Source organism: Oncorhynchus clarkii, chromosome 5 (assembly GCF_045791955.1).
Source record: "Oncorhynchus clarkii lewisi isolate Uvic-CL-2024 chromosome 5, UVic_Ocla_1.0, whole genome shotgun sequence".
NCBI lineage: Eukaryota > Metazoa > Chordata > Actinopteri > Salmoniformes > Salmonidae > Oncorhynchus > Oncorhynchus clarkii.
The window spans coordinates 12,958,786-13,074,507 of record NC_092151.1 but is presented as its reverse complement, the minus strand read 5'-3'; the positions used below and the strand labels follow the sequence as shown (position 1 = coordinate 13,074,507).

Below are 115,722 nucleotides of genomic sequence, written 5' to 3'. Positions count from 1 at the left end.
CACATAAACAATGATAAGTTAGAGCCTGTAACAAGCTTACAAAGCTGAATCTCACACACACACACACACACACAAACACTCATTCAAACACGTATAAACTGTCACAAAGCAGTCTCTTCTTCATCCTCTTCTCTTTCTTTTTCTTCGTCTTCTTGAACCACTCTCACTCACTCACTCCCTCCAGAAGAGGAGGAGGAGGAGGAATAGATGAATGTGTTCACCCGGAATGATGAATGTGGTGGAATAAGTGTGTAAAAACAGATTAACACCCTGGTTGGATCAACAGACATGTGTGGAACAAAACAAGAGTGATGGACAGGTCAGGGGCTCATTTGTAAAAGGCCTGTTAAGATACCCTCTTGAGATTCCCTACTGCCATGTGTGTGTGTGTGTGTGTGTGTGTGTGTGTGTGTGTGTGTGTGTGTGTGTGTGTGTGTGTGTGTGTGTGTGTGTGTGTGTGTGTGTGTGTGTGTGTGTGTCTGTTTTGTGTATGTGTGTCTGTGTGCGAATGCTTCTGCCTGTGTGTATATGTGTGTGTGTGTGTGCATGTCTATGTGTGTGTGTGTGTGTGTGTGCATGTCTATGTGTGTGTAATGTAAGTGAGTCTTTAAAGATGTGTAGTGCAGCACTCACTAAAACGTCATCGCTGCACTCTTAAACCACGTCCTTTGTTTTGTTTTCTAAAATTAGACATGAAAGGATGGTTTCTACATGTGGCATACACACACGATACAGTGAATGTATGAATGCACGCTCTCTGCTTGTGTGTGTGTGTGTGTGTGTGTGTGTGTGTGCGTGCGTGCGTGCGTGCGTGCGTGCGTGCGTGTGTGTGTGTGTGTGTGTGTGTGGGTGGTTGTGGGTGTGTCACAGAAACAGACAATACAACTCACTAGCAGGCAGATAACAGACTCAAACTAAAGACTGGGTTAGTTGCCTGGTCACAGATCAAGCACTTTCAATGGTGAGTCTTATTTAAATATGTTTTTAAATCTAAGACTATGCTTAATCTGTGTCTGTGATACAGGCCCCTATAATACATACACACAAACAATGTTGAATAGAACATATTTCTTTATCACCTCAAAGTGAACGTAATTGTGAAAAAAAACATTAATTAATTATTCCTTCCTTCCTTCCTTCCTTCCTTCCTTCCTTCCTTCCTTCCATCCATCCATTGTTCATTCATACAATGGGGTACATCATCCGGGTTTGGCCGGGGTAGGCCGTCATTGTAAATAAGAAGTTGTTCTGAACTGACTTGCTTAGTTAAATAAAGGTTAAATAAATAAAACATTGAAGTGTTCCTACGCACATGCATACAGTGCATTCGGAAAGTATTTAGACCCTTTGACTTTTGTGTGTATGTGACCCCACCTTTCTATATAAGGTCCCACAGTTGACTGTGGATATCAGGGCAAAAACAAAGCCATTGTCCGCAGAGCTCTGAGACAGGATTATGACGAGGCACTGATCTGGGGAAAGGTACCAAAACATTTCTGCAGCTTTGAAGGTCCCCAAGAACACAGTGGCCTCCATCATTCTTAAACGGAAGATATTTGGCCCCACCAACACTTTTCCTAGAGCTGGCCGTCCAGCCAAACTGAGCAATCGGGGGAGAAGGGCCTTAGTCAGGGAGGTGACCAAGAAACTGATGGCCACTCTGACAGAGCCAAAAACAAGATTCTCTGGTCTGATCAAACCAAGATTGAACTCTTTGGCCTGAATGCCAAGCGTCACGTCTGGAGGAAACCTGGCACCATCCCTACGGTGAAGCATGGTGGTGGCAGCATCATACTGTGGGGATGTTTTTCAGCGGCAGGGTCTGGGAGACTAGTCAGGATCGAGGTAAAGATGAACGGAGCAAAGTACAGAGAGATCTTCAATGCTAACCTGTTCCAGAGCGCTCAGGACCGTGGACTAGGGCGAAGGTTCACCTTCCAACAGGACAATGACCCTAAGCACACAGCCAAGACAACGCAGGAGTGGCTTCTGGACAAGTCTCTGAATGTCCTTAAGTGGCCCAGCCAGAGCCTGGACTTGAACCCGATTGAACATCTCCAGAGAGACTTGAAAAAACTGTGCAGCAACACTCCCCATCCAACCTGACAGAGCTTGAGAGGATCTGCAGAGGAAAAATGGGACAAAGTCCCCAAATACAGATGTGCCAAGCTTGTAGCGTCATACCCAAGAAGACTTGTGGCTGTAATCGCTGTCAAAGGTGCTTCAACAAGGTACTGAGTAAAGGGTCTGAAAATCTACAATACCAGTCAAAAATTTGGACACGCCTACTCATTCAAGGGTTTTTCTTTATTTGAACTATTTTCTACATTGTAGAATAAGGTATCACAACTATGAAATAACACATATGGAATCACGTAGTAACCAAAAAAGTGTTAAACAAATTAAAATATATTTTAGATTCTTCAAAGTAGCCAGCTGATAACAGCTTTGCAAAATGTTTTGCATTCTCTCAACCAGCTTCACCTGGAATGCTGTTCCAACAGTCTAGAAGGAGTTCCCACATATGCTGAGAACTTGATGGCTGCTTTTACTTCACTCTGCGGTCCAACTCCCAAACCATCTCAATTGGGTTGAGGTCAGGTGATTGTGGAGGCCAGGTCATCTGATGCAGCACTCCATCACTCTCCTTCTTGGTCAAATAGCCCTGACACAGCCTGGAGGTGTGTTGGGTCATTGTCCTGTTAAAAAACAAATGATAGTCCCACTAAGCCCAAACCAAATGGGAAGGAATATCGCTGCAGAATGCTGTGGTAGCCATGCTGGTTAAGTGTGCCTTGAATTGTAAATAAATCACTGACAGTGTCACGAGCAAAGCACCTCCACACCACAACACCACCTCCTCCACGCTTCATGGTGGAGATCATCCGTTCACCTACTCTACGTCTCACAAAGACACGGCGGGTTGGAACCAAAAGTCTCAAATTTGGACTCATCAGACCAAAGAACAGATTTACACCGTTCTAATGTTCATTGCTCGTGTTTCTTGGCCCAAGCAAGTCTCTTCATCTTATTGGTGGCCTTTAGTAGTGGTTTCTTTGCAGCAATTCGACCATGAAGGCCTGATTCAAGCAGTCTCCTCTGAATAGTTGATGTTGAGATGTCTGTTACTTGAACTCTGTGAAGCATTTATTTGGGCTGCAATTTCTGAGGCTGGTAACTCTAATGAACTTATCCTCTGCAGCAGAGGTAACTCTGGGTCTTCCTTTCCTGTGGCGGTCCTCATGAGAGGCAGTTTCATCATAGCGCTTGATGGTTTTTGTGACTGCATTTGAAGAAACTTCCAAAGTTCTTTAAATTTCCCGGATTGATTGACTTTCATGTCTTAAAGTAATGATGGACCGTCGTTTCTCTTTGCTTATTTGAGCTCTTCTTGCCATAATATAGACTTGGTCTTTTACCAAATAGGGCTATCTTCTGTATACCACCACTACCTTGTCCCAACACGACAGATTTGCTCAAACGCATTAAGAAAGAAATAGGCCTCCCGGGTGGCGCAGTGGTCTAGGGCACTGCATCGTCGGTACTAGCTGTGCCACCAGAGACTCTGGGTTCGAGCACAGGCTCTGTCGCAGCCGGCCGCGACTGGGAGGTCCATGGGGCGACGCACAATTGGCCTAGTGTTGTCTGGGTTAGGGAGGGTTTGGCCGGTAGGGATATCCTTGTCTCATCGCGCACTAGTGACTCCTGTGGCGGGCCGGGCGCAGTGTGCGCTAACCTGGTCGCCAGATGCACGGTGTTTCCTCTGACACATTGGTGCAGCTGGCTTCTGGGTTGGATGCACGCAGTGCGGCTTGGTTGGGTTGCGTTTCGGAGGACGCATGGCTTTCGACCTTCGTCTCTCCCGAGCCCGTACGGGAGTTGTAGTGATGAGACAAGATAGTAACTACTAACAATTGAATACCATGAAATTGGGGGTAAAATTTTTAAAAGAAGGAAATAAATTCCACAAATTAACTTTTAACAAAACACACCTGTTAATTGAAATGCATTCCATGTGACTGGAATAAAGCTGGTTGAGAGAATGCCAAGAGTGTGCAAAGCTGTCATCAAAAACCCTATTTGAAGAATCTCAAATATAAAATATATTTTGATTTGTTTAACACTTTGGTTACTACATATCTGTTATTTCATAGTTTTGATGTCTTCACTATTACTCCACAATGTAGAAAATAGTACAAATAAAGAAAACCCCTTGATTTAGTAGATGTGTACAAACTTTTGACTGTTACTGTATGAAAATGTGATATTTCAGTTTTGAATCTTTTATACATTTGCGAAAATCATTATGTGGTATTGTGTGTAGATTGATGAGAAAAAAATATATATAATCTATTTTAGAAACAAGCTGTAACGTAACAAAATGCGGAAAAAGTCAAGGTGTCTGAATACTTGCCGAATGCACTCTACGTATTAAGAGTTTCATTCCAAAACACTATATCTCAATTTTTTGGGAAACGTTGTAATTACATTTTAAAAGAGATTGGTCTGTTTTTTCACTATCTAATCATGGTATGGGGTTGTTCAATGACAGAAATGGATTTGTTTAAAATCTTGATGGTTTCACTTCATTGAAACAAATAATTATGTTTTTTACTAAATACTACATATCCACCTCCCTCTCAGATAAATAAGTAGTACTGCTAGATTTTACACTGTGAAATGAAGGTACCCATAACCAATAATTTCTGACGAAAAAACTAAATGTGTGGGCATAGCATTTTGGAAGTAAACTCTTCTGTTACACATACTGCTGCACTTTATGGCTTAGCCCTTGATCCTTGACCTCCGGAACGTGCAAACTCCCTCCTAGGAATATTCCTAGCGACTGAGGAAAAATGCCACTCCCCCCACCCCCCCACACCTCCAACCCAACCCCACCCTACCACCACCTCCTCTTTCTCTCAGTGCCTGCCTGTTTTTTCTGCAGTGAAGGGACATGTGTGTTCGATTAAGGTTGGCTCTAAGTATTTGTTTATGGAGGAGTCATTCGCTCGCCGTCTCAGGAATTCTGGTTCTCTAAACGTACAAGTTAGAAAATCCCTTTTTTCGAGTTCAACGGGATAACTGCATTACTTGAGATTTGAGTCAAGGGATGAGAAGTAGAAACAAGTATTACGCTCCCCTCCATATTTATTTGGACAGTGAAGCAAACATGTGCACATGTGTCTCTATATTCCAGCATGTCACCTTTTATTTGAGGGTATTTTCATACATATCTGTTTTGCCCTTTAGAAATTATAGCACTTTATGTATCTAGACCCCCCATTTGAAGGAGTTTTATTTCCATAAGTGCTAACCTCTCACCATGAACAATAACAGAGGAGATTAGCATGTCTTGGGGGTATGATCTTTGTTCCTCTGTAACTTTCTCACTCATCATTATTCATGATTCATTCATGATTATCCATACACACATTCAAACGCACACACAAACAACTTGCTCTCACGGTCTCACTTCAGAATTATACGTTGATCCATGTTTCTCAAACGTCAAATTTCGCAGTTGTTCCAAATGTCAAAGTGATCAGTACTATTTCCGTCATGTATGTGTGTTTATCATATACGGGTCACACAATAGAAAACGTAATACAATCTTTTGCAACAGAAATTAAAATGAGTCCCTCTCTGTTTCAGTAAAAATGTTCAATTTGTTGCCTAATGAACATGGTCCAGGACTTGGTGTGTAATGAACATGGTCCAGGACTTGGTGCCTAATGAACATGGTCCAGGACCTGGTGCCTAATGAACATGGTCCAGGACTTGGTGCCTAATGAACATGGTCCAGGACTTGGTGCCTAATGAACATGGTCCAGGACTTGGTGCCTAATGAACATGGTCCAGGACCTGGTGCCTAATGAACATGGTCCAGGACCTGGTGCCTAATGAACATGGTCCAGGACCTGGTGCCTAATGAACATGGTCCAGGACTTGGTGCCTAATGAACATGGTCCAGGACTTGGGGCCTAATGAACATGGTCCAGGACTTGGTGCCTAATGAACATGGTCCAGGACCTGGTGCCTAATGAACATGGTCCAGGCCTTGGGGCCTAATGAACATGATCCAGGACTTGGTGCCTAATGAACATGGTCCAGGACTTGGTGCCTAATGAACATGGTCCAGGACTTGGTGCCTAATGAACATGGTCCAGGACTTGGTGCCTAATGAACATGGTCCAGGACTTGGTGCCTAATGAACATGGTCCAGGACTTGGTGCCTAATGAACATGGTCCAGGACTTGGTGCCTAATGAACATGGTCCAGGACTTGGTGACTAATGAACATGGTCCAGGACTTGGTGCCTAATGAACATGGTCCAGGACCTGGTGCCTAATGAACATGGTCCTTGGTGGACCTTGGTGCCTAATGAACATGGTCCAGGACCTGGTGCCTAATGAACATGTGCCTAATCCATGGTCCAGGACTTGAACATGGAACATGGTCCAGGACTTGGTGCGTAATGAACATGGTCCAGGACTTGGTGCCTAATGAACATGGAACAGGAAATGGTGCCTAATGTACATGGCCTAATGAACATGGTCCCAGGACTTGGTGCGTAATGAACATGGTCCAGGACTTGGTGCCTAATGAACATGGAACAGGAAATGGTGCCTAATGTACATGGTCCAGGACTTGGTGCCTAATGAACATGGTCCAGGACTTGGTGCCTAATGAACATGGTCCAGGACTTGGTGCCTAATGAACATGGTCCAGGACCTGGTGCCTAATGAACATGGTCCAGGACTTGGTGCCTAATGAACATGGTCCAGGACCTGGTGCCTAATGAACACGGTCCACGACCTGATGCCTAATGAACATGATCCAGGACTTGGTGCCTAATGAACATGGTCCAGGACTTGGTGCCTAATGAACATGGTCCAGGACTTGGGGCCTAGTGAACACGGTCCAGGACCTGGTGCCTAATGAACATGGTCCAGGACTTGGTGCCTAATGAACATGGTCCAGGACTTGGTGCCTAATGAACATGGTCCAGGACTTGGTGCGTAATGAACATGGTCCAGGAAATGGTGCCTAATGTACATGATCCAGGAATTGGTGCCTAATGAACATGGTCCAGGACTTGGTGCCTAATGAACATGGTCCAGGACTTGGTGCCTAATGAACATGGTCCAGGACTTGGTGCCTAATGAACACGGTCCAGGACTTGGTGCCTAATGAACATGGTCCAGGACTTGGTGCCTAATGAACATGGTCCAGGACTTGGTGCCTAATGAACATGGTCCAGGACCTGGTGCCTAATGAACATGGTCCAGGACCTGGTGCCTAATGAACATGGTCCAGGACCTGGTGCCTAATGAACATGGTCCAGGACTTGGTGCCTAATGAACATGGTCCAGGACCTGGTGCCTAATGAACATGGTCCAGGTGTCTTTTCAGTTTAGATTAGAGCAAGAGCTTTAATATTGCAACTAGATATGGGGTTCTATCAATTTAACTGTTTGTATAATTTCTAATCCCCATTTTTCTTATAAATTCCTGATGTCCATATCTTTCCCAGTATAATAAAATGTTTCTATTTCCTTTTGCAATTAACTTAACATGCTTGCATGAAATGAAGCCATAAGGCCAATGAAATCAGGAGCTTGATGCGTAAAAAATCTGAAGAGAATAAAAACATTACTCTGTCTCACTCCTCAAACTACATCTAGCTCCGCTGGAACAAAGTTGTGAGTCACAACCATGTGCTTAAACTGGTTCTCCAGGATCTAGGTAAACACAGTGAGAACAGTCTCCTTCCCTCTCTGCCTGCCTGCCTGCCTGCCTGCCTGCCTGCCTGCCTGCCTGCCAGCCTGCCTGCCTGCCTGCCTGCCTGCCTGCCTGCCTGCCTGCCTGCCTGCCTGCCTGCCTGCCTGCCTGCCTCCCTCCCTCCCTCCATCTTTCTCTCTCTCTCTCCCTCTCTCTCTCTCCCTCCCTCTCTCTGTCTCACACACACACACACACACAAACACACACACACACACACACAGACATACACACAAACACACACACACAGACCCTCTCTCACTCTCTCATTCACACACTCTCTTCACTCACACTCACTCCACCTTCTTTCTCTCCCTCTATCTTTCTCTCTCTCTGTCTCTCCCTCCCCCTATCCCGCTGTCTCTCTATCTCTCTCACACACAGGACCTACAGTTCCTGTTTAATATGAAGGAGATATGGGGAAGCATTGAAACTACCAGGACCTACACTACACAGCAAGTGCTGTGGAGGTTCTCAAGCAGCATGGTAGGGTGATTTCTTAGATAGGGTACAAGGAGAAGTGCTTGTTGGGAAAGAGTGTTCTCAATCTCCTGGGTCTCTCTTTCCTGCTTCTCTGACAAGACTTCAGGGGCCACACAACTACAAGCAGAGACTCTTCCTCCAATGATGCCGACATGGTGAATATGAAGGGGGTAGAGATTCAACGTGCTGCTTGTATCTAGAGACCTGTGCCATGTACTGTAGATCTCTATCCAGATATGTGGCATATCTCGTCAAACAGACTTCTCAACATTTACTGTCACTTCAATGATATAAATTGAAGTCACTATGATAGAAAATGTGTGTACATATTCACACATGCACGCAAAAAGTATGTGTTTATGTGTGTGTTTGTGCACGCGTGTGTGTGTCTGTGTGTTCTGCATGCATGTGTATATGGACTTATATGCAGTCATTCATATGTACAAATACGCTGTCAGTTTGGTCAATTCATGGTCATCAAATGAGTGTGCTGCTTTCAGGAACTGTGGTTTAATATGTGTGATCACGTTCTGCTGTGTGATCACGTTCTGCTGTTTGAACACGTTCTGCTGTGTGATCACATTCTGCTGTGTGATCACGTTCTGCTGTGTGATCATGTTCTGCTGTGTGATCACGTTCTGCTGTGTGATCACGTTCTGCTGTGTGATCAAGTTCTGCTGTGTGATCACGTTCTGCTGTGTGATCAAGTTCTGCTGTTTGAACACGTTCTGCTGTGTGATCACGTTCTGCTGTGTGATCATGTTCTGCTGTTTGATCACATACTGCTGTGTGATCACGTTCTGCTGTGTGATCACGTTCTGCTGTTTGATCACGTTCTGCTGTGTGATCACGTTCTGCTGTGTGATCACCTTCTGCTGTGTGATCACGTTCTGCTGTGTGATCACGTTCTGCTGTGTGATCACGTTCTGCTGTGTGATCACGTTCTGCTGTTTGATCACGTTCTGCTGTGTGATCACGTTCTGCTGTTTGATCAAGTTTTGCTGTTTGAACACGTTCTGCTGTTTGATCACGTTCTGCTGTGTGATCACGTTCTGCTGTGTGATCACATTCTGCTGTGAGATCACGTTCTACTGTGGGATCACGTTCTGCGGTTTGAGTAGGGAGTGGGATGAGGTGGGCGTGAAGCATGTGACTACAATTTTGTTTCTGGTGTCCTTTGACAGCTCTTTGGTCTTGGCCATAGTGGAGTGTGACTGTTTGAGGTTGTGGACAGGTGTCTTTTATACTGATAACAAGTTCAAACAGATGCCATTAATACAGGTAACGAGTGGAAGACAGAGGAGCCTCTTAAGGAAGAAGTTACAGGTCTGTGAGAGCCAGAAATCTTGCTTGTTTGTAGGTGACCAAATACTTATTTTCCACCATAATTTGCAAATAAATTCATGAAAAATCCTACAATGTGATTTTCTGGATTTTTTTTTCCTCATTTTGTCTGTCATAGTTGAAGTGTACCTATGATGAACATTACAGGCCTCTCATCTTTTCAAGTGGGAGAACTTGCACAATTGGTGGCTGACTAAATACTTTTTTGCCCCACTGTATATGTAACAATCCTGTACAGAAACCTAGGTCACACTTTACATTAGTGTCCATATTACAGTGTAATTTGTCATGCAATTGAAGTGTATTTTAACAACTCATTGTTACTATACTTACAGGTCTACTTTGGTTTAGGGCCAGGCCAATCCAGGGATAGCGGTACAGCTGTTAATATTTTGTAACAACGCAATATTAAAATAGTTATAACACTGTGCTCCCAGGAAAAATTACAAACAAGAACAGCACTCATGTAAAGTGTAACCAATATGTAACTGATGTGTAACCGATGTGGTGATTGACAGTGTTCCCTCTCAATTGCTACAGTGATATAGATAGATTACTTGTTACAAATATAGCTGTGTTTTTTGGGCTGTGCCTGTACTCCAATCTGGTCTAAGAAAAGTGTTTTCTTTCTGATATGAGATAAGTTGTTTCATAATGAGTCTGGTCCTGACTTTAGAACCAGAAGTAGGACAACATCCTATTGGTTGGTTGGTTGCTAAGTTCCTGAATGTTGCTGAACTACTTTTAACCTTGTTCACCCTGCTGTTGACTGTGTGGGTTTGATCTTGTATGCCAGACGGTGCCTAACACTTAAAATGTGTTTGCTATTGAAAGTGTGATCCCTGCAATTCTAATCAGGATATGTTTTCTACGCCAGGTTTACTTGTAGGTCACTTTACATTACATTACATTACTTTACATTACATTACTTTACATTACATTACATTACTTTACATTACATTACATTACATTACTTTACATTACATTACTTTACATTACATTACTTTACATTACATTACATTACTTCACATTACATTACTTTACATTACATTACATTACTTTACATTACTTTACATTACTTTACATTACATTACATTACTTTACATTACATTACTTTACATTACTTTACATTACTTTACATTACTTTGCATCACATTACATTACATTACTTTACATTACATTACATTACTTTACATTACATTACATTGAATTGAATTGACACCAGTTATACAAGTAACTCATTTGAACCAGAATTTGATTCATTTCCGTTTATTACAATGTATTAAGTATTCTATGTACGTTATCTGAAATTACTGTACATTGACTTCATTCCAGTTACCTCAGTAGCTATAGAGTAACTACTTGAGGTACATAAAGGTGGTCGAAATCACTGAGGCCCAATATGACCACACACTCAAGAGAGTGACCATATCTGGACTGTTTCAAAAAAATAATGTGAGATTCTACAAGTACCCAAAGTAACAATTGTTAAGACAATTACTGGCCATGTTTGTGGGGAAATTGTTTTACTCTGTTGCTTTCATTGTAAATAAGAATTTGTTCTTAACCAACTTGCCTAGTTTAATTGTGCTTTAATTAGGCCTATCAATAACACCACGACTGAGGAATAAAACACACCAACCCACTTTAATCTAGTCGAAAAGGTTAATCATCAATGTGCTATCTGAAGGCCTTCCTTGACAGCTCAGAATACATCCTTTCTGTGCATGGGAAATCCCAGGCCTAAGCATGATGTCTGACCGTGAGGCACTGGCTCCATCTCAATTCCTCGGCTTCCATCTCCTCACCGCTTATCTCCTCGCCCTCTTCTGAACCATATTGGAGGAGAAGGTCCAAGGTCTCTCCCCTCAGACCTTGTTATCCAATGTGTTTTGAGAAGGAGGCAAGGAAAAGGAAAGACGGATTGAGAAAGAGCCATTATTCACCAAATAAAACACACAAAAGGTTTCTTTGGCTGTTGAACCCTTTTTGGGGCGGGCCGTACAACCCTCTGTGGAAAGGGTTTTGCATGGAACCCTACTGGAACCACAAAGGGTTCTCCTATGTAGAACCATTTTATGTTCTAGATAGTTGTACATTGGAGTTAGCCATTAGTCAGAACAGAACCTTCTGCGGCAGACTTAATTAGACAAAGTGATTTCATTAAGATGACAGGCAGACAGCCAGCCAGACCATAGATGCTAACCTGAATGAGCCATATTCATACAGACTAGGGCAGGTTCACTTTAAGAGACGTGGGAGGCATGACAGGAGAGACGACATGACAGGCAGGCATTCCTGTGTAGCAATAATCTGTATTGCTTACCTAACGTGCAGGTCTATATACCTCAACAGGTCACAGTATGACACATAGTATTTGTCCAAAATCTGTAGCAAACCAAGATCACGTCATGTACAATACACCAAAGAAATAGATAAAACCCAAATCTATTTGGTTAGCAATTAAACCGCTGCCTGATACATTTATTCACAAAACCTTCAGCACATACAGGTTTGTAATCACACAAAAATAAGTTATTAAATAGTAAAACATGTATTAAATTGTAGATGTTGGACAACACAGGAGAGCACTAGTTTATGGACCACATCTGGGGAGCCAATCGAAAGCAGCATATGACCCACTGTTGACACTACACGAGAGTTACATACAGTGCAGAAATAAACACACACACATACACACTAAACACAAACTGACAAGCAAAAACACACAAACATAAGCACACAGCGAACACACACACAGAGCTCTACGGACAATTCCGTAGAATTGCTTGGTTTTTACTCTGACATGCACTGTCAACTATGGGACCTTATATAGACAGGTGAATGTGTCTTTCAAAATCATGTCCAATCAATTGAATTTACCACAGGTGGACTCCAATCAAGTTGTAGAAACATCTCAAGGAAACATACACACTGCCACCACCATGTTTGACAGTGGGGATGGTGTGTTCAGCTGTGTTGCTTTTACGCCAAACATAACGTCTTGCATTGTTGCCAAAAAGTTCAATTTTGGTTTCATCTGACCAGAGCACCTTCTTCCACATGTTTGGTGTGTCTCCCAGGTGGCTTGTGGCAAACTTTAAACAACACTTTTTATGGATATCTTTAAGAAATGGCTTTCTTCTTGCCACTCTTCCATAAAGGCCAGATTTGTGCAATATACGACTGATTGTTGTCCTATGGACAGAGTCTCCCACCTCAGCTATAGATCTATGCAGTTCATCCAGAGTGATCATGGGCCTCTTGGCTGCATCTCTGATCAGTCTTCTCCTTGTATGAACTGAAAGTTTAGAGGGACGGCCAGGTCTTGGTAGATTTGCAGTGGTCTGATACTCCTTCCATTTCAATATTATTGCTTGCACAGTGCTCCTTGGGATGTTTAAAGCTTGGGAAATATTTTTGTATCCAAATACGGCTTTAAACTTTTCACAACAGTATCTCGGACCTGCCTGGTGTGTTCCTTGTTCTTCATGATGCTCTCTGCGCTTTTAACGGACCTCTGAGACTATCACAGTGCAGGTGCATTTATACGGAGACTTGATTACACACAGGTGGATTGTATTTATCATCATTAGTCATTTAGGTCAACATTGGATCATTCAGAGATCCTCACTGAACTTCTGGAGAGAGTTTGCTGCACTGAAAGTAAAGGGGCTGAATAATTTTGCACGCCTAATTTTTCAGTTTTTGATTTGTTAAAAAAGTTTGAAATATCCAATAAATGTCGTTCCACTTCATGATTGTGTCCCACTTGTTGTTGATTCTTCACAAAAAAATACAGTTTTATATCTTTATGTTTGAAGCCTAAAATGTGGCAAAAGGTCGCAAAGTTCAAGGGGGCCGAATACTTTCGCAAGGCACTGTAAGTCTAAGCTCTTAGATCACGTCTACTAAGCTAACATATGAAATTGTTTTAAGATGGTCATAAAATGTATCATTTAGCCATTGGAATTAGAATTTTAGGACCCAGTAGGTATAAAAAAATAAGAAAAGTGTAACATTTATTTTATGAAACATTGAATTTGGCAGATGATTTTGTGACTCATCTCATTTGACTCATGTGTAGAAAAAGGCCGCTTTCACAAGCCCCATGTCATTAAATAGGCGGAAAGAGGGGTTTGAGCTGCAACCACTACAAGACACAAGTCTCCATAAACACAAGGGGAGCTATTCAATATTCAAAATGATGTCAAACACACATACAAACACAGTTGCAGACAGACAGGCAGACAGACAAACAGACAGGCAGACAGCCAGCCAGACCATCAGATAGACAGGGAGGCAGACAGACAGACGAACAGGCAGGCATGTAGATGAGTCTGAACAGGTCACAGGAAAATAAATCCACATTCCATCCTGGCCGCTGCCTGCCTGCCTGGGAAAGTAGCGAACACAGGAGAGCACTGTGGAGCACGACACTAACACTACACGAGAACAAAGAAATAAACACACACACATACACACACACAAACTTACACACAAACATAAACACAAACACACACACAAACATACACACAAACACACATACAAACATAAACACACAAACATTCACACACACACAAAAAAAATATATATGCACAAACAAACAAGTATGCACACATACACACGGACATACACACATGGACATACAATATAAAACAGAGGAGTCACACACACACAAACACACACAATTAAAGTGTATGTATGTTGTTCACTGCTACACAACTACTATCCAGTTTAGAGTAATGATAACATACATCTATAGCGTAGCTGTACTATGTACATCCAATTGGGTTACAAAAACGCTCTCCTAACCTGCTACGAAAAGTCACTTCCAGATGTAGCTGTATCGAAGTGGTGTGTTTTTTAAGGGAGTCCCATTCGGATAATGGTCGGAGAAAACGTATCTCTGACCATTGCCTCCTAGACCCACTTTACGAGAATGGGAACATGTTTGCGGCTAGAGACATCTCCATGGAAACTAATCCATTGCCGGAGGGGGGTGGAGGGGATGTGGAGGGATATGGAGAGGTCAAGACGTGCTGTTTCCTTGGAAACTGTGCGCATAGCTCAAGCCGTGAGCCCGCCCTTTCCCTAACTGGCGCTCATGAGGGGGGGTCAGGTTTTTTTAATTGGCTGGAATTCTGCCTCTAGGCTTGACACCTCCTCCATGACAGGGTCTCCAGCTCTTAAAGGGGAAAGGAGAGACAATCATATATCCAATTCATTGGGCGCGTTTGAGTGGTAAAGCTAAAGCAACCGACTGTAGATGAAAAGTTAAGGAGTGGAGTTGCATCTGCAACAGCGAAAGTCAGACACTAATGCAGTTTTCAACAGCAAGGCTCAGATCAATGTGGAAATAAAGAAGTATCCTAACCCCCATACTGAAACAATACTATAATAGTATGTGTACGTCACAGCTGGCCTCAATACGAATTGAAGTCAATCAATTCAAGAAGGGATTTTAATTTAAAATGCAAAAATGTAAAAAACTTTTTACATAAAACCGCTTCTCCTTTTCAGTTTACTGAGAAGTCATTGAAAATAGATGCCCTTTTATCAATCAATGAATTGGAATTTCAGTTTACTTCCTGAGCCCAACTCTGGTGTGTATTGTACAATCACTTAGTTAGAGAGAGCCTCAAATATCACATTTATTTGTTTATGTCCACTGTACACATAAATCGAGGCAAATTGGTTCCTGATTGGTTGACAATAGAGCCTCCCACAATGCAGGCGATGGCTGCAGGATGAAGTTGGTAAAGAGCAACTGCAGAAACTTTCAGTTAAAACATCATAACCTTCGTTCAAATATTTTTTTCAAGTTGTAGTTGACATGTAGGTGCAAGTCAAACCATTTTTATCCCCAGAATGCAACACACTTTTAAGCTGCAATATGTAACTTTTTGGCCAACACAACCATATTCACACAGAAATGTCAGTTATAGATCTGTCATTATCATCGAAAGCAAGTCTAAGAAGCAGTAGATCTGTTCTATGTGCATTATTTCTATGCTTCCCATTCTTACATTTTGTCTTTGTGTCTTTTACTTTGGGTTTTGTACACCAGTTTCAAACAGCTTAAACAACAATATTTGTCGGTTATGGAAAATATAATTCACAGGGGTTTAGATGTTACACGATTCTCAACACTATACTTGCTTGTTCTGTCACATAAACTAAACTGAAATTAGGCAAACTATTAGCATTTTAGCAACCAGGAAATGGTGGAGCGATTTCTGCATAGCGCATCTTTAATAGGCAGTGACCAACGATGGTCAACGACTTGACAAAAAGTGATCTGCTCAAACGCGCCCATTAAATTCGTGACTCTGTGCCACTTCACCAAGCACACATATTAAAGTCGGTGTAGTTCCTTTAATGGTTCCTATTGGTTGATTTATGGAGTTTGCATGGACTAAAATAATGTAAGAATAAACCCCTTTCAAGCTATGTATGCTGTAGTTTAGCTCCTTACACAAAGTATTTTCCCCCATAATCCATTAAAAGGGGCAATATAAGGTTATTATTTTTCCTTGATCATGTTGTGGGTATTTATTTAATCATAAACCTAGGTAGTATATTAAAAGTATATTAATGCATGTGATAAATCGGGAATATGTCACAGCTGGGATTGTACAAGGCAAAGCCTTATCAATCAACCAGCATAACGCTTCATATACGCTAACAAAAGGGCTCGTTTGAAGATTTTTAATTTCAGAAATCACAAGACGAGGATATACATTGCACAACATATATTTATTTATCTAGAGGACTCTTGCTATAAAAAAAATAATTGTTCGATAAAAAGAGAGGATAGAACCTTACCGTAAGGTTACAACACATCATCGTCATAGGCTACGACACATCGGCTAAAGGCTATCTACATCTAACCAAAAACAATCAAAGAACTGTTCTACTTGGGTCAATAACGTGACTTTTATCTGAGCTATCCAAAATCAGTCACAGATACCAGATACAGGTCGAGGGAAAATAGGCTTCTTCTCTGCAAACACGGTTCGCCCTGTGGAGTGTTTCCTGTCCAAAATTACCCGAAATAAACTGAACGGAGGCTGACGGCACTATGAACCAGCAACTGCCGATTTATATTTAAGTTGATTACTTTGCCTTTAAGTTCAGAAAACATCTATCTGCCAAGCACCGCCCCTGATATTTTACCTTGAAGTCATCCTGCCATCGGAGTGCCTGCGAGTGTCCAGGGTAAGACAAATCACAACTTCAATTCCCACAATGCTTTCATATGAGGTTTCCTAAAATTTACCGACCATAAAGCGGGACTTGTAGTTTTCTGACTGTTAATTTTGGGGCTTTTGACGAATGAGGCGTCATATCACACTAATATTCCATGTTGCGTCACTTGCAAGAGTTTGAGTTCACGCGTTATGTTATTTCAGCGCATTAGTTATGTCTGGAGTTATGGTTAAAAAACAAGCATGCATATGATGCAGGAATTCTATAAGTAGTTCATCTTATATAAAAGCATTTAATAATATTTAATTATGAAATCAATGAACAGTATTTATCTCCATGTTACCTCCAAACAGTTTATCTGCACAGTTGTGCATGATTTGTGCATGAAAACGTTACATTGAGTAATTTTAAGACTACATTCTTGCAAGACAGGTGTTATGTATGAAAGACACGTGTGAAAACATGGCTGCTGTATTGTCAATAAACAATCGACTGACGTGATGCACAAAGACGCATGCCAAAAAGTCCATTGCACATTCTAAACCCAGGCAAGTCAACTCATAGTAAGCTAGTGCCACAATAATTTAGAATGTCTCTGAAATAGATTTATATTTCAACAGAAATTCACAGTTAACATGCATGGGTGATCACAAATACATAGACAATTTCTAGACAATTTATATGCAACTAACCAAAAACACTAAGGTTCCATGAATTACAGGACTGGGTTGACAAACTGATGTAGCCCACATTTCCCATTGATGCTGTGCCAAGAGTACATTATATCATGTGTTTATAGGTGTTATGTTGACTTAATTTGAGGCAGTTTGCTACAGCAAGAAGATTATCCTGCAGCAACAGGAAATGTGAATTATTGTTCGGATTATAATTAATGGATATTTTTTAGGGGTCGATTAATTTTTTGTAAGGTAAAATCAAGTCTGAAATTTTTAAGTGGAAACTTCAGAAGCCTTATTAAACTTAAAATATACTACACGTTTTACCTTTCCTGCATTGCAGGAACATTTTCCTGCAACAGGGAGATCAAATTAAGATCTGTACAAATATTCAGGATGGTCATCCGTGATACAAGTCAGTATTTGACGTCTATCCATGTCCGAGGACGTCAGGAGATTACGTGGAAACCGGCCACTGGGGGCAACAGTGAGTACTGTTATCTTCAACAAAGGGATGGTGGACGGGCATAGTCATCTGCCTCTGATTTTAAAGATTGCAAGTTTGAATCCAGCGACAGGAAGGTTTTGATATTTATGCTTTAAGCCGATCCCTTACATTAACCATTCGGAGTTAATGTCTAACCTTAAGAATTCAGAGTTCATTCCTGAACTTAATACTAGCCTTAAACGTAACCTTCAACACTTACAAATTTGACATTTTGAACAACATTGAAATTTGATGTTTGAAAAGCATAGATGAACGTCTTATTTTGATGTGAGAAAGTGAGAGCTGGATGAAATAAATGTGACATTTGTTATATATTTTTTTACTTCAAATTCTTATTTACAATGACAGTCTACCAAAAGGCAAAAGGCTTCCTGCGGGGACAGGAGCTGGGATTAAAAATAATTTAAAAAATAAAATACAAAAAAAATATTATTGAGGACAAAACATGACAAGAGAGACACCAAAACACTAGATGAAGAGAGACCTAAGACAACAACATAGCATGGCAGCAACACATGAAAACACAGCATGGTAGCAACACAACATGACAACAACATGGTATCAACACAACATGGCAGCAGCACAAACCATGATATAAACATTATTGGGCAGGAACAACAGCACAAAGGGCAAGACGGTAGAGACAACAATACATCACGCAAAGCAGTCCGCTGTCCAAAGTGGAAAAGGTTGCATGAAGGTTGCACAAATGGGGTAAAAACATTTAATACAATTGTAGAAGAAGATAGGTAGACAAATAGAGCCATTTCCTGTGAGCAGCACCATGGAATTGATGATGAAATGGTTGGCAATCAGAATTATTCAGATTAGTGTGTTTCAAACACAAAACAGAACAATGAACGTATAACATTTGCCTCACTTGGTTGGTTGACAAATATTTAGACATTTCAGAGAGAAATGTAATCATGTCTTATTTACCTCAGAAAAATAGAATTATAGTACGATGGAGTTATTCAGAACAGACAGAAATAGAAGGTAACATAGACAGGATTGGAGAGAACAGTATTGTTGTGCAGAGGTGTATGTCCCAAATGGCACCCTATTCCCTATTTAGTGCACTACTTTTGACCAGGACCCATAGGGTAGTGCACTAGGCCCATAGGGCTCTGGTCAAAAAGTAGTGCACTAATAGTTAAAGGGGTGCCATTTGGAATGCAAGGTTGTTATAATCAAACTCAAGGGTGCCACCAATTAGTTTCAACAGTACAATTCATAGATTTGGGAAAGGTGCAGATATCTGAAACAACTTACTTTTTCAACTTATCTCGTATAGAGAGTGGCATCTGAGAAGGTCGAGCACTAATAACATTAAATGTAGAGAACATGGAAAGCAGTTTGGACCTCTTGGCATAACGGTTTTGGTGTTAACAGTTGACAGTTCCACTGCAAAAGTAGAAGTGTGCAATTTGGTATAGTAAAAACATGCACTCTTCTGAAGGGAATACTTTGGAGCAATTTAAAAGGAATATTTCATAGCAACAAGAAAACAGTGACTATCTTCATGTTTCCAAATAACTGTCATATGGCAGGTTACTTATTTGTTGTTTTCAAATATGGTATGTTATCAATGTAGCCTGTTAACCTTGACAGTAAAGGATGACACTAGGTATCTTTCATATACATTCATTAGGCCTTATTAGAACACCTACAGTAAAGCAGTACTGTTTATCTAACTATACATTCATCAGGCCTTATTAGAACACCTACAGTAAAGTGGTACTGTTTATCTAACTATACATTCATCAGGCCTTATTAGAACACCTACAGTAAAGTGGTACTGTTTATCTGACTATACATTCATTAGGCCTTATTAGAACACCTACAGTAAAGTGGTACTGTTTATCTGACACTATACATTCATCAGGCCTTATTAGAACACCTACAGTAAAGCAGTACTGTTTATCTAACTATACATTCATCAGGCCTTATTAGAACACCTACAGTAAAGTGGTACTGTTTATCTAACTATACATTCATTAGGCCTTATTAGAACACCTACAGTAAAGTGGTACTGTTTATCTGACACTATACATTCATCAGGCCTTATTAGAACACCTACAGTAAAGCAGTACTGTTTATCTAACTATACATTCATCAGGCCTTATTAGAACACCTACCGTAAAGTGGTACTGTTTATCTAACTATACATTCATTAGGCCTTATTAGAACACCTACAGTAAAGTGGTACTGTTTATCTGACACTATACATTCATCAGGCCTTATTAGAACACCTACAGTAAAGCAGTACTGTTTATCTAACTATACATTCATTAGGCCTTATTAGAACACCTACAGTAAAGTGGTACTGTTTATCTGACACTATACATTCATTAGGCCTTATTAGAACACCTACAGTAAAGTGGTACTGTTTATCTGACACTATACATTACGTTGCTATTATAAACTGGGTGGTTCGAGCCCTGAATGCTGATTGGCTGAAAGCCGTGTTATATCAGACTGTATATCATGGGTATGACAAAACACGACGTTGTGTCGTGCCTAAGAACAGCCCTTAGCCGTGGTATATTGGCCATATACCACACCTCCTCTGACCTTATTGCTTACTTATACCTGTGTAGTAACAATGTAATTACACAAGTAACTAAATGTAATTAAAGTTTTGTTGCATAAGTCTAAAGCAAATAGACTTTGGTCATGTCCAGAAACAAGCCCGACCACTACCCCTATAGATTGGATAGGTGTGGGAACATCGTGGCAAAATAGTATCGGGCCTATCAGAGAGCAAAGTGGAGCTACATCCATAATGCTTACACCGATCCAATTATTTCAGATCTACATGGAGTACTAGGGATATGGGTTGTTTCTGCTTATACAACGTGGGTCTAATCCTGAATGCTGATTGGTTAAAACCACATTCCACACGGTGTCTATTCCACAAGTTACCACCGGCTAAATATATGACTTTAAAATGCCTATTTACTCTGTTCCATCTGACTGCGCAATCCACTGTCTCATCAGCCCAGCCAGGCAATTTATAAACTTGATAAACTTGAACCACCATAAATTAAAAGTATAATAATCCTGATCATTTATATTATTTGAAGATGAAGATGCTTTGGCAACACTTTGTAACATTGAGCTTATAATGTCATATTATGATCTCATAATGCTCCTGACTAAATAGTAGCCATTTTGACTGAGTCACAAGACATTATAGATGCTTATAACATATCATAGTGCATTATACCCATTATACCTGTTATAAGTAAAGTGTTACTTATTCTTTCCCTAAGGATCATGTTATTGAGCTGCAACACTGCCAACAAAAAGCTATGATATCAGTTATTACAACACTTCAAATAATCACCAGAAATACATTGATGTGTGTGTCTGTCTGTGTGTGTGTATTGGGTCAGTGTAGTGGTGTTGTGTAGAGAAGTGTTGGCAAGGTGTGATAATTGTACACTTTCTGTGATGGATTCCGTATCAAAAACACCCCCCCCCCCCCACACACACACACACACACTCTGCTTCCACCCCCCCAAAAAACACACTCTGTCTCCCCCCAAACTCTCTGTCTCTCTCCCCCACACACACACACACACTCTGTCTCTCTCTCTCCCCACACACACTCTGTCTCTCTCCCCCCCACACACACTCTGTCTCTCTCCCCCCGCACACACACACACTCTCTCTCCCCCCCACTCACGCTCCCTCTCCTCCACACACGCTCTCTCTCTCTCTCACTCCCCCCCACACACCGTCTCTTTCTCCCCCCACACACGCTCTTTCCCCCCCCCCACACACTCTCTCTCTCTCCCCCTCACACACACGCGCTCTCTCTCTCCCCCCCAACACACACGCTCTCTCTCTCCCCCCACACACGCTCTGTCTCTCTCTCCCCACACACGTGCTCCCCCCACTCAAGCTCTCTCTCCCCCACACTCTCTCTCCCCCCACACACACACACACGCTGTCTCTCTCTCCCCCCCACACACTGTCTCTCTCTCTCCCCCTCACACACACACGCTCTCTCTCTCTCCCAACACACACGCTCTCTCTCTCCCCCCACACACGCTCTGTCTCTCTCTCCCCACACACGTGCTCCCCCCCACTCAAGCTCTCTCTCCCCCCACACTCTCTCTCTCCCCCCACACACACACGCTGTCTCTCTCTCCCCCCCACACACTGTCTCTCTCTCTCCCCCTCACACACACACGCTCTCTCTCTCTCTCCCCACAAATGCTCTTTCTCTACCCCCACACACATACTCTCTCTCCCTCTCCCCAACACACACGCTCTCTCTCCCCCCCACACACGCTCTCTCTCTCTCTCTCTCTGTCTCTCCCCAACACACACACACACTCTGTCTCTCTCCCTCCCACAAACACACACTCTCTCCCCCCCCACACACACACTCTCCCTCTCCCCACACACACGCTCTCTCGCTCTCCCCACACACACACTCTGTCTCTCTCCCTCCCACACACACACACACTCTCTCCCCCCCCACACACACTGTCTCTCCCTCTCCCACACACACACACTCTCTCTCTCTCCCTACCACACACACACACACACTCTCCCTCTCCCCACACACACTGCCTCTCTCTCTCCCTCCCACACACACACACTCTCTCTCTCTCCACACACACACACACACACACACACACACACACACACACACACACACACACACACACACACACACACACACACACACACACACACTCTCTCTCTCTCTCCCACACACACCACATATACCTCATCCCATTGTGGTTGGTAGGCTTATCACCATTCCAATTTGGTAGTCTGTCTTAGTTACACATGCAGTTATTGATTTCTTCCCTCCCTCCCCTATCTCAATGCATAGCTAAGAGAAGAGAAAGGCCCTGGGTTCTCAAGCATTGTTAAGATGCAGTGGCGTTACTCTCTCTGTCTGAGGAGGAGGAGCCGAGCAGGCAGCACCATCGGAGGCAGCGCTGCAATAGATCTGCTGTATCTGCATGATTCCCCCATCACTCCCTCTGCCCTTCCACGCCACTTCCAAGCTGAGGTGGGGAGGGAGGGAAGGAGGGAGGAAGGGAGGAGGAGATAAGAGGTAGCTTGGTGAGGTGTGTCTAGGGGGTAGGGGGAGGTGCTGTGTGTGTGTGTGTGTGAGAGAGAGAGAGAGAGAGAGAGAGAGAGAGAGAGAGAGAGAGAGAGAGAGAGAGAGAGAGAGAGAGAGGTGGCTGAGGTGTGAATAAGGTGGGCCATTTTAAATTGATTTATGATATTGGGTAACACTATGTTACAGGTGTCACTGTTTGATATCGTCATTAATAAGCTATGAAAGCCTTTAGACAAAAAAAATGTGGGTCATGACCCTATTCATTGTCCAGGTGGGTTGTAGGCCTTTTTAAATGCCCACTGTTCCAATGGAAAATCAGATTTCTTTAAAAATAAATATGTTTCACATGAATGGGATGCAATACATAATATACAGCTTTCTGGTTTGATAATCAGACATGTACTACATCGCATGCATGTTTTAATTAACACGAGATACATTGGCCAGACATGCATGAGACACAGAGATAATTAAGGTCACACTACATCCAAGACTAATGTAAGGATAGTGTAAAAACAAAAGTTGTATATTTGATATTGAAGAAAGGCAGATCTTACTGCATATATTTTATTAATGTAAAGATAGCCGAAGACTGTGAGAAAAGATTCTCATTCTATAAAATAGAACAACTCTACTTTGTGCTTCCCTCTGATAGAACTATTCTTAATACATGTCAATATATAAACTGAGATGGTACACAAATAATAATATAATAAATAAGTAGAAATTGAATGTCGGTCTGCAGTTGTCTGAATCTTTATTGGCTTTTTATTTTTTTAAATGCACAGAGGTGGCTTGCAACATTATAATATTCATTATAATTTTATAAAAGCCATTTCAACGGCATGTACCATTATTTATTATAAGCTGGGTGGGTCGAGCCCTAAATGCTGATTGGCTGAAAGCTGAGGTATGTCAGACTGTATACCACGGATATGACAAAACATGTATTTTTACTGCTCTAATTACATTGGTGGCCAGTTTATAATAGCAATAAGGCACCTCTCCTTTGTGATATATGGCCAATATTCCACGGCTATGGGCCTTATTGCTATTATAACATTATAATAGAGATGCAGTATCACATGCATAGGGAAAAACAAAGTAATAATACAAATTAAAACAGATCATTTAACAATTAGTTAATCAATCAGATTAGAAATGAAGTATTTTATTATTCTAAACACTCATGTTAAGTTGCCTAGACTTTATTCTTTGTTTGTGGAATAATTAAGATCTGAAACGAATTCATGATTTAAAATTCATGTACTAAATATTACTGGCATTTTTATATTTAGATAAATCTATGAGAAAATGTTAATTCTCATGTAGGCTTGTCACAGAGACACACGTAGGCTACTATTTGACCCGGCGCTCTAGCCCAGTGAGTCTCATGAGAGCATTCCAGTTTGGTAGTCAGTTTGGAATTTGAATAGCACAGAAGAACCGCCTCTGTCTGATTGGCCCTGAGCACCACACATGGGTGGAGTTTGCATGTCAATCAATAGGGAGGCCGGGTCCTCATTGGTGCAAGCGGAGATGGGCCGACTCCTCCTCGAAATATATATACTCTGGCTAAGTACCCCTAGCAAATGATTGCTTGCTCGCATACAGAGGGAAGCGGACAGCCGTGTTCAATGTTTCACTACCGAGCTGACTTAAGCCTTCGCCCCCGAACGAAATATCGTGACTTCCACTAAGAGAAAGTCGCTTTTCTGAGTCGGAGAGGAGCGGAAACGACTATATCACCACCATGATCAACACGATGGAGTGTGCAGTGGATGCACAAAGTCTAATCTCAATTTCCTTACGGAAGATTCACAACTCCAGGACGCAGAGAGGAGGCATCAAGCTGCACAAAAACCTCCTGGTCTCCTATGTACTGAGGAACGCCAGACAGGTCTACATGAACGAGAAGTACGCGGAGATCTACAGGATGCAGCAGTACGAGGAGGTGATGACCGTCTGCAACGAGATCCAGGAGTTAAACCCGCTGGATTTGGCCGAGGACTGCGAGGAGCAGAGCGGGGATTGCTGCGGCAACGACGGGGTGAGCGAACCGGCGAGTCTCTGCTGTGCGCTGCTGCCAGTAAGCCACCTAACAGCAGTGCAGTCAGCGCATATCCAAGCCCCATCCGCCTGCTCCGCGCCTCTCTCTCTCCAAAGCGACGATGTCTGCAAGGAGACAGAGCCCTCGTTCTACCGGAGCTGTTGTGCGGAGGCTTACCCTGTATCGAATTGGGACTTTTCCACGGTGAACAACAACCTACACTGCAACAAAACGACAGTGCTCGATCTGGACACGCACGTAGTGACCACTGTGGAGAATGGGTACCTTCACCAGGACTGCTGCGCGTCGTTTCAACAGTGCTGCCAGGGCGCACAGTCCCCAGCCAAGAAACGCAAGGTTGACTTTGAATATTATATATCCGATATTGAGGAAGTACCGGATTTTACGCCATGTAAAAGGGCGAAATTCGAGGACTGTTCCTACGCAAATTCGGAACACTTGGACACGTCAAACATTTCCAATCTGATCTCGATTTTCGGCTCGGGGTTTTCGGGGCTGGTGAGCAGACAGGCGGACTTTGAGCAAGCCTTGAACGGACAGTTCTGTAGCAAACAAGCCCTAGCGAGCCTAGGGGCATGGACCAGAGCTATTGTAGCTTTTTGACTCCATGGTCAACTAGAATCAAACACTTTATGAAATTGTACAAAGTCTAAATCAAATTGACTTTATTTTTGCAAGAAATGCTATTTAAACATTGAACAGTTTTTGTTTGTTAACTCGTTTTTACGGAGATATGGTTGTGCCACATGATGTGCAGGCGTTTCCTTTTAAACCGAACATGTCTACATAACACATTTTTACATGGTAGTTGTGAATTTTTATCTAACGAAGTTGATTTCGTTGCCTTAAACCCAACGCATACTACTGCTAGCTATTGTTGCATACATTGAAAGTGGTTGAATGTCTCGCTCGCGGATTGTTTTGATTTGATCTCTCCTCCAGAACACTTTTGAACACAATGTATCGTTTTTAAGACGCTACACAAGTATTGTGACTGAATAGCAAGCATTTAATGTAGCCTCAGCTCCAGAATAAATAGAAAAGTGTGCCCATGGATGGCTTTGCAACATGCTTTTGTTGTGCGTAGTGGTTTAATACGGTAAACAACTAACAAAAAGTTAACCATATGCTACACAAGTACTGTTGTGTTGTACTTGGTTTACTATATTGTATTTATGGGTTGATATTTAAACCTTGGATATCGAAACTCATATTCTAAAGAGTCGGACACCAGTAGTAGGCTATGTTACATGGAAACTACATGGCACATTCTGACCACACATAAATTGACAGGTGAAGGCGCAATGGCTCAGACTTAAATTTCCCTCTCAAACTCGTGGGTGCATTCACTCTGAACCAGCTTGCTGCGTCTCTCTCTATTGATGTACTTGTTGTAGGCTACCCAACTTCCCACCTCATCTCTGATCAGAACCATTCATTCCTCCAAATCCCAGAATGCACGTGTAATCGAATCAATCCAGGTATTTTTTTGACAGTTCGATCTGTTGAGCGTTCCCCCTAACCTATAACAAAAAGTTACTGATCAAGCCTTCACAGTAATTCATGATGCCAACATGGCTTGGTTTTGTGAATTTTATTTTCAAAAATATTAAGACCTTTTGTTCTAAAAAGGCAAGCTCATAATTTTGCCATACATCCACACATTATAAGCACTATGTGTACTGAAATAAAGATGTCTTTCACACGTCCTCTCCATATTTTGTTGCTATTCTTGTATTTTTGTGCATATTAAATTGTATATCACCGGGTAAAACTGTTTTAGAACATATTTGTTAAGAATTTATAATCTTAATAAAAATTTTAAAACAAATCCACTCCCTTCTTGATTTATTGTTTGAATGGCATGCTGCCCAAACTGTGATGAAGTCATATTTTGTCTCATATGTTTATTATTCCCTGAAACTACAGTCAGAGCCATAATCACCTGATGTTTGGAGGATTCTGTCCCTATTAAGACAGTCAATCACATGCTGCATTTAAGGGAGAGATGTAGGCCTATTCTGCAACCAGTGTTACAAGAGAGGATTGGGGGCCTTCATTCTTGTGTTGCATACACCATTCAGTTCCTCTCCTCCATACCACTGTGGGTAACTTAATAGATATGCAGATGTATCAACAGCAATTTAACACTTCCACTAGATCAGAAAAACCTGGTTATCAACACAAAGACATCCATAATGTATTTTGGGCTACTACATTTCATTTATTGAGCTTCGTAGTCTAAAGACTACGTCTACGAGGCCTCTGCTTTTTGGACTAGGCTATTAACATTCAGGTTATTGATAAATGGGGGAAAGAACGGTGTAAATCTAAAACAAAAGTAGCCTGTGAGTTTTGATACAATTTTAACGAATTGGTTGTTAGAATCGTGTGGAGTGCAGCATTGTAACAACAATGCAGGATATATTTTGTATCTAATAGAGATGGTGTTAAAACTGGTCCACTTGAGAAAAGGCAGTGGTTAATTTCTAGACTGTCTACGTGTGCTTGGTTGCAGTGCACGCTCTGGCTGACTGGGATTTTGCTGTGCGCTCTGAGCTTTTTTGCCAGGCATCCCCCCCAAACTTGCAGTCGTGTTATCTCCGCTATATGCCACTTGGTGGTGTTCTTCAAAATCAATGAATGAAGGTATTAGAAAGCCTATGTAGCGGCACCTCAGGCTGACCTCGGCTTCGCTGCTCCCCCCCCCCCCCCTCGCCACCCTCCCCAACCTCATCCCTCCTCATTCATTCCGCTTCCCATCCCTCCTCCTCTCTCCCTGTCTCCCTCGTTTTTATTCCAACCCGAAACCTCTCGACTCTTCTCAATTTGAGATAGCCTACTGCGCTACGTCCAACACAAACCTTTAGCCTAGGCTACTCTTGGTTGCCGGCACTGTTTTCAATTTGCCGTTGTGCATAATAATTTGGTATAGGTAGGTCGTAAGTAGAAAGCATCACTATGCGCGTCAGTTTTATTAGATTGGACTACTGTTTAGCATGATTTTAGGGTACGACGACTAATAAAGATCAGAATGCGTTTTATAATAGGTAACAATTAATGTAGCCATTTTAGCCAAACGGGTAATGGAGATCTTATTGTGCTTTTTTAAATTCGCTCTCTAATTCGATTCTTATTTGGATCATTTGGTCGTGGTAGAGGGGTTTCATCTCCAAAAAGCGATCTTGAAAATATTTTTTATATAAAGCTTTAAAATGAGAGCGTTCTCCTCCCACTGTGACAAATGTTGTGGATTATGGTTCGTTTAGTGGTGTAGAGCGAGCTCCTCCGCGTGGATTCGAAATGAATAGCATCGGTCAAATAATTCCAAAGACTGGTGCAGTCGGGAGAATGAATGTATAGTGACAACTGGCTTTACTACAATAGCCGTATAACAAACACATTGAAAACTGCGTAACGTACGTAGTGCGCACTGGCCCTCGGCAAAATGTTGAGCAGTTGCTCCTGTCATACACACAAGTGCCTCTGTTCAGGCGGGTTCGTTCGTTTTGAGAAGTTTATAGCCTATCATCAACAAGAGTATGCATCTAGTTTCTTTTAACCCATTGGAGTGACAGAAGGTTGCTTTACCGCGCGCATGGTCTAAAAGCCCCTTCACGGTCCCCATCCTTATCTGCGTCGCCAGCGGTTGATGATCACAGCACAGCAGTCACTCCACGCATTTAAATTGGTGGGGGGCTGGGATGAATATAGGGTGATTCCGAACGATACGCTCAGTCTCCTCTCCTCCCTTTAATTAGGCAGCAGTAGGCAGCTCTTTCAGGGGCCACTTTTTTTGGAACGCGCTCTACCGACAGTGACGAGGCAGAAATTACGAATGGAATTTGCGTGGAGAATTCGGATCCACTGCAGAGAGAGGGAGAGACAGAGCCCTATGAGTGTTTACATTTAACTACGACATTATGAATGTCTGGATCTATCTATTGATAGATCTATACACTCGAAGTCGGAAGTTTACAGACTTAGGTTGGAGTCATTAAAACTCGTTTTCAACCACTCCACAAATGTCTTGTTAACAAACTATAGTTTTAGCAAATCGGTTAGGACATCTACTTTGTGCATGACACAAGTAATTTTTTACATATTATTTCACTAATAATTCACTGAATCACAATTCCAGTGGGTCAGAAGTTTACATACAAAGTTGACTGTGCCTTTAAACAGCTTGGAAAATTCCAAAAAATTGTGTCATGGCTTTAGAATCTTCTGATAAATTGGAGGTGTACCTGTGGATGTTTTTCAAGGCCTACCCAGGCCTCTTTGCTTGACATCATGGGAAAATCAAAAGAAATCAGCCAAGACCTCAGAAAAAATGGTAAACCTTCACATCCTTGGGAGCAATTTCCAAACGCCTGAAGGTACCGCGTTCATCTGTACAAACAGTAGTACGCAAGTAGAGACGCGTTCTGTCTCTTAGAGATGAACAGACTTTGGTGCAAAAAAAATCCCAGAACAACAGCAAAGGACCTTGTGAAGATGCTGGATGACACAGGTACAAAAGTATCTATATCCACAGTAAAACAAGTCCTATATCGACATAACCTGAAAGGCCGCTCAGCAAGGAAGAAGCCACTGCTCCAAAACAGCCATAAAAAAGCCAGACTACGGTTTGAACTGCACAGGGGGACAAAGATCGTACTTTTTGGAGAAATGTCCTCTGGTCTGATGAAACAAAAATGGAACTATTAATCCCATGCTTTTGTCACTTCTAGGTTAGACCCCTGCAATGCTCTACTTTCCTGCTACCCGGATAAAGCACTAAATAAACTTAAGTTAGTGCTAAATACGGCTGCTAGAATCCTGACTAGAACCAACAAATTTGATCATATTACTCCAGTGCTAGCCTCCCTACACTGGCTTCCTGTCAAGGCAAGGGCTGATTTCAAGGTTTTACTGCTAACCTGCAAAGCATTACATGGGCTTGCTCCTACATATCTCTCTGATTTGGTCCTGCCGTACATACCTACACATACGCTACGGTCACAAGATGCAGGCCTCCTAATTGTCCCTAGAATTTCTAAGCAAACAGCTGGAGGCAGGGCTTTCTCCTATAGAGCTCCATTTTTATGGAATGGTCTGCCTACCCATGTGAGAGATGCAAACTCGGTCTCAACCTTTAAGTCTTTACTGAAGACTCATCTCTTCAGTGGGTCATATGATTGTGTGTAGTCTGGCCCAGGAGTGTGAAGGTGAACGGAAAGGCTCTGGAGTAACGAACCGCCCTTGCTGTCTCTGCCTGGCCGGTTCCCCTCTTTCCACTGGGATTCTCTGCCTCTAACCCTATTGCAGGGGCTGAGTCACTGGCTTACTAGGGCTCTTTCATACCGTCCCTAGGAGGGGTGCGTCACTTGAGTGGGTTGAGTCACTGATGTGATCTTCCTGTCTTGGGTTGTGGGCTATACTCTGCCTTGTCTCAGGATGGTAAGTTGGTGGTTGAAGATATCCCTCTAGTGGTGTGGGGGCTGTACTTTGGCAAAGTGGGTGGGGTTATATCCTTCCTGTTTGGCCCTGTCCGGGGGTATCATCAGATGGGGCCACAGTGTCTCCTGACCCCTCATGTCTCAACCTCCAGTATTTATGCTGCAGTAGTTTGTGTCGGGGGATAGGGTCAGTTTGTTATATCTTGAGTACTTCTCCTGTCCTATCCGGTGTCCTGTGTGAATCTCTAATTCTTTCTTTCTTTCTCTCTCTCGGAGGACCTGAGCCCTAGGACCATGCCTCAGGACTACCTGACATGATGACTCCTTGCTGTCCCCAGTCCACCTGGCCGTGCTGCTGCTCCAGTTTCAACTGTTCTGCCTGTGATTATTATTATTTGACCATGCTGGTCATTTCTGAACATTTGAACATCTTGGCCATGTTCTGTTATAATCTCCAGCTGGCACAGCCAGAAGAGGACTGGCCACCCCACATAGCCTGGTTCCTCTCTAGGTTTCTTCCTAGGTTTTGGCCTTTCTGGGGAGTTTTTCCTAGCCACCGTGCTTCTACACCTGCATTGCTTGCTGTTTGGGGTTTTAGGCTGGGTGTCTGTACAGCACTTTGAGATATCAGCTGATGTACGAAGGGCTATATAAATACATTTGATTTGAACTGTTTGGCCATAATGACCATTGTTATGTTTGGAGGAAAAAGGGGGAGGCTTGCAAGCCGAAGAACACCATCCCAACTGTGAAGCACGGGGGTGGCAGCATCATGTTTGTGGGGGTGCTTTGCTGCAGGAGGGATTGGTGCACTTCACAAAATAGATAGCTACATGAGGCAGGAAAATTGTGTGGCTGGAAAGTTGTGGATATATTGAAGCAACATCGCAAGACATCAGTCAGGAAGTTAAAGCTTGGTCGCAAATGGGTCTTCCAAATGGACAATGACCCCAAGCATACTTCCAAAGTTGTAGCAAAATGGCTTTAAGGACAACAAAGTCAAGGTATTGGAGTGGCCATCACAAGGCCCTGATCTCAATCGCATAGAAAATTTGTGGGCAGAACTGAAAAAGCATGTGCGAGCAAGGAGGCCTACAAACCTGACTCAGTTACACCAGCTTTGTCAGGAAGAATGGGCCAAAATGTACCCAACTTATTGTAGGAAGCTTTTGGAAGGCTACCCAAAACATTTGACCCAAGGTAAACAATTTAAAGCCAATGCTACCAAATACTAATCTAGTGTACGTAAACTTCTGACCCACTGGGAATGTGATGAAAGAAATACAAGTTTAAATATATCATTCTCTACTATTATTCTGACATTTCACATTCTTAAAATAAAGTGGTGAGCCAAACTTACCTAAAACAGGGAATTTTTACTAGGATTAAATGTCAGGAATTGTGAAAAACTGAGTTTAAATGTATTTGGCTAAGGTGTATGTAAACAAAAGGTTGGGTTTACAAACTAAGCTCTTCCTATCAGCACACTGACGACAGGATTTCACCTTATGTGTCCGGCGCCGACAGAGATGGCCGCCTCGCTTCGCGTTCCTAGGAAACTATGCAGTATTTTGTTTTTTTAGTATTATTTATTACATTGGTAGCCCAGGTAATCTTAGGTTTTATAACATACAGTCGGGAGGAACTACTGGATATAAGAGCAACGTCAACTTACCATCATTACGACCAGGAATACAACTTTCCCGAAGCGGATCCTGTGTTTTGCCCACCACCCAGGACAATGGATCGGATCCCAGCCGGCAATCCAATACAACGACACCGTAAAAGGGGCAGACGAAGCGGTCTTCTGGTAAGGCTCCGGAGACGGGCACATTGCGCACGGCTCCCGAGCATACTACTCGCCAATGTCCAGTCTCTTGACAACAAGGTTGATGAAATCCGAGCAAGGATAGCATTCCAGAGAGACATCAGACTGTAACGTTCTTTGCTTCACAGAAACATGGCTCACTCGAGACACGCTATTGGAGTTGGTACAGCCAGCTGGTTTCTTCACGCATCGTGCTGACAGAAACAAACATCTTTCTGGTAAGAAGAGGGGCGGGGGGGTATGCCTTATGATTAACGAGACGTGGTGTGATAACAACATACAGGAAATCAAGTCCTTCTTTTCACCTGACTTAGAATTCCTCACAATCAAATGTCGACCGCATTATCTACCAAGAGAATTCTCTTCGATTACAATCACAGCCGCATATATTCCCCCCCAAGCAGACACATCGATGGCCCTGAACAAACTTTATTTGACTCTATGTAAACTGGAAACCACATATCCATATTCATTGTAGCTGGGGATTTTAACAAGGCTAATCTGAAAACAAGACTTCCTAAATTCTATCAGCATATCGATTGTGCTACCAGGGCTGGTAAAACCCTGGATCATTGTTATTCTAACTTCCGCGACGCATATAAGGCCCTCCCCCGCCCTCCTTTCGGAAAAGCTGACCACGACTCCACTTGGTTGCTTCCAGCCTATAGACAGAAACTAAAACAGGAAGCTCCCGCTCTCAGGTCTGTTCAACACTGGTCCGACCAATATGATTCCACGCTTCAAGATTGCTTCCATCACGTGGATTGGGATATGTTCCGCATTGAGTCAAACAACAATTTTGACGAATACGCTGATTCGGTGAGCGAGTTCATTGGCGATGTGGTACCCACATCAACTATTAAAACATTCCCAAACCAGAAACCGTGGATTGATGGCAGCATTCGCGCAAAACTGAAAGCGCGAACCACTGCTTTTAACCAGGGCAAGGTGACCGGAAACATGACGGAATACAAACAGTGTAGCTATTCCCTCCGCAAGGCAATCAAAGCTAAGCGTCAGTATAGAGACAAAGTAAGAGTCGCAATTCAACGGCTCAGACACAAGTGGTATGTGGCAGGGTCTACAGTTAATCACGGATTACAAAAAGAAAACCAGCCCTTGAGCTCTCCTTCACTACAGCCGACGTGAGTAAAACATTTAAATGTGTTAACCCTTGCAAGGATGCAGGCCCAGACGGCATCCCCAGCCGCGTCCTCAGAGCATGCGCAGACCAGCTGGCTGGTGTGTTTACGGACATATTCAATCAATCCTTATCCCAGTCTGCTGTTCCCACATGCTTCAAGAGGGCCACCATTGTTCCTGTTCCCAAGAAAGCTAAGGTAACTGAGCTAAACGACTACCACTTCCGTCATCATGAAGTGCTTTGAGAGACTAGTCAAGGACCATATCCCTCAACCCTACCTGACACCCTAGATCCACTCCAATTTGCTTACCGCCCCAATAGGTCCACAGATGACGCAATCGCAACCACACTGCACACGGCCCTAACCCATCTGGACAAGAGGAATACCTATGTGAGAATGCTGTTCATCGACTACAGCTCAGCATTTAACACCATAGTACCCTCCAAACTGGTCATCAAGCTCGAGACCCTGGGTCTCGACCCCGCCCTGTGCAACTGGGTACTGGACTTCCTGACGGGCCACCCCCAGGTGGTGAGGGTAGGTAACAACATCTCCACCCCGCTGATCCTCAACACTTGGGCCCCACAAGGGTGCGTTCTGAGCCCTTCCTTCATTACCAACAACGACGAGACGGCCTACAGGGAGGAGGTGAGGGCCCTCGGAGTGTGGTGTCAGGAAAATAACCTCACACTCAACATCAACAAAACCTCGGAGATGATCGTGGACTTCAAGAAACAGCAGAAGGAGCACCACCCTATCCACATCGACGGGACAGTAGTGGAGGGTAGAAAATTAAGTTCCTCGGCTTACACATCACGGACAAACTGAATTGGTCCATCCACACAGACAGCGTGGTGAAGAAGGCGCAGCAGCGCCTCTTCAACCTCAGGAGGCTGAAGAAATTTGGCTTGTCACCAAAAGCACTCACAAACTTTTACAGATGCAAAATCGAGAGCATCCTGTCGGGCTGTATCCCCGTCTGGTACGGCAGCTGCTCCGCCCACAACCGTAAGGCTCTCCAGAGGGTAGTGAGGTCTGCACAAGGCATCACCGGGGGCAAACTACCTGCCCTCCAGCACACCTACACCACCAGATGTCACAGGAAGGCCATAAAGATCATCAAGGACAACAACCACCTGAGCCACTGCCTGTTCACCCCCCTATCATCCAGAAGGCGAGGTCAGTACAGATGCATCAAAGCAGGGACCGAGAGACTGAAAAACAGCTTCTATCTCAAGGCCATCAGACTGTTAAACAGCCACCACTAACATTGAGTGGCTGCTGCCATACATGTAAAAAATCACTAGCCTCTAAACAATGCCACTTAATATAATGTTTACATACCCTACATTACTCATCTCATACAATGCCTTGCGAAAGTATTCGGCCCCCTTGAACTTTGCGACCTTTTGCCACATTTCAGGCTTCAAACATAAAGATATAAAACTGTATTTTTTTGTGAAGAATCAACAACAAGTGGGACACAATCATGAAGTGGAACGACATTTTTTCGGATATTTCAAACTTTTTTAACAAATCAAAAACTGAAAAATTGGGCGTGCAAAATTATTCAGCCCCCTTAAGTTAATACTTTGTAGCGCCACCTTTTGCTGCGATTACAGCTGTAAGTCGCTTGGGGTATGTCTCTATCAGTTTTGCACATCGAGAGACTGACATTTTTTCCCATTCCTCCTTGCAAAACAGCTCGAGCTCAGTGAGGTTGGATGGAGAGCATTTGTGAACAGCAGTTTTCAGTTCTTTCCACAGATTCTCGATTGGATTCAGGTCTGGACTTTGACTTGGCCATTCTAACACCTGGATGTGCTTATTTTTGAACCATTCCATTGTAGATTTTGCTTTATGTTTTGGATCATTGTCTTGTTGGAAGACAAATCTCCGTCCCAGTCTCAGGTCTTTTGCAGACTCCATCAGGTTCTTCCAGAATGGTCCTGTATTTGGCTCCATCCATCTTCCCATAAATTTTAGCCACCTTCCCTGTCCCTGCTGAAGAAAAGCAGGCCCAAACCATGATGCTGCCACCACCATGTTTGACAGTGGGGATGGTGTGTTCAGGGTGATGAGCTGTGTTGCTTTTACGTCAAACATAACGTCTTGCATTGTTGCCAAAAAATTCAATTTTGGTTTCATCTGACCAGAGCACCTTCTTCCACATGTTTGGTGTGTCTCCCAGGTGGCTTGTGGCAAACTTTAAACAACACTTTTTATGGATATCTTTAAGAAATGGCTTTCTTCTTGCCACTCTTCCATAAAGGCCAGATTTGTGCAATATACGACTGATTGTTGTCCTATGGACAGAGTCTCCCACCTCAGCTGTAGATCTCTGCAGTTCATCCAGAGTGATCATGGGCCTCTTGGCTGCATCTCTGATCAGTCTTCTCCTTGTATGAGCTGAAAGTTTAGAGGGACGGCCAGGTCTTGGTAGATTTGCAGTGGTCTGATACTCCTTCCATTTCAATATTATCGCTTGCACAGTGCTCCTTGGGATGTTTAAAGCTTGGGAAATCTTTTTGTATCCAAATCCGGCTTTAAACTTCTTCACAACAGTATCTCGGACCTGCCTGGTGTGTTCCTTGTTCTTCATGATGCTCTCTGCGCTTTTAACGGACCTCTGAGACTATCACAGTGCAGGTACATTTATACGGAGACTTGATTACACACAGGTGGATTGTATTTATCATCATTAGTCATTTAGGTCAACATTGGATCATTCAGAGATCCTCACTGAACTTCTGGAGAGAGTTTGCTGCACTGAAAGTAAAGGGGATGAATAATTTTGCACGCCCAATTTTTCAGTTTTTGATTTGTTAAAAAAGTTTGAAATATCCAATAAATGTCGTTCCACTTCATGATTGTGTCCCACTTGTTGTTGATTCTTCACAAAAAAAATACAGTTTTATATATTTATGTTTGAAGCCTGAAATGTGGCAAAAGGTCGCAAAGTTCAAGGGGGCCGAATACTTTCGCAAGGCACTGTATGTATATACTGTACTCGATATATCTACAGCATCTTGCCTATGCCGTTCTGTACCATCACTCATTCATATATCTTTATGTACATTTTCTTCATCCCTTTACACTTGTAAAGTTGTAAAGCTGTGTTGTTACTGGAGACCTACTGAGCCCCAATATACCAAAGTCTGGTTGGTAATTGTGTACCATCAGTGGTATACCGATAACCCTTTTCACAATACTGAGCAGACCCAGACCCAAGCTGAGAGGAGCTGTACTGCTCTGGCATGGTTACACATCCACCATGGATGCTGGAACAGTGTTGGAAAAGATAAGGCCTATGTGAAAGAAAGATGACCAAGCCAGCACGGTACAGGTCAGGTTGGTACAATAGTGTCAAAAGGGTATACTCACATTTTTATGTTTAATTTCTAACCCTATTTCATTTGAATAAATTCTTTGAGAACCACGTTGACATTTTCAAAACCAACCACCAGCTTCAACGAAATAATGACCGAACACCAAAATTAACAAATTATTATAATATGACTTACAACTTAGATGATCATACAGGCAATAATGACAGACACATTATGCAACAAAACTGAAAACAGTTGGTCAAAACATCAGTGGACACTCAAAACAAAAATCAGAACTGCTAAAGAATTTAGAATATCTCAAATAATCAGAGAAACACATTTATATCATCACAACCCATTGTAAAAAAAACAGCTCTGTCTCAAGGACTCAAGTGTCCAGTATGGGGTAGGAGCTATACACATCAGGCCACTCACAGTAAAGCCAAGCTCTTGTGTCGGCAATGTTTATCCAACAAGGCTAACCTATCCCTGCTACACCAGGGGCGTGTTCATTAGAGCACACAATGGAAAACGTTCAAAAATATTACGCAACAGAAAACAAAAAATGTGTTACTTATTGGACAGGTTCAGTTAGTCCCCTCTTTCAGTCCATTTCTTCCATTTGGTGCCTAATGAACACAACCCTGGTCAACATTCGTACATTTATAGAAATAAATAGACACACTAATAAAGGTGCACACACTCTCAGTATTGCATTGAGAATGACTGACAGCTTTCCATAACACGCTTACACAGAGACACACATACACACAAAAACGCTTCAATCTTCAGGGGGACAGAAAGACAACAAAACAAAACCGAATTGAGTCACTGATGATCGTGGTGCCGTCATTGGCAATTTGGGGAGGGTATTTGTTCTCGAAAGAGACAGATTTTGGGGTTGGTGTCTGTGCTAATATTAGGGATGAATTTGGGGATCTTTCTTGGGTGAGGATCGGGCGTTCATCCTCAAGGGATGTTGGGAGTTTGGTCTCTCCGTCACACACATGGTTTCTTTGGATGGCCGTCAGGGCTTCACAGGCTGGATGGAGATGAGACTGCCAAACTTGAAGTGCTGAATAACAGGGAACTTCTCCAAGCACTAGGAGTAGACAAGGAGAAAGAGAGAAGGGAGGGAATTTACCAGAATGAAGAGAGATAAAAAGAAGATGGTCAAAGAGAGAGAAAGATAAGGAAGAAAGAGAAATGGGGGGGGGGGGGGGTTAAAAAGAAAGATGGAGACAGGAAAGAAAGAGATTGGGTATCAGAGATGAGACATTCGAGATATTTGTTTACCCTATGAGAAATACATAAAGCGAATAGAGGACCAGTGGTGAAGAACAGAAATGGTACAACTTGACACTGCTTTACTTCATCTAGTGCAAACTTGGTTTAGCATCATCCATACACACCAACCAAAGCCAAAGCTATGGACTTGTCTAGAGCAAGCAACTTCGTGCAATTCACATAAGGTGGTCTATGTCCTGAAATAAAGCAAAAATATCCACTCATGGGTGTTTCTTCCAAACAGCCTCTAAAAAGCAAGTTGGTGGATTTGTTATCCAGCAAGGTGTCAAAGCTTGCTTGCAAGAGCTTCCAATCACTGATTGTTATCGCAAATTTGCATCGCTGATAATTTGCATAAATGCTTCAGACTGGAGCTACCACAGGACAGCTACCATTAACCCTTATCAGGTCATCTTTCATCTCATCCACAGCTGCCAGTCCTGGCTCAGTTACCTCTGGCTGTGACAATTTGGTCACATTTACATTCGGCTAACCATTGAGAGTTGTATCTGCCTTTTGTGTGGCTAGCTAGCCACTTCCAGACCCGACGAGACATTGGTATTTATACTCTCCATGGACGTCTCAAAATCAGGGCTGTTGTACGAAACAAATGTATCATTGGATCGTCTCTAACCAATCAGAGTATCAAACCAATGATGGCTCTGGCACAACCCATTGGAATCTGGGGCCAATTAGAAGGGTCAGACTGTGTTCGCATTCTACAAGGCATCAGGTAGGAAAACTAATCCAGGCTCATTGTGGAGAAGAAACGCTAGTGGGCGTGGCGTTGTGCGGCAGCGAACCAGCTAACTTCACACTCAGATCGCTGGCATATGAAACTTTGATAAATAAAATGGGAGTTTTTGAGTACCGTCATTTTTCAAATCCATGCCTGTTTCTACAATCGTGTGATCACCATTGAAAACAATTACATGGGGACGACTTTCACCTGGCAGGCAGTTCACACTCCTAAAGGTGATAGACTGTTGGGGTGATTGAGTTGCCCAGTTCCAAATTGACCACTAGTCCCTAGTTAAAATAAATAAATAAAGAAACGCCTTGACCTCTAACAGATGACTAACATTGCTTCTGCTTACTACTTGGTAGTACCACATTGCCAAAATCTCTGTGGTTATATCTTCGGAACAGCCTGTAAAACTGGTCTAAAACTAGTCTATCAAGCATTGTGTCAAAGTTTGCTAGCGAGCGCTTCTCTCCTCTGACGCAATGTTGCGTCGCTGATCATTTGCAGCCCTGAAGAATGCAGTGTGCCGAAGTGTTTGTTTACCATTAAAATGTTGAGAACATATACAGAGTGACTTTTTTTCTTTTTATACACTACATCTCTAACCGCCAAGAGTGAAATGATTCAATGTCTCCTTGTGCCTCCATTGGAAATGACTGATATACAGTAGTTCAGTGGCTCAAAGTAATAAAACAATGTGAATCCACAGAAAATGCTAAAGATTTAGATGTGTACCGTCAAAATTATTATTGCGCAACTTTGGGTAACACTTTATTTTACAGTATTTACCTAGTATTAGTGCTCACCGATTAACTGTTTTTTAAACAAGTAATTGACTGAAGTGGGTTCAATAATTAGAATTCCATTTTATTTTTTCTGTGAGCTCCATGCTCATTTTCTCACTGCAGTTTCTCTAGTAATAAATCAAGACCGAACTGTGCAATGCAGTAGGGAGTTGTAGTTTCCAAAAGCCCAATAATAAAACATAATTACCACGTTTTCTGTGCTAAACTAACTACAATGACCATAATCCATTGCGTGCCTACTTGTTCGGTCTGTATGGGGCAGAGCCAGAGCAGAACAGGGGATCAAGAGGGATAGAGAGCAGTTGCTTCCCGATGTATCTCTACCTGAAAATGCATGATCTAAGTGATTGATAGTTAGTATTCAGAAGTCATAAAAGTATGCCTTATTTACTTTGAAGAACTACTAAAAACAGTGATTTTGTCAGACAGGGTCTAACTAGGGTCTAGTTAAATAAAGCTTAAAAAAAACAAATATAGAGATTATATTTTTATTTTATCTTACCTTTATTTAACTAGGCAAGTTCTTATTTTCAACTAGCTCTTCAGAACACAGTGGGTTAACTGCCTGTTCAGGGGCAGAATGACAGATTTGTACCTTGTCAGCTCGGGGATTTGAACTTGCAACCTTTCAGTTACTAGTCCAACGCTCTAACCACTAGGCTACCCTGCCACCCTGAGTTGGAATGAAATAAAAGCCATCAAACAAATGTAATATATACAACTGAAATATTTGATTAAGTAATGTGAATAAATAAGGGTTAAGTGATAAGCAGTAAAAATAATAAAAAATGTACTGTTATTTTTTTTGTACTAAAACAACCTAATCACTCAGCACTACCCATCTACTTCAATACTCAAAAACATTACATGGTAATAGCATAACAATTCCCAATAATAACTATTTGAGTTGATTTATGGTTGATACAACAGCCACCTTGACATGCTACACTGGTATCAAGTATCAGAGGTCTCTAGAAAAGGGAAGTACTTCTTCAATCCACATTTGTTCAGTCTTTGTCAATTGACTTTATAACGTCTGTAAATTAACACCCCAAAAAAAGTCCACCAGGGTCAGGATAAACATTTGAACAGAACGTCTTGTCTGAGAGTTGCATATTTTGTTGTTGTGCCCTAGCAGAAGTTGAGAAATTGCGAAAGGGCTGAGGAGGGAAGCAAGCAGCAGGCTAGAGGCAGGGCAGCGGTAGAGAGAACCAGAGAAAAGAGGGAGAGAGACAGAGCTGATTCCCTATGTGGGGCCGGGGGAGGGAGAGTGGAATGCGAGCCTGGGAAGGATGGGGGGGGGGATGGGTGGGTGGGTGTTAGCAGACAGCTTGGCCCCTCAGCTCTGGGAAGACTAGCAGGCCCACTCTTGAAAACACAGGATGTGGGCTCAGGCAGGAGAAGGGGGTGGGGCCAGCGATACTCTCACACACATACTGACACTGTTCCGCTCTCTCAGTTCCTCTTGTTTAACCCTTTCCTGCCTCTAACTTATCAATAGAATCATTAGCCTACTCTCTCTTCAGAACACTTTTACATTTATAACCACACTTCAAGATAGCGTTATGTCTTAACTTATATTTGAGTATTAATAAGATTTATTTATAAGTCTCTTTATTCTGTTCCACTTGGGAGGACTACACTTCTGTTTGAGTGAAATTCTGTAAACATTAATGATTAAACTACTTTTCATGACCCCTGACATGAAATTGAATCCCTAGTCTGTAATACCTCAAACTGCCACTGGGGAAATCCAGGTGACAAAATTCACCTTTAAAAAGCAAAGTCTGATTTCAACTAATGACATTTACCCCTTGATTTGGGAGAGTATGACTCAAATATCTTAATGGGATAAGTACAACTACCTTGTAACCTGACTGACTTATGACTCCACTGTTTATATCTTGGTTGTCATAGGATACTGTGTTAACTAAAAGATATACATCTTCAAAACGTGTTAGAAACCAAGTGCAATTGAACTGTTAATGTTATGGGACCCATTTTCTTTATCGTTTACCTTTTATTTTAGGGGGACCCACTGTCAAGGTTCATCATACACTTTTAAGTGTAGATTTAGATTGTTCTCACTCTGTGGGGTGTGTCTCCTCTTACCTCTGCCTTGTACATTCGGATCAGGCCCTGGTTGACTTTGGACCAGGTGGGGACAGCACTGATGTTCCACAGCTGATTGGAATGCTCAGCAAACGGACCAGTTTTCATCTGGGGGAGGGGAGAGAGAGTGTGTGTGTGTGTGTGTGTGTGTGTGTGTGTGGGGGGGGGGGGGGGGGGGGTAATATAGAAAGAGAGGGGGGGAGGGGGAAGAAAGAGAAAGGAGGAGAGCGTGAAATATATGTTTAATTCATCCATTAGCTAACCAGCCAGTAAGCAATATATAAGCCTAAGACATTACAAGACATAATGACAGGCAGGTCAACAGTTGTCCCACTGTCCATCTCATACTTTTTGGGGTGCTAGTGAGGAGAGTGCATTTCTTTTTTCTTTCTGTGTGTGTGTGTGCGTGTGTATGCCCTTATATTTACCCCAAGGGAAGAAAGAAAGACAGACAGAGACAAAGAGAGCAATAGGGGCTCTGAATGAATGAATGAATGTAGTGGTAGTGTTTGGGACACAGTCTCCCTCCACAGCACCTCCCCCCCCACCAAAACCCAGAGGACGGCTTGTGACCGGGGCAGGAACCCAACCCTAGCCCCTGGCTTCCCCCGGGCCTCCACCAGAGAGGGACGGGGGTGGGGTCTAGTGAGGGTACCCTGAAGGAAGGAGTGATTCACAACAGCATGTGGGGAAGGAAATGACTGGTGAGTTTAGTACACTACACACAACCTCCCAGAGAGGCTGAGGCTGAGGCTGTGTGTGTGTGTGTGTGTGTGTGTGTATATATATATATATATATATATATGCACATTTGTGTCAGCATGTGAGCGTTCGCACGTGAGAGAGAAAATATGCAAGCAGAACAACAGTTTGTCTGAGAGACCATACAACACACACACAAACAGAGGAGGGAGAGAGAAATGTGCTTAAAAAGGCACACATCCATACACAAAAGAAACCTGCATTTATACGCCCCCCCCCCCCCAGGGGGACAAACACTTATCTGGAGGTGAATGTATTCCCTCCCAAATATGCCCTCCAAGACAAAACCACCAACAAAAACTCCTGCAGATCTGTCGCACGCTGGGTCTGTAAGCTTTGAGGAGACTCCTATGGTAGGTACACCTACAGCTCATCCCTTGGCAGTAGTACTGTGTACCCAGAGTCTCCGAGAGCATTCAGTCTACTTGAACGGAGCAATACTCAATCACGAGGTGTCAAACAACACAATATTGAGAAATGCAATAGATGAAGACCTACCAACCAACTGAGACAACTTCCTGGACAAAACATTTCAGTGTAATAGTGAAAGTGTAAACTTCACAGTAAAAAAGCCTATCCAACCAAAAACAGAGACCTAGAAAACCTGAGCCTACTTCTTCACTATGGTGAAACACTAAAACAATACAGAAATACACTACGGAAAAAGAAGGAACAGCACATCAGCTCAATGTAATTGAAGAACCCATATAATCTAACCACAGTTATCTATCCAAAATGGAGATATACGGATAAACCACTTCCCCAATCTTTTTGTCTCTATAACAAAGAACAAAAACATATACATGATCAATTACAAATCTTAGACTCAGCTATTAAAGACTACCAGAACCCAGTGCATTCTCCAATCACATTGAATGAATTAAAAAGGACATAATACATCCCTCCAACCCAAAAAGGCATGTGGTGTTGATGGTATCCTCAATGAAATGATCAAATATACAGACCACAAATTACAATCGGCTAAACTTAAACATCCTCCTCAGCTCTGGCATTTTACCCAATATTTGGAGTGATCACCCCAATCCACGAAAGTGGAGACAAATTTGACCCCAATAACTAGATATGCGTCAACAGCAACCTTGGGAAAATCCTCTGAATTATCATTAACAGCACACTTCGTACATTTTCTCAGTGAAAACAATGTACTGAGCAAATGTCAAATTGGCTTTTTAACAAATTACCATACGACAAACCAAAGGCAAAGTCTTCTGATGCTTTGTTGATTTCAAAAAAGCTCGACTCAATTTGGCATGAGGGTCTGCTATACAAATTGATGGAAAGTGGTTTTGGGGGAAAAAAAAACATACGACATTATAAAATCAATGTTCACAAACAACGAGTGTGCAGCTAAAATTGGCAATAAACACACAGATTGCTTTCCACAGAACCATGGGGTGAGAAGGGATGCAGCTTGAGCCCCACCCTCTTCAACATATATATACAACGAATTGGCGAGGGCACTAGAAAAGTCTGCAGCACCCGGCCTCACCCTACTAGAATCTGAAGTCAAATGTCTACTGTTTGCTGATAATCTGGTGCTTCTGTCCCAAACCAAGGAGGGCCTCCAACAGCACCTAGATCTTCTGCACAGATTCTGTCATACCTGGGCCCTGACAGTAGATCTCTGTAAGACACAAATAATGGTGTTCCAGTTTCCAGGACCACAAATACAAATTCCATCTGGACCCCGTTGACCTAGACCACACAAAAAACTATACATACCTCGGCCTAAACATCAGCACCACAGGTAACTTCCACAAGGCTGTGAACGAGCTGAGAGACAAGGCAAGAAGGGCTTTCTATGCCATGAAAAGGACATAAAATTCAACATACCAATTAGGATCTGGCTAAAAATACTTGAATCAGTTATAGAACCCATTGCCCTTTATGGTTGTGAGGTCTGGTGTCTGCTCACCAACCAAGAATTCACAAAACAGGACAAACACTAAATTGAGACTCTGCATGAAGAATTCTGCAAAAACATCCTCAGTGTACAAGGTAAAACATCAAATAATGCATGCAGAGCAGAATTAGGCCGATACCCGCTAATTATCAAAATCCAGAAAAGCTGTGTTAACTTCAACAACCACCTAAAAGGAAGCAATTCCCAAACGTTCCTTAACAAAACCATCGCCCACAGAGAGATTAACCTAGGGAAGAGTCCCCTAAGCAAGCTGGTCCTGGGGCTCTGTTCACAAACAAACCCTCAGTACAGCAACACAATTAGACCCAACCAAACAAAAAGATACATTCTTTCCAATGTGTCAAGTAATTATTTTTTAAAGATATAGCATTCTAGTTTGCGCTTTGGCCCAAAACAGAGAGTACACTGTGGCAGAATACCTGACCCAAACTTAAGGAAAGCTTGGACTATGTACAGACTCAGTGAGCATAGCCTTGCTATTGAGAAAGGCAGCCAAAAACAGACCTGGCTCTCAAGAGAAGACAGGCTATGTGCACACTGCCCACAAAATGAGGTAGAAACTGAGCTGTACTTCCTAACATCCTGCCAAATGTATGACCATATTAGCGACACATATTTCCCTCAGATTACACAGACCCAAAAAGGAATTAGAAAACAAACCCAATTTTGATAAAACTCCCATATCTACTGGGTGAAATACCACAGCAGCAAGATTTGTGACCTGTTGCCTCAAGAAAAGGGCAACCAGTGAAGAACAAACACAATTGTAAATACAACCCATATTTATGTTTATTTATTTTCCCTTTTGTACTTTAACTAATTGCATATTGTTACAACACTGTATATATGCATAATATGACATTTGAAATGTCTCTAGTCCTTTGAAAATGTTGTGAGTTTAATGTTTAATGTTAATTTAGTTTTGTTTATTATCTATTTCACTTGCTTTGACAATGTAAACATATGTTTACGGTGCCAATAAAGCCCTTTGAATTGAATTGAGAAGAAAAAGTGAGAGAGAAAGAGAGATCAGGAGAGGAAGAGGGAGGCAGCAGCAGCTGCAGCAGCTTTTTGCCGTTTGGGGGAAGGAACAGAACATAGCAACACCTCCTCCCTTCCCCTCCTTTTCTGCCACAGTCTCAAAATCACATTCCCCTCCCTCTGCCACCACCCAACACACCCTCTTCTAAAGATGGATATGGGGTACTGTGTGTGTGAGCATCTTGTCAGTCCTTACTTTTCTTGCATTAACACTGGCCTTATGACTTAACACTGAATTTGCTTATAGCTGCTTTAGTCACTATGACTGAGATGTGGTTGTCGTACCTAGCTACCTTAAGATGAATGCACTAACTGTAAGTCGCTCTGCTAAATGACTAAAATGTATTGAAAAAAGATTTGTAAAAATACATAAGTCCAATTCCTCTGTCTCACAAAATGATGATCAGAGTTTTGTGAACCAAAATTCAGTCAACTCAAATCAATTCAGTGATTCAATTAACACATTAGAAATCCCCATAGAATGCAATTGGGAGAAAATATAAATTCACAACCCGCATCACACACAATTCATTGTGTGTATGAACTGAACTGCGGTGGCATGGACACTGAACCCTGCGGAACACCCATTTTCTGTTTTTCCTTCTGCCTAAATGTCCCTCTCACCTCATTAATGAATTTGATACACTCCAGGAACATGTAGTCGTGGTGATTCTCGTTGACCACTTTTTCATCGACAAAGTGCTTGGGCTCCAACGTGGGGTGGTCTGGGACAAAGGGAGGAGGAAGCAGAGGACAAAAAGAAAAAAACTGTAATTAGACACACCGACCACTGGGTGTCACTCTTTCCCTTGCCACACTGCAGTATAGCCCTTATAACTATCAAATATGCATGACACATATTTTCAAATACTTCCCCTGTGCATGGGTGAAGTAGGCTTTGCCTGGGCTAGTGGAGTAGGCCTCTTACCTACAAACTGGGAGCTGCCCCATATGAAAGGTAGAAATTGGAAATCATCCAACCCCCAGACCCCCTGGCTGCCAGCAGGCTCCATTCTGTAGGTTTTCTGAAGCTTGCGCATGACCACCAGATACCTGGTGGGGTTTTAAAAAGAAAGTTGTAGTTTCATTTATAGTCCATACGAGGCACATACAAGCATTTACAGATTGTGCACACATAAAACAGTGCCTGTCTCACCTGTCAAACACCTTGAAAATGATGGCCAACTGGTCATCTACCCTGAGAGCTCCGATCTTGCAGAGACAGCAGAGGAAGATGGCAAAGGCAGCCTCGTGACCTGACAACAACAACCTGTGTCATTTATGGACAGTCACACAGGCCGATGTGATAAATAGAAGTATGTCCTATTGTTACTAATAGAGTTGTAGTGGGCAATACCAAAGTCAAAGGCAGAATATATGTGTAAAGGACAGAGTTCTGAAGAGGGAAAGAACAGGATTTGTGATTCAACAGTGCCCTCTAGTGGGCATGTGAAACAGGGACACACGTTAGGGACGTGTCTGTCTGGGTGTTACCTGTTCCATAGTCTATCCTGGTGGAGTTGCCCACCGCCTCCTTCAAATACACAGCTATCTCTGGAGCCGCAGCTGCCTTGTCTTCTGGGATGACTGCTGCAACCAGGCCCTCTGCTTCCTACACACACCATTTTTTACATTTGTGTCATTTAGCAGAAACTCTGAGCGACTGCATATCACAACAAAACCTTTCACACACAAACAATTTTATTAAAACACTTGTGAATAGTATAAACCTTTTGTGTGTGTGAGTGTTACCTGGTCGAGCTTGGCGTACCAAGTCCTGTAGGCCTTGTTGCCGAAGCGAGAGGGCTGGTCTTCAGGAGGGGTCTCATCTATCCAGCGGTCCAGAGTCCCCAACAGAGCCAGAAGCTTCTCTATGGTCTGAAATGAGAACAGACACACTGAAACATTCACAAAAACCCTGCTAACATATTTAACTGTTATTTGGATACATTTGATTCTTATTAGCACTTCAGCAATTTTGCCAAGAAGGTGACATGCAACGTTAGTGAAGACCTATACAAAAAGACTCAAAACTGTAATTGTAATTGTTGCCTAAGGTGCTTCCACCATGTATTGACTCGGGTAGGCGGTATATTTCAATATCATCAAGATATGTTTTTATTTCAAATTAATTCATACATTTGCCATCAATTGTTACTTCCCAAGGCTCTAAGGGAAATAAATGTGAAAAGAACACAAAGGGGGTGAATACTTCTTGTTTGTGTACCAACAACAGCACAAGGCATTGTGGCTTGATATGACCCCATTCGCCCTGTGTCCCTCTCGGTCTTCCTGATGATGGAAAGAAAAGTTGCCTCCTGAGACCCATTATGGAGGGGGGAGTTGCCCATCTTTCACACTGACTGACAAGTCAGCTTCGCTATGGCTGTAGATGGCCCTCCCACTTCACCTCCCAAACTACTCCATAATTCATGAAAAGGAGGGACAGTAGTAGTCCGTGTATGTGATGCTAAGAAAGGCAAGAATACAATATAAATGGATTTACATGTATTTTTTACGCATGGAAATACAGCCTGTTCAGGTGGGATGGAATTACAGCCTGTTCAGGTGGGATGGAATTACAGCCTGTTCAGGTGGGATGGAATTACAGCCTGTTCAGGTGGGATGGAATTACAGCCTGTTCAGGTGGGATGGAATTACAGCTTGTTCAGGTGGGATGGAATTACAGCTTGTTCAGGTGGGATGGAATTACAGCCTGTTCAGGTGGGATGGAATTACAGCCTGTTTAGGTGGGATGGAATTACAGCCTGTTCAGGTGGGATGGAATTACAGCCTGTTCAGGTGGGATGGAATTACAGCCTGTTCAGGTGGGATGGAATTACAGCCTGTTCAGGTGGGATGGAATTACAGCCTGTTCAGGTGGGATGGAATTACAGCCTGTTCAGGTGGGATGGAATTACAGCCTGTTCAGGTGGGATGGAATTACAGCTTGTTCAGGTGGGATGGAATTACAGCCTGTTCAGGTGGGATGGAATTACAGCCTGTTCAGGTGGGATGGAATTACAGCCTGTTCAGGTGGGATGGAGTTTGACCGACAGCATAACATCACAATCTGATCTGAATAGTCTGACCAACGAGCAGTCATCTTTTATTTTCATATGTATCTTCCTACTTTGTAAGGGTAAGCTCTAGAGAACGGGGTAGCAGGTAGCCTAGCGGTTAAGAGCGTTGTGCCATTAAACCAAAAGGTCGCTGAATGAATCCCTGAGCTGACAAGGTCGTAAAATGTGCCGTTCTGCCCTTGAGCAAGGCAGTTAACCTCCAACAACAACTGCTCCCTGGGCACAGATGACATGGACGTCGATTAAGGCAGCCCCTCGCACCTCTCTGATTCAGAGGTTTTGGGTTAAATACAGAAGTCACATTTCGGTTGAATGCGTTCAGTTTTGCAACTGACTAGGTATCCCCCTTTCCCTTCCCTTAGTGTCTAGACGATCCCATCTGCCAATCTGGGCCGTGTATGTAAATATATTTAAATTTGTATCAACACGCACACACGATCAGATTTAGCCATTAAAATGCTCAAAGAGGCTAAAAGGGAAACAAAATATTTAAAATATACAGCCATTGAAAGGAGCGAAGTACAGAGATCCTTGATGAAAACCTGCTCCAGAGCGCTCAGGACCTCAGACAAGGGTGACAGTTCACCTTCCAACAGGACAATGACTAAGCACACAGTCCTGCATTGTCTTGGCTGTCTTCGGGACAAGTCTCTGAATGTGCTTGAGAGGCCCAGCCAGAGCACGGACTTAAACATGATCAAACATCTCTGGAGAGACCTGAAAATAGCTGTGCAGCAACGCTCCCCATCCAACCTGACAGAGCTTGAGAGGATCTGCAGAGAAAAATGGGACAAACTCCCCAAATACAAGTGTGCCAAGCTTGTAGCATCATACCCAAGAAAAATCAAGGCTGAAATCACTGCCAACGGTGCTTCATCAAGGTACTGAGTACAGGATCTGAATACTTATGTAAATGTGATTTCAGATTTTTTTTCTTCTATAAATTATCCGCCCCAAAAATGTCCCTTGTTTTTGCTTTGGCATTATGAAAACTGGAAACACTTATCTCCCTCACTAGCTTTAAGCACCAGCTGTCAGAGCAGCTCACAGATCACTGCACCCGTACATAGCCCATCTATAATTTAGCCCAAACAACTACCCCTTCCCCTACTGTAATTATTTATTTTGCTCCTTTGCACCCCATTATTTCTACTTCGCACATTCTTCCACTGAAAATCTACCATTCCAGTGTTTTACTTGCTATATTGTATTTACTTTGCCACCATGGCCCTTTTTTGCCTTTACCTCCCTTATCTCACCTCATTTGCTCACATCGTGTATAGACTTATTTTTCTACTGTATTATTGACTGTATGTTTGTTTATTCCATGTGTAACTCTGTGTTGTTGTATGTGTCGAACTGCTAGGCTTTATCTTGGCCAGGTCGCAATTGTAAATGAGAACTTGTTCACATCTTGTCTAACCTGGTTAAATAAAGGTGAAATAAAAATGAGGTAGTGTGTAAATTGACGAAGAGAAAAAAAAACGATTCCTTCAATTGTAGAATAAGGCTAATGTAACAAAATGTAGAGGGGTCTGAAGTTAAGGGGTCTGAATACTTTCCAAAGGCACTGTATATACAAAAAAAATAGTTTATAGAACAGTTATTTTCACTTAATAAACATCATGATTTAGACACAGTGATGATTTAAACAGACTGCATGGGGGCTTTAAATGAACGATGTGTAATAAACCTTGTTTCCATCTGAAGATATGTCACTACATCATGAGTTACTAGTGTTAGAAAGGATGCTACATACCTCAGACACTTTGTATTCACATGTAAGTTTCTTCCCCTTCACTCCCTCGTTCAGCGTCAGAATGAATCCCATGTAATCAGCATACGCCTTTGAGGAAGAGGGAAGGGTAGAGAGATATGGTTAGTACTCTGAATGAAGGACCTGACTCTTCTAGTTCTCCAATGCTGTCATAACAGGTTTCATATACCCTTTGTATATTCGGTTGGGATAATAAAGACTAATCTACTTGAACATGACTATCTGGGTTGAGGCATGCCGAGTACCTGGGTTGTGTTCATTAGACTACGCAACAGAATACTTTTAAAAAGCTTTTACAATGGAAAACTAAAGAGTTCATCCCAGTAGTCCCTCCCCATTTAAGTCCATTTACTTCCATTTGGTGCCTAATGAACAGGCCCCTGGAGTTTTTCCATTTCCATGTAGTGGGTGTCTAAACCCTCTGAGCTATAGATAGGTTCATTTCTAAACCTATCATAGGTGTGGCGTACCTGGGAACGTTTCCACTTCCCCATATCAGGAAACATGCTGATCTCCTTTTTGGGCACCATGAAGTTCTGACAGACAGGGATCGGTGGTGAGTCATCTTCGGGGGAGGAGCCTGAAGAGAAGAAGGGGAAACGAGTCATGGCATGTCAGCTGTGTCCCAATAGCTTGAGTTGCATGCTAGCTGTTCCAGTCATCGCACTAATTAGCAATGGCTTGCGAAATTACCGTCAACTTCCTTCAAACTCCACACAGAGACATAAAAATGGTATCCATGGGTTCACCTGACTCTGGGTAAGTAGAAAAATAGCGTAATTGCCAAAATCTTGCACTATCCCTTTAACCAAACAATCAGATTACCATATCCAAACTCTGACCCTGTTTCTGTAGGAGCAACTTCTGCTACTACTTCTAATGCTGCACTGTGTTCGAGGCCTGATTCTGAGACCTAATACAATAGTGTCAGCTTCAGCCCTCCCCAACAAATTCTGTTTGAGTAATCCCTCTGGAATAAATAAAAGTTTAAGAATAACCACACACAAAAATACATAACACACGCACTTTAAATGATTTCATGTTCTGGGTTTCTAACTTAAAGGCAAAACAAGCTTGTTTTTTCACCTGTCTTTGGTCCACTCAGTAAAGTGACCGGGCAAAAGAAACAATCTAACATCGTCGAGTGCAGGGGAGTTTTCCAGTTGCAACCAAATACACCCAAAAAATGATTTCAAGGACTTAAGGCCTACAGTGACACACACCTGCACCATGCAGCCCATATATGGGACTCATCAAGCATTGGCACGCCATCCATACAGATTTGTTTTCGTCATCACTGAGCAGCACATGAAAACATTGATATAGTCTAACTAATGTCAGTGTGCCCTGTATAAAGCTATGGCATCATGTATGACACAGACTGACACCGAAAGGGAAAGGCGGGGACAATATTGCCTTTTTCCCATCCATTGACTTCATGCCCAAATGGCTATTAGCACATTATATCAATAGCTAGCTAACTATTAAAAGTTACGTAGTTAGTGTAAAAGTCATTTGCCATTAATTGGCTCATGCTGATTGTACAAAATGAAAGTAGCTAGCAATCATCTATATCATGCAATATACAACAAGTGGGTCTAATCCTGATTGGTTTAAACCCCATCCAGCCGGTGTCTATTCCACAAATTACCACCAGCTAAATATACACCGTTAAAATTCCTATTTACTCTGTTCCATCTGACTGTGCAATCCGCTGGATCATCAGCCCAGCCAGGCAATTTATAAACTTGATCTCCACTATAAAAAACATCTAGACATTATCTCACATTTCTTTTAGACTATGATTAGGTTTTCAACAGCAGAGATTTGCCTGAACCTTGCTGTCTGTCTCTGACATTTGCAACATTGTTTCAACATTCAAATTAGATCTCCAGCAGTCCCATTGTAATGAATGCGTCGGGAGTTGGGACAAGACAGACAGGCAGTGTCTCAGCGAGTGGAAATCCTGAATCGCCTGGCATAATTTCTATGGATATATCACAAAGAAATGTAAATTGAAAAAAGGTACAACGAAATTAAGTGCAGATATTTTGCAGACTTTCCAGCTTCAGTTTGAGTGATTTATTTATTTAACTAGGCAAGTCAGTTAATAACTAATTATTTATAATGATGGCCTACCCCAGCCAACCCCTAACGACTGTGCGCCGCCCTATGGGACTCCCAATCACGGCCGGTTGTGATATAGCCTGGAATCGAACCAGGGTCTGTACCACTGCGGTGCAGTGCCTTAGAGCGCTGCGTCAGTCGGGTGCCCTAATTGTATTAGCGGTGTTGTTGGCTAGCTCCTCTGAACAACAGTGACCTGATGAGTGAGCACATTTGCTATGCCATGTGAAATCGCGCCTCATTGGCTCATTGTTATGATGTATCCAAATAAGTGTCACCAGAAAACAGCTTCAACAAATGCAAATACTTTGTTGTTATTCTGGGTGCATTTTTTTGACGTGACTGTAATTTAGCCGTAGTTGGCTAGCTATCAAGCAAGGGATAAGAACGATGCCAACCAGTATGACAATAGAACATTTAGAACGTCGAATCCATAGAGACTAGGTCGCGTCTCTAGCAACCGAACTGATAGACCAGCCGGTTTGGGTAGCAACCCTAGATGCGTCGGGCCAAACAACACCCATGACAATATATCCTCCAAAGACTGGCTTCGCGGGCATTATCACTTAATTATACAACGGGTGGTTCTAATCTTGAATGCCGATTGGTTAAAACCGCATTCCTGGCGGTGACTATTCCACGAATGACCACCTGCTAAATCTGACGTTAATGTCTATTTAATCTGTTCCATTTCACTGTGCAGTCCACTGTCTCCGGTGGTAATTTGTGGAATAGACACCGGCTGGAATGCGGTTTTAACCAATCAGCATTAGACCCACCCGTTTTATAAATTATGAAAACAGTCATTACTGAGCAGCACATGAACACATTGATATAGTCTAACTAATGTCAGTGTGCACTGTATAAACTATGACACAGCCTGACATCGAGGCGGGGACAATATTGCCTTTTTCCGTCCATTGACTTCATGCCCAAATGGCTAGTGGCAGTGCATTAGCACATTCTACCAATAGCTTCTAGCTAGGTTAGCAAATTGCATTGCTAGTGTAACATAGTCATTAGTCATCAATTAACTCATGCTGATTGTACAAAATTAATTTAGCTAGTTATCATCTACGTCATGCAATAGATATAAGGTTCTGTAATTTGCTCACTACTAGCTAGCGCCTCGAATTAGATAGCTACTTAACCACGAACAAATAGTCTAGCTAGCTACATTGCTAACCAGGACCAATTCATTGGCTCACGAAAAGTTACGAGCAGCATTGTTCCACATGGGGAATCTCCTTCTACTTCTTTCGTATGAGAAACCATTGCATTAATTTTAATATTCCAGAAAATTCAGCATTAAACGATGAAATCAGCTACCTGAATGGTGTTCAGTCTCCGCCATGTTTACAAGAATTGCGGTACAGCCAGATATCTCACCGGATGTATAAATGTGAAGCATCCGGTTGGCGTTTCCACTCACTACCAAATATGGTGATGAAAGGAAGCCAATGGAGAAGATGGCGCGAGATTGAGTTTGGCTGACATTCTGCAAATTTTCTCATCGATGAAACATTTAATCTCAATACAGTTTTCTGTTTCCAAAAATCGACTCAGACTAAGTTTAGTAGACTTTACCCTTTGGCAAAGTGTTTTTTTAATTGCTTTGTTTAGAAGTGGAAATTAATGCGCACGCGCACTTCACATAGTAGGCGTTCCATAACGGATATATGTAAATACCTACCAGAACGCGCAAATAGGATCTCGCTAGCTCGTGCTTGGCTCTGCCCACCTCCTTGCTTGTTCTCCCCACTATGATTAATTTGCTCCCATTGGAAACGACACGTTGTTGTCTATCTTGGGGTAGTTATACAAATCTTTGGTTGAAGTTTTGACAACATTAGTCACCTTTCAACTTTCACCCTAGTCTCGAGCGGCTTTTGCAGCGCGCCCTCGTGCGTTGTTGCGGGGCACTGCAGAGACTAGTGCGTAGGCACCATAGATGTAGATAGAATCGGATTTGAGTCCTCTATTTGTCACATGTATCGAATATAACAGGTGTAGTCTTTACAGTGAACGGCTTACTTATGAGCACTTTCCCAACAATGCGGAGTTAAAAACAAAGAAAAGATTTGCCCCAAAAAGTACCAGTACAGAGTAACTGTGAAGGGGTACGAGGTAGTTGAGGTAATTAACATTACATCTGCATGTGGGAGACACGCGGTATAATTCCTTCCGCAGCATGGGGGCAGTGTTGTCACTTAGTGTTTTGATTTGATCTACACAACGTCTGATCTGCGCCACTTGGGAGCATAAACTACGTTTAGATCCAGTTTTTATGCGAGTGAAGTCATATCACAATAAAACAAATCACTACAGCTTTGAAGAAAACAACACGTTTCGGTACAATTGTATAAATGCCGACAGATTAGTTCGACATGGTGGGATCTTTTTTTGTGTTGGTAAAATGTAATTCGCGAGAAATGGTGGTTGAAATGCCTTTATGCACAAATACTGATAAAACAACCATCATCTCGAAGTAAACTTGGAGTCACGCCATGACATTGTGCGTGGTCCTCCCACTACGACTTGGGAAACAGTTTATTAACATATTAAATAATAAGGTATTATGAACTTCACAGGGTGGTGAAAGTGCACGGTAATCTTGATGCTTCTTTCATGACATGATGATCGATGCTTGACTGCGGTTTGACAAATAAAAATATTGTCAATCACCCATAATAATCTCATTATGTACTCTAGACTACCCGCACTGTATCTACAAGCCGTTGGCTAGAGCGCACTTGTCAAGACCTGAGTAGGCGCATTTGCTATTTAACGCAAAAACAATAATTTAAAATGCTACGGAAACACATTGAATTTTGAGCGAAAAAAGTAAGTATTGTGTGCACTAGGTCATCACGCACTGATTTTTTATCTGCAACAAGTCCGTTTGGTGGAAACACCACTGGTTGGAAAACGCGCATATTTTCTTTATGCTATAGACTGACCAGGTGAATCCAAGTGAAAGCTATGATCTCTTATTGATGTCACCTTTAAAATCCACTTCAATCATTGTAGATGATGGGGAGAAGACAGGATAAATGAGGATGTTTAAGCCTTGAGACATGATTGTGTGCCATTCAGAGGGTGAATGGGCACACAAACCGGGTAGGTTGTAGGTGCCAGGCACCCGGTTTGTGTGTCAAGAACTACAACGCTGCTGGATTTTTTACACTCAACAGTTCCCCTTGTGTATCAATGGTCCACCACCCAAAGGACATCCAGCCAATTTGACACAACTGTGGGAAGCATTGGAGTCAACATGGGCCAGCATCCCTGTGGAACGCTTTAGACACCTTGTAGAGACCATTCCCAGACTAAATGAGGCTGTTTTGAGGGCAAATGGGGGTGTAACTCAATATTAGGAAGGCGCCTCTAAATGTTTTATATACTCAGTGTATAGGCTATGAGAATTAACGTAACAGGTTAGGAGACTGACTGACATCATCATTCAACTAAAATATAACTTCATTTACATTGAACATTTTACAAAAGTAAATCGTGCATCTATTTATCTGAAACCCACAGCATGAACGATTCAGAGTAGCTTTGCGTTCCTAACAGTGTTGTCCACATTATCCTGCTTTTTATTTTCATGCTCTTTGTCCTATTTCTGTCTTAAAGTTCACAGGCAACAAATTTAGTTTAGATATTTTTTTGTGATCTAACTGCGCCACAATCCAAAATAATAAAGTTGTAGTCTATCAAAGTAATTACACCAATTATTTTACTAAATTTAACATTGACTATATGTAAATGCTTTGCTTTGAACAGTAAAGTAAACCCTTTAAGAGCTAAAGAACGACATCTAGTTTATAATTATAAATCTGATTATTTCACAAAAGTTTAGCTAAACACGCTGCCAATGCCAGTGAGGGAAAGCAGCTCTTCCTTGCTTTCACAAAATGAAAAGAGCAACAAAAAAAACTTGCTGTCGCCCCTGGTGAATGGAACTGGGACCGGCGAGGAGATCATGTTACCAAAAGGTGTCAACGTAGTGAAGCTGTAACTGCGCTAGCTAGTACTATCTTTGGCGTTGTTGTTTTGAAGGGTGTTCCTGAAGTAACTATTCGCCCTTGAATACGCTTTGTGGTCCGTTCATTGGAGTTCAGCTGGGAATGAGAAACCGATTAATTCCTGTACTTTGAGCACCGAGCATTTGTGGGCGGATCTTTCCGAATCATCCAGAATGTTGGGCATTTTAGCCAGGACGATGGTGAGTACACAATCAACAACGTTAGCTAGAATAGCTCCCTTGTAGCCCGCAAAACGGTTTAGCAAGGAAAAACAAGTGTTCGTAGGGTGTGCTCTAGTTATATATCGAAAACAATGGGCATTGAGTCAAGTAACTGTAGCTAGCTAGCTAATGTTACGCAATTACAGCCTCGCTGTGTATGTCAAGCAATGTGTAACACGTTAACTAGTCGGGGCAAAGTCAAGCTGGAGATAAGCCTTATTGATATCGTTGCTGCAGTTAAAATTATATTACATATTCAGACTTTCCTCGTTTAATACCAATTAAACAAAATGTGCAAGAATGGTATAAATGACATTCTTAATCAGCTGACTATAGCGAACAAGTGACACCCCTTGTTTTTGCACTTCGGTTTCGGTTGTTTTTGGAGTCAAAATGTAGCTAAACCGTTGCCCTCTTCCGCTGAGGAGGAGGGTAACGCCTACTTTTGCGTGGTAATAAAACATGTCTATAGCTTCACAACCACGTAAAATATCGCTCTCAAATCAATTTGACATTGTTCAGAGACTTCCCTCGAATCCACTGCAAATTGTTTAGCAATTGTTTTTTTTTAATCTTTTTGTTTTTTTAAATTCTCATTACAGATAAATTCTTCCTTTTATAGGACTTACATGAATACAGACAGCCGTGATTAGTTCAGAGACCTCGCAATTACTTTAGTATTTATAAAAAAAAAACGTTGGCTGTTTTTCAATTGAATACATTTAAAAAAATGTTTTTTAAAACTTGAATAGCTTCCACCCCATATCACTTGCATGAATTCAACCAATTGTTATTGGTTCAGGGGCCTCGTCAAAACAATGTAAGCCATTGTAAGCGTTTGTATTTTTTTGAATTTGGCTATTTTCAATTCATTTAAATTGAATTTACATAAATACGTCCATAACTTCAATAGCGTCCACCCCATATGACGTTCATGAATACAACCAACTGCAATTGGTTGAGGGACTTATTCCCGCCAATCCACTGCAATTACTTTTGGGCTTTTTGGCTTAATTAAAAAACAATCTATGTTTATGACTTGAATGAATGGAACTAGTCCAGCTTTTGCAGTGTTACCATTTGGCTATCTTAAAAAATGTTTTATATTTAAGAAGAAATTCTTATTTTCAATGACGGCCTAGGAACAGTGAACTGCCTGTTCAGGGGCAGAATGACAGCTCGGGGGTTTGAACTTGCAACCTTCCGGTTACTAGTCCAACACTCTAACCACTAGGCTACCCTGCCGCCCCTATCTAAAGAGGGTCATGGTTACTCTCGCCGTTTATCAGCCATTTATTGAGTGATCGAGCTCTGGAGGGCCGGGGATGGCTGGGGTTCCAGATGGCCCCACTCCATCCAGCCAGCCCCCTGCTCCTGGGGCATTTGGGAGAGGGCCAAAGAGGGCTGAGGCCGACCCAGGGAGAGGGGACCGACCTGCAGCCTCCAGGGGCTGCCACTCAGTCCAGCCAGCTCTCTGCCACCAGGGACATTTGAGACAGGGGACCGACCTGCAGCCTCCAGGGGCTGCCACTCAGTCCAGCCAGCTCTCTGCCCCAGCGAAAGGATCAGGGAGGGCTGGCCCACTCAGACACCTTCTCCCTGGGGCCTACCTGACCTCCAGGCAGCCACTGGTGATGTCTCTGCCACTTGAGGTACCCCTGTCTGGGCCTTAGTCCTATCTCTCCCTCCTTGGACCTCTCTGGAGCTCCAGTGACCCCCACTGACCTGGTGACCTCTCCCCCACTCAAGGCACTCCTGTCTGGTGCTTACTCCTACCTCACCTTCTCTGGAGCGCCACGCCTTATACTGCATTTCCACAGCTTAAGTCCAAACTGTAACTCGGCCACTCAGGAACATTCACTGTCTTCTTGGTAAGCAACTCCAGTGTAGATTTGGCCTTGTGTTTGTAGGTTATTGTCATAATGAAATGGGAATTCATCTCCCAATATCTGATGGAAAGCAGACTGAACTAGGTTTTTATCTAGGATTTTGCCTGTGCTTAGCGCCATTCCATTTATTTTCATGTTGAAAAACTCCCCAGTCCTTAACGATTACAAGCATACCCGTAACATGATGCAGCCACCACTCTGCCTGAAAATATGGAGTAATGTGTTGTATTGGATTTTCCGCAAACATAACACTATTCAGGACAAAAAGTTGTCGCTTTGCCACATTTATTGCAGTATTCCTTTAGTGTCTTGTTGCAAACAGGATGCATATTTTAGAATATGTTTATTCTGTACAGCAGTATTTCCCAAACTCGGTCCTGGGACCCCAAGGGGTGCACGTTTTGTTTTTTGCCCTAGCACTAGATAGCTGATTCAAATAATCAAAGCTTGATGATTATTTAAATCAGCTGTGTAGTGCTATGACAAACAAAACGTGCACCCCTTGGGGTCCAGGGAACCAAGTTTTGGGAAACGCTACTCTTCTTTTCACTGTCATTTCAAATCAAATGTTATTTGACACATGCGCTGAATACAACTGGTGTAGACCTTACTGTGAAATGCTTACTTACAAGCCCTTAACCAACAATGCAGTTCAAGAAATAGAGTTAAGAAAATATTTACTAAATAAACTAAAGTAACAATAAAATAACAATGAGGCTATATACAGGGGGTACCGGTACCCAGTCAATGTGGAGGCTATATACAGGGGGTACCGGTACCCAGTCAATGTGGAGGCTATATACAGGGGGTACCGGTACCCAGTCAATGTACGGGGGTACAAGTGAGTTGAGGTAATTTGTACATGTAGGTCGGGGTAAAGTGACTGCACAGATAATAAACAGCGAGTAGCAGCAGTGTACAAAACAAGTGGAAGGAAGGGGGGTCTATGTAAATAGTCCAGGTGGCCATTTGATTAATTGTTCAGCAGTCTTATGGCTTGGCGTTAGAAGCTGTTAAGGAGCCTTTTTGACCTAGACTTGGTGCTCCAGTACCGCTTGCCGTGCGGTAGCAGGGAGAACAGTCTATGACTTGGGTGGCTGAAGTCTTTGACCATTTTTGGAGCCTTCCTCTGACACCACCTACTATATATAGGTCCTGGATGGCAGGAAGCTTGGCCCAAGTGATGTACTGGGCCGTACACACTGGAGGTCGACCGATTAATCGGAATGGCAGATTAATTAGGGCCGATTTCACGTTTTCATAACAATCGGAAATCGGTATTTTTGGAAACCGATTTGGTCTTTTAAATTTGTTTATTTAACTAGGCAAGTCAGTTAAGAACACATTCTTATTTTCAATGACGGCCTAGGATCGGTGGGTTAGCTGCCTTGTTCAGCGGCAGAATGACAGATTTTTACTTTGTCAGCTCGGGGATTCAATCTTACAACCTTACAGTTAATTAGTCCAACGCTCTAACCACCTGCCTCACGAGGAGCCTGCCTGTTACACGAATGCAGTAAGCCAAGGTAAGTTGCTAGCTAGCATTAAACTTATCTTATAAAAAAACAATCAATCATAATCACTAGTTAACTACACATGGTTGATGATATTACTAGTTTATCTAGCGTGTCCTGCGTTGCATATAATCGATGCGGTGCGTATTCGCGAAAAAGGACTGTCGTTGCTCCAATGTGTACCTAACCATAAACATCAATGCCTTACTTAAAATCAATACACAGAAGTGTATATTTTTATACCTGCATATTTAGCTAAAAGAAATCCAGGTTAGCAGGCAATATTAACCAGGTGAAATTGTGTCACTTCTCTTGCGTTCATTGCACGCAGAGTCAGGGTATATGTAACCGTTTGGGCCGCCTAATTTGCCAGAATTGTACATAATTATGACATAACATTGAAGGTTGTGCAATGTAACAGGAATATTTAGACTTATGGATGCCACCCGTTAGATAAAATACGTAACGGTTCCGTATTTCACTGAAAGAATAAACGTCTTGTTTTCGAGATGATAGTTTCCGGATTCGACCATATTAATGACTCGTAAGGCTCGTAAGCATTCATTCAAACAGCACTTTCCTGCATTTGCCAGCAGCTCTTCGCTGTGCTTCAAGCATTGCGCTGTTTATGACTTCAAGCCTATCAACTCCCGAGGTTAGGCTGGCAGTACTAAAGTGCCTATAAGAACATCCAATAGTCAAAGGTATATGAAATACAAATGGTATAGAGAGAAATAGTCCTATAATAATTACAACCGAAAACTTCTTACCTGGGAATATTGTAGACTCATGTTAAAAGGAACCACCAGCTTTCATATGTTCTAACGTTCTGAGCAAGGAACTTAAATGTTAGCTTTCTTACATGGCACATATCGCACTTTTACTTCTCCAACACTTTTATTATTATAAATACATTTTTAAAAATGGCCGATTTAATCGGTATCGGCTTTTTGGGGTCCTCCAATAATCGGTATCGGTATCTGCGTTGAAAAATCATAATCGGTCGAACTCTAGTACACACAACCCTCTGTAGTGCCTTACGGTTGGATGCCGAGCAGTTGCCATACCAGGCGGTGATGCAACTGGTCAGGATGCTCTCGATGGTGCAGCTGTAGAACTTTTTGAGGATCTGGGGATCCATGCCATATCTTTTCAGTCTCCTGAGGTGGAATAGGTGTTGTTGTGCCCTCTTCACAACTCTTTTGGTGTGGTTGGACCATGATAGTTTGTTGGTGATGTGGACACTAAGGAACTTAACTCTCTACCTGCTCTACAGAATGTACTGGGCTGTGAAGGCGCACTGGAGACCTGGTGCGTTCAGCTGGCATCAATTGTGTTGGAGAAGTAAAAGTGCAATATGTGCCATAAACTTTGTTATTGACCAAATACTTATTTTCCACCATAATTTGCAAATATATTTGTTAAAAATCCTACAATGTGATTTTCTGGAATTTTTTATCTCATTTTGTCTGTCATAGTTGAAGTGTACTTATGATGAAAATTACAGGCGCCTCTCATCTTTTTAAGTGGAAGAACTTGCACAATTGGTGGCTGGCTAAATACTTTTTTGCCCCACTGTATGTAAACCTCTGAACCACTGGAATTGTGATACAGTCTGTCAAAATTTTACGAGGAAAGCATGTAGTCCCTGGCTCAGACAGAGTAGTAGTGTGAGCTCAATAGCATCTCATTAGTGTGCAAGATCTAGAGAATCAGCTGTACATGTGATAGAAGAATGCACTGTGCATGCGGAGGGCTGCAATTCCATTGAATTGGGGATAGTTTACCAAAATATGGCACAAGACCTAGACTTGCCTTATGTGTATCCCACAAAAAAGGTTCACTGTTAAAAGCTAACGTTTTTTGTTGAAAAATTCCCAATATTCCCAGGCTTAATTTCCCATGGAAAGTTTCCGACCCTTTGCAACCATAGTCATAATCCCATCTTTCTGTGTTCAGGTCACATATGACATTTAATTTAAAATAGCGAAAGTAAAAAAAAATATATATATACAAATGTAATTACCATAGATTAAACAGACAAGATCCATGAACCAATAACAGTTGGTTGGATTCATGCAAAAATAGCTTCAACCCCTATCTGACAGCACAGCAACAATTTTATTTGGCTAATTCATTTGTTTACCTAATTCTTGGCTATAGCTAGCCTTTCGCAATTTGCTGTTTTTATATGTTGAATGTCTCTGACAGCTCTGACATGTCGTGTGACCGTGTCACAATTTTTTTTTAAATCATCACTTTCTCTTCACCTTTCCCCATTCTTTCCTTCATTGGTTTGTTGGGAAGTGTATTAGCCAATGGCTATTGCCTATGACAACCAGTAGGTAGTCATATCGTCTTTGCAAAGCTAAATTCTTCGATACCAACTTTGGTAGTCATCATGTAATTACTGCAGAATACCCAGCTACTAGTCATACAGTAGTACAGGCTAAAGAGAATTTTCATGTCTGCATGGCTACAGAATACAATATAACTAACTACATTACAGTAATTGATCCTCAGGCTCTGACCAGTATTTCCCCTACCTTACTCTCTATTTCACAGGCTAAGGACCTATGGTACAAGGTGAAACCTTGTGGCCGCCTGGTTAGGCCTGTGGCGCCCACGCGCATCCCTGGGCGCTACCTGAGCCACCAGGAGGGCCTCCCCAAGCTCCCAGTGCCCTCCCTCCAGCAGACGTGCGAGCGCTACCTCGCCACCCTGGAGCCCATTGTGGATGAGGAGGAGTTGAGCCACACCAAGGAGCTGTTGGCAGAGTTCCAGAAGGCTGGGGGGGTTGGGGAGAGGCTGCAGAAGGGCCTGGAGAGAAGGGTCCGCAAGACTGAGAACTGGGTGAGTTGGCTGAAATCAAACCCTAACCCTGTATTAAAATACAGTATATGATAGTTTGGCCATATCGCCCAGCCCTGTACAAGTGGCCTATGGTTATAGCCACCTGCTATTGTTAAAATAAAATCGAATGCCACTTTTATCTATGATTTAGAAACCTGTACCATGGATTAATTCCACAAAACAGAACAGAGATGCATTGTTATTAAACAGGAACATTCTTTAGACAAGACCAGATTACAATAACGTGTCAAGGGCAAAGTTGAGAATGGTTCACTCTTATTTTGTATTTTGTAATGTAATGTATCTCTTCATTTGGCCATTCTTTCTCTCTCTCTCTCCGTCTCTCCCCAGCTGTCAGACTGGTGGCTGACTACAGCCTATCTGGACTACCGGATGCCCGTAGTGGTCCACTCTAGTCCCGGGGTGGTCTTACCCCGCCTGGAGTTCAGTGACCGCCAGGGACAGATGAGGTGAGATGAACCAAGCCCCTCCCCACATAGACGCCAGTAGGAACAAACATAACACTCAGCTTTGTACAAATTCCTCACCACTACCGCTACATCTTTACCATCTTTACCATTAGAAACACCTTTGTTACAAAATCCTTGTATGTACTGTATCTAGTCAAATGGCTACCCAGACTATTCACATTGCCCCACCCTCTCCACACCACTGCTACTATCTGTTGTCATCTATGCATAGTCACTTTAATTAACTCTACCTACATGTACATACTATCTCAACTAACCGGTGCCCCTCTCACATTGACTCTGTACCGGCACCCCCCTGTATGTATTGTTATTTTTTACTGCTCCTCTTTAATTACTTGTTACTTTTATCTCTTATTATCCATATTTTTTTAAACTGCACTGTCGGTTAGGGGCTCGTAAGTAAACATTTCACTGTAAGGTCTACACCTGCAGCTATACTTTAGGTAACTAAATTCACTTTGGAGTGTCAGAGTGCCCTCTGGGTATTTGTAAATTCAGAGCGTTGTCAGATTGTCCATTCGTAAATTCAGAGCGTTTTGCTCTCAGAGCATTCAGAGCGCACACTGGATGCTCTGGTTGAGAGGTAGGGTTGATCCGAGCGTTCTGGCCTCACAACGGCAGTCAAGCACCCAAGCTAACTGGCTAATGTTGGCAGGCTTGCAAGCTACTGCCAGACACAAATGAGAGAGCTGGTTAGGCTATGTTCTTGTTATCTAGAGCGTTGGTCATTATCTGTGCTGCTGGCAACAATTTAATTACGCTTTTTTTGCCAACGTTTAATGACACCGGGCATATTGAACTGGTGTTGAGCTTCCGTAAATTCATCAGTTATTCTGCGCTCTGGCACACTCAGACGAGAGTGCTCTGAAATCGGTGTAGGTAGCCAGAGTGAATTAACAAACGCACCCATACTGTCATGTAAATACAGTCCTCTCTTGCACTGCTGTCGTGTATTAGTGTTAGCAGTCATTGCTAGTCATTACTCCTGTGTTACAACCTTCACACTTTCTCCAACACCATTTCTGCTCACATATCACTCAGTGTGTATTTTCATGTAACAGACATGTCACCATGACACAAAACTGGGGCCCTGTGTCATTCACCTGCTAATGTGAACTCAAGCTACCATTCACCTTTCCAGTACAATATTGCCAATTGGGTGACATTTCACTATGGGGTCAGTTGAGATTCATAAGACCTTTGTACACACTACCCTTCAGACTGCACCCCCCTCTCGCTCTCTCTCTCTGAAAATATATATAAATAAAGGTGCAGTAGCGGATCACTGAAGTAAGCACTGCAGCACATGGGCCCCTGTTGACATAGGTTACATGTATCAAGGATTTAGATGGCCTATTGACATGGCAGAGAAATGGCTTGTTGTCTGAGCTAAGACCATGTTGTTTTCACCTCATTGATCACGCAAATAATCCCCTGGGGGGTTTTATCAAATGTATTAGGCCGGACAAAGTTGAATCACTGTTTAACGGATGCCCTGCCTTACTTTTCTCCACACCCCTGTTATTTTTGGGCAATATATGCAGGGCTTTGCTTATAATGCACTGTCCGCTCTCCCTTGAGGCTTTCCCAAGTTGATGCACAAGAGACCAAACAGCCTCAGAACATGTTCAAGCCTTGGATTGGACAGTGAAACGCTCACACCGTAATGACTGAAGCCAGTGCAAATTCCTACTATTTATGTGTCCAGGTTAAATGTGGGACGTCCCTCATTATAAACAAACAGTCGGTTAAATTCATGGTTATTGCATCATTTTCAGATCTATTAGAAACGATTAATAGACGAAACAACAATGTAATTTAACCAATTGACTGGCCAGAGATCAGGACATAATAACTCATTATTATACATTTATCTTAATTTGATTACTATTATTTGTCATTTACTCTTGAATTTGAAAAAAAAATGATCATCACATGAAATTATGAAATTGGATTGCACTTTGTTTTGTCTCAGGAATAAAGAAACTGTCACAAGTTGTACTTCCCATTGTGTTTAATTTTTCATGGTTATAACAACATTGTAACATCTGCATTTTTTAAAAGACAAATAGTGTAAGTTTTCACATGGAATAATATAACTATTGAAGCTCACATTAGTCCTAGAGCCTGCACAAGAGCCTTGGACAATGTGGTAACGTACTGTTTTTCCTTATTCACTTCATGTATTTTTTTTTGTTTTCGCTCACCTCACTTTTCTGGGGGGAAAATCCGTTAAACCGTGAATCAATTTTGTCGAGCCTAACTCTTATGTAATTTCTACTAGTTTATACGTTTTTTCTGTTTTATATCTCACTGCAATTATGTTGTGCACTGTTCAGAATATCACACTTGCAATATTTTTTATGATTTAGTCCAGGCATCTCTCGCCAATTTAATTGTTGGCTCCCAGCAATAACCCCAATGAATGCCTTGTTTTACTCATCTGAATTTGCCGCTCAGTTCATAGAACCGTGGTTACCTGAGTAACCTTTGACATCTGTGGCTGGGACTAACGGAGCAGTAAAAGCATCTTCTGGCGCATCTTTAAATAATTTTAACTACGAATTCGGCTCTAGATTTACAATGGTTGGTGCAAATACCTTTCCTGAAAGTTAGGATTCTCTTTAACACGAACGCGTCTTCTGTGTTGTGCATATGATGAAAGCTGTGAGTGATGAATCTGCATAGAATAACTGAGGGAAATTAATTGATTCTCCACAAACGATCATTCACAAAGATTGTTTGATCATCATCCCTGATGTTTTCCTGAACTTTTCTATACCTTTCTTACTTCAGCTTTTATCTTATTTTATTAAGATAAAAGCAATAAGGTCCGATTCAAAAGATCCATCAAACTATTTTTGCGCATTTTGTTTCTTATGCCCCGCCCCAAGTGTCCTAGAATAGTGTTTGAGAATTAAAATAACAAGCAATTAAGTATCCATAACATTTTTAGAAGCATATTTCGTACCCATTCACTCAAATGCATTGACCAAGCATCAACTGCACCGCATCTGACCGTAAGGCGCTACAGAGGGTAGTGCGAACGGCCCAGTACATCACTGGGGCCAAGCTTCCTACCATCCAGGACCTATATTATAGGTGGTGTCGGAGGAAAGCCCATAAAATTGTCAGAGACTCCAGTCACCCAAATTATAGACAATTTTCTCTGCTACCACATGGCAAGGGGTACCAGAGCGCCAAGTCTAGGACCAAAAGGCTCCTCAACAGCTTCTACCCCAAGCCATTAGACTGCTGAACAATTCATAAAAATCGCCACTGGACAATTTACATTGCCCCCCCCCCCCTACACTGCTGCTACTCAATGTTTATTTGTTACCTATGCAAGTCACTTCGCCCCCACCTACATTTACTGATTATCTCAACTAGCCTGTACCCCTGCACACTGACTCGGTACCGGTGCCCCCTGTATATAGCCTCGTTATTCTTATTGTGTTACTTTTTATTATTACTTTTTATTTTAGCCTACTTGGTAAATACTTTCTTCTTGAACTGCACTGTTGGTTAAGGGCTTGTAAGTAAGCATTTCACTGTAAAGTCTACACATGTTATGTTCGGAGCATATGACAAATAAAGTTTTATTTGAACTTGTTAATAACATCATCCTGCTCAAATCTCTCCACCCAGGTTTGCTGCCAAGCTGATCGCTGGCGTTTTGGACTTCAAGACAATGATTGACAAGTGAGTGCCAGTGCTCCTCGTCTTGTCTTAACGACACGATTTAATCAGAGGGCAAAATCCAATACAAGGGAAGAGCCATGTTAAATTGACTCAGATTGTACCAGGATCTGATTTCCTGCCCCTAATCCTGCTAACCCTGATTATATTTCGCCAAACTGGCTAACCAGGAACTATTTTATTTATACATACATACAGTACCAGTCAAAAGTTTGGAAAACTTTATTTTTACTATTTTCTACATTGTAGAATAATAGTGAAGACATCAAACTATGAAATAACACAAATGGAACCATGTCGTAACCAAAAAAGTGTTAAACAAATCTAAATATATTTTATTTGAGATTCTTCAAAGTAGCCACCCTTTGCCTTGATGACAGCTTTGCACACTCTTGGCATTCTCTCAACCAGCTTCACCTGGAATGCTTTTCCAACCATCTTGAAGGAGTTCCAACATATACTGTGCACTTATTGGCTGCTTTTCCTTCGCTCTGCGGTCCAACTCATCCCAAACCATCTTAACTGGGTTGAGGTCGGGTGATTGTGGAGGCCAGCACTCCATCACTCTCCTTCTTTGTCAAATAACCCTTACACAACCTGGAGATGTGTTGGGCCATTGTCCTGTTGAAAAACAAGTGATAGTCCCAATGAGCGCAAACCATGCTTCACGGTGGGAACCACACATGCAGAGATCATCTATTCACCTACTCTGCGTCTCACAAAGACACTGCGTTGGAACCAAAATGTTACATTTGGACTCACCATACCAAAATACAGATTTCCACTGGTCTAATGTACATGAGAGCTAGTTTCATCATAGCGCTTTATGGTTTTTGTGACTGCACTTGAAGAAACTTTCAAAGTTCTTGACATTTTCCAGATTGACTGACCTTCATGTCTTAAAGTAAGGATGGGCTGTAATTTCTCTTTGCTTAATTGAGCTGTTCTAATATGGACTTTGTCTTTTACCAAATAGGGCTATCTTCTGTATACCACCCCTACATTGTCACAACACAAGTGATTGGCTCGAACGCATTAAGAAGGAAAGAAATTACACAAATTTACTTTTTAACAAGACACACCTGTTAATTGAAGTGCATTCCAGGTGACTACCTCATGAAGCTGGTTGAGAGAAGGGGCAAGAGTGTGCAAAGCTGTCATCAAGGCAAGGGGTGGCTACTTTGAAGAATCTCTCAATTATAAAATATATTTTTTTGGTTACTACATGATTCCATATGTTATTTCATAGTTTTAATGTCCACACTGTTATTCTACAATGTAAAAAATCCCTGGAATGAGTAGGTGTGTCCAAACTTTTGACTGGTACTGTATATACAGTGCCTTCGGAAAGTATTTAGAACCTTTGAATATTCTGCATTTTGTTACGTAACAGCCTTATTCTAAAATGTATTTAAATGTTTACATAAGTATAACATTTACATAAGTATTCAGGCCCTGAAAGCACCTTTTGTCAGTGACTCTAGCATCGTGTCATCTTGGGTATGAGACTACAAGCTCGGCACACCTGTATTTGGGGACTTTCTCACATTCTTCTCTCCAGATCCTCTCAAGCTCTGTCAGGTTGGATGAGGAGTGTCGCTGCACAGCTGTTTTCATGTCTCCAGAGATGTTCGATCGGGTTTAAGTCCGGGCTCTGGCTGGGTCTCTCAAGCACATTCAGAGACTTGTCCCGAAGCCACTCCTGCATTGTCTTGGCTGTATGCGTAGGGTCGTGGTCCTGTTGGAAGGTGAACCTTCGCCCCCAGTCTGAGGTCCTGAGCGCTCTGGAGCAGGTTTTAATCAAGGATCTCTCTGTACTTTGCACCATTCATATTTCCCTTGATCCTGACTAGTCTCCCAGTCCCTGCAAAACATCTCCACAGCATGATGCTGCCACCACCATGCTTCACCGTAGGGATGGTGCCAGGTTTCCTCTAGATGTGACGCTTGACATTCATGCCAAAAAGTTCAATCTTGGTTTCATCAGACCAGAGAATCTTGTTTCTCATGGCCTGAGAGTTTTTTGTGCATTTTGGCAAACTCCATGCGGGAGTGTCTTCTGTCTGGCCACTCTAGCATAAAGGCCTGATTGGTGGAGTGCGGCAGAGATGGTTGTCCTTCTGGAAGGTTCTCCCATCTCCACGGAGGAACTCTAGAGCTCTGTCAGAGTGGCCATCGGGTTCTTGGTCACCTCCCTGACCAAGGCCCTTCTCCCCTGATTGCTCAGTTTGGCTGGGCAGCCAGCTCTAGGAAGAGTCTTGGTGGTTCCAAACGTCTTCCATTTTAAGAATGATGGATGGAGGGCACTGTGTTTTTGGGGACCTTCAATGCTGCAGAAATGTTTTGGTACCCTTTCCCAGATCTGTGCCTCGACACAATCCTGTCATTGAGCTCTACGGACAATTCTTTAGACCTCATGGCTTGTTTTTTTTTGTGACATGCACTGTCACCTGTGGGACTTTTTCTAGACAATTGTGTGTGCCCTTCTAAATCATGTCCAATCAATTGAATTTACCACAGGTGGACTCCAGTCAAGTTGTAGAAACATCTCAAGGATGATCAATGGAACCAGGATGCACCTGAGCTCAAATTCAAGTCTCATAGCAAAGGGTCTGAATACTTATGTAAATTAGGTGTTTCTGTTTTCTATTATAATACATTTGGTAAAATAAAAAAAATACCATTAACTTGCATTGAAGTTCTGCCACAAATGCTAAGAAGTTAGTGTTTGAAAGTTAGCATTGATAGTGCCTATACGCTGACAATGCAAAACATTATGAACACCTGCTCTTTCCATGACATAGACTGACCAGGTGAAAGCTATGATCCCTTATTGATGTCACTTGTTAAATCCGCTTCAATCAGTGTAGATGAAGGGGAGGAGACAAGTTAAAGATTTTTTTTTTAAAGCCTTGAGACAATGGAGACATGGATTGTGTATGCGTGCCGTTCAGAGGGTGAATGAGCAAGACAAAAGATTTAACTGCTTCTGAACGGGGTATGGTAGTAGATGCCAGGCTCACCAGTTTGTGTCGAGCTGCAATGTTTCTGGGTTTTTCACACAGTTTCCTGTGTGTATAAATTCTGGTCCACCACCCAAAGGACATCCAACCAACTTGACATAACTGTGGCAAGCATTGGAGTCAACATGGGCCTGCATCCCTGTGGAACGCTTTTGACCCCTTGTAGAGTCCATGACTCAACGAATTGAGGCGGTTCTGAGAGCAAAAGGGGGTGCAACTTGAAATTAGGATAGTGTTCTTAATGTTTTGAACTAGAGGTCGATCGATTAATCGGAATGGCTGATTTAATTAGGGACGATTTTAACATTTTCATAACAATCGGTAATTGGCATTTTTGGACACCGATTATGGCCGATTACATTGCATTCCACGAGGAGACTGCGTGGCAGGCTGACTACCTGTTACGCATGTGCAGCATGGAGCCAAGTTAAGTTGTTAGCTAGCATTAAACTTATCTTATAAAAAACAATCAGTCTTAACATAATCACCAGTTAACTACACATGGTTGATGATATTACTAGTTTATCTAGCTTGTCCTGCACCGCATCGATTATATGCAACATATAATTGATGCGGTGCCTGTTAATTTATCATCGAATCACAGTCTACTTCGCCGAACGGATGATGATTTAACAAGCGCATTTGTGAAAAAAGCAATGTTGTTGCACCAATGTGTACCTAACCATAAACATCAATGCCTTTCTTAAAATCAGTACACAACTATATATTTTTAAACCTGCATATTTAGTTAATAATGCCTTCTAATGTGAATTTATTTTAGCTATGGAAATTGTGTCACTTCTCTTGCGTTCTGTGCAAGCAGTATATGCAGCAGTTTGGGCCGCCAGGCTCGTTGCGAACTGTGTGAAGACCATTTCTTCTTAACAAAGACCGTAATTAATTTGCCAGAATTGTACATAATTATGACATAACATTGAAGGTTGTGCAATGTAACATCAATATTTAGACTTAGGGATGCCACCCGTTAGATATAATACGGAACGGTTCCGTATTTCACTGAAATAATAAATGTTTTGTTTTCGAAATTATAGTTTCCGGATTTTACCATATTAATGACCTAAGGCTCGTATTTCTGTGTGTTATTATATTATAATTAAGTCTATGATTTGATATTTGATAGAGCAGTCTGACTGGGCAGTGGTAGGCAGCAGCAGGCTCGTAAGCATTCATTCAAACAGCACTTTCCTGCATTTGCCAGCAGCTCTTCGCTGTGCTTCAAGCATTGCGCTGTTTATGACTTCAAGCCTATCAACTCCCGAGGTTAGGCTGGCAGTACTAAAGTGCCTATAAGAACATCCAATAGTCAAAGGTATATGAAATACAAATGGTATAGAGAGAGAGAGTCCTATAATTCCTATAATAACTACAACCTAAAACTTCTTACCTGGGAATATTGAAGACTCATGTTAAAAGGAACCACCAGCTTTCATATGTTCTCATGTTCTGAGCAAGGAACTTAGACGTTAGCTTTTTTACATGGCAAATATTGCACTTTTACTTTCTTCTCCAACACTTTGTTTTTGCATTATTTAAACCAAATTGAACATGTTTCATTATTTATTTGAGACTAAATTGATTTTATTGATGTATTATAGTAAGTTAAATAGTGTTCAATCAGTATTGTTGTAATTGTCTTGTTGTAATTACAACAATATATGTATATTAGAGGACCAAAAAAGCCGATACCGATTTAATCGGCTTTTTTGGTCCTCCAATAATCGGTATCGTTGTTTGAAAAATCATAATCGGTCGACCTCTCTTTTGAACACTTTAAAACAGTGAGGATGAATCAGATTATTTTTATTATATATCTGTATAATATATTTGTTTATACTATATTTATAACTATACCATGTGTGTTATGTATGTATGTATGTATGTATGTATATATATATATGTGTGCGTGTGTGTGTGTGTGTGTGTGTGTGTGTGTATATATATATATATATATAATATATATATTACACACACACACACACAATCTCAAGTGTGTGTGCTCTGTCTGGTTGGCAGCAGACTGCTTTATCTAGCTTAGAGATCACAGTTTAATCACTGTGTTTAAGCTGCAATATATAACTTTTTGGGCGACCTAAGAAAAACATTCACATAGAAATGTGAGTTATAGACCTGTCAATCTCATTGACAGCAAGTCTAAGAAGCAGTAGATCTGTTCCATGTGCTCTGTTTCTATGCTTCCTATTTGAAATCTTTTACTTTGTATTTTGTACACCAGCTGAAAATACAATAACAAAAATATATTTCACAGCGGTTTAGATGGTACAATGATTCTCTATACCATACTTGCTTGTTTTGTCACATAAACTGAAATTAGGTGAACTATTCAAATTTTAGCAACCGGGAAATGGCGGAGCGATTCCTGTATAGTGCACCTTTAAGTTTATTGCCACAAGTTGACATCAGTTGTCGTAACTGTTTGTCATAATTATGGGATCACCATGTAAGCCTTATGACTGAATGTTCAAGAAAATGTCTCTCTTAATAGTTGAAGAACTTCAATGAGTCCGTAAATGAATGTTTGACCATCCACCTCTCATTGCTCGGTCCGCAGTGAGACGTTACCAGTGGAGTACCTGGGTGGGAAGCAGTTATGTATGAACCAGTATTATCAGGTCCTGTCCTCATGTCGCGTCCCCGGCCTGAAGAGGGACTCGGTGGTCAACCATGCCCATCGCTCCAGGCCTCCCACTCACATCACTGTGGTGCACAACTTCCAGGTAAACCAAGAAAGACCTATGGAACTTAGTGTAGTCCAAAGGTGTTTATTTCACGCTTTGTCGATGTGTAATTACAAAGAAAATAATTCATCTGCACACTCTAACTCTGATGCAGTTGATTGTTTAGACATCACAGCTACTGTACACCTTGCCAAATCAGGGTGGTGGTCATTATTGTACGCTACAGGAAACATGCATCTGAAAACTGAGCATTTTTTTATTTCACAAGGCCAAGTAGTCTCACCCTGTTTCAGACCGATTGGCTCATGACCCAGGTTGAGCATTTTCTTCTGTCTACAAGTTGATTGTGAATACATAATTTGTCTCTCTCTCTCTCCTGTCTCTCCTCTATCAGTTCTTTGTCCTGGACGTGTACAACAGTGATGGCACCCCGCTGACGGTGGACCAGTTGTACATGCAACTGGAGAAGGTTTGGAGCTCGTCCCTGCAGACCAACAAGGAGCCCATCGGCATCCTCACCTCTAACCAACGCAACAGCTGGGGCAAGGCCTACAACAACCTCATCAAGGGTGAGAAAACAAGTTTATGAGGTGGTGCAAAGGCAGGTGTTAGGTTCTGACAAAGTGAGTAAAAACTAATGGACAACTAAGGAAAGCTCAAACCAAGTTTATTCACCCAATGGGTCAGACAGCTGAACAGACAAAGACATGTTTACACAAGCACTGGTATTTAAACCTTCCTCCTATGCTGAGTCTCCTCCTTGCACATCTGGACAGCCAATACACCTCTGTTGCTAGACAGGACTTTAGTGATATCTGTTCTTCCTCACTTCATCTGACCTGACCTCAGCCCAAATTCCTCAATCCTCCCCAACTCACGGCTTTCCTGTTGACTTGTACCAGACTGTGGCCCGTTCCCCTTTCCATAGGATATCTGATGTCTAGCATGAACATGTTCTGACAGAATGTAAACATTCTACATTCCCCTCTCTCCCTCAGTGACATGAAAAAGGATATTTAATTTTTTCAAGTTTAGAAGTCAGAACCCATCACAGTGTCTCAATATAGTGGTTTCCTCTCTTTGAATCTATTCACTTCAACTGTGCTGATGTGGAAGAACTGGGCCAGAGGTGAGCAGTGGTTTAGAACTGGAGTCAAATTAGATTAGAACTGTGTTTACAACTGGGTTTGGGTAAGTGTGAATAACAAATAGATTGGTGTTCGTCCTTTTCTCCACTTAGATAAGACGAACAAAGACTCTGTGCAGGCCATCCAGAAGAGCATCTTCACAGTATGTCTGGATGCTCCCATGCCCTGCGTCTCAGACGAGCTGTATCACAGCCGAGCCGCTGTCCAGATGCTCCACGGTGGGGGCAGTCGCTGGAACAGTGGCAACCGCTGGTTCGACAAGACTTTGCAGGTGACGCTACACACACACACACACACGGATGCTCCACGGAGGGGGCAGTCGCTGGAACAGCAGCAACACACGTACACTCACTCACACAGAATACACACACACGTACACACTGTATGTATCTTCCCCTTCTTGAAGTAGAAATAAAGAAAAACCCTAGAATGAGTAGGTGTATCCAAACTTTTGACTGGTACTGCATTTTTTTTTTTAAACACTGAACTTATTCGACTGAAATCCCTGAGTCTGTGTTGTCAAGTGTTCCTCACTTTCCCGTTTCCCTTGTTTCCAGTTTATCATTGGAGAGGACGGGTCATGTGGTCTGATGTATGAGCACGCCCCTGCTGAAGGCCCGCCTATCGTGTCCTTGATTGACCACGTCGTCGAGTACACGTAAGTGCACCACTGTTGGGTCATCTCATTCACTTACAAAACACAGTCTCTTCAATCACTCGCTCATCCTTGTCGTGCTGGCTTTGTGTAGAACAGCAACAAATGAGATCTGCTTCTGTCAATCTTTGGCCAACTCTACTTCAGACATGTAAAATTATTTATTGACGTCAATGGAAGATTTGTGGGAAATGTTAATCTACGCCATCGTGTCTGCAGGTCTAATTCCCTTAACAAGTACCATGAACTGAGGGTTTCCTGTCATATTTGTGATCTACCAGGAAGAAGTCTGAGATGGTGCGTACCCCCATGGTCCCCCTGCCGATGCCTCAGAAACTACGCTTTAACATCACACCAGAGATCAAGAAGGACATTGAGAAGGCCAAGCAGAACATGAACATGTGAGAGTGTAGATACAGTTGAAGTCGGAAGTTTACATACACCTTAGCCAAATACATTTAAACTACGTTTTTTACAATTCCTGACATTTAATCATAGTAAAAATTCCCTCCCTGACCTAAGTCAGTTAGGATCACTACTTTATTTTAAGAATGTGAAATGTCAGAATAATAGTAGAGAGTGATTTATTTCAGCTTTTATTTCTTTCATCACATTCCCAGTGGGTCAGAAGTTTACATACACTCAATTAATATTTGGTAGCATTGCCTTTAAAATGTTTAACTTGGGTCAAACGTTTTGGATAGCCTTCCACAAGCTTCCCACAATAAGTTGGGTGAATTTTGGCCCATTCCCCCTGACAGAGCTGCTGTAACTGAGTCAGGTTTGTAGGCCTCCTTGCTCACACACGCTTTTTCAGTTCTGACCACACATTTTCTATGGGATTGAGGTCAGGGCTTTGTGATGGCCACTCCAATACCCTGACTTTGTTGTCCTTAAGTGATTTTGCCACAACTTAGGATGTATGCTTGGGGTCATTGTCCATTTGGAAGACCCATTTGTGACCTAACTTTAACTTCCTGATTGATGTCTTGAGATGTTTCTTCAATATATCCACATCATTTTCCTACCTTATGATGCCATCTTTTTTGTGAAGTGCACCATATCCTCCTGCAGCAAAGCATCCCCACAACATGATGCTGCCACCCCCGTGCTTCACGGTTTGGATGGTGTTCTTCGGCTTGCAAGCCTCCCCCTTTTTCCTCCAAACATAACGATGGTCATTATGGCCAAACAGTTCTATTTTTGTTTCATCAGACCAGAGGACATTTCTCCAAAAAGTATGGTCTTTGTCCCCATGTGCAGTTGCAAACCGTAGTCTGGCTTTTTTATGGCGGTTTTGGAGCAGTGGCTTCTTTCTTGCTGAGCGGCCTTTCAGGTTATGTCGATATAGGACTCGTTTTACTGTGGATATAGATACTTTTTTACCTGTTTCCTCCAACATCTTCACAAGGTCCCTTGCAGTTGTTCTGGGATTGATTTGCACTTTTTGCACCAAAGTACGTTCATCTCTAGGAGACAGAACTCGTCTCTTTCCTGAGCGGTATGACGGCTGCGTGGTCCCATGGTGTTTATACTTGCGTACTATTGTTTGTATAGTTGAACGTGGTACCTTCAGGTGTTTGGAAATTGCTCCCAAGGATGAGCCAGACTTGTGGAGGTCTACAATTTTATTTCTTGAGGTCTTGGCTGATTTCTTTAGATTTTCCCTGATGTCAAGCAAATAGGCACATATTGTTCTGGAATTTTCCAAGCTGTTTAAAGAAACGGTCAACTTAGTGTATGTTAACTTCTGACCCACTGGAATTGTGATGCAGTGAATTATAAGTGAAATAATCTGTCTGTAAACAATTGTTTAAAAAATTACTTGTCATGCACAAAGTAGATGTCCTAACCGACTTGCTAAAACTGTAGTTTGTTAACAAGAAATTTGTGGAGTGGTTGAAAAATGAGTTTTCATGACTCCAACCTCAGTGTATGTAAACTTCCAACTTCAACTGTATATACAGTACATAGAAAGATGTGTTCTAGTTCTATGTGTGAGAGCTAGCTACATAGCAGAGGAGGCTGGTGGGGGAGAGATATAGGAGGATGGGCTCACTGTAATCAAACATATGTAAACCGCACGTTTGACTCCGTTCCATTAATACCATTCTAGCCATTACAAGGAGCCCATCCTTCTATAGCTCCACCCACCAGCCTCCTCTGCTACATACATGCCTTGGTCCTGGAGGGCTACAGGGGGCCCCAGCTTTTTTTTTCAGCCCAGCGCTAACACACCTGAATCAACCAGTCTTATTTTCCAGACCTTGGTTAAATATTATACAGGCCTATGGATATAGTTCAGAAACATAGTTTGGATGTATTCAATTATGAATTAATATATTTGTATAGGCCTACCCTGTAATATTCTGCGTTGTGACATCTACCCCCCAGAATGGTTCATGACCTGGATGTCAAAGTCATTGTTTTCTCCCACTTTGGCAAGAACGTTCCCAAGACCCACAAGATGAGCCCCGATGCCTTCATCCAGATGGGACTACAGCTGGCCTACTACAGGTGAGGATACGCACTATGCTAATTATGTTTCCGTTCTTATTTCAGTTACACTGCAAATAGTCTCGTGTAGCCACACCTCCAAAATCACATTGTTGTCACGCCTCCCTTTGACTTTTAGAGAATTGTGTCTTAGTCAAAACGGTTTGAATGGAACGCTGGCTTTCAGCGGCAAGATTTTTTATTGGATGTTACATTTCAAGAACCCTCTCCCACATGCCGTTGGTGCTCACTGCTGGTGCTACGTGTTATGTTATCATCACTGTTTTTAGACTGGGTAGGACACACTTTGCAGAGTTGTTCAGTATGCTAGTTTACAACAGTGCAGGAGATGGAAGAAACCCTGTAGGAAAAGCTGAATTGTGTTTTGCAAAAAGTGTGTTCCACACACAATCGACGTTGATCAACATATTTTGTGATTTAATCAGTGATTTCCCGGCCATCCTCACACACTGTTGCACATACGACACTAATCTAGTAAGCACCTTTGATTTATAGCATGTTCCCACCCCTATTTAGCTATCTTTCTATCATGAACTTTCCCAGGCTTCACATTTAGTGAATCCTGGTTTTCAATAAGGATACACTGCAGACACCTATGTCATGCCTGCATTGTTTAATAAAAAACATGAGCTGGCGCACACCCAGAAAAATGATTTTGGGTGGAGGTGCTGACTAATGGCAAATAAACTATAGAAAGAGAGTCGCACACTATATAAACTCCCAATTTATTGGGTAAATCACAAACGTTTCGGCATCACTGTGCCTTCTTCAGGGTAATGTCATGGATACTTGAACCAGGTTATGATGACAAACAGTGCAACCAATGACAATAGTGAGGGGTGTGTCATAATTATTAAGTTAATTAGAATTAATTGAGTGAAACTGTTAAACAATAGTTTATGGCATATTAAATATATTAGGCTATTATTATATGCAAACATAATTATTGTTGGCCTCTCGGGTGGCGCAGTAGTCTAGAGCACTGCACTGCAGCGCCTGCTGTGCCACCAGAGACTCTGTGTTCACGCCCAGGCTCTGTCGCAGCCGCGACCGGGAGGTCCGTGAGGGGACGCACAATTGGCCTAGCGTTGTCCGGGTTAGGGAGGGTTTGGCCGGTAGGGATATCCTTGTCTCATCGCGCACCAGCGACTCCTGTGGCGGGCCGGGCGCAATGCACGCTAACCAAGGTTGCCTGGTGCACAGTGTTTCCCCCGACACATTGGTGCGGCTGGCTTCCGGATTGGATGAGCTCTGTGTTAAGAAGCAGTGCGGCTTGGTTGGGTTGTGTTTCAGAGGACGCATGACTTTCGACCTTCGTCTCTCCCGAGCCCGTACGGGAGTTGTAGCGATGAGACAAGATAGTAACTACTAACAATTGGATACCACGAAATTGGGGAGAAAAAGGGGGTAAAATTCAACAACAAAAAAACATACATTATTGTTTAATTAAATTTGACATATTTAATTGTTTCCTATTTCATTTATATTTGTTACGTGATATATTTGTTTGGTTCAACCTTAATGCATAATAAGCATCATCAAATTGATGTATTCTTTCTAATTTATAAGACTTGTTCATAAAATAGAGAATTGTTGATAAGAATGTCAATATTCAGACCACTAGATGGCAATGTTTTTAGATAGGCTTACTGGATATCCTCCTTTTGTAGGAGTAGGATCTCCAGAGAGCAAAATATTCCCTAACCTAACTCCTACTAGCCTTAAACTGTATCAATGCAATATAACTGGGATCGCTCTCTCTCTCTCTCTCAGGATGTATCAGCGGTGCTGTGCCACCTATGAGAGCGCGTCTCTGCGTATGTTCAAGCTGGGTCGCACCGACACCATCCGCTCCTGCTCCATCGACTCTGCTAATTTCGTCAAGGCCATGGACGACCCAGCCAAACAGAAGATAGAAAAAGTGACCCTACTGGAGAAGGCTGTGAAAGCCCACCGGGCATACACTGACATGGTGAGTGAGTGCTGTCTAATAGAAAGGATAGATACCCTCACAACAGGCTTGAGTCAATTCCCTTTAGATTCCGGTCTGACAATCAAAGAAACTCACGGACGACTAATAAAGCTCAAACCAAGTTTATTCACCCACTGGGTCACACAGCTGCATAAGACAATGACATGTTTACACAAGTCCATATGTAGAACCTCTACTGGGTGGAGTCAACTCCTTGCATATCTATCAAATCAAAGTTTATTTGTCACGTGCGCCGAATACAACCGGTGTAGACCTTACAGTGAAATGCTTATTTACAGGCTCTAACCAACAGTGAAAAAGTAACGAGGCTATATACAGGCACTGGTTAGTCGGGCTGATTTGAGGTAGTATGTACATGTAGGTATGGTTAAAGTGACTATGCATATATGATAAACAGAGAGTAGCAGTAGTGTAAAAGAGGGGTTGGCGGGTGGTGGGTGGTGGGACACAATGCAGATAGCCCGGTTAGCCAATGTGCGGGGGCACTGGTTGGTCGGGCCAATTGAGGTAGTATTTACATGAATGTATAGTTAAAGTGACTATGCATATATGATAAACAGAGAGTAGCGGCAGCGTAAAAGAGGGGTTAGGGGGGGCACACAATACAAATAGTCCGGGTAACCATTTGGTTACCTGTTCAGGAGTCTTATGGCTTTGGGGTAAAAACTGTTGAGAAGCCTTTTTGTCCTAGACTTGGCACTCCGGTACCGCTTGCCATGCGGTAGTAGAGAGAACAGTCTATGACTGGGGTGGCTGGGGTCTTTGACATGTTTTAGGACCTTCCTCTGACACCGCCTGTAGAGGTCCTGGATGGCAGGCAGCTTAGCCCCAGTGATGTACTGGGCCGTACACACCACCATCTGTAGTGCCTTGCGGTCGGAGGCCGAGCAATTGCCGTACCAGGCAGTGATGCAACCCGTCAGGATGCTCTCCATGTTGCAGCTGTAGAATCTTTTGAGGATCTAAGGAACCATGCCAAGCCTTTTTAGTTTCCTGAGGGTCAATAGGGAGTACAGGAGGGGACTGAGCACACAGGGTTGAGGATCAGCGTGGCAGATGTGTTGCTACCTACCCTCACCACCTGGGGGCGGCACGTCAGGAAGTCCCGGATCCAGTTGCCGAGGGAGGTGTTTAGTCCTAGGATCCTTAGCTTCGTGATGAGCATTGAGGGTACTATGGTGTTGAACGCTGAGCTTTAGTCAATGAATAGCATTCTCACGTAGGTATTCCTTTTGTCCAGGTGGGAAAGAGCAGTGTGGAGTGCAATAGAGATTGCATCATCTGTGGATCTGTTTGGGCGGTATGCAAATTGGAGTGGGTCTAGGGTTTCTGGGATAATGGTGTTGATGTGAGCCATTACCAGCCTTTCAAAGCACTTCATGGCTACAGACGTGAGTACTACGGGTCGGTAGTCATTTAGGCAGGTTACCTTAGTGTTCTTGGGCATAGGGACTATGGTGGTCTGCTTGAAACTGTTGCTAGGCAGGAACTTCAGTGGTGCCGCTCCTCTGTGTAGTCATGGCACTGCCTCGGCCCACATTCCTCACTCCTGCCTAATCCACGGCTGTCCTACCTTATCTGTTGACTGAAACCAGACCGTTGCCCTTCTCTCCATAGGATACATGAGATTTAACCATAAGATGTTCTGACAGAATGGAAACTTTCTCACTCAGTAGATTTCCATCTACTCAGTAGATATTACAAGTTAGAAGTTTGAATCCAACAAGTCAATTCAGAAATTAAACCCTATTCCATATGTTCCTAATTGAAAAGCACTGAGGAGAATTGTAATGGAATTGACCCCAACCCTATGGCACCCTATTTACTTAACCTTCATCAGTGACAGAGTACTGCACTCACTAGTGCTGAGCGATTAACTGATAGTTAGTTACTGTAGGTAGTTTTAGTTTTTTTAAACATCTAATTGACAAACGTTGGTTTAATAATTTTAATTTAGTTTGTTTCTTTTTCTGTGAGCTCAATGCGCACATTGCGCTGTAGTTTCTCTAGAGATAAATAAGATCAAGCCCGAACTGGGCAATGTAGTAGGGAGGCCAATATTCCACATAGTTTAGCACAGAAAACATGGTCATTAACTACAATGACCATAATCCATTGCGTGCGCGCCTACTCGTCCGGTCTGTGTGGAGATTACTATACCTCAGTGGTGTGGAGCAGACACAGAGAATGTGTGATGGAGAGGTATAGAAAGCAGCTACTTCAAGGTATCTCTTCCTGAAAATACGTGATCTAAGTGATTGATAGTTAGTATTCAGAAGTCATAAAAGTTTGCCTTATTTACTTTGAAGAATTACTAAAATAGTGATGTTGTCAGACAGCATAGGCAGCAGCTCTGTAGAGATGATGACTGAATGAAATAATAGTCATCAAATTAAACCAATGTAATATACACAACGGAAACATCCTATTAAAGTAATGTGAATAAATTATGGTTAATAAGGGATTAGCAGTAATGGACAGTCACTACCATCATTTTATTAATTGTTTTATTCTGTGTCCCAGCATTCAATCCGCATAGTACATTCAATATATATATATATATATATATATATATATATATATATATATATATATACACACACACACACACACACACACACACACACACACACACACACACACACACACACACACACACAGTGGGGCAAAAAACTATTTTGTCAGCCACCAATTGTGCAAGTTCTCCCATTTTAAAAAGATGAGGCCTGTAATTTTTAACATAGGTACACTTCAACTATGACAGAGACAATGAGGGGAAAAAAATCCAGAAAATCACATTATAGGATTTTTAATAAATGTATTTGCAAAATATGGTGGAAAATAAGTATTTGGTCACCTACAAACAAGCAAGATTTCTGGCTCTCACAGACCTGTAAATTCTTCTTTAAGAGGCTCCTCTGTCCTCCACTCATTACCTGTATTAATGGCACCTGTTTGAACTTGTTATCAGTATAAAAGACACCTGTCCACAACCTCAAACAGTCACACTCCAAACTCCACTATGGCCAAGACCAAAGAGCTGTCAAAGAACACCAGAAACAAAATTGTAGACCTGCACCAGGCTGGGAAGACCACTAATAATCTCCCTCGATCTGGGGCTCCACGCAAGATCTCACCCCGTGGGGTCAAAATGATCACAAGAACGGTGAGCAAAAATCCCAGAACCACAGCTAGTGAATGACCTGCAGAGAGCTGGGACCAATGTAACAAAGCCTACCATCAGTAACACACTACGCCGCCAGGGACTCAAATCCTGCAGTGCCAGACGTGTCCCCTTGCTTAAGCCAGTACATGTCCAGGCCCGTCTGAAGTTTGCTAGAGAGCATTTGGATGATCCAGAAGAAGATTGGGAGAATGTCATATGGTCAGATGAAACCAAAATATAACTTTTTGGTAAAAACTCAACTCGTCGTGTTTGGAGGACAAAGAATGCTGAGTTGCATCCAAAGAACACCATACCTACTGTGAAGCATGGGGTGGAAACATCATGCTTTGGGGCTGTTTTTCTGCAAAGGGACAAGGACGACTGATCAGTGTAAAGGAAAGAATGAATGGGGCCATGTATCGTGAGATTTTGAGTGAAAACCTCCTTCCATCAGCAAGGGCATTGAAGATGAAACGTGGCTGGGTCTTTCAGCATGACAATGATCCCAAACACACCGCCCGGGCAATGAAGGAGTGGCTTCGTAAGAAGCATTTCAAGGTCCTGGAGTGGCCTAGCCAGTCTCCAGATCTCAACCCCATAGAAAATCGTTGTAGGGAGTTGAAAGTCCGTGTTGCCCAGCAACAGCCCCAAAACATCACTGCTCTAGAAGGGATCTGCATGGAGGAATGGGCCAAAATACCAGCAACAGTGTGTGAAAACCTTGTGAAGACTTACAGAAAACGTTTGACCTCTGTCATTGCCAACAAAGGGTATATAACAAATTATTGAGAAACTTTTGTTATTGACCAAATACTTATTTTCCACCATAATTTGCAAATAAATTCATAAAAAATCCTACAATGTGATTTTCTGGATTTTTTTCCCTCATTGTCTCTGTCATAGTTGAAGTGTACCTATGATGAAAATTACAGGCCTCATCTTTTTAAGTGGGAGAACTTGCACAATTGGTGGCTGACTAAATACTTTTTTGCCCCACTGTATATATATATTACGAATCTAAATAAAAAGAAAGTTATTATTTTTTAAGAACCAAGCCGACCTCAAAAATCACCATTCGCTGAGCACTATCAGTTCCTTATAATAGAATACATTGAAATGTTTGAAGTGCACAAGTCAAGTGTGTTTGCCCAGTGTGTTTGGATCAATGATATAGCCTAAACACATCGTCAATATGCATGAATATTAGATATAAATATGTATGTCTATGGTTTGGCTGTGTCCAGGCGATCCATGGCCAGGCCATAGACCGACACCTTCTGGGGCTGAAGCTGCAGGCCATCGAAGACCTGACCTCCATGCCTGAGATCTTCATGGACACCTCGTACGCTGTGGCCAACCACTACAATCTTTCCACTAGCCAGGTAAATAGCTATCTTATGGGACTTTTCATTGACGCTCATTGTTGTTTTCCGATCTGGCAACACAATATGGTGGCTGAACAACCATATGACAATGCAGTGACAGTGTTTTATTAAACCATTTTGGTTGAATTACTGCTAGTCTGACGTAATTGGTTGATAAAACACTGTGCCGTAGTGCTGAAGTACTCTTTCCTTGCGTGTTTGTCTGCCCTACACGATTGGGACAGGTGTAGCCAAGCTTAAAAATTAGCTATTGAGCTAATGTTGTCAGTAGCTGACACCTTAGGGTCAGCCAAGTGTCATCTTGGTTAGCTCATTTTTATACCTACACTAGCAAGCTTTGTCATTAGAAGTTAGCTACATAAGGATCTAGCTACTGAAGCTTCTTAGGGGTTCTAGCTACTGAATCTACTTAGGGGTTCTAGCTACTGAATCTACTTAGGGTATCTAGCTACTTAGGGGGTCTAGCTACTGAGGCTACTTAGGGGGTCTAAGCTACTGAGGCTACTTAGGGTGTCTAGCTACTGAGGCTACTTAGGGGGTCTAGCTACTGAGGCTACTTAGGGGGTCTAGCTAATGCTCATACCGTAAGGAGTAAGCTTGCCCGCTCCCCCCTTCTTTCTCCTCCCCCAAAGGTGCCAGCCAAGACTGACTGTGTGATGTGCTTTGGACCCGTGGCACCCGACGGCTATGGCGTGTGCTACAACCCCATGGCAGAACACATCAACTTTGCTGTGTCGGCGTTCAACAGCTGCAATGAGACCAATGCGGCCCACATGGCCCAGAGGCTGGAGGAGGCCTTGCTGGACATGAGGATGTTGCTGGAGAGCACCCCCAAGGCCAAGCTGTGAGAGGCAAACCAAGATAGACCTAGTTCAGGGTCAGACTAGGCTTGGCTGAACACTGCTCCAGACTTAGGCCACCACAGACTGTCTGATACAAGACAGCTTAAGACCGCTCCAGATGGTCCAAGGCCTATGCCACCATTGACCGCTCGCCTCAGACCTGGTTCAGAGCCCGGCCAGGCCACCACAAACTGATACAAGATCGATTAATACCGCTTCAGACCAGATTCAGGTGTTTTAGCTAGTACATGGTTGCCATCATTACAGTTGCAGTTTGGTGTACAACATCATTTTGATGGCGTGTTGTTTATATGACAGGTTGAAAGATTTATTGACTGCAATATTAAGACTTAAATTCACATTAATTGTTCATCAAAAAAAATTATGCAGGTTTACTTGTACAGATCGAATCGTATTCTTTGTATTGCAATCATCATTGTGGATGAGCCTGTGGCAAAACAATAGCCTGGTCCCAGATTTATTTCTGCACAAGACCATAGGTGTTGGCAAGACGGCACAAACAGATCTGGAAACAGGTTAGCAAAATAGTTTGAGGAGTGGAGTGGATCACTAAAAAGAAATTGAATCATTATGGCTGTGTTGAAATTGTGTATAATTAAATTAAGAACAGTATGTTTGAGATTGTAGCAAATACAGTGCATGTTATTTGGAAGAGCAAGTGTTTGAGTGGGATACTGGAACTTTGTACCTGCCTTGCCTTCTAGGATTTCCTTTTAATTTGTTTACACTAATTGTGTAAATACCCGTGTTGGTGAAGCTACTCAAATATAGTTTACCAAGCTACCAATTACTTCACACTGGAAGAAGGTAAGCTACACTAGTTACCCATAATAAAACTATAGTTACTTTGAAAAAGTAGTTCACTACATCCAAACTACTTTGTGAATAAGTATATGTAAATACTGTAAAATGTAGTTAAATTACTAGAACTATGTGTAGTTCACTACTCCCCAACACTGGTAAATACAGACATTTGAATTTTGAAGGTACTTGTGTGTCTGTCTGGGTTCTGAATGCTGTAAATAGCACTGGTTATGTACTTAATGCTGGTTATTAACATTAAACAATTGTTTATGAAAATCATCCAAGTTTCAAGTCTGGTATATGTACACTCAAATTTTCTTTAATTTTTTAATAATTATATATACATTTTTTTTTATTCCAAAAACAAACATATACATACAAGTAACAACTTAACAGACACAAAAACAATGACTCCGTCGTCTGTCCCCGCATGCTCCCATCCCTAGTGCATGCATTATTGTTTGCCACTTGGCCTTAAATTGTACATATTTGTTTTTCCTCACAATGGAAAATCAAAAGAGTTATTTAAATATTGAAATGGCATGGGCGCCCATGCTATTTAAATAATAACTTATTTGATTCTCCATTGTGTCAATGATGGCAGATTGATTGACTTCCAAGTTTTTTGGATACATTTATATCAAAAGAATATCATTTTAAAAGTAGTATGGAAGCTGGTTTGAATAGAAAGTGAGTTCCCCCAACCTTCTTCACTGAGCTATGCTGACCGTTTAGATTAGAACCATGGGCAGCACCACGCCACTTCATAGGTTTCAAGTTCCCGTGTGTCTAGGGTTGTGTTCCCCTGCTCAGACGTTGCTGACACATGCCAAGACATGTATTTTACGTATCAGCTAACCACATCATATGTTATGCGTTGAAGACGACTGGGGGAAAAACTAGGTCAAATCATGACGTTAGTGATTTTCACGTCGGAAAGTCGGAGCACGAGAAAAGATGCCTGCATTTCCGAGTTGGATGACCATTCAAAACTATTTTTCCCAGTCGGATCTTGTTTATTCCCAAGAGTTCCCAGTTGTTTTGAACGCAGCATTATAGCAATCTGGTGCCTGAGGGCACAGTCAATAACGTGGACTGCAACCATTGGTTGATACATGCAACATCTAAGTAGGGGTACACAACCTTGATGTGCAGGCAAAGACTTCAGCTTGCTGGGATTTGTAGTTTTGCATGATGTCTACTTTAATGCTAATTAGCATTTTCGAATCTGAGAGTAATGGAGCCGAATATATTGATAAAAGTCACCTCAAAGCGTCACACCAGGGTTCGCCTACACGAAACACTGCCCTTATTTGAAGTGTTTCTAAAATCCCCTATGGGTTAAAATGAATGGTGGAAATACAATTGGAACCATTTCTTTGTTTTACCGCTAGGTTTTATGGGTATTATGACACTTCCACTGTGGGGCTCTATAGGAGGAGTTGTCCACAAAGCCAAGACCTGAACCTCAGAGCCTACCTTCTATTGACCCTGTTGACTCATCAGTAGGAAAGATTTGTTTCTCTTTTGGTCCATTCAACAACAGAGTGATACGAACCTTGTTTCAGCAGGATGTTGAACCTTATGTCATGCCTTATTGGAATGGATTTATTGATAATATCTGTTGGAAAAAAGTTTGGATGTTGCCACACACATACCTACTTGTTAACAAAATTAAGGAAGTTTCCTTTAAAATTGTTCATAAATATTATCCTGCCAACCACTATATGAAGAAGTTTAAGGAAAACAGCAACTCAAATTGCTCCTTTTGTAATGACCACCCAGAAACAGTGTTGCATCTTTTTTGGCATTGTATGCATGTAAGAAAACTGTGGCAAGACATCAGTAGGTTTATAATTTATAACACATTTATGAAGATTTTACACTATTGTGGAGAGATGTACTGTTTTGGATTCTTTACATACAATAGAAATAAGCTGAAACATTTTTATGTAATTAATTCATTATTCTTTTGGCCAAATTTCATATACACAAATGTCAATTTACGAACAGAAAACCACATTTTCGTACAAAAAGAAATTGAACTGTATTTTAAGACGGTTAAATGCTCTACTAACAAAAAAGCTGTTAGAATTGTAAGTATATGTTTGTCCCTTAAGGTCCTTGTAATTGTAATGTGATATTGTACCCCCTAGCTTGATTGTCCATTGTTTGTAATCTATGTATGCTTGTGTTCCCTCATGTGCTTATGTATTGATTTGTTGTTAATAAAATAAAAAGTTGTCCACAAAGCGGTAAACGGGCTGTCTTGTCTATCCTTTCTTTCGGATTGGTTGTCTCATTATAATTTTTAAAATACCCGGGTTGTTAACGTCAACTTCCTGTTTGTATTCAACGGAGAGAGATGCTATACTATTAGACACTCATTGGCCTCCATGCAAAAACTCCTTTGTGTGCGAAAACTAAAAACGCCACCTGCTGGAGAGAGACAGGTTTTCCGCCGAGTTGGGCCTCTCGCTTCCATTTTGTAAAGTTTGTGAAAGCAGAAAGACTACATTACCCATCTCGCTTCCTCTTTGGTAAAGTTTGTGAAAGCACAACGACTACATTACCCATTTCGCACTGGGCACGCACGGATCCGACGGAACAAATAAGGATGCAGCGAGACAAAACAGGAAACGCCGCCGGGGCTGAAAAGTATGAATATATTCATATCTAATGTCCATTGTGTGATTTAACGTTGTGTAGAACATATATTATCTAATTCTGCATGATTTGGTGTACTTATATTAGAGTAAAATTATGTAATTCTGGCGAAACCTTTCCCTAACGTGACCCTTTACTTTTCTCAGGCCTGACCGGGAGGCCGCCATTATGTCCAAATACTACGACGGAGTCGAATTCCCTTTCTGTGATGAGTTTTCTAAATATGAAAAGCTTGCCAAGATCGGCCAAGGAACCTTTGGGTACGATTTCTAGTAGTTATTTAGTGAAAAGGTTGCCGACAACAACATCGCTAACGTTAAGGATAACGTATGTTGTTACGTTCGCTTTAGCCTGACGGCAAGCTAGCTACAGTAGCTTGTTTTCTTGAAAGACAACTAACGTTAATATATCCAGCTAGTTTAGCAATCTAAAATGCATTTGTCGACACCTGCATTTGCTGTTTTATCCACACCTGTGTTGATAGTGACGTTAGGTTCTGAGTTCATAACCTGAATGTAAACATAACTAAGGTAACATCACGTTAGCTAGTTTCAGAAGAACACTTAGCGTATTTGATTTTCTTGTCATTGGCACACGTTCTATATTTTCATCTTGCCATACTTTACCTTTCCAGGGAGGTGTTCAAAGCCAAACACAGACAGACTGGGAAGAAGGTAGCGCTGAAGAAAGTGTTGATGGAGAATGAGAAAGAAGGGGTAAGAGGGACAACAAAGCCACGTCTCTATCTGACCTGCATGAGATTAATATCAACATTCCAACATTATACACACAGAAGATGCATGCTGTCAGAGACTGTATAATATTTATTGGATAGGCTAGTGGTAAACTATGGCACACTATAAACATACATGGATGCAAATAGTAATCTTCTTTGTCACAGTTTCCAATCACTGCTTTGAGAGAGATCAAGATTCTGCAGCTCTTGAAACATGAGAACGTTGTCAACCTCATAGAGATCTGTCGAACCAAAGGTGAGTGTCAGTCATGCATTCCCAGTAGCAACCTACAGCTTGCATGGGGCCGTCCATATTGTTTGTTGTCAAAAAGCAGTATTGGATTACCAATCCAGACTAGTGTGTGGAGTGGTTGCTTGTGTGTGTAATTACTCAATCTTCTCATCAACACACAGCCACCCAGTTCAACCGCTACAAAGGAAGCATCTACCTGGTGTTTGACTTCTGTGAGCACGACCTGGCAGGGTTGCTAAGCAACGCCAATGTGAAATTCACCCTGGCCGAGATCAAGAAGGTGATGCAGATGCTGCTGAACGGACTCTACTATATCCACAGAAACAAGGTGAGGCTACGGTCCATTTATGACAGACTCCCATCCATAGTCACTATAACCTAGAATGGGAAAAACTAATGATCATAGACAGCACAGTAGGGTTTGGATCAAAGCTGTAGTTTGAAAAGGGTAAAACGTTTTTAGACTTAATTTGATTCCTATTGTACAATACAACAAACCTGTATCATCATTGCTGGTCTTTTCACCAAATGCACTGCATTTTGAATTCAGCATTTAACATTGTGCCTCTCGGTGGACACCTTCCTCCTCTCAGATCTTACACAGAGACATGAAGGCGGCCAACGTGCTCATCACACGTGACGGCGTGCTGAAGCTGGCAGACTTTGGGCTGGCGCGAGCCTTCAGCCTGGCCAAAAACAGCCAGGGCAACCGCTACACCAACCGCGTAGTCACACTCTGGTACAGGCCCCCAGAGCTGCTGCTAGGTAAGGAACCCATCTGGAACATAGTGTAGGGTACATGCCCAAATCCCCTAACCTCTCCTCCAGTACCCCCAGCCAGTCCACTTTTGAGCCGTATTCGAGAACTAACACAGCTGATTTAACTAATGAATGACTTGATAATTAGGTGACCATTTTGAATCAGCTTAGCTACTTCTGGAAAACATCAAGTAAGTGAGGGTAGTCAAGGAGAGGTTTGGGCAAAGGACATTTTTCAAAAGGCGGCATTTCTATAAAAGCTATATGTAACTCTATAAATAACCATTTTTTTTACACAATCCCATGCTATTTATACAGTTACAATACATTGATATGCTGAGCTTGCTTGTAGCGTAATTGTGTAATTGAATGGCATGTAAAATGAGAACTACATTGTTTTGTCAGGCGAGAGAGACTACGGGCCTCCCATTGACCTGTGGGGTGCAGGCTGCATCATGGCGGAGATGTGGACACGCAGTCCCATCATGCAAGGCAACACAGAGCAGCACCAGCTCACACTCATCAGTCAACTGTGTGGCTCTATCACGGCAGAGGTATGCACACAAACCACACTCAAACACACACGGACGCATACCTACACACAACCAGGGTCAATTACAGTCAATAACATTCAGCCGTGGGCCGAGTTTTCCTTGAGCTGATGATCGGGGGGGGGGGCATTGTTATAAATAATTTGTACACTGCAAATTGAGCTCAAGAATCCCAAACAGTATTTGACAAAAACAGAATCACTTCCAACCTTTATTTCAATGGGATACGATCACACGTTCCTCTATTTATCCACAGGAATACTTGGAACAGATCACCTAAATTAAAATAACTTGATTTCTGACACTGAGCTGATTTCTTTGATTTTACATTCTTATGTCCAAGGAAAATAATAAACACCACAGTGTAACCACCAGTGTAACACAAACAAATTCTTATTCACCATTCAATTCCTAACCTGAACTCTTCCCCCATAAGGTATGGCCGGGCGTGGACAAGAAGTATGAGCTTTACCAGAAGATGGAGCTCCCTAAGGGCCAGAAGAGGAAAGTGAAGGACCGCCTCAAGGCCTATGTCAAGGACCCGTACGCCCTGGACCTGATTGACAAGCTCCTAGTCTTAGACCCAGCGCAGAGGACGGACAGCGACGACGCTCTGAACCACGACTTCTTCTGGTCGGACCCCATGCCTTCGGACCTGAAGAACATGCTCTCCACGCACAACACGTCCATGTTTGAGTACCTGGCCCCGCCCCGCCGGAGAGGTCACATGCCCCAGCAGCCAGCCAATCAGAACAGGAACCCGGCCACAACGAGTCAGACGGAGTTTGACCGGGTGTTTTGATTGGACTAAGGAGTTGGAGGAGGGCGAGTGGCAGACTGTTGCAAGGCAGAAAGTGGCCAGCCCCAGTTGGCGTAAGACTGATTTTAGGGAACTGTAGCGTTCTTTCCAAGTGGAGGCAACACGAGGAAAATGTGGACGTTTCTTCAAGCAGTATTGTTCTCCTGTTCATGTTCTATCACATTAGTCTGTCCTCTGCCTCGGACATTTGATAAAGCGTTGAGATAGTACTGTGTTGTTATTGGGTGGGATTTCAATTCAATAACTCATTTGCTTCTTCTTACACTTACTTGACCTTGTCTTGGAAGATGTGAAAGGTTTTATAGGGTGTAAAGGATTTGTGAGGAACTAGGCCTACGCTTCAGCTACGTGACGCTAGATGGAGCTGTTGCTCTTTCACAAAACCTGCCCGGTCCTTTCAGAGTCAACAAAGACAGGAAGCAAATTATTGGATTGGTATCCAGCACTCCATGGGCATAGACGTGCGTTCAGTGGGTTGCTCCGAGGATAATTCCTCTAGTGTTGGAACACGTCCAAGAACCACACACACAAAGGATTGACACAAGCCATCAAGACAGCGATTCTTATCGCTAGAACCAATAGTTTCCTCTTTTTTTTTTTCACTGTTTTGTTCATTTTAAAACATTTCTTTTTTATATTGTACAATCATGAGTTTTGCCAGGTATCTTTGTGGTGTATGCGATACGTTGTCAGTATAGTTACACTAATAAACCTCACTGATACACTGCCATTTATTGTCCTGGAATTATTGTCCTGTGTGACATCACCCTAAGGAGAATGGCAACATGGAATCTTATAGCAGGTTTATAAAGCATATTTCCACTTAGATAAAAAAATTTGAGACAAGCGAGCCATTTGACTATAAAGCCACCCTATATGTGCATTGATAATGGTGGTTTATAGAAAATTTCACCAGTGACTTATCGTTCCCAAACAACCATTTGGCACTTATTTCGGTATAGCTAGAGAGTTAGGTCAGGATTCAATCCGATTCACCCTTTGTTCTCTACGTACCAGTTAAAGGTCATTTTAGAGTGAGCCGATATGCAGCATTCGCCCTGAATGCAGTCCGCTAGCACAGGAACATTGCCAACAAAGCGTGATCGGATTGAATCCTGACCTTAGGGTTCAGGTAAGCAACAGTTCCAGGCCTCAGAATAGTTGAAGTGGAGCTTTACTGTTGCTGTCACCTACTTGCTCAGATGGATGTAGTAGAATCTAGATGTGCTTGGGATTTTAAAAAATGACATTGGCAGATTCCCTCTAACAATTTTGTATACCATTACAGTACTACTGTTTACAGTTGTGGAAAAAATGATTACCAATCTTTTTCTGAGAACTGTCCAGGGATGGGCAACTGAATTGTAGGCCTGCAGATCCATTTGGGTCTCAACTTCTTGTTAAGAGTTAAATTAGTAGAATTGATAAGGTGACATTTGGTTATGCATCAGCAGTTCTGTTACGTCAGTCACTGACAGTCAATTAGCCCATGTCAGCTAAAAGTTTTATATTTAACAAAAATAAACGCAACATGTTAAGTACTGGTTTCATGACATAAAATAAAAGATCCCAGAAATATTCCACAAGCACAAATAGTTTATTTCCTGTAAATGTTGTGCACAAATGTATTCTTAATCCATCCACCTGACAGGTGTGGCATATCAAGAAGATGATTAAACAGCATGATTCACAGGTGCACCTTGTGCTGGGGGCAAAAGGCCATTTAAAAATGTGTGGTTTTGTCACACAACACAATGCCACAGATGTCTCAAGTTTTGAGGGAGTGTGCAATTGTCACAATGACTGCAGGAAAGTCCACCAGAGCTGTTGCCAGATAATTTAATGTTAATTTCTCTACCATAAGCCGTCTCCAACTTCTTTTTAGAAAATTTGGCAATACGTCCAACCGGTCTCACAACCGCAGACCACGTGTAACCACGCCTGCCCAGGACCTGTAAATCCGGCTTCTGCACCTGCGGGATCGTTGAGGGGGTGGGGGGGGGGGGTACGGATGGGTATTTCTGTCTATAATAAAGCCCTTTTGTGGGGAAAAACTCATTCTGATTGGCAGGGCCGGTCCTTGCCGCTCTGCCGCCATGGGCGGGACCAAAGAATACAGCCCCCATCTAAACATTTTTTTCCCCAGACGAAGTTATTTCAATTTAGGTTCTGAATGAAAGGTAAAAAGGTATGTTTAAAGTCCTTTTCCAGGACGTTGAAAAGGCATCTTTTCCAAACCTTGAAAAATATGTATTTTCGGATTTTGAAATCAGCCTAATTTCTGGTTGTTAAAAAGTCATTTATAGACGTCTATGTTTGGGCTAAATCAAGGCTGGTCCAGACTGGACAAAATCTGAACCAAACATAGACGTTTACGATTGGTTCAGATTTGGTCCGGAATATTTGATCAGAAACCTGTATGATGTAAAAGGTGTCTCATTACATTGTCATACATTTTATATCCAGCCTGTAGGCTACAGAAAAGGCCACATACTCATTCTACCTTATCCTATATCTGCTACATGATTTATGTTAGATCATTTTTGGACAGAACATTGGTAGAGCACTACAGAGATGCATCTCTCCAACAGCACCCTGGAGAGGCACGCTGGGAATGGACAAGCTAAATATTTTTTGACCAATCACATCTGATCTTTTCACATTACAAATTTTTCTGAGCTGACCTGATTGGTCTGCCAGTGTAAATGCAGCATTGGTGGTTCACGGCAGAGAAAAGTTGGATACCGCTGGTTAAGTATCTGTGGCTTGCATGCTTTTATGGAGCTTTGGCCCTTCTCATTTAATGAGATTACTCTGGACCCTGTGGTCTCTTATACAGTGCTATGATAGCACTAGGGTTAGGGTTAGACAGACATTATTTATATTCATTTGGGGGGTGGGGTAGTTGACCTCCCTCTTCAGCTTGACCTGGATAGAGACTCTGATCATCCAACCGTGTGTGTGTGACAGAGTGGAAATTCCTCCCTCAGTACACAGCGTACTCAATAAGCACCACCATACCACTGACCCAGAAAAGCTAAGGTGTTTTCTGGATCCGAAACGACTACTTCTAGATCTCAGGAAGGCGGTACTAGTGATGCATTTATCCACCACCCTTTTGACTTCCTATTCCAGCGACCTCAGCATGAATCCATGTATGATCCTGGTCACGGAAACACTGTGAGTGGAAATTCTGACCGGACCATGAACTCTCACCCTTTTTCACTGTAACACAACCTACTCAAGAGGCACAGTCTGGAGGTGTGTGTCTGTGTGTACACACACACACACAACTCTCGTCATCTTATCCCACTGTGCTTAAGCCTGTTAGTGAACTATATAGAGCCACACTCGAGGGGTCTAAGGGATAAAATAGCATACACTACATGACCAAAAGTATGTGGACACCTGCTCGTCGAACATCTCATTACAAAGTCACGGGCAGTAATATGGAGTTGGTCCCCCCTTTGCTGCTATAACAGCCTCCACTTGTCTGGGAAGGCTTTCCACTAGATGTTAGAATATTACTGCAGAGATTTGCTTCCATACAGCCACAAGGTCAGGCACTGATGTTGGGCGATTAGGCCTGGCTCGCAGTCGGCGTTCCAATTCATCCCAAACGCATTCAATCATGTTGAGATCAGGACCAGTCAAGTTCTTCCACACTAATCTCGACAAACCATTTCTGTATGGACCTTACTTTGTGCATGGGGGCATTGTCATGCTGAAACAGGAAAGGTCCTTCCAAAAATTGTTGCCACAAAGTTGGAAGCACAGAATCGTCTAGAATGTCATTGTATGCTGTAGCATTAAGATTTCCCTTCACTGGAACTAAGGGGCCTAGCCCGAACCATGAAAAACAACCCCAGACTGTTATTCATCTTCCACCAAACTTTACAGTTGGCACTATGCATTCGGGCAGGTAGCGTTATCCTGGCATCCGCCATACCTACATTTGTGCGTCGGACTGCCAGGTGGTGAAGCGTGATTTATCACTCCAGAGAACGCATTTCCACTGCTAATGGCGAGAGTCTAATGGTGCAGAGCTTTACGACGTTATTGCTCCAAGACGTTTCCACTTCACAATGACAGCACTTACAGTTGACCGGAGTAGCTCTAGCAGGGCAAATTTGACGAACTGACTTGTTGGAAAAGTGGCATCCTATGACGGTGCCACGTTGAAAGTCACTGAGCTCTTCAGTAAGGCCATTCTACTGCCAGTGTTTGTCTATGGAGATTGCATGGCTGTGTGAAATAGCCGAATCCACTAATTTGAAGGGGTGTCCACATACTTTTGTATATGTAGTCTATTTTATACACACTAGATATAATTCAAATGTGTCTACTTACACTGCACAAAAATATAAACGCAACATGCAACAATTTCAGGTTTTATTGAGTTACAGTTCATATAAGGAAATCAGTCAATTTAAATGAATTCATTAGGCCCTAAGCTATGGATCTTACTTGACTGGGAAAACAGATATGCATCTGTTGGTCACAGATACCTTAAAAAAAAGGTAGGATCTGGTGTGACCATTTGACTCATGCAGCGCGACACGTATCCTTCGCATAGAGTTGATCAGACTGTTGATTGTGGCCTGTGGAATGTTGTCCCACTGCTCTTCAATGGCTGTGCCAAGTTGCTGAATATTGGCAGGATCCAAGGGTGAGCATGGCCTGCGTTCCATGGAAGAACTACGACATGTTCAGCTTACAGGAATTGGTTTAGATCCTTGCGACAATCCTGTGGATTGTCATGCTGAAACATGAGGTGATGGCGGCGGATGAATGGCAAGATAATGGGCCTCACGATCACGTCACGGTATCTCCGTGCATTCAAATTGCCATCAATAAAATGCAATTGGGTTCATTATGCCTGCCCATACCCTAACCCCACCGTCACCATGGGGCACTGTGTTCACAATGTTGACAACCACAAACTGCTCGCACACACAACGCCATACACGCGGTCTCCCATCTGCCCGGATTCAGTTGAAACCAGGATTCATCTGTGAAGAGCACACTTCTCCAGCGTGCCATTGGCCATCGAAGGTGAGCATTTGCCCACTGAAGTCGGTAATGACGCTGAACTGCAGTCAGGTCAAGATCTTGGTGAGGATGACGAGCACGCAGATGAGCTTCACCTGAGACGGTTGCTGATAGTTTGTGCAAAAGTGATTTGATTGTGCAAACCCACAGTTTCATCAGCTGTCCGGGTGATTGGTCTCAGATGATCCCGTAGGTGAGGCCAGTTGGACGTACTGCCAAATTCTGAAAATTTACGTTGGGGGCGGCTTATGGTAGAGAAATGAACATTAACTTCTCTAGCAACAGCTATGGTTGACATTCCTGCAGTCACAGTCAATTGCACGCTCCCTCAAGACATTTGTGGCATTGTGTTGTGTGACAAAATTGCACATTTTAGAGTGGCCTTTTATTGTCCCCAGCACAAGGTTCACCTGTGTAATAATCAGGCTGTTTAATCAGCCTCTTGATATGCCACACCTGTCAGGTGGATGGATTATCTTGACAATGGAGAAATGCCCACTAACAGGGATGTAAAGAAATTTGTGCCCAAAATTTCTTAGGGGAAATAAGCTTGTTGTGCGTATGGAACATTTCTGCGATCTTTTCTTTCTGTAATCTTTTCTTTCTGCGATCTTTTCTTTCTGCTCATGAAACATGGGAACAACACTTTACATGTTGCATTTATATTTTTGTTCGCTGTACATGGTTATTAGCTATGTTCACTTCAGGATCTGACTGCTGTGATCCAAACCTTGTTCCAAGAGGCAAGGTCTTCTGCACTACATCCTACAACAAAGGGGGGAGTTCTTCTGCACTACATCCTACAACAAAGGGGGGAGTTCTTCTGCACTATATCCTACAACAAAGGGGGGAGTTCTTCTGCACTATATCCTACAACAAAGGGGGGAGTTCTTCTGCACTATATCCTACAACAAAGGGGGGAGTTCTTCTGCACTATATCCTACAACAAAGGGGGGAGTTCTTCTGCACTATATCCTACAACAAAGGGGGGAGTTCTTCTGCACTATATCCTACAACAAAGGGGGGAGTTCTTCTGCACTATATCCTACAACAAAGGGGGGAGTTCTTCTGCACTATATCCTACAACAAAGGGGGGAGTTCTTCTGCACTATATCCTACAACAAAGGGGGGAGTTCTTCTGCACTATATCCTACAACAAAGGGGGGAGTTCTTCTGCACTATATCCTACAACAAAGGGGGGAGTTCTTCTGCACTATATCCTACAACAAAGGGGGGAGTTCTTCTGCACTATATCCTACAACAAAGGGGGGAGGTATTCTGCACTATATCCTACAACAAAGGGGGGAGTTCTTCTGCACTATATCCTACAACAAAGGGGGGAGGTATTCTGCACTATATCCTACAACAAAGGGGGGAGTTCTTCTGCACTATATCCTACAACAAAGGGGGGAGTTCTTCTGCACTATATCCTACAACAAAGGGGGGAGTTCTTCTGCACTATATCCTACAACAAAGGGGGGAGTTCTTCTGCACTATATCCTACAACAAAGGGGGGAGTTCTTCTGCACTATATCCTACAACAAAGGGGGGAGTTCTTCTGCACTATATCCTACAACAAAGGGGGGAGTTCTTCTGCACTATATCCTACAACAAAGGGGGGAGTTCTTCTGCACTATATCCTACAACAAAGGGGGGAGTTCTTCTGCACTATATCCTACAACAAAGGGGGGAGGTATTCTGCACTATATCCTACAACAAAGGGGGGAGGTATTCTGCACTATATCCTACAACAAAGGGGGGAGTTCTTCTGCACTATATCCTACAACAAAGGGGGGAGGTATTCTGCACTATATCCTACAACAAAGGGGGGAGTTCTTCTGCACTATATCCTACAACAAAGGGGGGAGTTCTTCTGCACTATATCCTACAACAAAGGGGGGAGGTATTCTGCACTATATCCTACAACAAAGGGGGGAGTTCTTCTGCACTATATCCTACAACAAAGGGGGGAGGTATTCTGCACTATATCCTACAACAAAGGGGGGAGGTATTCTGCACTATATCCTACAACAAAGGGGGGAGTTCTTCTGCATTACATCCTACAACAAAGGGGGGAGTTCTTCTGCACTATATCCTACAATAAAGTTCATGGCCAAGAGGATAGGGGGACGGGGATGTAAGTGGCATTACATTCATTGACCCACTAAATTGGCCGATCTGTGCACAAAGTTGGGGTTTCTTATTTATTTTATTTATTTATTTTATTTTTCCTTTATTTAACCAGGTAGGCAAGTTGAGAACAAGTTCTCATTTACAATTGTGACCTGGCCAAGATTAAGAAAATAAGTTAGACACATACAACAACACAGAGTTACACAAGGAGTAAAACAAACATACAGTCAATAATACAGTAGAAGAATAAGTCTATATACAATGTGAGCAAATGAGGTGAGATAAGGGCAAAGGCAGCAAAAAGGCCATGGTGGCAAAGTAAATACAATATAGCAAGTAAAACACTGGAATGGTAGATTTGCAGTGGAAGAATGTGCAAGGTAGAGATAGAAATAATGGGGTGCAAAGGAGCAAAATAAATAAATAAATACAGCAGGGGGAGAGGTAGTTGTTTGGGCTAAATTATAGATGGGCTATGTACAGGTGCAGTAATCTGTGAGCTGCTCTGACAGCTGGTGCTTAAAGCTAGAGAGGGAGATAAGTGTTTCCAGTTTCAGAGATTTTTGTAGTTCGTTCCAGTCATTGGCAGCAGACAACTGGAAGGAGAGGCGGCCAAAGGAAGAATTGGTTTTGGGGGTGACCAGAGAGATATACCTGCTGGAGCGCGTGCTACAGGTGGGTGCTGCAATGGTGACCAGCGAGCTGAGATAAGGGGGGACTTTACCTAACAGGGTATTGTAGATGACCTGGAGCCAGTGGGTTTGGCGATGAGTATGAAGCGAGGGCCAGCCAACGAGAGCGTACAGGTCGCAGTGGTGGGTAGTATATGGGGCTTTGGTGACGGATGGCACTGTGATAGACTGCATCTAATTTATTGAGTAGGGTATTGGAGGCTATTTTGTAAATGACATCTCCGAAGTCGAGGATCGGTAAGATGGTCAGTTTTACAAGGGTATGTTTGGCAGCATGAGTGAAGGATGCTTTGTTGCGAAATAGGAAGCCAATTCTAGATTTAACTTTGGATTGGAGATGTTTGATGTGAGTCTGGAAGGAGAGTTTACAGTCTAACCAGACACTTAGGTATTTGTAGTTGTCCACGTATTCTAAGTCAGAGCCGTCCAGAGTAGTGATGCTACTCTGGACGGGTGGTACCTGGTAGGTTTATTGATCATTTGTGTGAGATTGAGGGCATCAAGCTTAGATTGTAGGATGGCTGGGGTGTTAAGCATGTTCCAGTTTAGGTCGCCTAGCAGCACGAGCTCTGAAGATAGATGGGGGGCAATCAGTTCACATATGGTGTCCAGAGCACAGCTGGGGGCAGAGGGAGGTCTATAGCAGGCGGCAACGGTGAGAGACTTGTTTTTAGAGAGGTGGATTTTTAAAAGTAGAAGTTCAAATTGTTTGGGTACAGACCTGGATAGTAGAACAGAACTCTGCAGGCTATCTTCGCAATAGATTGCAATACCGCCCCCTTTGGCCGTTCTATCTTGTCTGATAATGTTGTAGTTAGGGATGGAGATTTCAGGATTTTTGGTGGTCTTCTTAAGAAAGGATTCAGAAACGGCTAGGACATCAGGGTTGGCAGAGAGTGCTAAAGCAGTGAATAAAACAAACTTAGGGAGGAGGCTTCTAATGTTAACATGCATGAAACCAAGGCTATTACGGTTACAGAAGTCATCAAAAGAGAGCGCCTGGGGAATAGGAGTGGAGCTAGGCACTGCAGGGCCTGGATTCACCTCTACATCACCAGAGGAACAGAGGAGGAGTAGGATAAGGGAACGGCTAAAAGCTATGAGAATTGGTCGTCTAGAACGTCCGGAACAGAGAGTAAAAGGAGATTTCTGGGGGCGATAAAATAGCTTCAAGGTATAATGTACAGACAAAGGTATAGTAGGATGTGAATACAGTGGAGGTAAACCTAGGTATTGAGTGATGATGAGAGAGGTTTTGTCTCTAATGAGCAGGGCTAGAGGCTCTACAGTGAAATAAGCCAATAAACACTAACCAGAACAGCAATGGACAATTCATATTGACATTAAGGAGAGGCATGCTTAGTCAAGTGATTATAAGGGTCCAGTGAGTAGTGAGGTTGGTTGGGGTCACGGCAATTCAGACGGCTAGCCGGGCCATCGGTAGCAAGCTAGCATAGGATGGAGGTCTGTTTTTAGCCACCTCGTGCATTTCCATCAGTAGATTAGTGGGGTTCCGTGTGGTAGAGGGTACCAATCCAATTGGCAAAATAGTAATAGTTATAGTGACCCATGAAAAATTGTCCAATAGACTTATTCAGATAGCAGCCAATAAGACAGCTAACGATTAACGGGCCGCAGATGGATGTTCAGGTAACTTCGCAACGGAGGGGCCAGTTGGATAACTCCCTCGGGCAGATAACGTCGGTAGTCCAGTCGTGAAGGCCCGGTGACTCTGAACACCATGCACCCACCAAACACAACATATCCAAGTATTTTCTTTGTAGAACTGTAGTATTTCTTATAGACATTAGTAGTATCTTTCTCTTCTACTGTATATATGTAATACATTGCCATAACTTTTCCTGCATACTGCTGTGTAAACTCACCTCGAGTCTTCAGAGTAAATCAACTTTATCTTGAATACAATCCATGTCTACTTAGTATTTGCTACTTATTTACTTGCCAACAAATGCAAGTTGAAATGATACACCAACTCCCTGCATCATTTGTAACAGTAAGATTGTAGCTACAGTGCCTTGCGAAAGTATTCGGCCCCCTTGAACTTTGCGACCTTTTGCCACATTTCAGGCTTCAAACATAAAGATATAAAACTTATTTTTTTTGTGAAGAATCAACAACAAGTGGGACACAATCATGAAGTGGAACGACATTTATTGGATATTTCAAACTTTTTTAACAAATCAAAAACTGAAAAATTGGGCGTGCAAAATTATTCAGCCCCCTTAAGTTAATACTTTGTAGCGCCACCTTTTGCTGTGATTACAGCTGTAAGTCGCTTGGGGTATGTCTCTATCAGTTTTGCACATCGAGAGACTGACATTTTTTCCCATTCCTCCTTGCAAAACAGCTCGAGCTCAGTGAGGTTGGATGGAGAGCATTTGTGAACAGCAGTTTTCAGTTCTTTCCACAGATTCTCAATTGGATTCAGGTCTGGACTTTGACTTGGCCATTCTAATACATGGATATGTTTATTTTTGAACCATTCCATTGTAGATTTTGCTTTATGTTTTGGATCATTGTCTTGTTGGAAGACAAATCTCCGTCCCAGTCTCAGGTCTTTTGCAGACTCCATCAGGTTTTCTTCCAGAATGGTCCTGTATTTGGCTCCATCCATCTTCCCATCAATTTTAACCATCTTCCCTGTCCCTGCTGAAGAAAAGCAGGCCCAAACCATGATGCTGCCACCACCATGTTTGACAGTGGGGATGGTGTGTTCAGCTGTGTTGCTTTTACGCCAAACATAACGTTTTGCATTGTTGCCAAAAAGTTCCATTTTGGTTTCATCTGACCAGAGCACCTTCTTCCACATGTTTGGTGTGTCTCCCAGGTGGCTTGTGGCAAACTTTAAACAACACTTTGTATGGATATCTTTAAGAAATGGCTTTCTTCTTGCCACTCTTCCATAAAGGCCAGATTTGTGCAATATACGACTGATTGTTGTCCTATGGACAGAGTCTCCCACCTCAGCTGTAGATCATGAGTGATCTTGGGCCTCTTGGCTGCATCTCTGATCAGTCTTCTCCTTGTATGAGCTGAAAGTTTAGAGGGACGGCCAGGTCTTGGTAGATTTGCAGTGGTCTGATACTCCTTCCATTTCAATATTATCGCTTGCACAGTGCTCCTTGGGATGTTTAAAGCTTGGGAAATCTTTTTGTATCCAAATCCGGCTTTAAACTTCTTCACAACAGTATCTCGGACCTGCCTGGTGTGTTCCTTCTTCTTCATGATGCTCTCTGCGCTTTTAACGGACCTCTGAGACTATCACAGTGCAGGTGCATTTATACGGAGACTTGATTACACACAGGTGGATTGTATTCATCATCATTAGTCATTTAGGTCAACATTGGATCATTCAGAGATCCTCACTGAACTTCTGGAGAGAGTTTGCTGCACTGAAAGTAAAGGGGCTGAATAATTTTGCACGCCCAATTTTTCAGTTTTTGATTTGTTAAAAAAGTTTGAAATATCCAATAAATGTCGTTCCACTTCATGATTGTGTCCCACTTGTTGTTGATTCTTCACAAAAAAAATAAGTTTTATATCTTTATGTTTGAAGCCTGAAATGTGGCAAAAGGTCGCAAAGTTCAAGGGGGCCGAATACTTTCGCAAGGCACTGTAGTTACTTCCAAATACATCTCTTGAATATCACAATTTATTGATCCAGGAGTTAAATTCAACACTTTATTGGTTTCTGATGCAGCTGGAATCATTTAGTCACAAGTCAGATGTAAAACACGATTATATACATAGGTAAAACAGCTAGCAATATCTATAGCACAATGCAGTTCTGAGCATACTACGCATTTCATATTCTACTACAACGTCAGCCTAATTGATTATGAATGTTGTGTTGGCTGAATGTTCCAGGCAGGGTCCTGAATGTTCTTCAGCTTGTGAGCCTCATCTTGTTTTGGGCAATGGCAGCTGGTCTGGCAGAACTTCATGAGCTCCATGACCTTAGACTCATAGACTATACACTTTGGCTCCTGCCAGCCCTGTGCAGTCTTTTCCTCTTCCGAGTCAGATGATGTTGAGCTTGAGCTTGTTCCTGGCTGGAAGCTTTCATCCAATGGGTCAACAGGATTTGTACTATTAAAGCTGGTGTCAGGGTCAGCAGTAGCAGCAGTAGGATTAGTCTGTAGGACATACACTAGTCAGTGATTAACCACCATTTTACTACTTTGTCCCTATCAATTCACACTCAAACAAAGTACTATATCCACCTGTTCCACTGATGTCAATAGATCATGCATACTAACCTTAATACACAATACCCACCCCCAAAAGACACCAATTTAGACTTCAATCTTTGCACAATCAATCAATCAATCAATCAAATGTATTTATAAAGCCCTTTTTACATCAGCCGATGTCACAAAGTGCTGTACAGAAACCCAGCCTAAAACCCCAAACAGCAAGCAATGCAGATGTAGGAAAAACTCACTGGAAAGGCAGGAACTTAGGAAGAAACCTAGAGAGGAACCAGGCTCTGAGGGGTGACCAGTCCTTTTCTGGCTGTGCCGGGTGGAGATTATAACAGTACATGGCCAAGATGTTAAAATGTTCATAGATGACCAGCAGGGTCAAATAATAATAATCACAGTGGTTGTAGAGGGTGCAACAGGTCAGCATCTCAGGAGTAAATGTCAGTTGGCATTTCATAGCCTATCATTCAGAGTTAGTGACAGCAGGTGCGGTAGAGAGAGCGAGTCGAAAAGAGCAGGTCCGGGACAAGGTAGCACGTCCAGTGAACATGTCAGAGTTCCATAGCCACAGAAAAACAGTTGAAACTGGAGCAGCAGCATGACCAGGTAGACTGGGGACAGCAAGGAGTCATCAGGCCAGGTAGTCCTGAGGCATGGTCCTAGGGCTCAGGTCCTCCGAGAGAAGAGAAAGAGAGAGAATTAGAGGGAGCACAATTAAATTCACACAGGACACCGGATAAGACATGATAAATATTCCAGATACAACAGACTGACCCTAGCCCCCCGACACATAAACTATGCAGCATAATTACTGGAGGCTGAGACATGATCAACTTGGCTTGCATAATACAGAGACAACTAAAGTAGAAGTTGTAGCTAGACTACTTGTAAACACACCAGCTATGACAACAAGTCACAGACCATGTTTATGCCTAGCTACAGTATATTTATTTGCTCATTATGGAGTCATGGAAATATTTAAAAAAGGTGACACACTGGCACCTAGGACTGGAAATAGCCAGGGACATCACGATTGCATATACATATTGCTCACCATATTTCTGCAGCAGAGGGACAACAAAGAGCCAGAGAAAACAAGTTCTGATCAGTCGTGGAAATTAAAACGCTGAAAGCCAATTGGCTCCCTATTTAAAAAGAAGATGGAGAACAAGCTATGAAGGAAAACGTTTTGGTGCAGGTACAGCCAACTAGCGCAAAAATAATATTGCGATATTGTCAAAACGATATGATATATCATGAAAAATAATATCTCCATATGTAACTATCAATTTTTCCCCCATCACTACTAGTTCCTGGTGCTGAGCTTGATGCCACAGCAGATCTTTATGGGATCAGAACTCTGTAAATAGAACACATAGGCCAGTAACGTTAGCCTCTGTGGTAGTTAGTTAGTTAGCTAACAGTTAGATACAGTCCTGTAGGCTGTAGCTAACATAACGTTAGCTTGCAAAGTTACAAATCACTTCGCCAGATAGCAGCCGGCTAATTACAATTATTTGCTTTGGAATGTCTCACCAGCATATTATGAAAGCTAGCTAGATTTTGGTTTAGATAAACAAATGTAGTTTGCTAACTAGTTAAGTTAGCTACATTACCTATGCTCGACTTCTTAGTAAAGCAACCAATGTAGTTTGCATACCCAGGTACTGAGCACCACACCATGACTAAACTTGACATTTGTTGTCTGCACAAAAACACAAATAAATAGTTTTTCGCTAGCTTATGTTCTATGAATGAGTGTCTGGTCCAGTGAGTAACGTTAGCTACCTGTTGACATCCATTCTCAACTGAATCCACCTCGACAGGGGTGGTACTACGTCTTGACATTGCTATTCATTCTGGATATTGTGGTTTGCTGTCCTTTACCTACCGGTGACCTGTCCTTGACCTATTGGTATGAGTTGCTGTGGCAGAAGTGAGAAAGTTCAACTGCCTTTAGCCTACCAATGAGTGTGAGCGATGCTGATATGTCAGGAAGGCCTGATACGTCAGGAAGGCTGATACTGAGATACTGTGTTCTTGTAATGCATTGTCTCTCAGAAGCGGGAAGTCAACAGAACTACTAAGACTGACATGAAGTCCACAGAAAGATTAAACATGATGAACATCATGTTATGCAATGGCAGCTAACCATACACATGACAACTGACGTCACGGTCTCGACATTTGGTAACGACAAACATTGGAATAAAACGTTGTACCTATTATTGCATAATAACAGGGCTACATCGGTTTATAAGTAGCCATATTGTCAAGTCGCATTAAGATAATGGCTGTTCCAAGGTTTTGTAGGTTTATCCAACAAATGTCCACAGCTGCAGGATACAACAAATCTCGCCAGAAATACAAGACTTTTGTACAATTTTCTAAGCAAATACCTGGTAAGTGTGAAATGAAAAGCTACCAAAATACCTATTTAAATGTTCCTGTAGTTCTATTAGAAACATTTTGACCGTGAAGGATCTTTATATTATTAATAGCCTGTGCTCTCTACCATGGCCCTGACCTGGCCGTGCCGTGGCCCTGACCTGGCCGTGGCCCTGACCTGGCCTTGACGTGGCCCTGGCCTGGCCGTGTCTGGCCCTGACCTGGCCGTGCCGTGCCCCTGACCTGGCCGTGCCGTGGCCCTGACCTGGCCTTGACGTGGCCCTGACCTGGCCGTGCCGTGTCCCTGACCTGGCCGTGCCGTGGCCCTGACCTGGCCGTGGCCCCGACCTGGCCGTGCCGTGGCCTTGACGTGGCCTTGACCTGGCCGTGCCGTGTCCCTGACCTGGCCGTGCCGTGGCCCTGACCTGGCCGTGCCGTGGCCTTGACCTGGTCGTGCCGTGGCCCTGACCTGGCCTTGACGTGGCCCTGACCTGGCCCGTCTTTACCACTTATAAAGTGGAGTGAATAAAGCATGCTGTAAATCAGCCTGCAAGAAAGAGAAGAGAGGAAGTGAAGAGAGGAAGTGAAGAGAGGAAGTGTGAAGTGTCAAGTCATAGACACTGAATTACATAGGTGTGGATAACATAAAAAAGGATCAGTGGTGTAAAGTACTCAAGTTAAAAATACTTGAGTGTACTACTGAAGTCTTTTTGTATAGATATATATATTTTTTTTCTGTACTTTACTTTATAATTTATATTTTTTACCACTTTTACTCCACTACATTCCTAATGAATTTTACTCCATTCATTTTCCCTGACACCCAAAAGTACTCGTTACATTTAGAATGCTCAGGCAGGACACCAACATGGTCCAATTTACGCACCTATCAATATAACGCATTGTCATCCCTAATGCCTCTGATCTGGCAGACTCAATATAACTACGTTTCCCCTGGCCCAACTCAATCACTCCATTACAACGTCATTGGTGTCATGATTTGATGCAGATTAAGGGCCATCTAAAGATATCCTTCAGTAGCTTGGTCCCAGATGTGGATGTGCTTGCCTTCATCTAATTCCTTCAACTAACTATTATTGTCATGACAATGGGAACACGACAGGCAGTGAGGAGTTGGCCAAAGCACAAACAGATTGGAGCAAGGCTAATCTTTCTGAGAAAGTTCCTATGACTCGAGTTGTCTGTGCCAGCCTGGGCTCTCAAATGTTCCAGCAAGTCTTTGCAGACATTCTAGACATTCTAGTTGTTCCCACAACTGTTTGTCCTGTTGCATCTCTGGGTTTTCCATTTGTATCTTAGTAACACTGTGAGTAACACTGTGATAGGAATCCTATTGGAAAATGTGACGCCTCTGAACAGAAAGATGTATGCCTGGATTCAATTCGCTCACTAATTTTTCAACAGTGCCCTGTTGAAAAAGGCAATGTTCCTGTGTTCGCAGAGATCGCATTCACAATAAAAGCTGCAAATATCAGCTCAACCGGAAATGGCCTTGTAGTGTCAAGCATGCTACCACACGTGATCGGGTTGAATCCCAGCCATAGACATGATTTTGACTGTCATAAAGTAATCCAATTTCAGAGAAACAATGATGGCCAGCACTGACAATAAAGCTCAGAAAGGTTGAAGAAGCGAATTATCAAGCTTAGAGAAACATCAGGCACTTGCTCTGCCTGTGGGGCGAGTACAGTCTTTAAATTTGAAAAGCTACTTAGCCCCTTAGGGCCACCTTGTGACTGCTGTAATGCCATAAAACAGACGAAACAACCCCTTTTCAGAGCTCTGACAGTCTTTATTCAATAGCAACCTGCCGTTACCACCCAGGACCAAGCCATACCACAGTCTCAATGTTCACTGCTGTGCGTCAGTCTGTCAACTCCTCCATGACGGCTCTGAGGGCTCTCATTGAAGCGGTTCCTTTAACGGCCCTAGTAAAGCGTCTAAATGGATGCCAGTTGAATGGCTTTATTGCACCTCTGATTAAATCAGCATAAGCCGGTCAATAGCCCGTAAAAAGCCTAGTGGTCAGACAGGCAAAGCCCAGTTCTGGCAGCTCCCAGGGGGTGAGATCTGGGCAAAAACGTTTGGAGCTCTCACTGCTCTACTGTACTGTAAGGGAAGTGCTGTTTTAGGATTACACAACGCCTGAGGTGACATATTGTATGGCCTTCAGTCACTGAGACGATGGCTGGATGGTTCTGTTAACTCACTGGAAGAACGGCAACCATGTTGGGGTATTCGGAGTTGAAGTCAATTCAATTATTTATATATACACATCACTGGTTCAATTCCATTTGCATTTTTAGGAACTATTAATTAATGGGAATGAAATGTGTTTATTTTTTAGGAATGCTCCTAGACAATAGGAGTATCAAGTCATTGAGTTCATATATAATGTTCATCAATTGTTGAACTAGAATTCACCCCCACCTCTTCCCTCCTATAAAAGATGTCCCCTCTCCATTCTGGCAAGAAGGGCCAATTACCCGGCTCTGAGTGCTCTCCCCAAACTCTTCTGGCAAAAAGGTCACAAGCCAAAAAGGTAAAGAGTTTGGATATGTATTTTTTGAAGTGTCTAATTTACTCTCCCAAGATTACTAGAGGAACTCAGAAGTGACTTTGCAGAGTCTTTGTAGCAGGGGCGGCTCGCTGAACCAAAATACTTGCAACCTGGAGGCCTTTGTTGGCTCCCTGAGCTAGCTAATGCATTGGTGGACATTTTCAAAATGCTAAATTGTTCAACAATGTGTGTTATGAAGAGGCGACTATGTATCGCTCAGTAAGCTGTAATCGCATCCTAATGACATTTTTGAAGAAAATGTTTAAAGTAAATCATAAATCATACTGTGAGATTATAAATGAGGTTTACGGCATTTTTCACTTTTCAGATTGCTTTTGCACTACGAATATGTCACCCCTGGGCTTTAACTCAGCGGGCAAACACATTCTTGAGGCGACCCAGGTTCGAACCCAGTCAGTCACATCCAGACAAGGACATTGTTTGTGTACTGTATCTGCCCTCATACTATTTAAACATGGATTGTTGGGGGAAGAGACTCATTGTCTTTGGTCGTTTTTGGCTTTAAGCTTCATAAAGGGATAACATATTTGAGCTGTTCCTAGGAAGCCTAAGCTGTATTGATGATGTTGTGGCCTGATTGACTCTTGTTACAGCGTCGTCCGGGTTTGGCCGGTGTAGGCCGTCATTGTAAATAACAATTTGTCGTTATCTGACTTGCCTAGTTAAATAAAGGTTCAATAAAAATAACTAAAATCCCGGCACCTCCCATTTTGGACCATTCAGGTTATCACTCCCGGACAGTGAGGGAGTGAGTCCCCTTTGACTTCTCTGTCTATCTCTTCCATTTACTATCTTGTTGACTTGGCATATCTGATGAAATACTGAGGACCAATTAGTTTAAAGGGGAGCGCTTGACAGTATAATTAAAATTGCCACATGGTATCTTCTTCTTATAGTCTCAGGTTTCATAAAAAATTGAATAAACAGTTTTAACCTAGAGTGTTATCTATGAATGAAGTGGTGTAACAGTATAACTTTAGACCGTCCCCGCTAGCGTTTCACATCCGTTACACTCACCCCCCTTTTGACCTCCTCTTTTTCCGCAGCAACCAGTGATCCGGGTCAACAGCATTTTTACTTATTTATTTATTTTACCTTTATTTAACCAGGTAGGCAAGTTGAGAACAAGTTCTCATTTACAATTGCGACCTGGCCAAGATAAAGCAAAGCAGTTCGACAGATACAACAACACAGAGTTACACATGGAGTAAAACAAACATACAGTCAATAATAAAGTATAAACAAGTCTATATACAATGTGAGCAAATGAGGTGAGAAGGGAGGTAAAGGCAAAAAGGGCCTTGGTGGCAAGGTAAATACAATATAGCAAGTAAAACACTGGAATGGTAGTTTTGCAATGGAAGAATGTGCAAAGTAGAAATAAAAATAATGGGGTGCAAAGGAGCAAAATAAATAAATAAATTAAATACAGTTGGGAAAGAGGTAGTTGATAGGGCTAAATTATAGGTGGGCTATGTACAGGTGCAGTAATCTGTGAGCTGCTCTGACAGTTGGTGCTTAAAGCTAGTGAGGGAGATAAGTGTTTCCAGTTTCAGAGATTTTTGTAGTTCGTTCCAGTCATTGGCAGCAGAGAACTGGAAAGAGAGGCGGCCAAAGAAAGAATTGCATCAATGTAACAGTATAACTTTAGACCGTTCCCTCGCCCATACCCGGGCGCGAACCAGGGACCCTCTGCACACATCAACAACAGTCACCCATGAAGCATCGTTACCCATCGCTCCACAAAAGCTAGGGAGACGTGAAGGGTGAATGTTAAAGGAACAATTGGTGGCTACAACAATCAAACTAGTAGTAGTACTTTAAAGGGTAATAAGTACTTTAAAGGGTAATAAGAAATAACTGTTGTCATAAACATAAACATTGTCATGAACCTATCGTTCTATTTATCGTTATCACATTAATTCAGGCAATTTATCACAATATGGAATTTTTGTCAAAATCACCCAGCTCAACTACACAGGAATGTAGTGTGTGTGTGTGTCTAAGTGAGCGATTTGTCTTTTTTGAGATCGGTTGGAAAAAAATAGTTATCAAAATTTTGGTTTCAATATAAAAAAAAATTACATTAAAGGCACTATGCATTATGTGGGTTGAATGCTGTAACAACACAGAATAAAACAATTAATAAAATGACGGTAGTGACGGTCCATTACTGTGTATCACTAAGAAACACAGACTGAACAAGTAGGCAGGCAATGGATTATGGTCATTGTAGTTAATTACCTAGTTTTCGGCGCTTAACTATGTAGAATATTCGCCTGTTGGAAACTACAACTCCCTACGACTCAATCACGGACAGTCTTACTGACAGTTATGGCTGCTTTGTGTGATGTATTGTTGTCTCTACCTTCTTGCCCTTTGTGCTGTTGTCTGTGCTCAATAATGATTGAACCATGTTTTGTGCTGCTACCATGTTGTGTTGCTACCATGCTATGTTGTCATGTGTTGCTGCCTTGCTATGTTGTTGTCTTAGGTCTCTCTTTATGTATTGTTGTGTTGTCTCTCTTGTCGTGGTGTGTGTTTTGTCCTATATTTATGTTTTTTTGTGTTGTTTTTTTAAATTCCAGCCCCCGTCCCCGCAGGAGGTCTTTTGCCATTTGGGAGGCCGTCATTGTAAATAAGATTTTTTTCTTAAATTACTTTCCTAGTTAAATAAAGGTTAAATAAAATAAATCAAATACTACATCGCACAGTTCAGGCTTGATCTGATTTATCTCTAGAGAAACTGCACAATGTGTGCATTGAGCTCCCAGAAAACCTATGGAGCTCACAAAACCTCCCAAAAATAACAGACATTTCAGGTAATCGCTCAGCTCTAGTGTGTGTGTGGACCTGTGTGTGTCATGGATGTGATCTAAACCCAGGTCTCCTACCGGACAAACCAACGTCTTCACCATAAGACCAAGAGGAAAATTCCTCTTGTGACACTTATTTTGTATCGCAGTTTGTGCGTACGCGTGTGTTCACACGTGTTGTTAGTTAAGTTTGCTAAATTGACAGTGATACCACACTTTAGTTTCTATCTCGGTCAGGAGGAGTGAGAAAGTAACCGAAGGTCCTGTGATTTAGCCGTCAGACATTCATCCTGGCTATCCGTTTGTGATAAAAGACTGTCTTCTCAAGGATGCCTCAAGAAAACAACCAAAAACAACCTCCTCCCTGATGAGCTGCAGGCATGTGTCATATCATGTTTCGGCACACGCTGCATTCCAAGATCCAGAAAAACACCAGGACGTCCCGTGAAATCTGCCGAAAAAAGGTATCCTGAAAAGATGACATTGTAAACATTCAAATAACATAAAGGACATGATTGAAGAGATGAGCAATAGACAGACAGGCCTCCCCCTTGCAACAATAGCACATTTTCCCATTCGTTTTCCATTCCTGATTTCAACTGAGTTGAGATGGAATTGACCCAAAACCCTTAAAAAAAGATACAAGTCCAAGCCAAAGCAATGTTACCACTGTTGTACACTCAATAAATATATATACCCTCTCTTCCTCAATATCTGTACCCCTATTCCTCAGCATCTGTGATTTCACCAAAGTCCCATATACTACCCAACACTGCGACCTGTATGCTTTGTTGACTGGCCCTTGCTCATATTTGTCGCCAAACCCGCTGGCTCCAGGTCGTCTATAAGTATTTGCTAGGTAAAGCCCCGCCTTATCTCAGCTCACTGGTCACCATAGCAGCACCCACCTGTAGCACGCGCTTCAGCAGGTATATTTCACTGGTCATCCCTAAAGCCAATTCCTCCTTTGGAACGCCTTTCCTTCCAGTTCTCTGCTGCCAATGACTGGAAAGAATTGCAAAAATCACTGAAGCTGGAGACTCATATCTCCCTCACTAGCTTTAAGCACCAGCTGTCAGAGCAGCTCACAGATCACTGCATCTGTACATAGCCCATCTGTAAATAGCCCATCCAACTACCTCATCCCCATATTGTTATTTTAAAAAAAAAAATGTTTTGCTCCTTTGCACCCCAGTATCTCTACTTGCACATTCATCTTCTGCACATCTATCACGCCCGTGTTTAATTGCTAAATTGTAATTACTTTGCCACTACAGCCTATTTATTGCCTTACCTCTCTTGTCCTACCTCATTTGCACACACTGTATATAGATTTATTTTCCTATTGTGTTATTGACTGTACGTTTGTTTATTCCATGTGTAACTCTGTGTTGTTGTTTGTGTCACACTATTTTGCTTTATCTTGGCCAGGTCGCAGTTGTAAATGAGAACTTGTGCTCAACTGGCCTACCTGGTTAAATAAATACAACTTCTTTTTTTTTTTGATAAAAAAAAAAAATCCAAGAGCCCCTTAGAGCCTACAGTAGGGATGTGGGCTGTCTGTCTGTCAGGAAGGGGGGCAGTCGTCTGACCTTTTCCATGTCTTTAGGCTTTCTGGATAACATTGGCTGCTGTCTGTCTTGTGCCCTGTGCTATGACATGCAAACACACACTCAGACACGCAAACATGTACGCACACATGAAGGCATGCACACCCATATGCACACCCATATGCACACCCATATGCACACGTACTGTACATACAGTATATACAGAAACACACTCACATACAGTACCTGCACTCACACACAGCAACAGTTTTCTGTACCACACAGTTTGCTAGACAACACAGAAACAGTTTGCTAGACAACACAGAAGCCGTTTGCTGGACCACACAGAAACAGTTTGCTGTACCACACAGAAACCGTTTGCTAGACCACACAGAAACAGTTTGCTGTACCACACAGAAACAGTTTGCTAGACCACACAGAAACAGTTTGCTAGACCACACAGAAACAGTTTGCTAGACCACACAGAAACCGTTTGCTAGACCACACAGAAACAGTTTGCTAGACCACACAGAAACCGTTTGCTAGACCACACAGAAACCGTTTGCTAGACCACACAGAAACAGTTTGCTAGACCACACAGAAACAGTTTGCTAGACCACACAGAAACCGTTTGCTAGACCACACAGAAACCGTTTGCTAGACCACACAGAAACAGTTTGCTAGACCACACAGAAACAGTTTGCTAGACCACACAGAAACAGTTTGCTAGACCACACAGAAACAGTTTGCTAGACCACACAGAAACAGTTTGCTTGACCACACAGAAACAGTTTGCTAGACCACACAGAAACAGTTTGCTAGACCACACAGAAACAGTTTGCTGTACCACACAGAAGCCGTTTGCTAGACCACACAGAAACAGTTTGCTAGACCACACAGAAACAGTTTGCTAGACCACACAGAAACCGTTTGCTAGACCACACAGAAACCGTTTGCTAGACCACACAGAAACCGTTTGCTAGACCACACAGAAACAGTTTGCTAGACCACACAGAAACAGTTTGCTAGACCACACAGAAACAGTTTGCTAGACCACACAGAAACCGTTTGCTAGACCACACAGAAACAGTTTGCTAGACCACACAGAAACCGTTTGCTAGACCACACAGAAACCGTTTGCTAGACCACACAGAAACAGTTTGCTAGACCACACAGAAACAGTTTGCTAGACCACACAGAAACAGTTTGCTAGACCACACAGAAACAGTTTCTGAACAAAAATATTTTGTTTTTTTACCCCATATGTAAAAAAAAATACATATTTAAACTGATACAATGACTCTCTACGTTGTACCATCATAAACTGAAATTAGGCAAACTATTAGAATTTTAACAACCTGGATCTGCGATTTCTGCATATTGCACCTATATTAATGTACATTTACACATTTAGTCACAATCTTACACACATAACATTCCTCTCTGTAGTCCCCGCTAGGTGTTGTACGGCTGAGCGATAAGCCCAATGTTCACAAAGGAGCCATCAAGCTGCTGAGGCCGCGAATGACCTAGTGGCTAAAACCTGGACCGGATTCACTCCTACTAATACAACCTGGACCGGATTCACTCCTACTAATACAACCTGGACCGGATTCACTCCTACTAATACAACCTGGACCGGATTCACTCCTACTAATAGGACCTGGACCGGATTCACTCCTACTACTACAACCTGGACCGGATTCACTCCTACTAATACAACCTGGACCGGATTCACTCCTACCAATACAACCTGGACCGGATTCACTCCTACCAATACAACCTGGACCGGATTCACTCCTACTAATACAACCTGGACCGGATTCACTCCTACTAATACAACCTGGACCGGATTCACTCCTACCAATACAACCTGGACCAGATTCACTCCTACCAATACAACCTGGACCGGATTCAATCCTACCAATACAACCTGGACCGGATTCACTCCTACTAATACAACCTGGACCGGATTCACTCCTACTAATACAACCTGGACCGGATTCACTCCTACTAATACAACCTGGACCGGATTCACTCCTACTAATACAACCTGGACCGGATTCACTCCTACTAATACAACCTGGACCGGATTCACTCCTACTAATACAACCTGGACCGGATTCACTCCTACTAATACAACCTGGACCGGATTCACTCCTACTAATACAACCTGGACCGGATTCACTCCTACCAATACAACCTGGACCGGATTCACTCCTACCAATACAACCTGGACCGGATTCACTCCTACTAATACAACCTGGACCGGATTCACTCCTACTAATACAACCTGGACCGGATTCACTCCTACTAATAGGACCTGGACCGGATTCAATCCTACTAATACAACCTGGACCGGATTCACTCCTACTAATACAACCTGGACCGGATTCACTCCTACTAATACAACCTGGACCGGATTCACTCCTACTAATACAACCTGGACCGGATTCACTCCTATTAATACAACCTGGACCGGATTCACTCCTACTAATACAACTCCAGAGGGTCGAGTCAGGCTAAAAATGCTACATTTATCCCCCTGGATTGGATGGATGTACCATTGTACACGGCCATTAAGAAATGTGGCATGGTATTAGCCATGCAGACTCATGTATTTGGAGTGACCACTGACGAGCACTAGGTTGGAGTTCAACGATTTGGTATGTGGTATTTTGTTTCTCCAGTTAATTAGGAATTTTAATTGAATGTATGAAAGGGATGTTAGGTATTTTTTTTAAATTCTAAATGTAATGCTCAATGACTGAAAACTGTCAGGGACTGAAATTGCATTAACTGTGCCATCACGTTACACATTAAATAATAAGCTTTAACACTGGTTATCATGACCAGTTGCAATTGATATCTCCTTCCAAGAATAGGGTTAACCTCAGTAGCTATTCATGATGAG

At 42.4% G+C, this 115,722-nt stretch overlaps 4 protein-coding genes across 4 annotated transcripts; 3 read left to right on the top strand and 1 right to left on the bottom strand.

The window, feature by feature from the left end:
• Positions 1-24,698: 24,698 nt before the first annotated feature.
• Positions 24,699-26,994, top strand: LOC139408367 (immediate early response 5-like). The gene has a single exon (XM_071152155.1). It carries the CDS (start codon positions 24,852-24,854, stop codon positions 25,770-25,772), a length of 921 nt encoding a protein of 306 aa, XP_071008256.1. The 5' UTR covers positions 24,699-24,851; the 3' UTR covers positions 25,773-26,994.
• A 10,086-nt stretch (positions 26,995-37,080) lies between these two features.
• Positions 37,081-53,995, bottom strand: LOC139408366 (protein phosphatase 2 phosphatase activator). Its single transcript, XM_071152154.1, has 10 exons — positions 53,927-53,995; positions 50,941-51,050; positions 50,453-50,539; positions 47,363-47,488; positions 47,105-47,222; positions 46,767-46,866; positions 46,539-46,663; positions 46,235-46,335; positions 41,863-41,970; positions 37,081-38,014 (listed from the first exon to the last, which is right to left on the bottom strand). Exons 1-10 carry the CDS (start codon positions 53,949-53,951, stop codon positions 37,940-37,942), a joined length of 975 nt encoding a protein of 324 aa, XP_071008255.1. The 5' UTR covers positions 53,952-53,995; the 3' UTR covers positions 37,081-37,939.
• A 2,544-nt stretch (positions 53,996-56,539) lies between these two features.
• On the top strand, positions 56,540-85,842 carry LOC139408365 (carnitine O-acetyltransferase a). Its single transcript, XM_071152153.1, has 13 exons — positions 56,540-56,825; positions 62,815-63,102; positions 63,454-63,572; positions 67,242-67,295; positions 72,906-73,071; positions 73,427-73,601; positions 74,273-74,451; positions 74,738-74,838; positions 75,117-75,236; positions 77,230-77,352; positions 79,126-79,324; positions 83,756-83,893; positions 84,529-85,842. Exons 1-13 carry the CDS (start codon positions 56,799-56,801, stop codon positions 84,742-84,744), a joined length of 1,905 nt encoding a protein of 634 aa, XP_071008254.1. The 5' UTR covers positions 56,540-56,798; the 3' UTR covers positions 84,745-85,842.
• Positions 85,843-88,149: 2,307 nt separating this feature from the next.
• On the top strand, positions 88,150-92,079 carry LOC139408364 (cyclin-dependent kinase 9 (CDC2-related kinase)). Its single transcript, XM_071152152.1, has 8 exons — positions 88,150-88,221; positions 88,377-88,490; positions 88,865-88,946; positions 89,132-89,222; positions 89,381-89,547; positions 89,813-89,984; positions 90,384-90,532; positions 90,966-92,079. Exons 1-8 carry the CDS (start codon positions 88,181-88,183, stop codon positions 91,329-91,331), a joined length of 1,182 nt encoding a protein of 393 aa, XP_071008253.1. The 5' UTR covers positions 88,150-88,180; the 3' UTR covers positions 91,332-92,079.
• Positions 92,080-115,722: the final 23,643 nt, after the last annotated feature.

Excerpts from the sequence above, each read along its gene's own strand:
- LOC139408367 (XM_071152155.1), top strand. The coding sequence starts at position 24,852 with ATGATCAACACGATGGAGTGTGCAGTGGATGCACAAAGTCTAATCTCA.
- LOC139408366 (XM_071152154.1), bottom strand. The coding sequence starts at position 53,951 with ATGGCGGAGACTGAACACCATTCAG. Across the intron at positions 51,051-53,926 it reads GGAGACTGAACACCATTCAG|GCTCCTCCCCCGAAGATGAC; the intron begins GTAGCTGATTTC and ends TCTTCTCTTCAG. Across the intron at positions 46,867-47,104 it reads CAGGATAGACTATGGAACAG|GTCACGAGGCTGCCTTTGCC; the intron begins GTAACACCCAGA and ends TGTTGTTGTCAG.
- LOC139408365 (XM_071152153.1), top strand. The coding sequence starts at position 56,799 with ATGTTGGGCATTTTAGCCAGGACGATG. Across the intron at positions 73,072-73,426 it reads CTGTGGTGCACAACTTCCAG|TTCTTTGTCCTGGACGTGTA; the intron begins GTAAACCAAGAA and ends CTCCTCTATCAG. Across the intron at positions 79,325-83,755 it reads ACCGGGCATACACTGACATG|GCGATCCATGGCCAGGCCAT; the intron begins GTGAGTGAGTGC and ends GGCTGTGTCCAG.
- LOC139408364 (XM_071152152.1), top strand. The coding sequence starts at position 88,181 with ATGCAGCGAGACAAAACAGGAAACGCCGCCGGGGCTGAAAA. Across the intron at positions 88,222-88,376 it reads AACGCCGCCGGGGCTGAAAA|GCCTGACCGGGAGGCCGCCA; the intron begins GTATGAATATAT and ends TACTTTTCTCAG. Across the intron at positions 90,533-90,965 it reads GTGGCTCTATCACGGCAGAG|GTATGGCCGGGCGTGGACAA; the intron begins GTATGCACACAA and ends TTCCCCCATAAG.